Source organism: Bufo bufo, chromosome 2 (genome assembly GCF_905171765.1).
Source record: "Bufo bufo chromosome 2, aBufBuf1.1, whole genome shotgun sequence".
Lineage (NCBI taxonomy): Eukaryota > Metazoa > Chordata > Amphibia > Anura > Bufonidae > Bufo > Bufo bufo.
In genome coordinates this window covers 67,000,595-67,144,773 of record NC_053390.1, presented here as the reverse complement: position 1 = coordinate 67,144,773, position 144,179 = coordinate 67,000,595, and positions in this window count along the sequence as shown.

Here is a 144,179-nt window from a genome sequence, read left to right as displayed (position 1 = left end):
ACCTGCCACTTTCCCTGACTGCTCAGCCTATGCGAACACCCCAAAGGTGGATGGGCGCATATCCGCGTACCTCGGCTATCTAATACCTTAAGACCCTACAATAGTGAGGGGACACGACCACCGGCTCCCTACACTAGACACGGAGGGAGTCAGGGTCACCTGAAAATCCAGCAGACAGAAAATCACAAATAAAGGAACAGCACTTATCTTGCAGAGGACTGGGAAAAAGGAACAGCATGCACACACACTCCAGGAAGTTGTATAAGCCGCACACTACTGCATTATGGGGAGGAACTTAAAGGGAAGCAATCAGTCCAACTGCATGACAGCTGAGATAGACTAACGAGATGAGGAACTGAAACCAAAACAAAGAAACTCAAGGAGGAGGATCAGGAAGGCTCCTGTCAGAGCTTCTCAGCTGTCTGGTTGTGACAGTACCCCTCCCTCTACGAGTGGACTCCGGACACTCAGGGCCCACCTTCTCAGGATGGGACCTATGGAAAGCCCTGATGAGACGAGTGGACTTAATGTCCGTCACTGGGACCCACATCCTCTCCTCAGGACCATAACCCTCCCAATGAACGAGGTACTGGAGGGAACCGCGGACAAGACGAGAATCCACAATCCTAGAGACCTGAAATTCAAGATTTCCATCAACCATAATCGGAGGAGGAGGCAAAGGCGAGGGTACAATAGGTTGAACATAAGGTTTTAATAAGGACTTATGAAAAACATTATGGATCTTCCAAGTCTGAGGAAGATCAAGACGGTAGGCAACAGGATTGATGACAGACAGGATCTTGTAAGGCCCAATAAACCTAGGACCCAACTTTTAGGAGGGAACCTGCAATTTGATATTCTTGGTAGACAACCACACCAGATCACCAACATTCAGGTCCGGACCAGGCACACGTCTCTTATCTGCCACACGCTTATATCTCTCACTCATGCTCTTTATATTATCCTGAATATTTTGCCAAATAGATGACAAAGACGAGGAGAATCTGTCCTCTTCAGGTAAACCAGAGGACCCCTCTCCCGAGAAAGTCCCAAACTGTGGATGAAACCCATATGCACCAAAAAATGGTGACTTATCAGAGGACTCCTGACGACGGTTATTTAAAGCAAACTCAGCAAGGGACAAAAAAGAACACCAATCCTCCTGATTCTCCGCCACAAAACAGTGCAGATATGTCTCCAGATTCTGATTGACGCTCTCTGTCTGGCCATTCGACTGCGGGTGGAAAGCAGAAGAGAATGACAACCGAACCCCAAGCGAGAACAGAAAGCCTTCCAGAATCTGGAAACAAACTGCGTGCCCCTGTCAGAGACTATGTCTGAATGAATACCATGCAATTTGACAATGTGGTCAATAAATGCCTGCGCCAGCGTCTTAGCATTGGGCAAATCAGGAAAAGGGATGAAATGCACCATTTTGCTAAAACGGTCCACCACCACCAGAATCACAGTCTTCCCCGAGGAACGAGGCAAGTCCGTTATGAAGTCCATGGACAGATGTGTCCAAGGACGGGAAGGAATGGGTAAGGGAAGGAGAGGACCTGATGGCCGTGAATGAGGGACTTTGGCACGAGCGCAAGTCTCGCAAGCTGCCACAAAACCCTCAACCAACTTACGAAGCGCAGGCCACCAGAATCTCCGAGCAATGAGATCCAGTGTGGCTCTTGCCCCCGGGTGCCCAGCAAGGACCGTATCGTGGTGTTCCTTAAAAATCTTGTGTCTCAAAGCGAGAGGCACAAACAACCTCCCAGGAGGACAAAGATCAGGAGCCTCTGACTGGGCTGCCTTCACCTCTGCCTCCAATTCAGGAAAAAGAGCAGAGACCACCACACCTTCAGCCAAAATGGGACCCGGGTCTTCAAAATTCCCACCTCCCGGAAAACAACGTGACAGGGCATCTGCCTTCACATTCTTAACCCCAGGGCGGAACGTGACAACAAAATTAAACCTTGAAAAGAACAAAGACCATCTGGCCTGTCTCGGGTTCAGACGCTTGGCTGACTCCAAGTAGGCCAGATTTTTATGGTCAGTAAACACGGTAATAGGGTGTCTGGCTCCCTCTAGCCAATGGCGCCATTCCTCAAAAGCCAACTTGATGGCCAATAATTCCCTATCTCCCACATCATAATTTCTCTCTTCGGAGGAGAGTTTCTTCGAGAAAAAGGCACACAGTTGCCATTTGGCAGGAGAGGAACCCTGAGACAAGACCGCACCCACCCCTACCTCAGAAGCATCAACCTCAACTATGAAGGGTAACGAAATATCAGGTTGTACCAGGATGGGAGCGGAAGCAAAACTCTCCTTGATATTAGAAAAGGCCTTACGCGCCTCTACCGACCAGGAAGAAAAATCTACCCCCTTTCTGGTCATATCAGTGAGTGGTTTAACAACAGAGGAATAATTCAAAATAAATTTCCTGTAATAATTGGCAAAGCCCAAAAAACGCATCAGCGCCTTCTGATTCTCAGGAAGCTCCCACTCAAGCACAGCGCGGACCTTCTCGGGGTCCATGCGAAAACCAGAAGCGGAGAGAACAAACCCCAGAAATTGAATTTCTGGAACCGCAAACACACATTTTTCCAGTTTCGCGTATAATTTATTCTCCCGCAGGATGAGCAAGACCTGACGTAAGTGTTCCTTATGAGTCTTGAAATCAGGAGAAAAAATCAAAATGTCATCCAAATACACTAATACAAATTTTCCCATTAAATGATAAAAAATGCTGTTCACAAAATGCTGAAAAACGGCTGGGGCATTCATCAAACCAAAAGGCATAACCAAATTCTCAAAATGGCCCTCAGGGGTATTGAAAGCCGTCTTCCATTCGTCTCCTTCTCTGACCCTGACCAGGTTGTATGCCCCTCTTAGGTCTAATTTGGAAAAGACTTTAGCCCCAACAACCTGGTTAAACAGGTCCGGGATCAGAGGAAGCGGATAAGGGTCACGAATAGTGATACTGTTCAGCTCCCTGAAATCCAGACAAGGTCTTAAAGAACTTTAACAAAGAAAAAACCAGCGGCAACAGGTGACTTCGAGGGTCGTATGTGTCCTTTTCTGAGACTCTCAGAGATATAAGCACGCATAGCGACCCTCTCAGGTTGGGAAAGATTGTATAAACGAGATTTAGGCAGCTTGGCGCCTGGGATGAGATTAATAGGACAATCGTACTCCCTGTGCGGAGGCAAATCCTGAACTCCACTCTCAGAGAAGACATCCGAAAATTCCAAGAGGAAAGGTGGTACAGTCTTAGTAGAAACCTCAGAAACAGATGTCATGAGGCAATTCTCTCTGCAAAAGTCACTCCAACCATTTATTTGCCTCGCTTGCCAATCAATGGTGGGGTTATGTTTAGTGAGCCAGGGTAGCCCCAACACTAGAGGAGTAGGCAAACCGCTAAGGACGAAACATGACACATCCTCAACATGAGCATCACTCACAATTAAACGGATATTGTGAACTATGCCCTTTAACCACCTCAGCCCCCAGTGCTTAAACACCCTGAAAGACCAGGCCACTTTTTACACTTCTGACCTACACTACTTTCACCATTTATTGCTCGGTCATGCAACTTACCACCCAAATGAATTTTACCTCCTTTTCTTCTCACTAATAGAGCTTTCATTTGGTGGTATTTCATTGCTGCTGACATTTTTACTTTTTTTGTTATTAATCGAAATTTAACGATTTTTTTGCAAAAAAATGACATTTTTCACTTTCAGTTGTAAAATTTTGCAAAAAAAATGACATCCATATATAAATTTTGCTCTAAATTTATTGTTCTACATGTCTTTGATAAAAAAAAAATGTTTGGGTAAAAAAAAAAATGGTTTGGGTAAAAGTTATAGCGTTTACAAACTTTGGTACAAAAATGTGAATTTCCGCTTTTTGAAGCAGCTCTGACTTTCTGAGCACCTGTCATGTTTCCTGAGGTTCTACAATGCCCAGACAGTACAAACACCCCACAAATGACCCCATTTCGGAAAGTACACACCCTAAGGTATTCGCTGATGGGCATAGTGAGTTCATAGAACTTTTTATTTTTTGTCACAAGTTAGCGGAAAATGATGATTTTTTTTTTTTTTTTTTTCTTACAAAGTCTCATATTCCACTAACTTGTGACAAAAAATAAAAACTTCCATGAACTCACTATGCCCATCACGAAATACCTTGGGGTCTCTTCTTTCCAAAATGGGGTCACTTGTGGGGTAGTTATACTGCCCTGGCATTCTAGGGGCCCAAATGTGTGGTAAGGAGTTTGAAATCAAATTCTGTAAAAACTGACCAGTGAAATCCGAAAGGTGCTCTTTGGAATGTGGGCCCCTTTGCCCACCTAGGCTGCAAAAAAGTGTCACACATCTGGTATCTCCGTATTCAGTAGAAGTTGGGGAATGTGTTTTGGGGTGTCATTTTACATATACCCATGCTGGGTGAGATAAATATCTTGGTCAAATGCCAACTTTGTATAAAAAAATGGGAAAAGTTGTCTTTTGCCAAGATATTTCTCTCACCCAGCATGGGTATATGTAAAAAGACACCCCAAAACACATTCCCCAACTTCTCCTGAATACGGAGATACCAGATGTGTGACACTTTTTTGCAGCCTAGGTGGGCAAAGGGGCCCATATTCCAAAGAGCACCTTTCGGATTTCACTCGTCATTTTTTACAGAATTTGATTTCAAACTCCTTACCACACATTTGGGCCCCTAGAATGCCAGGGCAGTATAACTACCCCACAAGTGACCCCATTTTGGAAAGAAGAGAACCCAAGGTATTCGCTGATGGGCATAGTGAGTTCATGGAAGTTTTTATTTTTTGTCACAAGTTAGTGGAATATGAGACTTTGTATGAAAAAAAAAAAATATATAAAAAAAATCTTCATTTTCCACTAACTTGTGACAAAAAATAAAAAATTCTAGGAACTCGCCATGCCCCTCACGGAATACCTTGGGGTGTCTTCTTTCCAAAATGGGGTCACTTGTGGAGTAGTTATACTGCCCTGGCATTTTCCAGGGGCCCTAATGTGTGGTAAGTAGGTAAATGACCAGTGAAATCCAAAAGGTGCTCTTTGGAATATGGGCCCCTTTGCCCACCTAGGCTGCAAAAAAGTGCCACACATGTGGTATCTCCGTACTCAGGAGAAGTTGGGGAATGTGTTTTGGGGTGTCTTTTTACATATACCCATGCTGGGTGAGAGAAATATCTTGGCAAAAGACAACTTTTCCAATTTTTTTATACAAAGTTGGCATTTGACCAAGATATTTATCTCACCCAGCATGGGTATATGTAAAATGACACCCCAAAACACATTCCCCACCTTCTCCTGAGTACGGAGATACCAGATGTGTGACACTTTTTTGCAGCCTAGGTGGGCAAAGGGGCCCATATTCCAAAGAGCACCTTTCGGATTTCACTCGTCATTTTTTACAGAATTTGATTTCAAACTCCTTACCACACATTTGGGCCCCTAAAATACCAGGGCATTATACCTACCCCACAAGTGACCCCATTTTGGGGTCACATGTGGGGTATTTATACTGCCCTGGCATTCTAGGGGCCCTAAAGCGTGAGAAGAAGTCCGGAATATAAATGTCTAAAAAATTTTACGCATTTGGATTCCGTGAGGGGTATGGTGAGTTCATGTGAGATTTAATTTTTTGTCACAAGTTAGTGGAATATGAGACTTTGTAAGAAAAAAAAATAATAATCCCGCTAACTTGGGCCAAAAAAATGTCTGAATGGAGCCTTACAGGGGGGTGATCAATGACAGGGGGGTTGATCAATGACAGGGGGGTGATCAATGACAGGGGGGTGATCAATGACAGGGGGGGTGATCAATGACAGGGGGGGTGATCAATGACAGGGGTGGTGATCAATGACAGGGGGGTGATCAGGGAGTCTATATGGGGTGATAACCACAGTCATTGATCACGCCCGTGTAAGGCTTCATTCAGACGTCCGGATGCGTTTTGCGGATCCGATCCATCTATCAGTGGATCCGTAAAAATCATGCGGACGTCTGAATGGAGCTTTACAGGGGGGTAATCAATGACAGGGGGGTGATCAATGACAGGGGGGTGATCAGGGAGTCTATATGGGGTGATAACCACAGTCATTGATCATGCCCCTGTAAGGCTTCATTTAGACGTCCGGATGCGTTTTGCGGATCCGATCCATCTATCAGTGGATCCGTAAAAATCATGCGGACATCTGAATGGAGCTTTACAGGGGGGTGATCAGGGAGTCTATATGGGGTGATCACCACAGTCATTGATCATGCCCCTGTAAGGCTTCATTCAGACGTCCGGATGCGTTTTGCGGATCCGATCCATCTATCAGTGGATCCGTAAAAATCATGCGGACGTCTGAATGGAGCTTTACAGGGGGGTAATCAATGACAGGGGGGTGATCAATGACAGGGGGGTGATCAGGGAGTCTATATGGGGTGATAACCACAGTCATTGATCATGCCCCTGTAAGGCTTCATTCAGACGTCCGGATGCGTTTTGCGGATCCGATCCATCTATCAGTGGATCCGTAAAAATCATGCGGACATCTGAATGGAGCTTTACAGGGGGTTGATCAATGACAGGGGGGTAATCAATGACAGGGGGGTGATCAGGGAGTCTATATGGGGTGATCAGGGGTGATCAGGGGCTAATAAGGGGTTAATAAGTGACGGGGGGGGGTGTAGTGTAGTGTAGTGGTGCTTGGTGGGACTTTACTGAGCTACCTGTGTCCTCTGGTGGTCGATCCAAACAAATGGGACCACCAGAGGACCAGGTAGCAGGTATATTAGACGCTGTTATCAAAACAGCGTCTAATATACCTGTTAGGGGTTAAAAAAAACACATCTCCAGCCTGCCAGCGAACGATCGCCGCTGGCAGGCTGGAGATCAACTCTCTTACCTTCCGTTCCTGTGAGCGCGCGCGCCTGTGTGCGCGCGTTCACAGGAAATCTCGCGTCTCGCGAGAGGACGCGCCGGCGCGTCCAGGAGGAATGAATCAACCACCTCCAGGACGCGTCTGTGCGTACAGCGGTCCGGAGGTGGTTAATGATTTCTGAGAAAGTGGAGCGGAATCAATAGCAAAAACAGGAATATCCTTTCCCAAAGTGCATACCTGGAAACCATGAGTTATTGCAAATTGATTATCAATGAGATTGACAGCTGCTCCACTATCCACAAAAATCTCACAAAAAATGCTCTTGCTCTCTAGCGCCACCCTAGCAGGCAGGACAAAATGGTAACTACAAGCAAACGGAAAACCTTCAATTTCCGCCTCAACCCTGCCAATAGTAACAGACGGAACATTTTTAAAAGATTTTTTCCTTTTTGTTTCTTTATTACTCCCAGAAGACTGCCTGAATCTCCTAGAGGGACAAACATTTGCCAAATGATTTATACCTCCACAACAAAAACAAACCCTCCCATGCGGGCTGAATCTTCTATTGTCAGAGGCAATCAACCCCAGCTGCATGGGCTCCTGCTCAGAAGGGGCTGACAGCGACTGAGACCCCTGCGCACAGAAAGAGACCACTGCACTGTCCCGGGACTGAGTATGACAGGAAGGAGAGAGCTCTCCTCTCTCTCTAAGACGCCTGTCAATACGAACGGCCTGAGACATAGCAGAGTCCAAGGAGATAGGTCTCTCATGAAAGGCAAATGCATCTTTCAAAAAATTTACTTCGGAGTGCAGCATCATTCCAACCAGTATCAGCTGCCCATCTCCGAAATTCTGAGCAGTATATCTCTGCTGATTGTTTACTCTGGCATAACAGACGTAGTCTAGACTCAGCCAGAGCAATATGATCCGGATCATCATATATCTGACCCAGGGCTAATAAGAAGTCATCCACTGAACGGAGGGGCCGTGCCCCCTCCGGCAGCGAAAAGGCCCAGGATTGAGCGTTACCCCTGAGCAGCGATATAATGATCCCCACCCTCCGTTCCTCATCACCAGAGGAATGGGGAAGAAGGCGAAAATTGAGTTTGCAAGCCTCTCTAAAACGCACAAAATACTCAATACCCCCGGAGAACGTATCCGGGAGCGAGATCTTAGGCTCAGAACAAACTCCATGAATGCAAGCTGAACCGGTCACTTGAAACTGATAAAAAGTCTTACGGAGATCAGCTACCTCCAATGAAAGACCCTGGAAGCGTTCAGCCAAAAGTGAAACCGGATCCATGCTTGAGACGGTTTTGGCGGCTTATAATGTCACGGAAGGTGTACAGGAAACAAGACAATGCAAAAGAATCTATGATTCACTGGATCCACAACTAAGGAACAAAAGGGAGACCCCTGCATGAGACCTGCCACTCTCCCTGACTGCTCAGCCTATGCGAACACCCCAAAGGTGGATGGTCGCATATCCACGTACCTCGGCTATCTAATACCTGAAGACCCTACAATAGTGAGGGGACACGACCACCGGCTCCCTACACTAGAAACGGAGGGAGTCAGGGTCACCTGAAAATCCAGCAGACAGAAAATCACAAATAAAGGAACAGCACTTATCTTGCAGAGGACTGGGAAAAAGGAACAGCATGCACACACACTCCAGGAAGTTGTATAAGCCGCACACTACTGCATTATGGGGAGGAACTTAAAGGGAAGCAATCAGTCCAACTGCATGACAGCTGAGATAGACTAACGAGATGAGGAACTGAAACCAAAACAAAGAAACTCAAGGAGGAGGATCTGGAAGGCTCCTGTCAGAGCTTCTCAGCTGTCTGGTTGTGACAGGCATTTAAGTGCAAAACACGAGCTGCAGTGGAGTAGACACCTCAAAAACCAAGAAAGGTTTTTGGCTCCTCCTGCTTCCTTTTCTGCTGCAGTCTCAGCCTCTTCATCCAACTCTGGAGTGACAGTGCCACCTGCCACCCCGCAAACAGAGGATCTGCCAGCAACACCAACACCTGGGTCACCAAGCATCTCCACAATGTCCCACGGAAGCGTTCAGCTCTCCATATCCCAAATGCTGGAGAGGAAGAGGAAGTACCCCCCTACCCACCCATGATCCCTAGCCCTGAATGCCAGCATTTCTAAATTACTGGCTATTAAAATGCTGTCATTCCGTCTTGTGGGGACGGATAGTTTCAAAGGCCTTATGGCGGTAGCTGTCCCACAGTACATCATGCCCAGCCACCACTACTTTTCAAGGCGAGCCATTCTTTTCCTTCACAACCAAGTAGGGGACAAAATCAGGTGTGCACTGCGCAACGTGTGCACCTGACTACGGATACGTGGACCAGTAAGCACGGTCAGGGCCGTTATATCTCCATAACAGCACACTGGGTAAATGCAGTGGCAGCTGGGCCTGAGGCGGATAGCAGTTTGGCGCATGTCCTTCCACCACCGAGGATTGCAGGGCACCTCAGTTTGCCTCCTGTTGCTTCCTTCTCCTACTCTGCTTCCTCATCCTCTACGAGCTCCTCATCCGGTCAACGTAAAACTTTCACCACCAACTTCAGCACATAAAGTGCGGGCCATCTCTGGGCAGCCTGGCACACATGATTGATTACATGCTGCAGTGTCTCCGCAACGACTGCCGAGTTGCCCACATTCTAACTTGTGCTGATAACTGGGTGGCCACGAGGCTGGATCCCCGTTACAAGGACAACGTACTGTCCTTAATTCCCTCACTAGAGTGTGATCGTAAGATGCGCGAGTACAAGCGCACGCTGGTAGACGCGCTGCTGGTGGCATTCCCACCTGACAGCGGGGGCACAGTGGAAGCACAAGGCGGAGGCAGAGGACAAGGAAGTGGTCGCCAACACTGCTGGGGCACCAAAAGCACCTCAGAAGGCAGGGTTAGCATGGCCGAAATGTGGAAAAGGTTTGTCAGCACACCACAACAACCAGCACCACCAGCTGATATGGAACGTCTTAGCAGGAGGCAGCATTTCACCAACATGTTGGAGCAGTATGTGTGCACACGCCTACACGTACTGAATGACGGGTCTGCCCCCTTCAACTTCTGGGTCTCCAAATTGGGCACATGGCCTGAGTTTGCCCTTCACGCCTTGGAGGTGCTGGCTTGCCCTGCAGCCAGTGTATTATCTGAACGTGTGTTTAGCATGGCAGGGGGCATCATCACAGACAAGCGCAGCTGCCTGTCCACAGCCAATGTGGACAAGCTCACACTCATTAAAATGAACCAGGCATGGATCCCTCAGGACTTGTCCGTGCCTTGTGCAGAATAGACATGTATACCGGCACTAACCAGCCATTGTTATACTGCAGCGCAATTGCTCATTCTTGTGTTTTGGATATTTCACACTCTTTTAGAGTGTACTCTAATAAAAAAAAAATATATATTTAAACCAAAAACCTGTGTTGGCTACCTCACCCTCCTCCACCGCCGCTTTCACCTACACCGCTACGTCCACCGCCTCCTCAAACTCCTACTCCATATGGAACTCCACCTCATAAATCAATTTATTTGTATGTATTTTATTTTATATCAATTCACTACTTTGTCAGTTACATTTTCTGGTGAAATTCAGCAATTTTTGGGTGTATAGTACCACTGCTATACCTAGTAGACAGGTTTAAAAAATAAAATAAAATTGTCATTTACATTTTAGGGTGAAATTAACCAATTTTTGGATGTATAGTACTACTGCTATACCTAGTAGACAGGTTAAAAAAAAAATTGTCATTTACATTTTCGGTTAAAATTCACAAATTTTAGTGTGTATAGTACCACTGCTATACCTAGTAGACCAGTAAAAAAATAAAATTGTCAGTTAAATTTTCTGGTGAAATTAACAGATTTTTGGGTGTATAGTACCACTGCTATACCTAGTAGACAGGTTAAACAAAAAAAAAAATTGTCATTTACATTTTCTGGTGAAATTAACAAATTTTTGGGTGAATAGTACCACTGCTACACCTAGTAGACAGGCTAAACAAAAAAAAATTGTCATTTACTTTTTTGGGTGAAATTTATAAATTTTGGTGTGTGTATAGTACCACTGCTATACCTAATAGACCGGTTAAAAAAAAAAAAAAAAAATTGTCAGTTTAATTTTCTGGTGAAATTCCCCAATTTTGGGTGTGATGTACCACTGCTATACCTAGTAGACAGGTTAAATAAAAAAAAATTGTTAGTTACATTTTTGGGTGAAATTCACCAATTTTTGGGTGTAATATACCTTTCCTTTACCTAGTTGACAGCTTAATAAATTTCAATAAATTTTCTGTTACATTCTTGGGTTGACATTATACAATTTTAGACGTGAATAAACACCTGCTATGCAGGGAATAAAATTTAATAAATTATTCAGTAATTAATGCGCGCCACATCCTTTCATTCAATGCTTAAACTTTGAAAAGTTGTCACACTTTTATGCTTTAATAATTTCTCCCATATTTCAACTCTTTAATTTTAAATTTGAAAAAATGTATCCTCCCTTGGATGTGGTCTATCTTTCTCACGCTCCCTCTCTGGCCTGGAACCCTGATTCCCCGCCACCCGTGATCACAATGGTAGGCGCATAAAAGAACTATTAATGAGGTGCCATATTCGATTTTGCGATATTTTGCGAATATTCGATTGAATATTCGTCTTATATTCGTCGAAATCGAATGTTCGTAATTATGCTATTTATCGCAAATAATATGCGATTTAATTAATCGCGTATTGCGATTTTGTGCATTTTACGAATATTCGCCATATTGCTATATATTCTTGTTTTAGAATATGACGAATGTAACGGACCGTTTCAGCAGACAAGGGGTTAAAATCCGTTTAGGCGATAAGCCCCTTTCTGAGAGACAGGCACAGCTACTGCAGAACACCAATGTCCCCAACTGGATACAAAGTAGCACTCCAAACTGGAACCTCACGAATAGCTGCTAGCAGACGAACAGGAATCAGCTTACACTCCTGGCAATCAGCCTCTAACAGCATACAGCGGATCCCCCCAATAACGATAAAAGGCTCCGTGTTGAGGGTCAAGCAGTGGTCTGAGGTGCTGGTACACCCAGCCTGGTTTTTATTACAGTCTTTTCAAATACAGGACCGCCCACAGGGAGGTATAAAACAACCAATCACATATCAGTTACATCCCACATATTCCCTCCCCTTATCCTGAGAGGAAACTCAATTACACATACAGTTAAAACATACTTTCTACCTAACTTTCATAACTCTAAAACCATATATCACATTCACATAAAAATTACATATTCACAATCAATCCATTCAGGGGAACAACATATTACAAAATTGCATGAATCAGACCAGGGGTTGAAAAGTTAGTAGAAGTATCTTTTGGGCCCTGGCTGGCAGCATGGCAATCTGGCTGAAGCAGGTTTTACAGAGACAATACATCCCCACAATGCATCATGGTTTCCTCCTCTCTGCCCTTGAGACACCCGAGGCGTAATCCAATTATCTCTCAAGACAAAGAGAAATCACCAATACACACGTGGGGACAATGGAACAGACATCACTTACTCAAACATACAATGTCCCACCCTTTACAATACATATAGACATTTAACACATTCCCAGACAGCTCAAGTCTGAGTGCATATTATTAGGTGAATGGCACTCAGACAACATGAATACAATAAAATGAGCTAACTGGGTACCCTCACATAACATACAATACAATTACACAGACAGATGGTTCTGTCACACATCTTAAAACCCAACATGTCCCCATATGGCTTGGATCTGAGCGCTCAGATGCCACAAACACAGTCAAATTGCCATGGGGTTTAAGTTTTGCATGGGCTGATGAGAGGGCCCATAATCCTGGGGCAAGAGGCTGATAAACAGGCCACTCCAAAACCCAGTGGCGAGGTTGGTTTCGCCACAACGAATATTCTAAAAAACAAAGTTATTGCAATATAGCGAATATTCGTAAAAAACACATATAGACTGCAATTTCACTAATGTAGTGCTATAATCTTTTTTTTTTGTCTAATTTTTTTGTCTCTTTCTGAATCAGAAAGAGACAAAAAAAAAATTGACAAAAAAAAAAAGATTATAGCACTACATTAGTGAAATTTTAGTCTATATGTGTCATTTACGAATATTCGCTATGTTGCTAAATATTCTTGTCTTAGAATATGACGAATATTCTAAAAAACGAATATCTAGCACTATATCACATATATTCGTTTTTTAGAATATACATTTTTTCCCCCCAATTAGTACAGTTATTGCCCTTCGGCATACTCCTCCCCGACAAGCGTCTCTGTCACCATGGGAACGCCTAGTGGTTAGAATAAACCATCGGATCTGAGTTTTCACGATCTAACTCAGATACGATGGTATATTCTTACCACCAGGCTTTCCCATGGTGATGGGGATGCTTGAAGTTAGAATATACCGCCAGGGCGCTGTGATCCGCGCAATTAACCCCTCAGGTGCGGGTTAATTGCGCGGTTCACAGCGCCCTGTGCGCCCTCCCCCCCACCTCCCCAGTATTAAAATAATTGGTGGCCAGTGCGCCCACCCCTCCCCAGTATTAAAATAATTGGTGGCCAGTGCGCCCTAACCCCCCTCCCCCAGTATTAAAATCATTGGTGGCAGTGGCCACAGGGTCCCCCTCCCCCCCTGGCAGTGGCCACAGGGTCCCCCTTCCCCCCCCCCATCATTAGTGGCAGCAGGTAGTTCCGATCGAGTCCCAGCGAAATGGCCGGGCTTCGATCGGTTACCATGGCAGCCAGGACGCCACTGAAGTCCTGGCTGCCATGGTTAGTTAATCACTCAGCAGCATTTACTTACCTGCGTGGCTCTCCTCCTTCTGAGAACTCACAGGTCTATGCGGCGCATTGCTGAAGGCATATGCGGCGCATACACCTGTGAGTTCTCAGAAGGAGGAGAGCCCCGCAGGTAAGTAAATTCTGCTGAGTGAAACTGCCTGCTGCCACCAATGACGGGGGGGAAGGGGGACCCTGTGGCCACTGCCAGGGAAGGAGGGGGACCCTGTGGCCACTGCCACCAATGATTTTAATACTGGGGGGGGGGGTTAGGGCGCACTGGCCACCAATTATTTTAATACTCAGGGGGTGGGGGAGGGCGCACAGGGCGCTGTGATCAGCGCAATTAACCCACCCCTGAGGGGTTAATTGCGCGGATCACAGCGCCCTGGCGGTATATTCTAACTTCAAGCATCCCCATCACCATGGGAACGCCTGGTGGTTAAAATATACCATCGGATCTGAGTTAGATCGTGAAAACTCAGATCCGATGGTATATTCTAACCACCAGGGGTTCCCATGGTGACAGGGACGCTTGTCGGGGAGGAGTATGCCGAAGGGCAATAACTGTACTAATTGAGGGAAAGAAAAAGAATATTCTATAAAACGAATATATGTGATATAGTGCTATATATTTGTTTTTTAGAATATTCGTCAATGACGAATATTCTAAAAAAACGAATATATTCGATATAGTGCTATATATTAGTTTTTTTGAATATTCGTCATTTTTTACCATCTAAACTCTTGATTCCTCCCTGCTTCTTGCTTGTGGGCCAATAAGTCATTGGCCCACAAGCATTTTAAGCAGGAAGGAATCATGTGTTCAGATGGAGAAAATGATGAATATTCGATATAACGAATATATAGCACTATATTCGCAATATTCTCAAATTATGGAAGTTGCTATATTCGCGATTAATATTCGATATGCGAATATTCGCGCTCAACACTAAAAAGAACATGGAAATTTGATAGAGCAGATATCAAGTTGGATCGTGAACATCACGGGGACGTGCAACATGGTGGGGCAGAAAGTGTGGTCACGCCTACACAAACTGATTGACAGAGGTCAGCCCCTGCAACTTCTGGGTCTCCAAATTGGGCACATGGCCTGAGCGTGCCCTTTACCCCTTGGAGGTGCTGGCCTGCCCTGCAGCCAGTGTATTGTCTGAACGTGTGTTTAACATGACTGGAGGAGGTTATCACAGGTTATATTTCCCAATGTTTTGGGGTGTACACTAATTTTAAAAATAAAATGTAAAACCAAAAAGCAGTGTAGGCTACCTCCTCCTCCTCCACCGCCGCTTCCACCTACACTGCCACATCCACCGCCTCAACCTCCTACTCCATATGGACCTCGTCCTCCTAGATCAAGATTTTATTTTTATTTTTTTTACCTATTTTATGTTATTTGAAGTCATTTCCCTATCCACATTTGTTTGCAGAGCACTTGTCATGCTCTTAACCACATTTTGATGCCACTTGCAGCCCTCTAGCCCTTTCCATGACATTTTTACAGACATTTTAGTGCTCAAAAGTTCGGGTCCCCGTTGACCCGAACATCCAGGTGTCCACTCAACTGTACTAATAAGCCCTTTTTCTTTTTCCCCACTACTACACGCCAAAAAAAGTCTTTAGAACATACAACTGCAGCCGTAAACGGCAAATAATTCTTTTTTTTTGCCACTAATACATGACAAAAAGGGCTGCAATTTTCTCACTTTAACACACAACGGCTAATAAGCCCTTTTCTTTTTCCTCACTAATACACGACAAAAAAAAGGCTTTAGAACATATTGCAACGCACAAGGGCTAATAAGACCCCAATAACAAGAACGGTTTGCTGGAATTACAGAGCTGTATAATGATAATTTGGATCCGCAGTCAGTGCAGCAAGGTGTAATAGGATTGCTCCTATTACCCAGGTTGTAAACACCCCTATTGGACCCTGTTCAGCTTCAATACTGTATAAAATTTCCTCTTTTTCCTTTCCCTACACTTCAAATGCTCTTTCCCTGAACTTCTATTGAGCAAAATATAAGTTTTCAAGTCTTTCCTACCACTGTCCCTAGCGCCTGCTGACGTCTCTCCCTGCACTAAGTACACTGGAAAATGGCTGAATCCAAGATGGCTGAGGCTATTTATAGGGCTGTGACATCACAGGGCTAGCTTGCTGCTGATTGGCTGCATGCATGGCATTGTGGGTGATCTCTCGTTCACAGAGTTCCTTGCTCCATGTCCTAACATGTGCAGCAGCCATTTTAGGAAAAAATGCGATTCGTTACCACGAAGCGTGAGGAAATTCGGATTTGGTGCAAATCGAATAATTCTTGAAATTCGGATCGAATTCCACTTCATCAGCTTCGATTCGCTCATCTCTAGATGTAACATAATGGAAATTCTAAAGATTTGAGAATGAATAAGCTTACACTGGCTTAGTGAACAAATATATTTACTAAATGTGATTAACCATATGATAACACAAACAAATCACATACAGAATAACAAAAAGCAAAGAAACATCACTAGCCTAAATGGGGTGGAGACTATATCGATCATGCTATAACCCATGGCTGTCTACCACGTTATATATCACATGACTAACACCCCAGGGTGTACAAGAGATAGGGCAAGTCATACTTACATCCTCCCTAGGATGAAGTCTTAGGCTCCATTCACACGTCCGCAATGTGTTTTGCGGATACACGGAGCCACGGATCCGCAAAACACGGAAACCGGCAATGTGCGTTCCGCATTTTGCGGACTGCACATTGCCGACATAATAGAATATGCCTGTTCTTGTCCGCAATTGCGGACAAGAATAGGACATGTTCTATTTTTTTGCGGAAACGGAAGCACGGATGCGGAAGTGCGGATCCGCAAATGTGGAAGCGGACAGCACATTCCGTCCCCATAGAGAATGAATGGGTCTGCACCCTTTCCGCAAAATTGCGGAAAGGATGCGGACCCATTTTGCGGACGTGTGAATGGAGCCTAAAATGGAGTCTCCTAAGGGAATGTATGTCACAAAGTTTAAACCTGTTAGCAGCTCCTCCAGTGTGCAGCACGCATGTCTCTGAGATCACACAGGAATGTGGTCTTATAAGCACAATGGGGGATAGGGACTATCTCTAACCCACTTCATTGCAAGGGAATCTTATAAACTATTACGCATATTATTAAACATAATTAAAGGGGACAGAACCAATCAGTACTTAAAAATACCCTTACAATACAACTGAAAATCCTGCTCGGCCAGTACCATGGTGGTGCGAGAGCCTGAATTGTTCATAATTTCTGCATGCAAATTTGAATTCATCTTTCCCATATTGTCAGGCTTTCAGATTTAATATCTGCATTCTGCGAATCATTTAATCTCTTCTCCCAGTAACTACTCTGACATCCCCAGAGTCTTAAATATTAAAACTTAAAACCTTTCTGTTGGAGCTCAAATTCTTTTCTCCCAACTCTAAATAGAATTGAGGTAGTTTAAGTATTCCAGATCCCAAGGTGTTCTGTGATTGGCTTTACAGTCCTCTTGCATTGCAATGGTCTGCACTTTTTATTATAACAAATCATATTTACTGTAAGAAAACTTACAAAGCATTCTGTAACACCATCTACTCTCTAGATATTCTTTGCATTCAAAGTGGAACTACTAAAAATGTATATTTGTATGTTATTTCAGGTTGGCATTACAATGCTCTTCTGATAGGACCATCTGTGTCATGACAACGCCTCCTTTAACCATCATCAAACCATCGATAACATAAATGACTTAAGGGTGTTTAAGGTCTACTTTTTTAAAACATAGAAACTTGAAGTACATCTATCCTTGTAATGTCTTTATAAAACACTATGGCTTTCTATAAGCTTACAATAACCACAATTTAAAAGGTTTTTCCATGCTCCTGATAATGATGAACTATCATCAAGATAGGTCTTTAATGTTTGAATGGTGACGGTATGGTACCCTTCTCCCCCATAGAGTGGCTGTTTCCTGCAGCCTTCAGCACTGGGACTAGCACTTTGAATGGAACAGGAAGCACAGCACCATCCTAAGTGTAGTGGCCATGCAGGGTTACTGAAGATCAATGAGCCTTCTCTATAATTCTACTACCTATAGAATTTAATATTATTATATTCAAGAAATACACCCAGGCCCATCTTGAACTCTTTTAGTGAGTTTAGCACCAGAACCTTCTATGGCAAAGAGCTCTATAGTCTCACTGCTGTTACAGTAAATAATCCCCTTCTACAATCTTCTTCACAAGGTAACTGGCTAATATACAACCAAAACACTAGGAGTGAGGGACCTGTTCGCTGGAGCTTACAATCTATGAGGAAGTGGGGGTGACACAAAAGGTGGTTGATTGTGATATGTGGTAGTTGAGCCATTTTGTAGGCCGATCTGATTCGGGTTTGTGGACTGTTAGATCAAATTCAGGTCTGAGGAGTTGGGGGGGGGGATCTTCTTTCATCTAGACATAGAGTCTTTCCCTATTTCTTCCTACCTCTTCTCCACTTGAATGAAGAAGGAAAGGCTCTACACTGAGGTAGAAATATCCACAAGACATCCCACATATACTTTTCCTTTAGCTTATGAATAGCGAGGGCAACACCAGAGAAAACATCTATAAACATATGCTTCATACGAAATAATAATAATTCATAAATATTTAATAAAACACTCTGAGGCAGCCAAACTGATTCAACCAAATGGAAATATACCTCAATGTCAGCAAAAATATAACAAGAGCATTCACACCACCAGGATGATAGATCCAGCAGATAAGTAATGTTTCATAATTATCTGAAATCTGTAATGCATTTATACATCTCCAAGGTGCACAAAGTAAAATGTTTTTAGAGACAGAGAGAGGACACAATCATCGATAAAGCATCTGCATGAAGTGTTTGGAAAAACATGTTATTGTACATAATTTTAGCCTGGTTCCATTGACACTGGCAGAAAATTACATGTTTTTCACCCAATCTGATCAATATCAATTTTCAAATGTAATATCGAGTAACAGAGATTTTATTTTTTGAAAATTCAAATGCAACAATGGTATTTCTTTGTAATTTCCTTGTTTCTCACAAAAGTGCTATTGTTGTTGACCTATGTATTGTCAAATTCTATCGATTCAATGGAAAAGCGGTGGTGACTTCCATTTTCCAATCCTAGAAAGGATACAGAGAATTTCTATGCACGATGAATCATGAACACAGAGTTATAATTACTGACAGGGCTTTCTCTATATTTTAACAGTCTCTACTATTTAATCAATACACGTTTTGTAGCGTAAATGCATTTTTGAGAAGTATGAATACAAAGCAGCATGGTGAAGACTAAAATTAAACCGTTCAATGAAAGGAGTTCATTTTCCTATTGATGCATGTCACTCTCCTTTATTCAGAGTTTAAGTGACATGGAAAGTTTTAGTTATTTTCACATTTATAATAGAATGGAATACAATTTGGAGTGTTGTTTAACAGAAAGACGGGCTAGAGATGGGTGTGAGCAGTCAATCAACTTATTGCAGATAGAACAGGATGCCTGGCATGATGAAAGTACAGAACTGAGTGGAGATATAGACTATTATTAAGTAGAGGTTTGTGCTGACTTAGAGTCAATGTTAAGGCCAACCAGAAACTTAATGTAGACGGGAGCTCCCAAATGTCCACCAGAAATTCGACAGTGGGTAAAAGAATGGCAAAAATTGAATCTCCATTTGGTTTACCAATAAGATAAGCCTCAGGTAGAAGTATCTCAAAGCAGCTTTCTCCTCTCTCTATTGAAAACACATACTGAACATGCTTGGCCAAACCAAGCAAGTAACAATATAACAAAATAATAGCAAAGACAGGTGCACTCTGCGGTCTTACTAAACCCTCAAACTGATTTTAAAATTGAGAGATTAGCCAACATGTCCTATGGTGTAGGACATTATAGGTTAAATATCCACGGCACTCCAAAAAGTTTTTGCAAGAATAATTTCATTTAATTCTTAATAAACAGAATGCTGTTAATATACATCCAGTGCAAGTTCATTTACATATAGTAAGTATTTTATGCCATATCAGATAGAAAAATCCCGAACGTTTCGGTCTGTACGACCTTCTTCAGCGGGGTCTAAAGAGATATATAACATGTATATAATGTAATCATACAGGTTTCTTGAGTATAACTGACATACTGTTACAGAAAGAAAAAAATGGGGAAAGAAGCAGTGTACTAATAAAGGTTTAGTCCTAATATTAAATCTAAAGAGACAAGGGGTGAAAAAAACAGGGTGAGGGTTAAAAAGCGAAATCCCCAGTTTGCACAGGAGTGGGGGATGCAATTTCTATGGTACCAAGGTAAAGGTAAGACTGATTTGTTAGGTATAGATCGGTACACTCTATATTATAGTCGTTCTGTTGGTAGATATAGGATAAAGTCATGACGTACCTGAAGGCAGAGAGAATAGGCATGCGCTGGATGTGAATTGTGTGTGGATCTGGCGCCCTTTTTAAACTTGTTCGCCGCATGGGGCGGCGCTCCTGAGTGACGTATGGGCGTCTGTATTAGGTCAATGTATGCGCCGGGATCGAGCCGTCAGGTGGGGCGCTCAATAGTGACGTAGTCTAGCTATGTTAGGGAGCGAGTGTGCGCCCTGTCTGTGTGGCCGAGAGGAGAAGCGTGCGTCCTGACGTCATGTGTGCGCGCGCGCATGCGCATATAGCCTATAGGTACAGTGTGGGCAAAGAAGTGGGCACGGTCGTGATGTGGATACCGAGGGGGTTATAAAGATAGCAAGCTATTTACATGGGGGAGATGTGATCATGGTATCGTTGATGGGTAGGATTACAAGATGAGATGTGCAATAATCATATTTCTGTGGTAGTTTCTTTGTCCCTCAGCATGATATTTACAATTCTGTGATAATCATTTGACATATATGATCAAACAATAATTGTACATTGTTATACATTTTATATTGTGGTTCATCATAAACATAATAAATGAGATATGTCACTGGGATATCGTTATATTCATGATATACAGAAAGAAAAAGTACCATAGTGAGTGATGACAAATTAGACAAGTAAAAAAAGGAAATTAGACAACAACATTTTTTTGGTAAAGATAAATTATAGAATATTAGTAATATTAATGTAAGAGTATAGAGATCCGGGAAAACTGCTAGCATGGGGTGAGAGGCAGGGGGGGGGGGGGGGGGGGAGGGAAAAGAAAAAATAATAAAAGAAGGGGAGGGGGGAGGGGGAGTGTGGGAGGGGGGGGGTTGTAATCTCACCCATGTTCGCCTAGTCCCCATCAACGATTCTAGAACAAGGAAATAAAGAATAAATTATCATCATGATAATATACGAAAATCACATTCCCTATTGAGACCTTTTGGTTCAAGTGTGTCCAGTTTGTGAATCCAGTATGATTCTCTTTGTTGTAGAAGTGCAATCCTATTGCCCCCGCGTCTTGGTTGGTGTACCTGTTCGATGACCTGGAACCGCAGTTGCGCAATTTGATGTTTATGTTTTTCGAAGTGTGCCGGTATTGGTAAAAGGAGTTGCTTGGTCCGTATTGTGGATTTGTGTTTACATATACGATCACGTACGTGTTGGGTAGTTTCCCCGACGTAGACGAGTCCGCACGGACATTTGATCATATAAACAACAAAGGATGAGTCACATGTAAAATAATCCTTGATATGGAACTGTTTACCTGTTCGTGGATGCGTGATCAAATCACCTTTCAAAACGTTGGAGCATTGACCACAATGCAGGCATGGAAAGGTTCCATATTTAGGATTCTGCAAAAAACGTTGTTTTGGGATCTTCTGGATCCCACCGAAGTCCGCCCGGATTAGTTTGTCTCTTATATTGGGTCCTCTTTTATAGCACGTCCGTGGGGGATTTTCGAATTCTTTGACCGATGGGTAAGCATTTTGTAGGATCGACCAATTCTGGCGCACTATACTGTGTATTTTAGGCATGAGGGGGTGGTATGTGGTGACACAGGGTATACGAGGTGCGTCTATCCTAGGTATAGTGGGTGGTCTTTGACTTTTTTGTTTGGTTAGATCAGATGGATATCCCCTGTTGGTGAATTTTGTACTCATTTCGGTGACCCTCTGTGACCGTGTTGCTGGGTCCGAGACTATTCGTTCGACCCTTGTAATTTGGGATAGTGGGATCGCTCTCTTGGTGGTATGGGGATGGCAGCTGGAATAGTGGAGTAAACTGTTCCTATCAGTGGGTTTTGTGTATAAGTCGAATTGGAGTTGGTTATTAATATCTTTTTTCACTAATGTATCCAAAAAACTGACCTCTTTCTTGTCAATGTGTATCGTGAAACCTAGTTCCGGATAAATGTTGTTGAGGTAATTGTAGAATGTCTCTAGATGGGTTTTGGGTCCGTCCCATATGATGAAAATATCATCTATGAAACGTAACCAAACTTTAGCATGATGTTGGTAAAGGGAATGGGTGTATACAAATTTGTTTTCAAAGTCAGTCATGTAGGTGTTTGCGTAGGGCGGCGCCATATTGGCCCCCATCGCGGTCCCGCGTTTCTGTACGTAGAATTGGTCACCAAATAAGAAGTGGTTCTCATTGAGGACAAGTGACAAAAGTTGTATACAGAATTCTTGTTCTGTTATGGACAATTGTGAATGTGATGCTAAGAGCAGTTTGGTGGCTATAATGCCTTTCTCATGTGAAATAGAGGTGTATAGGCTGTTAACATCCATGGAAGCAAGTAGGGTATCTGGTGTCACTGTAATGTTCCGTAGTTTGTTGATGAAGTCATTGGTGTCTAGGATAAATGACCGGGCGGTTTTGGTGAGAGGTGTGAGTATACGGTCAAGAAAGATTGATAAAGGTGATAGAATAGAGTCAGTGGATGCTACGATCGGTCGTCCTGGGGGATTCTGTAAGTTTTTGTGAATTTTTGGAAGTATATAGAAGACGGGGGTGATGGGATGTTGTTTGGTAAGAAAGATTGCTGTGTTGTCATCTATCGTGTTGATGGATTTGTAATGGTCGAGTACTTTTTGAATTTTAAGTGCAATGGCTGATGTGGGATTTGAATGTAGGGGTTTGTATGTTTGTTTGTCTGAGAGTTGTGACATCACCTCACTGAGGTACATGGATTTATCCATTACCACAATGGCACCGCCTTTGTCCGCTGGTTTGTAAATGATTTCTTTATGGGTTTTGAGGGAGTTAATTGCCATAATTTCCTCAGGGGACAAGTTATTTGTATGGCGAAATTTGCCTTGGTGGTGCATGTTGAGGGCTTCTTGGATAGATTTCTGTGTGAATGTGATGTAAGTCTCGGCCGGGTGGTAGGATCTGGGGGGCATGTATGTGCTCTTGAGTTTAAGTCCAAGGTTGTGTAGTGATAAGGGGTTTTGGGAGGGAGAATTATTCTTGATCTGTTTCTCAGGATCAGAAAAATGGGCTTTCAATCTAATGGTTCTATAGAACCTCTGCATTTCTTGTTCTAGGAGAAAGGTGTTTAGTGGGCTGGAGGGACAGAATGACAGGCCCTTTTGAAGTACTGTTGTTTGTGCTGGGGAGAGTATCACAGAAGAGATATTAATCACTAGGTTATCTATTATACCTGGGAGCGTGTTAGTATCCGTGTGTCCTCTTCTCTTTCTCCCGCCTCTGCGTGTCTTCCTCTGCCTGGCTTGTGTCGGTCCCGTCCACGGCCTAAAAAACGAGGTGATTTTGTTGGTCTGTCACTTTCGGAACCAGACGTACTTGCTCCTTGGGAGTGGTAGTATTGTTGATAACCCCTTGGTGCGACAAAATTGGGGTCTCGCCACTTGTAAACTTTGTTCAGTCTGTAGTCCTCGGCGTCTCTTATATACTTATATCTCTTTGTTTCTTCCGTATGTTTTCTAAACTCTGATGTTTGTTTCGTAGTCTTGTCTTTAATGGATGTCCACTCGTCTGCTGAAAGGGTGGTCTGCAGTTGTTGTTCAGTTGTATTGATTTGTTTGGTTAGTTCCGTGATGGTGTGATGTGACTTCTCAATTGTAAGAAGTATGAGGTCTAGTGAACATTTATTCAGGATTTGTTCAAATCTGTCGCAGAAATCGTTGTCTTCTTTAAATAGTGTTGGTCTTAGGTGTGATCGTAAGCCCCTTGGGATGCGGCCACATTTGTGATATTCTGTGAGGGTACTGCAGTGTAGTTCTAGTGAGGTGAGTCGACGTAGGTCACGAGAGAGGTCTCTGGTCTTCCACTCCTGTGCTGGAATCTGTAGGAAATCGCTTGGTAACTGTATCTGTGAAATAATATTCGATGAGGTTTCTTCATCGTAGGAAAAGGTATTATGGGACATAGGGTGCTTGAGTAGCAGGTAGCGGATAATTGAATGATTATGTACTCTGCACACCTTGGGTCCAGTGTGGGTGCCTGTGAGAGTGGTTTAGACAATATAGGTTAAATATCCACGGCACTCCAAAAAGTTTTTGCAAGAATAATTTCATTTAATTCTTAATAAACAGAATGCTGTTAATATACATCCAGTGCAAGTTCATTTACATATAGTAAGTATTTTATGCCATATCAGATAGAAAAATCCCGAACGTTTCGGTCTGTACGACCTTCTTCAGCGGGGTCTAAAGAGATATATAACATGTATATAATGTAATCATACAGGTTTCTTGAGTATAACTGACATACTGTTACAGAAAGAAAAAAATGGGGAAAGAAGCAGTGTACTAATAAAGGTTTAGTCCTAATATTAAATCTAAAGAGACAAGGGGTGAAAAAAACAGGGTGAGGGTTAAAAAGCGAAATCCCCAGTTTGCACAGGAGTGGGGGATGCAATTTCTATGGTACCAAGGTAAAGGTAAGACTGATTTGTTAGGTATAGATCGGTACACTCTATATTATAGTCGTTCTGTTGGTAGATATAGGATAAAGTCATGACGTACCTGAAGGCAGAGAGAATAGGCATGCGCTGGATGTGAATTGTGTGTGGATCTGGCGCCCTTTTTAAACTTGTTCGCCGCATGGGGCGGCGCTCCTGAGTGACGTATGGGCGTCTGTATTAGGTCAATGTATGCGCCGGGATCGAGCCGTCAGGTGGGGCGCTCAATAGTGACGTAGTCTAGCTATGTTAGGGAGCGAGTGTGCGCCCTGTCTGTGTGGCCGAGAGGAGAAGCGTGCGTCCTGACGTCATGTGTGCGCGCGCGCATGCGCATATAGCCTATAGGTACAGTGTGGGCAAAGAAGTGGGCACGGTCGTGATGTGGATACCGAGGGGGTTATAAAGATAGCAAGCTATTTACATGGGGGAGATGTGATCATGGTATCGTTGATGGGTAGGATTACAAGATGAGATGTGCAATAATCATATTTCTGTGGTAGTTTCTTTGTCCCTCAGCATGATATTTACAATTCTGTGATAATCATTTGACATATATGATCAAACAATAATTGTACATTGTTATACATTTTATATTGTGGTTCATCATAAACATAATAAATGAGATATGTCACTGGGATATCGTTATATTCATGATATACAGAAAGAAAAAGTACCATAGTGAGTGATGACAAATTAGACAAGTAAAAAAAGGAAATTAGACAACAACATTTTTTTGGTAAAGATAAATTATAGAATATTAGTAATATTAATGTAAGAGTATAGAGATCCGGGAAAACTGCTAGCATGGGGTGAGAGGCAGGGGGGGGGGGGGGAGGGAAAAGAAAAAAAAAAAAAAGAAGGGGAGGGGGGAGGGGGAGTGTGGGAGGGGGGGGGTTGTAATCTCACCCATGTTCGCCTAGTCCCCATCAACGATTCTAGAACAAGGAAATAAAGAATAAATTATCATCATGATAATATACGAAAATCACATTCCCTATTGAGACCTTTTGGTTCAAGTGTGTCCAGTTTGTGAATCCAGTATGATTCTCTTTGTTGTAGAAGTGCAATCCTATTGCCCCCGCGTCTTGGTTGGTGTACCTGTTCGATGACCTGGAACCGCAGTTGCGCAATTTGATGTTTATGTTTTTCGAAGTGTGCCGGTATTGGTAAAAGGAGTTGCTTGGTCCGTATTGTGGATTTGTGTTTACATATACGATCACGTACGTGTTGGGTAGTTTCCCCGACGTAGACGAGTCCGCACGGACATTTGATCATATAAACAACAAAGGATGAGTCACATGTAAAATAATCCTTGATATGGAACTGTTTACCTGTTCGTGGATGCGTGATCAAATCACCTTTCAAAACGTTGGAGCATTGACCACAATGCAGGCATGGAAAGGTTCCATATTTAGGATTCTGCAAAAAACGTTGTTTTGGGATCTTCTGGATCCCACCGAAGTCCGCCCGGATTAGTTTGTCTCTTATATTGGGTCCTCTTTTATAGCACGTCCGTGGGGGATTTTCGAATTCTTTGACCGATGGGTAAGCATTTTGTAGGATCGACCAATTCTGGCGCACTATACTGTGTATTTTAGGCATGAGGGGGTGGTATGTGGTGACACAGGGTATACGAGGTGCGTCTATCCTAGGTATAGTGGGTGGTCTTTGACTTTTTTGTTTGGTTAGATCAGATGGATATCCCCTGTTGGTGAATTTTGTACTCATTTCGGTGACCCTCTGTGACCGTGTTGCTGGGTCCGAGACTATTCGTTCGACCCTTGTAATTTGGGATAGTGGGATCGCTCTCTTGGTGGTATGGGGATGGCAGCTGGAATAGTGGAGTAAACTGTTCCTATCAGTGGGTTTTGTGTATAAGTCGAATTGGAGTTGGTTATTAATATCTTTTTTCACTAATGTATCCAAAAAACTGACCTCTTTCTTGTCAATGTGTATCGTGAAACCTAGTTCCGGATAAATGTTGTTGAGGTAATTGTAGAATGTCTCTAGATGGGTTTTGGGTCCGTCCCATATGATGAAAATATCATCTATGAAACGTAACCAAACTTTAGCATGATGTTGGTAAAGGGAATGGGTGTATACAAATTTGTTTTCAAAGTCAGTCATGTAGGTGTTTGCGTAGGGCGGCGCCATATTGGCCCCCATCGCGGTCCCGCGTTTCTGTACGTAGAATTGGTCACCAAATAAGAAGTGGTTCTCATTGAGGACAAGTGACAAAAGTTGTATACAGAATTCTTGTTCTGTTATGGACAATTGTGAATGTGATGCTAAGAGCAGTTTGGTGGCTATAATGCCTTTCTCATGTGAAATAGAGGTGTATAGGCTGTTAACATCCATGGTAGCAAGTAGGGTATCTGGTGTCACTGTAATGTTCCGTAGTTTGTTGATGAAGTCATTGGTGTCTAGGATAAATGACCGGGCGGTTTTGGTGAGAGGTGTGAGTATACGGTCAAGAAAGATTGATAAAGGTGATAGAATAGAGTCAGTGGATGCTACGATCGGTCGTCCTGGGGGATTCTGTAAGTTTTTGTGAATTTTTGGAAGTATATAGAAGACGGGGGTGATGGGATGTTGTTTGGTAAGAAAGATTGCTGTGTTGTCATCTATCGTGTTGATGGATTTGTAATGGTCGAGTACTTTTTGAATTTTAAGTGCAAATTCTAGAGACATTCTACAATTACCTCAACAACATTTATCCGGAACTAGGTTTCACGATACACATTGACAAGAAAGAGGTCAGTTTTTTGGATACATTAGTGAAAAAAGATATTAATAACCAACTCCAATTCGACTTATACACAAAACCCACTGATAGGAACAGTTTACTCCACTATTCCAGCTGCCATCCCCATACCACCAAGAGAGCGATCCCACTATCCCAAATTACAAGGGTCGAACGAATAGTCTCGGACCCAGCAACACGGTCACAGAGGGTCACCGAAATGAGTACAAAATTCACCAACAGGGGATATCCATCTGATCTAACCAAACAAAAAAGTCAAAGACCACCCACTATACCTAGGATAGACGCACCTCGTATACCCTGTGTCACCACATACCACCCCCTCATGCCTAAAATACACAGTATAGTGCGCCAGAATTGGTCGATCCTACAAAATGCTTACCCATCGGTCAAAGAATTCGAAAATCCCCCACGGACGTGCTATAAAAGAGGACCCAATATAAGAGACAAACTAATCCGGGCGGACTTCGGTGGGATCCAGAAGATCCCAAAACAACGTTTTTTGCAGAATCCTAAATATGGAACCTTTCCATGCCTGCATTGTGGTCAATGCTCCAACGTTTTGAAAGGTGATTTGATCACGCATCCACGAACAGGTAAACAGTTCCATATCAAGGATTATTTTACATGTGACTCATCCTTTGTTGTTTATATGATCAAATGTCCGTGCGGACTCGTCTACGTCGGGGAAACTACCCAACACGTACGTGATCGTATATGTAAACACAAATCCACAATACGGACCAAGCAACTCCTTTTACCAATACCGGCACACTTCGAAAAACATAAACATCAAATTGCGCAACTGCGGTTCCAGGTCATCGAACAGGTACACCAACCAAGACGCGGGGGCAATAGGATTGCACTTCTACAACAAAGAGAATCATACTGGATTCACAAACTGGACACACTTGAACCAAAAGGTCTCAATAGGGAATGTGATTTTCGTATATTATCATGATGATAATTTATTCTTTATTTCCTTGTTCTAGAATCGTTGATGGGGACTAGGCGAACATGGGTGAGATTACAACCCCCCCCCCCCCACACCCCCCCTCCCCCCTCCCCTTCTTTTATTATTTTTTCTTTTCCCTCCCCCCCCCCCCCCCCCCCCCTGCCTCTCACCCCATGCTAGCAGTTTTCCCGGATCTCTATACTCTTACATTAATATTACTAATATTCTATAATTTATCTTTACCAAAAAAATGTTGTTGTCTAATTTCCTTTTTTTACTTGTCTAATTTGTCATCACTCACTATGGTACTTTTTCTTTCTGTATATCATGAATATAACGATATCCCAGTGACATATCTCATTTATTATGTTTATGATGAACCACAATATAAAATGTATAACAATGTACAATTATTGTTTGATCATATATGTCAAATGATTATCACAGAATTGTAAATATCATGCTGAGGGACAAAGAAACTACCACAGAAATATGATTATTGCACATCTCATCTTGTAATCCTACCCATCAACGATACCATGATCACATCTCCCCCATGTAAATAGCTTGCTATCTTTATAACCCCCTCGGTATCCACATCACGACCGTGCCCACTTCTTTGCCCACACTGTACCTATAGGCTATATGCGCATGCGCGCGCGCACACATGACGTCAGGACGCACGCTTCTCCTCTCGGCCACACAGACAGGGCGCACACTCGCTCCCTAACATAGCTAGACTACGTCACTATTGAGCGCCCCACCTGACGGCTCGATCCCGGCGCATACATTGACCTAATACAGACGCCCATACGTCACTCAGGAGCGCCGCCCCATGCGGCGAACAAGTTTAAAAAGGGCGCCAGATCCACACACAATTCACATCCAGCGCATGCCTATTCTCTCTGCCTTCAGGTACGTCATGACTTTATCCTATATCTACCAACAGAACGACTATAATATAGAGTGTACCGATCTATACCTAACAAATCAGTCTTACCTTTACCTTGGTACCATAGAAATTGCATCCCCCACTCCTGTGCAAACTGGGGATTTCGCTTTTTAACCCTCACCCTGTTTTTTTCACCCCTTGTCTCTTTAGATTTAATATTAGGACTAAACCTTTATTAGTACACTGCTTCTTTCCCCATTTTTTTCTTTCTGTAACAGTATGTCAGTTATACTCAAGAAACCTGTATGATTACATTATATACATGTTATATATCTCTTTAGACCCCGCTGAAGAAGGTCGTACAGACCGAAACGTTCGGGATTTTTCTATCTGATATGGCATAAAATACTTACTATATGTAAATGAACTTGCACTGGATGTATATTAACAGCATTCTGTTTATTAAGAATTAAATGAAATTATTCTTGCAAAAACTTTTTGGAGTGCCGTGGATATTTAACCTATATTGTCTAAACCACTCTCACAGGCACCCACACTGGACCCAAGGTGTGCAGAGTACATAATCATTCAATTATCCGCTACCTGCTACTCAAGCACCCTATGTCCCATAATACCTTTTCCTACGATGAAGAAACCTCATCGAATATTATTTCACAGATACAGTTACCAAGCGATTTCCTACAGATTCCAGCACAGGAGTGGAAGACCAGAGACCTCTCTCGTGACCTACGTCGACTCACCTCACTAGAACTACACTGCAGTACCCTCACAGAATATCACAAATGTGGCCGCATCCCAAGGGGCTTACGATCACACCTAAGACCAACACTATTTAAAGAAGACAACGATTTCTGCGACAGATTTGAACAAATCCTGAATAAATGTTCACTAGACCTCATACTTCTTACAATTGAGAAGTCACATCACACCATCACGGAACTAACCAAACAAATCAATACAACTGAACAACAACTGCAGACCACCCTTTCAGCAGACGAGTGGACATCCATTAAAGACAAGACTACGAAACAAACATCAGAGTTTAGAAAACATACGGAAGAAACAAAGAGATATAAGTATATAAGAGACGCCGAGGACTACAGACTGAACAAAGTTTACAAGTGGCGAGACCCCAATTTTGTCGCACCAAGGGGTTATCAACAATACTACCACTCCCAAGGAGCAAGTACGTCTGGTTCCGAAAGTGACAGACCAACAAAATCACCTCGTTTTTTAGGCCGTGGACGGGACCGACACAAGCCAGGCAGAGGAAGACACGCAGAGGCGGGAGAAAGAGAAGAGGACACACGGATACTAACACGCTCCCAGGTATAATAGATAACCTAGTGATTAATATCTCTTCTGTGATACTCTCCCCAGCACAAACAACAGTACTTCAAAAGGGCCTGTCATTCTGTCCCTCCAGCCCACTAAACACCTTTCTCCTAGAACAAGAAATGCAGAGGTTCTATAGAACCATTAGATTGAAAGCCCATTTTTCTGATCCTGAGAAACAGATCAAGAATAATTCTCCCTCCCAAAACCCCTTATCACTACACAACCTTGGACTTAAACTCAAGAGCACATACATGCCCCCCAGATCCTACCACCCGGCCGAGACTTACATCACATTCACACAGAAATCTATCCAAGAAGCCCTCAACATGCACCACCAAGGCAAATTTCGCCATACAAATAACTTGTCCCCTGAGGAAATTATGGCAATTAACTCCCTCAAAACCCATAAAGAAATCATTTACAAACCAGCGGACAAAGGCGGTGCCATTGTGGTAATGGATAAATCCATGTACCTCAGTGAGGTGATGTCACAACTCTCAGACAAACAAACATACGAACCCCTACATTCAAATCCCACATCAGCCATTGCACTTAAAATTCAAAAAGTACTCGACCATTACAAATCCATCAACACGATAGATGACAACACAGCAATCTTTCTTACCAAACAACATCCCATCACCCCCGTCTTCTATATACTTCCAAAAATTCACAAAAACTTACAGAATCCCCCAGGACGACCGATCGTAGCATCCACTGACTCTATTCTATCACCTTTATCAATCTTTCTTGACCGTATACTCACACCTCTCACCAAAACCGCCCGGTCATTTATCCTAGACACCAATGACTTCATCAACAAACTACGGAACATTACAGTGACACCAGATACCCTACTTGCTACCATGGATGTTAACAGCCTATACACCTCTATTTCACATGAGAAAGGCATTATAGCCACCAAACTGCTCTTAGCATCACATTCACAATTGTCCATAACAGAACAAGAATTCTGTATACAACTTTTGTCACTTGTCCTCAATGAGAACCACTTCTTATTTGGTGACCAATTCTACGTACAGAAACGCGGGACCGCGATGGGGGCCAATATGGCGCCGTCCTACGCAAACACCTACATGACTGACTTTGAAAACAAATTTGTATACACCCATTCCCTTTACCAACATCATGCTAAAGTTTGGTTACGTTTCATAGATGATATTTTCATCATATGGGACGGACCCAAAACCCATCTAGAGACATTCTACAATTACCTCAACAACATTTATCCGGAACTAGGTTTCACGATACACATTGACAAGAAAGAGGTCAGTTTTTTGGATACATTAGTGAAAAAAGATATTAATAACCAACTCCAATTCGACTTATACACAAAACCCACTGATAGGAACAGTTTACTCCACTATTCCAGCTGCCATCCCCATACCACCAAGAGAGCGATCCCACTATCCCAAATTACAAGGGTCGAACGAATAGTCTCGGACCCAGCAACACGGTCACAGAGGGTCACCGAAATGAGTACAAAATTCACCAACAGGGGATATCCATCTGATCTAACCAAACAAAAAAGTCAAAGACCACCCACTATACCTAGGATAGACGCACCTCGTATACCCTGTGTCACCACATACCACCCCCTCATGCCTAAAATACACAGTATAGTGCGCCAGAATTGGTCGATCCTACAAAATGCTTACCCATCGGTCAAAGAATTCGAAAATCCCCCACGGACGTGCTATAAAAGAGGACCCAATATAAGAGACAAACTAATCCGGGCGGACTTCGGTGGGATCCAGAAGATCCCAAAACAACGTTTTTTGCAGAATCCTAAATATGGAACCTTTCCATGCCTGCATTGTGGTCAATGCTCCAACGTTTTGAAAGGTGATTTGATCACGCATCCACGAACAGGTAAACCGTTCCATATCAAGGATTATTTTACATGTGACTCATCCTTTGTTGTTTATATGATCAAATGTCCGTGCGGACTCGTCTACGTCGGGGAAACTACCCAACACATACGTGATCGTATATGTAAACACAAATCCACAATACGGACCAAGCAACTCCTTTTACCAATACCGGCACACTTCGAAAAACATAAACATCAAATTGCGCAACTGCGGTTCCAGGTCATCGAACAGGTACACCAACCAAGACGCGGGGGCAATAGGATTGCACTTCTACAACAAAGAGAATCATACTGGATTCACAAACTGGACACACTTGAACCAAAAGGTCTCAATAGGGAATGTGATTTTCGTATATTATCATGATGATAATTTATTCTTTATTTCCTTGTTCTAGAATCGTTGATGGGGACTAGGCGAACATGGGTGAGATTAACACCCCCCCCCCCCCCCCCCCCCCCCCCCCCCCCCCCTTTTTTTTTTTTTTTTTTTTTTCCCCCCCCCCCCCCCCCCCCGCCTCTCACCCCATGCTAGCAGTTTTCCCGGATCTCTATACTCTTACATTAATATTACTAATATTCTATAATTTATCTTTACCAAAAAAATGTTGTTGTCTAATTTCCTTTTTTTACTTGTCTAATTTGTCATCACTCACTATGGTACTTTTTCTTTCTGTATATCATGAATATAACGATATCCCAGTGACATATCTCATTTATTATGTTTATGATGAACCACAATATAAAATGTATAACAATGTACAATTATTGTTTGATCATATATGTCAAATGATTATCACAGAATTGTAAATATCATGCTGAGGGACAAAGAAACTACCACAGAAATATGATTATTGCACATCTCATCTTGTAATCCTACCCATCAACGATACCATGATCACATCTCCCCCATGTAAATAGCTTGCTATCTTTATAACCCCCTCGGTATCCACATCACGACCGTGCCCACTTCTTTGCCCACACTGTACCTATAGGCTATATGCGCATGCGCGCGCGCACACATGACGTCAGGACGCACGCTTCTCCTCTCGGCCACACAGACAGGGCGCACACTCGCTCCCTAACATAGCTAGACTACGTCACTATTGAGCGCCCCACCTGACGGCTCGATCCCGGCGCATACATTGACCTAATACAGACGCCCATACGTCACTCAGGAGCGCCGCCCCATGCGGCGAACAAGTTTAAAAAGGGCGCCAGATCCACACACAATTCACATCCAGCGCATGCCTATTCTCTCTGCCTTCAGGTACGTCATGACTTTATCCTATATCTACCAACAGAACGACTATAATATAGAGTGTACCGATCTATACCTAACAAATCAGTCTTACCTTTACCTTGGTACCATAGAAATTGCATCCCCCACTCCTGTGCAAACTGGGGATTTCGCTTTTTAACCCTCACCCTGTTTTTTTCACCCCTTGTCTCTTTAGATTTAATATTAGGACTAAACCTTTATTAGTACACTGCTTCTTTCCCCATTTTTTTCTTTCTGTAACAGTATGTCAGTTATACTCAAGAAACCTGTATGATTACATTATATACATGTTATATATCTCTTTAGACCCCGCTGAAGAAGGTCGTACAGACCGAAACGTTCGGGATTTTTCTATCTGATATGGCATAAAATACTTACTATATGTAAATGAACTTGCACTGGATGTATATTAACAGCATTCTGTTTATTAAGAATTAAATGAAATTATTCTTGCAAAAACTTTTTGGAGTGCCGTGGATATTTAACCTATATTGTCTAAACCACTCTCACAGGCACCCACACTGGACCCAAGGTGTGCAGAGTACATAATCATTCAATGGTGTAGGACATGTCTGAGCCAGAGCACCGCGCCAAGGTTTCTCAAGTAGCTCGGGGACCTAACACTCTCCTACCTGAGCCGTATGGGCAATACCAGGAGCCAGTGGGCAAATTACAAGAGCATGAGGCCGACTCAATAACAACTCACCAGTTACCTCCAGCATGTAACCATGCTAGCAATGGGAGGAGGGAGGAGTCTGCGAGTCCCACTCAAGACTGGCTGATAAGGCCCAGGCCTCACAGGTGCACCTAAATGTAGCCTGTAGATGGAAAACAGGCACATTTAAATTGGAGTTTATACACCTCCAGGCATCTCTATATATACAAACTGAAAAGAATAGCGTGGTATTAAAGAAGCAGGAAGTGCTCAAACCCACATGCAGTTGTGCAGATATATAGGGGAGCAAATCCTGCACTTGTGGCCCGTTGCTAATGACGATCCCCAGCAAAAATGCATACAGTGGAGCATGTCCGCAGCGAACCACAAGTACCACAATAGACATCCTACACAAGATAGCAATTATGTGGATGTGATAATCAATATAACAATATAACAAAATAATAGCAAAGACAGGTGCACTCTGCGGTCTTACTAAACCCTCAAACTGATTTTAAAATTGAGAGATTAGCCAACATGTCCTACGGTGTAGGTCCACCTGTCTTTGCTATTATTTTGTTATATTGTTATATTGATTATCACATCCACATAATTGCTATCTTGTGTAGGATGTCTATTGTGGTACTTGTGGTTCGCTGCGGGCATCCTCCACTGTATGCATTTTTGCTGGGGATCGTCATTAGCAACGGGCCACAAGTGCAGGATTTGCTCCCCTGTATATATATGCACAACTGCATGTGGGTTTGAGCAACTCCTGCTTGTTTAATACCACGCCATTCTTTTCAGTTTGTACAAACCAAGCAAGTATATTTACAATGGATTAGGGAGAGACAGTCAAACTACCGTTTGGACAACAGCTATTGAAGTTGTATGATTACCTGAAGACGTGGTTCATTAGACCAGAGAAAATGATTCTGAGGTCCATCCTCCATCTATACATGAGCACATTCACTTTTAACTTCATTTTTGCTGTTATAATTCCACACATAGGACACACTGTCGATATGGTTGAACAGAGTAACTGCTAAAAAAACTTAAAAAAGGGACATCTTAGGATAGAGAATTCTAAGGTCTCACTGCCCTTGCTGTAACAAATCTTTTTCTGTTTTCCTACAAAGTTGATACAAACAAAGGCAAACAACTCCCAATTTTTCTTATGCTAGTAAATAAACTTTTTGCTAACTACAAATCTAACTCCCTGCATCATCGACATTTCTCCAGAAATTTAGTAACTATTATTTGTATTGTGCCAGAGTCTGTGCCAACCAGAGGACCCTTAGGTACTCTTAAGAATAGCACTGACCATGCACAGAATAACCACTAGACTATTACTCTTAAGGAGCATATAGCAAATTGATAGGATTGGAAATATTGAATTGGCCCTGTGTAAAATAGAAGGTTCTCAAATTTTAAAGGTGTATTCCCACCTTAGACATTTTGGCATATGATGTTCCACAACTTCAAGCAATGCTATTCCTGAAATACCGTACCTGGAATATTGATCCTGGTATCATTTGAAAACTACACTCTAGCCCTAACATCCTAGGTGGAGCTTCACTGTGAAGTGATCTTTTCGCTGAGCTGATTGACAGCCCCTCCCCTCTCCTGAGTGACAGCTGTTGTAGTCTTCTGGTTGGATGCCACATCTGTCCCTCAGAGTAGATAGGAGGGTGTGAAGAAGCTCACTGCAGAGAGCAGAGAACACTTTACAACAAAGAACCATGCTGGGCAGTTGCAGGAGTAAAACCTGATCCAGAAGAAGCCTGGAGTGGGAGAAATCCTGGATCAGGGCTCAATAAATATGTACTAAATGCCTGTTTTAAGTACTGTACTTGTGAGTATGGAGAATGAAATGCCCTACTTTTAAACAGTCCTTTCGTTCTTCACTATATGCCTTCTTCTATCCTAAGCCATCATAGTAGAAAGACTGGCTGAAGATCAATTACTTTAACCGGTAGATTATATACGGGTGTCTTGAACAATGTTGTGGAGAGATGACAAAGGCTGAAAAGAGTTGCAGAGAAAGAAGACCTATCATATGCTTTCACCAACTGGTGAGTGAGTTACACCAAGATACCGTACATTGCTAGAGATCCAAATTTGGTAGACTGGAGACGTCTGCATTTCTATACAGAATAAAATATCATATTCATGCTATTCCTGATAATGAAAGCCCCGCAAAAGGTATGATTGTCCTACTGTCCCATTCCCTACCTCATGCTGTCAGCTATTTTAAATGGTCAAAACTGTTGACAGGTTTTCCTTTAATGTAACATACAGTATATTCACGGCTACATGATGATCAGGTAATAAATACATCGAAATTATATGTTCAAATCTGTCATGATGTATGAAGAGATGACAACTTATCATTGGGAATGAATACCATCCAATTTAACGGCCTGATTTAGCTGTCTAATAACATAGTTATTCCATAACCCTCTTTGAAAAGCAGGCAGGTAATAAGGTTGAGTCATACATGCTGTTTCCATAATTTGGTGCTCTGCCTAATTGTTTTAGAATTTAAGGGGGTTTTCTGGTTCGCATCAACATTCTTTAAAATAATCATTTAAGCAGACAGCTGTATTTTTATAATGCTCCTATCTTCAGTTTCAGCTTCTTTCTTATTTTTTGTGGCGTTATGTCGTGAATATATACAAGCAGGAATAGGGGCAGGGAGAGGGAATTGTCTATGTAACTAGCTGGGTGGACTGAGCTATAACCTAGCTGGATATTGTTAGGGTCGGTGCTGGAGCTGTAACAGAGAAAGGAAAAGTACATCATGGGTGTAGTTGCATACAGCAAGAAGGAAGTGCTACATACAGGAAAAAAAAACATTTTAAGCTGTTGTTGTTGGAACTTATTCTTCCATTGAATTGGTTAGTTATTGGGAATATCCCAGGGAAATCATTTATCACCTATCCACAGGATAGGTGATAAATGGCAGATTTTGATGGATTTGACAGCTGGGAAGCCAGCAATTCCGAGAACGTACTGGTAGTGTGCGTGACGATCCACCACTCAATACACTTCTACAGAGATGTGACTCGGAGACTTTTTGTTTTCAGGATTGCAGGGGGTCACAGCAGTTAGACCCCACCATAATCTGTTATCACTAGTGTTGAGCGAATCAAAGCATTCAAACTGGAATTCGATATGAAGTTTAGGAAAAATTTGATTTGTTACGAAGCAGAATTTCCTCGAGTTTCGTGGTAATGTATCTAGGGATGAGCGAACACCTGGAAGTTTGGGTTCGCCGGATTTGGCTGAACTTCGGCACAAAGTTCGGGTTCGGGACCCGAACTTGACCCGAATCTGAACCCGAACCCTATTGAAGTCAATGGGGACCCGAACTTTGGGGCACTAAAATGCCAATGTCATAGTAAGGGCTAGAGGGCTGCAAAAGGAAGCAAAATGGGGGTAAGAGCAGGACAATTGCCCTGCAAACAAATGAACGTGAGCTTGTCCACGTTGGCTGTGGACAGGTGGATGCTCCTGTCCATGATTACCACCCCTGCCGTGCTAAACACACGTTCAGAAAATACACTGGCTGCAGGGCAGGCCAGCACCTCCAAGGCGTAAATGGCAAACTCAGGCCATTTGCCCAATTTGGAGTATCAGAAGTTGAATGTGGTAGACTCATCAGTCAGTACGTGTAGGCGTGTGCACACATACTGTTCCACCATGTTCCTGAAATACTGCCTCCTGCTAAGACGTACCGTATCAGCCGGTGGTGCTGGTTGTTGTGGCGTGCTGACAAAGCTTTTCCACATTTCTGTCATGCTAACCCTCCCTGAGGTGCTGGTGGTGCCCCAGCTTCATTGGCAACTACTTCCTCCTCCTCTGCCTTTGCCTTGTGCTTCCACTGAACCCCCGCTGTCAGGTGGGAATGGCACCAGCAGCACGTCTAGCACCGTGCACTTGTACTCGCGCATCTTCGGATCACACTCCAGTGGCGGAATTAAGGATGGCACGTTGTCCTTGTAGCTGTGATCCAGCAGGGTGGTCACCCAATAATCAGCACTGGTTAGAATGTGGGCAACTCGGCGGTTTTTGCGCAGCACTGCAGCATGTAGTCGCTCATGTGTGCCAGGCTGCCCAGAGGCAACGACAAGCTGTCCTCTGTGGTAGGTGTATCGTTGGTGTCCTCTCTATCCTCCCAGCCACGGTCCAGTGATGCCCATGAGCTGCTTTGGGTGCTGTGAACACGGTTCCTCCTCATCATCATCCTCCTCTTCCTCATCGTCCAGAAATGTACCCTGGCTGGACAGTTATGTACCTGGCCTCTGTTGGTGCAGGAACCCACCCTCTGAACCACTTGTGAATAACTGGCCTGATAACCGTGGAAATGATCCCTCTTCCTCCTCCTCTTTCTCCTGTGCCACATCCTCTTCCATCATCACCCAACTTTTTCAAGGAGACATAGAAATGGGATAGTAACGCTGAGGACGGCGTCATAGGCACTGGCCATGTTGGTGGAGTACTCAAAAAAGCGCAACACAGCACACATGTCCTGTTGCTGCAGTTGAAACTCCACTATCGCCTGCTGCTGCTCGCACAGTCTCTCCAGCATGTGCAAGGTGGACTTTCACCTTGTGGGTAACTCGCATGTGAGGCAGTGAGCGAGAAGGCGGGAGTTATTCTGCACCGCAGACAGGCGAGCAGCAGCAGGGTGAGAACGCCAAAAGCAGGCACAGATGGCCCGCACTTTCTGCAGCAGCTCTGACATATCAGGGTCATTCAGTAACCTCTGCACCACCAAATTCAGCACATGCCCCAGGCAAGGGATGTGCATCAAACCGTCTAGGCCCAGAGCTGCTACCAGATTTCACCTGTTATCACACACCACCAGTCCGGGCTTGAGGCTCAGTGGCACCAACCACTCATTGGTCTGTTGTTCCATGCCCATCCACAGCTCTTGCGTGGTGTGGGTTTTTTCCCCCAAACAGATGAGTTTCAAAACAGCCTGCTGTCATTTCCCCCTGGCTGTGCTGAAGTTGGTGGTGAAGGTGTTACGATGACCGGATGAGGAGGTGGTAGAGGAGGAAGCGGATTAGTAGTAGGAGGAAGCGACAGGAGGCAAAGAGAAACATCCTGCAATCCTCTGTGGTGGAAACACATGCCCCAAACTGCTATCCGCTTTAGGCCCAGCCACCACTGCATTTACCCAGTGTGCAGTTAGGGAGATATAACGTCCCTGCCCGTGCTTACTGGTTATGTGGACCTTACCACAGATGGCGTTGCGCAGTGCACACCTGATTTTTTCCTCCACTTGGCTGTGCAGGTAAGGGATGGCACGCCTGGAAAAGTAGTGGCGGCTGGGAACCATGTACTGTGGGACAGCCACCGCCATAAGGTTTTTAAAACTCTCCTTCTCCACCACACGGAATGACAGCATTTAAATGATCAGAAATTTTGAAATGCTGGCATTCAGGGCCAGAGATCGCGGGCGGGTAGGGGGGTTCCTTCTCTCCGGTGTTTGGGAGATGGACAGCTGAACGCTTCCATGGGACAGTGTGGAGATGCTTGGTGACGGAGGTGTGTGCGTTGCTGCCACATCCTCTGTTTGCGGGGTGGCAGGTGCCACTGTCACTCCAGAGGCGGAGAAAGAGGCCGAGACTGCAGCAGAAGAGGAAGCAGGAGGAGCCTGAGATCTTTTGTAGTTTTAGAGGTGTTTACTCCGCTGCAGTTTGAGCTTTGCATTTAGATGCCTGGTCATGCAGGTGGTGCTCAGGTTTATAACATTTATGCCTAACCCCAGGTTCTGATTGCACAGCGTGCAAACCACTCGCGTCTTGTCATCATCACATTGTCTGAAGAACTGCCATGCCAGGGAACTCCTTGGAGCTGGCTTTGGTGTGCTCAGTCCCTGTGTGTGGTGGGCAGTAGCAGGCGTACTGGCTAGGGGGCGGCCACTCTGCTTTTGCACCCTGCTCCCTCTTTTGCTCTGCGGCTGATGCTGTTTGACCACCGCCTCTTCCTCCGAACTGCACACGTCACTGGCGTGACCTTGATTCCATGTGGGGTCTAGGACCTCATCATCCTCCACATCATCTTCCACCCACTCTTCACCCCTGCACTCTTTGCCGGTCTGCACACTGCAGAAAGCCGCTGCAGTTGGCACCTGTGTTTAGTCATCATCCGAGTTGTGCTGCGGTGGTCCTCCCATGTGCATCAGTGCACTCAATCTCCTCCACTTCTGGAGAAGGGCTATGTGGGTGGCCCTCAGAAACCCTGCCAGCAGAGTCATCAAAAAGCATAAAAGACTGCTGCATGACTTGGGGCTCAGACTGCTTGGCTGATTTGCAAGAGGTGAAGTAAAAGACAGATGCTCATGAGCTGCAGGTGCCAATTCTGCGCTTTCAGCAGGGGACCAGGTGGGAGACAATGTGAAGGAACTGGAGGCATTGTCAGCCACCCAATCTACTACCACCTCTACTTGTACCGCCTCACTGTTCGTACACCAGTATTCGGACCTACAAAATACCACTGAAGGTTCTGTCGCCTACTCGCACCTGAGGAAGGTGTTTCATTTGGGCGTTTAGCTGGAACAGATGGACCACGTCCTCTCCCTGCAACAGGAGCTCCACCAACACCAGCAGCACCATGACCAGGACCACGTCCCTTATTTGATGATTAACTATATTAATTTCCTTGTCGCGTATGCAATGCAGGGGTACCTCACACAGAAAATGGGTATATATCACCCACCAATCTAATATACGGATTAACTATATTAATTTCCCTGTCACGTATGCAGTGCAGGTGTAACTCACACAAAAAATCGTATTATGTCACCCACTAAACTAACAGACAGATTAACTATTATATTTTTGTGTCAGGGGTGCAAAGATGGTGCACTGCACCCACAAAAGATCACTATATGTCACCCGCAGAATTAACAGCCAGTTTAAGACTCCACTCAGACGTCTGCACTTTGGGTCAGGATCCGTTCCGCAATTATGCAGAACGGGTGCGGACCCATTAATTTTCAATGGGGACTTCCGGTCCGCAGCTCCGCAAAAAAATAGAACATGTCCTTCTCTTGTCTGCAGCTGCGGACAAAAATAGGCATTTCTATTGGGGTGCCGGCCCGGTATTTTGCGGATCCGCAAAACACTGCGGACATGCAAATGGACCCTAATTATTATATGTCTGTGTCAGGGGTGCAAAGCTGGTGTACAGCACTCACAAAAAATTTACTATAGGTCACCAACAGAACAAATAACCAGATGAGATTCCTAACACTGTCCCTCACTTCAGCTGCCTGCTTCCTGCCCTGCACTAGTCAGAGCTGATGGACAGTGCTACACGTGATCCAGCTTTTATAGAGGCTGGGTCACATAATGCACCGGCCAATCACAGCCATGCCATTACTAGGCATGGCTGTCATTGCTTCTAAGTGCCCACAGCTTAAAAGCTTGTTTATTGCCTACCCTGCAGCCTTTCAACAAGCATTATCAAATGCCCGAAAACCGAACTCGAACCTAAACTTTTCCGGAAAAATTCGGGTACCCAAAATCGCAAAGTTTGGTTACAGTTCGGGTTCGCTCAACACTAAATGTATCAGATTTTTTTTTTTTTTATATTTTTTTTTTATGGCTGCTGCATATGGTACAAAGTTAAAGTAATAAGCCCGGGAACGTGATATGACCCATAATACCATGCAGCTAGCCAATCAGCAGATCCATTGATGGAATAACCTGGTCATTCAGTATGTTCAGAAGGTCAGCTGACCTCATTCTTGATTTCCATACTGTTGCTGAACCTAGATCTGACCAACTGCAGCAACCCCAGATCATAGCACTGCCCCCACAGACTTGTACAGTAGGCACTAGGCATGATGGGTGCATCACTTCATCTGCCTCTCTTCTTACCCTGATACACCCATCACTCTAGAACAGGGTAAATCTGGACTCATCAGTCCAATCTTTATGCTCCCTACTGTAGCAAATTGAAGCTTCTTTTTCTGGTTTGCCTCACTGATTAGTGGTTTTCTTACGGCTACACAGCTGTTCAGTCCCAATCCCTTGAGTTCCCTTCACATTGTGCGTGTGGAAATGCTCTTACTTTCACTATTAAACATAGCCCTGAGTTCTACTGTTGTTTTTCTTTGATTTGATTTCACCAAATGTTTAAGCGATCGCCGATCACGATCATTCAGGATTTTTTTCTCGCCACATTTCTTCCTCGAATACGATGGGTCCCCACTATCCTTCCAGTTCTGAACCAAATTTTTTTAGTTTCTGCAATCTCCTTAGATGTTTTCTCTGCTTGATGCATGCCAATGATTTGACCCTTCTCAAACAGACTAACATCTTTTCCACGAGCACGAGATGTGTCTTTCGACATGGTTGTTTAAGAAATGAGAAACAACTCATTGCAACAGTTAGGGTTAAATAACTTATTGCCAGATGAAAGATAATCGCCCATGCAATAATTATCCAATAGGAGGCTCATAACTATTTGCTTAGTTAGGTCCAGGTGGCAACTTTTTTTTTTGGAAAGGCAGTGTATATAGTATGACTGTGCCGCATTTAAAAGGGTGGTCTAATATAATGTTGTGTGCATCTTGTTGAACTGCTGCCACATTCACAGCTAATCTCTTATTTTATATACACTGCTCAAAAAAATAAAGGGAACACAAAAATAACACATCCTAGATCTGAATTAATTAAATATTCTTCTGAAATACTTTGTTCTTTACATAGTTGAATGTGCTGACAACAAAATCACACAAAAATAAAGAAATGGAAATCAAATTTTTCAACCCATGGAGGTCTGGATTTGGAGTCACACTCAAAATTAAAGTGGAAAAACACACTACAGGCTGATCCAACTTTGATGTAATGTCCTTAAAACAAGTCAAAATGAGGCTCAGTAGTTTGTGTGGCCTCCACGTGCCTGTATGACCTCCCTATAACGCCTGTGCATGCTCCTGATGAGGTGGCGGACGGTCTCCTGAGGGATCTCCTCCCAGACCTGGACTAAAGCATCTGCCAACTCCTGGACAGTCTGTGGTGCAACGTGACGTTGGTGGATAGAGCGAGACATGATGTCCCAGATGTGCTCAATTGGATTCAGGTCTGGGGAACGGGCGGGCCAGTCCATAGCATCAATGCCTTCGTCTTGCAGGAACTGCTGACACACTCCAGCCACATGAGGTCTAGCATTGTCTTGCATAGGAGGAACCCAGGGCCAACCGCACCAGCATATGGTCTCACAAGGGGTCTGAGGATCTCATCTCGGTACCTAATGGCAGTCAGGCTACCTCTGGCGAGCACATGGAGGGCTGTGCGGCCCTCCAAAGAAATGCCACCCCACACCATTACTGACCCAATGCCAAACCGGTCATGCTGGAGGATGTTGCAGGCAGCAGAACGTTCTCCACGGCATCTCCAGACTCTGTCACGTCTGTCACATGTGCTCAGTGTGAACCTGCTTTCATCTGTGAAGAGCACAGGGCGCCAGTGGCGAATTTGCCAATATTGGTGTTCTCTGGCAAATGCCAAACGTCCTGCACGGTGTTGGGCTGTAAGCACAACCCCCACCTGTGGACGTCGGGCCCTCATATCACCCTCATGGAGTCTGTTTCTGACCGTTTGAGCAGACACATGCACATTTGTGGCCTGCTGGAGGTCATTTTGCAGGGCTCTGGCAGTGCTCCTTCTGTTCCTCCTTGCACAAAGGCAGAGGTAGCGGTCCTGCTGCTGGGTTGTTGCCCTCCTACGGCCTCCTCCACGTCTCCTGATGTACTGGCCTGTCTCCTGGTAGCGCCTCCATGCTCTGGACACTATGCTGACAGACACAGCAAACCTTCTTGCCACAGCTCGCATTGATGTGCCATCCTGGATAAGCTGCACTACCTGAGCCACTTGTGTGGGTTGTAGACTCCGTCTCATGCTACCACTAGAGTGAAAGCACCGCCAGCATTCAAAAGTGACCAAAACATCAGCCAGGAAGCATAGGAACTGAGAAGTGGTCTGTGTTCACCACCTGCAGAACCTTTATTGGTGGTGTCTTGCTAATTGCCTATAATTTCCACCTGTTGTCTATCCAATTTTCACAACAGCATGTGAAATTGATTGTCACTCAGTGTTGCTTCCTAAGTGGACAGTTTGATTTCACAGAAGTGTGATTGACTTGGAGTTACATTGTGTTGTTTAAGTGTTCCCTTTATTTTTTTGAGCAGTGTAGAATTACTGTGCCTCAGTATTAAAGGTCGTTCTGATATATCACGGTCTATTTCTTGCTGAATTGCTGACACAGAAGAAGGGGTGGTGGTAGCATCAGCCGCAGTCACAGGCAACAGTTGTCAAGGTCTTACAGCAGTTGTGTTTTGACCAGCAATCCAGCTGTACTGGAATAGTTCATTCAATAATATCATCTCAAGTGAGAACAGATACACACAGCCAGGAATCGGTGGGTTCCTCTGACACCACATTCATTTGGCATGGCCCAGGAACTGTCTCAGTGCCCTCACCTGTCCTGAACCTGCCTCTTGCTTTTTCTGCTACTTATGCTAGCTAAGTAAGCTACTGTTTGCTGCCAGCTCAGCTCCATTTTTCAGCAAGGATGAGCTTTGTGAGGACAGTCAACAGTTACATGCCAGCACAGACATGGAGGAGAGAGCCACTGCGGACTCCTCTAGATGTGCAAATACCAATGATAGTAGTCAGGTGGAAGCAAATGTTGCAAGAGGTCAGGGACGTGTACAGGTATGCAGGATGTGTGGACAGAAGGTGAGATGCAGCCAGGGTGTAAATGTTGGCATAATGGCCTTGCCTTAACACATGGAGCGTCACCATTAAGTGGTGTGGGAAAACCGTGCCACTAATTTATTGTTACAGCATGATGCAGCAACCGCTGCATCTCCCACTAGCCCACACCCCCTCTCCAGCAGTCAGGGCTTGACATCATCAGCAGAAAGAAGCTGTTGTTCCTTCCCATCAACTTAAATGTCATCCATTGCTCCTTCTCCTACTCCTCCTTGTCACTTGTTTCTGCAGCAATTTATAACCTAGGCAATTGCAAAGAAACAACAGTAGGTGTGTGCTCATCCAACGGCACAGAAGTTGAAAGTGCACGTGGTGAAGTTGCTGGTACTACAGTACCTCCTTTTCCATGTAGTTGACTCTGCACATTTCAGAGAACTGATGGTTTGTGCTCACCCAAAGTGGAGAGTCTAAAGCCGACATTGCTTTTCCAAAAAAGCTGTACCAGCCCTGCACACGTACGTTGAGCAGAAGATCTGTCTAGTAGAGTTCACGCCAGCGCAGATGTATGGAGTTGTGACTATGGTCAAGGATAATATATGTAGTTCACAGCTGGGATTTCCATGACAATTTCCTCCTCTGCTTCCTCATCCTCCACCTTGTCCTCATCCTCCCCTCTAAGCACAGTTCACAGTGGTCCTCCAGAATATCACTAGGCGTTGTCACAGTTCTGCACCTTGCTGAACAGAGCTACACCGTGTAGGAACTGCTCCACGTCATCAATAAAAAAAATTGGACACTGGCTGTCCCTTCGCCAACTGGAGATAGGAAACATGGTTACTGATAACGGGAAGAATATTTTGTCTGAGCTGCGTCAGGGAGATCTGACCCATGCTCCTTGCATGGTGCACATCTTCAATCTCATTGTCAACCGATTCCTCAAGTTTCCCACTGAACTGCAAGAGTTATAAAAATGTCCACGAAACTGTGCATGCGCTTCAGCCACTCTTACCATACAAAACACGTTCCTTCAACTGCAAAATGGAAAAATCCTCTTCCACTATATCGCCTGAAATGGCAGGACACATAATGGGCACTATGACACCAAATGCCCTTCTTTTAAGCACCTGGAAATGGTTTGTGTCTTCTAAGGAAGAGTTCAATTGGTGCATTCCTAGGTGTGGAGACGGGAAGAAGGACAGTCCCTTCAATAATGTGTCTCATTTGTAAGTATTGAAAGAAACAGGAGTTGGGTAGCAGCCAGTGGGATCTCCAAACTATTAGGGATAAAAGGTCCTGCATTTTGTAAGTAATTGTGATAAGCCCATATCTAGCCATTCATGATTGAAGGAAGGGGACCACCATTCTCTAGTTTGATATATATGGTTTGCTGTATCATAACAAAGGAGATCTGGTACAACCATCCCTCTTTTATACAGGTGAGGATAGAGTGCATTACGGTCAACCATATAAACGTAAGCATATCAGTTTTAAGTGGATATAGCATGTGGGTAGGGATAATAAGTAGAAGGCAGCATAGTTTATAAAGTATTTTTGGGACATTAATTCTGGCTATCCATCAAAGATAGCTATTAGGCTACTTACGACATTCTGCTTGCAGTTCTGTTCTAAGGGAGGAAAAAATGTATGCATTTAAATCTCGGGAGTGCGAAGTTAAATTAATACCTAAAGACATATGATCTATATACCAATTGAATGGCATTTTTTCTGTTCTTTAACAGCATTGGGTACAGAGAAAAAGAGAATATGTGATTTTGTGACATTAAGTTTATGTATAGAGACCTTCTCATAATCCTCCATAATAGCGGTTACTGCCATAACGGACATTTCAGGTTCAGTTAAAGAGGACCTTTCACCTGGATATCTATAATTTAATTATTATACTACCTTATACTGCGTCTCCAGTGATGTCTTGGCAATTTTTATTTTTTACTAAAGAACCCCCCTTTCGTCCACTGTGGTCCCCGTATCTTTTGGCGCCTCATATGCTAATGAGGCAACTTGGTTATACTAGGCATGGACTTGAATTTCTCCTGGGCGCAGTTATCTTCTCCCTGGCTGCGAGCGCATCCAATCAGAGCACCCCGCTCTTAGGCAGGGAGAAGGAGCTCAAGTTCTCGAGAGAGATTCTCCCAATTTTAACTGTATCTGTGTCTTGAGAATGCATATACATCTGAGATTCTCACGAGAACTTGAGCTCCTTCTCCCTGGCTAAGAGCGGGGCGCTCTAATTGGATGCGTTCACAGCCAGGGAGAAGATAACCGCGCCCAGGAGAACTTCAAGTCCACGCCTAGTATAACCAAGTCGCCTCATTAGCATATGAGGCACCAAAATATACGTAGACCACAGCGGACGAACGGGGAGTTCTTTAGGAAAAAGAATTGTCAAGACATCACTGGGGGATGCACTATAAGTTAGTATAATAATTAGATTATAGATATCAGAGGTTTGGATACTGTCTGATCTGTAGACAGCTCTCCATAATGCAGCAGGAAATTACCTTTTTAAAATATGAGATTTGTAAATTAACCATTAAACAAACTCAGGCTGAGAACATTGCAATGCCACTGCCACAGAGGCCCCCTAGAAATTGAAGATGGGTTACTGTAGGTTCTGGTAGACTGAGAGTTGTTGATAGAAGACATGTCCCACAGTCTGTGGCTCTCCATAATTCATTTGCAGCACTTTCAGAGTGCAAGAGCAACATGGAGGATGGCTCAAGCACAGTGGGTGAGAAACAATCATCTCCCATGCCTAAAGTATGCAAGACTGCAGCCAAAGACAAAAAGGAGAAGGGTGGATTGATAGTAAGCAGCTGTTGGTGGGCGGCGATTCCATCATAAGAGGTGTGAAGTTTGAGGAGAATGGTGTTGTGAGATGTCTCCCTGGTGCTACCGCTAGCAGGGATTGACGACAGATCCTTAATATTGTTAAACAAGCAAAGCAGGAAAGGGAGGTGGATGTTATTGTCCATCTTGGGACAAACAATCTGGCTTGCAATGAGGTTTCAAAGGTGAAAGAAGCTTTTCACACACTTAAAAAGGATATACAGGAGGTTGCATCAACTGTTTCATTCTCTGCGCATTAAGGAATTCAATGTCTGGCTTAGTGAATAGTGTCTGAACCAAGGGTTTGGCTTTGTGTCTCATGTTAGCTCTTGTTGGAATGGAAAATAACTGTACAAGAAAGATGGTTTGCATCTTTCTCTCAAGGGAACGAATGTCCTCTGTGAACAGTTCCAAGTATTTGCTAAGGAGCATTTAAACTAGAAAAGGGGGCAAAAGAGTGATAATCCAGCAGTCCAACTGCCCCCCGGAACAATGCCAGAAGATGCCAGTACCGCAAAGGTTAAGAAATGACAAGCTCAGATTCTTGTCTACAAATGCTCGCAGTCTAGGGAATAAGATCAATGAACTTGAGGCTATAATAGCATCTAAGAATATAGATGTAGTGGCTGTTACTGAGACGTGGTTCAACGGGAGTAATGACTGGGATATAACAATACCAGGGTTCTCTCTATACAGGAAAGACAGAGAAGGCAAGAAGGGGGAGGGTGGCCCTGTATGTGAAAGATAGCATAAAATCTAATTTGATACAAGTTAGCGAGAACAATTTAGAGTCAGTTTGGGTTACCTTGCAGCTTGATAATCACAAGGTAACTCGTGTAGGTGTGATATATAGACCACCTAGCCAAGTCAAAGAATTAGATGATCTACTAGTTGAGGAAATAGCTAAAATGACATTGAAGTGGGAAGTTATCATTATGGGAGACTTCAATCTTCCTGATGTAAACTGGAAAACTAAAATAGCTAGTTCTGCCAGGAGTACAAATATTCTAAATTCCCTACTGGGATTATCTCTACAGCAAGTAGTTGAGGAGCCAACCCGGAAGGAGGCCATTTTAGATTTAGTATTCACAAATGGGAATTTGGTATATGATATTACTGTAGGGGAAAGCTTGGGATCTAGTGATCACCAGTCAGTGTGGTTTACTATAAGTACAGTGACTGAGTCACACCACACAAAAACAAAAGTTTTAGATTTTAGAAAAATGGACTTTTCTAAAATTAGATTAGTGGTATACGAGTCCCTATCAGATTGGAACAGTTTCATTTTAGTCCAGGAGAAATGGGACTACTTAAAAGTGGCACTATTGAAGGCAACAGAAAATTGCATTAGGCTTGTGAGTAAAAGCAAAAAAAGGAAGAGACCACTGTGGTACTCAGCAGAAGTGGCCAAAATCATTAAAAACAAAAAGATAGCATTTAGGAATTATAAAAAAAAAAAAAAAAGGATGACAGGCAAATTTATAAGATTAGGCAGAGAGGCCAAACAAGTTATAAGAGCTTCTAAAGCACAGGCAGAAGAGAAATTAGCTCAGTCAGGGAAAAAAGGCGATAAGGCATTCTTCATATACATAAATGAAAAAAGCAAACTAAAACAAGGAATTACCAAATTCAAAAAAACTAAGGCCTCTTTCACACTTGCGTTGTTGGGATCCGGCATGCACTTCCGTTGCCGGAGGTGCCTGCCGGATCCGGAAAAACGCAAGTGTACTGAAAGCATTTGAAGACGGAACCGTCTTCCAAATGCTTTCAGTGTTACTATGGCACCCAGGACGCTATTAAAGTCCTGGTTGCCATAGTAGGAGCGGGGAGCGGGGGAGCGGTATACTTACAGTCCGTGCGGCTCCCGGGGCGCTCCAGAATGACGTCAGAGCGCCCCATGCGCATGGATGACGTGATCCATGCGATCACGTGATCCATGCGCTTGGGGCGCCCTGACGTCACTCTGGAGCGCCCCGGGAGCCGCACGGACGGTAAGTACACTGCTCCCCCGCTCCCCGCTACACTTACCATGGCTGTCAGGACTTTAGCGTCCCGGCAGCCATGGTAACCACTCTGAAAAAGCTAAATGTCGGCTCCGGCAATGCGCCGAAACGACGTTTAGCTTAAGGCCGGATCCGGATCAATGCCTTTCAATGGGCATTAATTCCGGATCCGGCCTTGCGGCAAGTGTTCCGGATTTTTGGCCGGAGCAAAAAGCGCAGCATGCTGCGGTATTTTCTCCGGCCAACAAACGTTCCGTACCGGAACTGAAGACATCCTGATGCATCCTGAACGGATTACTCTCCATTCAGAATGCATTAGGATAATCCTGATCAGGATTCTTCCGGCATAGAGCCCCGACGACGGAACTCTATGCCGGAAGACAATAACGCAGGTGTGAAAGAGCCCTAAAGAAGGAAGGTATATGGAAGAAGATAAAGAACTAGCTGACTGCCTCAATGAATACTGCTGTTCAGTTTTTACAAAGGAAAATGAAGGAAAAGGACCTCAGTTAGGAAAGAAGACTAATGAATCTTTTGATGCATGTGTCTTTACAGAGGAAGAGGTTCTAAGTCAGCTGTCTAAAATTAATATAAATAAGTCACAGGGGCCTGATGGGATACACCCAAAGCTACAGTCCTGATCAAAAGTTTAAGACCACTTGAAAAATGGCAAAGAATCATATTTAGCATGGCTGGATCTTAACAAGGTTCCAAGTAGAGCTTCAACATGCAACAAGAAGAAATGGGAGTGAGACAAAACATTTTTTGAGCATTCAATTTAATGAAAACAATGAATAAACTGAAACAGGCTGTTTTTCAGCTGATCAAAAGTTTAGGGCCACATGCCTTAAAAAGGCCAAATCTGTGCAAAGATGTGGATTCATTGTCATTTTCTGTCAGGTAGTCACACGTTGTGATGGCAAAGGCAAAAAAACTCTACCTTTTTGAACTTGGTCGGGTTGTTGAACTGCATAAGCAGGGTCTCTCACAGCGCGCCATCGCTGCTGAGGTGGGACGCAGTAAGACAGTCATTTGGAATTTATTAAATTCTAAAATTATCCTGTGGGTTATGGAACAAAAAAGTCAAGTGGAAGACCCAAAAAAATTTCATCAGCACTGAGCTGGAGGATCCAATTGGCTGTCCGTCAAGACACTGGACGATCCTTGACCCAAATTAAGGCACTTACTGGTGCTGACTGCAGCCACATAACCATTCAACGGCATCTGAGACTGAAGGGCTTCAAAAACAAAAAACGTCTTCAAAGACCTTGTCTCCTTGAACGCCACGGAACTGCTCGTTTGGACTTTGCAAGAGAGCACCAAACATGGGACATTCAAAGGTGGAAGAAAGTTTTTTTTCTCTGATGAGAAAAAATGTAACCTTGATGGTCCTGATGGTTTCCAACGTTACTGGCATGACAAGCAGATCCCACCTGATATGTTTCCTACGCGCCACAGTGGAGGGGGCGCCAAAATGGTCTGGGGTGCTTTTTCCTTCAGTGGAACAATGGAGCTTCAGAAAGTGCAGGGGTGTCAATTGTCAAACGGCCGCTGGCTATGTCCAGATGTTGCAGAGAGCATTCCTCATGACTGAGGGCCCTCGTCTTTGTGGTATCGACTGAGTTTTTGAACAGGACAACGCTACAGTACACAATGCCCGCAGAACAAGGGACTTCTTCCAGGAGAATAACATCACTCTTTTGGCCCATCCTGCATATTCCCCTGATCTAAATCCAATTGAGAATCTTTGGGGATGGATGGCAAGGGAAGTTTACAAAAATGGACAACAGTTCCAGACAGTAGATGGCCTTCGTGCACTCACCTCATGGAAACGCTTGCATCAAGCACGCCAAAAATAATTTTTGAAGTGATAAGCAATAACGGCGGAGCTACTCATTACTGAGGTCAGGTTTGGAAGTTGGATTTCTGTTTTGGGGGGTTTAGTTTTTTTTTGGAGGTGTGGTCCTAAACTTTTGATCAGCTGAAAAACAGCATGTTTCAGTTTATTCGTTGTTTTCATTAAATTGAATGCTCAAAAAATGTTTTGTCTCACTCCCATTTCTTCTTGTTGCATGTTGAATCTCTACTTGGAACCTTGTTAAGATCCAGCCATGCTAAATATGATTTTTTGCCATTTTTAAAGTGGTCTTAAACTTTTGATCAGGACTGTATTAAAAGAGCTCAGCGGTGAACTAGCAAAACCATTAACAGATTAATTTAACCAATCACTGGCAACAGGAGTCGTCTCAGAAGATTTTAAATTAGCAAATGTTGTGCCCATTCACAAGAAAGGTAGTAGGGAGGAATCGGGCAACTATAGGCCAGTAAGCCTGACATCAATAGTGGGGAAATTAATGGAAACCATACTTAAGGAGAGAATTGTGGAACATCTAAAATCCCATGGATTAAAAGATGAAAAACAGCATGGGTTTACTTCAGGGAGATCATGTCAAACTAATCTTATTGATTTTTTTGATTGGGTGACTAAAATAATAGATGGAAGAGGTGCAGTAGACATCGCTTATCTAGACTTTATTAAGGATTTTGATACTGTCCCACATAGAAGGCTTATCAATAAATTGCAGTCTTTGGGCTTGGACTCCCATATTTTTGAATGGATTAGGTAGCGGCTGAGGGACAGGCAACAGAGGGTTGTAGTCAATGGAGTATATTCAGACCAAGGTCTTGTTACCAGTGGGGTACCTCAGGGATCTGTTCTGGGACCCATATTGTTTAATATCTTCATCAGCGAAATTTCAGAAGGCCTCGATGGTAAGGTGTGTCTTTTTGCTGATGACGCAAAGATTTGTAACAGGGTTGATGTTCCTGCAGGGATACACCAAATGGAAAAGGATTTAGGAAAACTAGAGGAATGGTCAAAAATCTGGCAACTAAAATTTAATGTTGACAAGTGCAAGATAATGCACCTGGGGCATAAAAACCCAAGAGCAGAATATAAAATCAGTGATACAGTCCTAACCTCAGTATCTGAGGAAAGGGATTTAAGGGTCATTATTTCAGAAGACTTAACCCCTTAAGGACGCCAGACGTACCGGTACGGCATGTTTCCCGAGTCCTTAAGGACCCATGACGTACCGGTACGTCATGGCTTTAAATCGCGATTCCGGCGCCGCGGGGGTTAATCGGAACGGGATGCCGGCTGAAATCATTCAGCCGGCATCCTGTAACAATGCAGGGGGGGGTCATTTGACCCCCCCGTATCGGCGATCGCAGAAAACCGCAGGTCAATTCAGACCTGCGGTTTTCTGCGTTTCTGGTCCATTCGGGTCTCCGGTGACCCGATGAACCGGAAAAAGACTGCGATCGGTGGCGTAATTATACACCACCTATCGCAGTCCGAGGATTTGGAGAGGCGGCGCTGGCTCTGGTGCTGAATGCCGCTGTCCAGGGTGCTGATTGGTGCAGGGGAGAGAGGCGCGAGATTCAAACTTCCTGCGCTCCTCTCTCCCCTCCTCTTCCTGTTCTGCACGAGCACCCGGCAGCATCGTCCAGCACCAGCTCCTGAGTCCCCCCTAATCGCCATCCATCACCCTCCTGCACCCATCGCCACCCAGGTAGGTTAGGGTCAGTGCGGGAGAGGCACCGTTAGGCAGGGAAAGAAGGGAAAAGTTAGAAGAAAAAAAAAACTTTTATTCTAAACTTTCTTTGGTACATCTTTCAGACCCCAGACCCCCCCTGCCACTTGCCCCCAAGACGATGAGCCCCCAAGGCGGCGTAGACGCCGCCAGGCGGAGCCAGGGGCCCCACATGCTAGGGATCCTGTGGCCCACCCTAGTACGAGCCGCCCTGGGGTTCGTACTGGTTTCCCGGCCCACCAAATAAGCCCACCGGAGCCCCCTGCCGATGAACTTAGCTGGTGTCCCCCAGTGGACTGTGAGCCCGAGATTCCGGATTTTGCTGGCAATCCTGGAATCCAGATTCCCACAGTGGGGTTTACTGAAATTGACTTTTTCAGTTTTTTTTTTCAGTAACCCACTGGTGAATCTGATGGTGGAGCAGACGAATCTGTACGCCCAACAGTTCGTCTCTCAAAACCCGGGCTCATTTTTGGCTAGACCCGGTGGCTGGACGCCGGTCAGTGCAGCCGAGATGAGGACATTTTGGGGCCTCGTGCTGCATATGGGTCTAGTTCAAAAACCCAGTGTCAGGCAATACTGGAGTGGGGACGTCCTATACCAGACCCCACTGTACAGTATGGTCATGACACGTCCCCGGTTTGAGGCCATCCGGAAATGTCTGCATTATTCCGATAATGCAGCATGTCCCCCCCGAGGTGATCCTGCCTATGACCGGCTGTATAAGATACGGCCGGTCATCGATCACTTTGGGGCCACATTTCAGCAGGCCTACGTACCTGGAAGGGAGGTCGCGGTTGATGAGTCTCTCGTTGCGTTCAAGGGGAGACTCAGTTTCCGCCAATACATTCCCACAAAGCGGGCGAGGTATGGCGTGAAGCTATACAAAATTTGTGAGAGTACCTCAGGGTACACTTACAAATTTCGTGTGTACGAGGGGCGAGATTCCCGTATTCAACCCCCAGAATGTCCCCCCACTCTGGGTGTTAGCGGGAAACTCGTGTGGGACCTTATGTACCCACTGCTGGATAAGGGTTACCACTAGTACGTGGACAACTTTTATACCAGCATTCCCTTGTTCAGGTCCCTTGCAGCCAGATCCACGTTCGCTTGTGGGACCGTGCAGAAAAATCAACGCGGCCTCCCTGCCCACCCCCTCCAGGTACCTATCCCCAGGGGTGAGACCCGTGCCCTTGCCAGTGGAAACCTGTTGCTGGTCAGGTATAAGGACAAGAGGGATGTCCTTATGCTGTCCACAATCCACGGTAACAGCACCACCCCAGTCCCTGTGCGAGGTACCGCGGCAACGGTCCTCAAGCCCGATTGTATCGTCGACTACAATCGGTATATGGGAGGAGTTGATCTCTCTGATCAAGTCCTCACGCCATATAATGCCATGCGCAAAACCCGGGCATGGTACAAAAAAGTTGCGGTCTACTTGGTGCAGGTTGCCATGTACAACTCTTTTGTACTATCCCGAAGCGCTGGCAGCACAGGGACATTCCTCCAATTCTATGAGGCAGTCCTCAAGGACCTGATCTTTTCGGACCGGGAAAGAGCAGTCCAGAGTACCTCGGGAACTGGAGGCGCCCGGATCGTCCCTGGCCAACACTTTCCAGGTGTGGTCCCCCATACTGGAAAGAAGGGACGAACCCAAAAAAGATGCAGAGTGTGTCACAAGAGGGGGATACGGAAGGACACCACCACTCAATGTGACACTTGCCCCGATTATCCGGGCCTCTGCGTTATCGATTGCTTCAGGGAGTATCACACTTCCATGGAGTACTAAATTTTTATAATCCCCAACAGTCCACTAGAGAACATAAAAAACTATGGCTCTCAGACTTTGGAGACACGGAAACATTTTTTTTTTCCCCAAAAAATATTAGTTTTAGTGCAGGCATCCTCAAACTGCGGCCCCCCAGATGTTGTAAAACTATAACTCCCAGCATGCCCAGACAACCTACAGCAATCAGCAGGGCATGGTGGGAATTGTAGTTTTACAACATCTGGAGGGCCGCAGTTTTTAGGATGCCTGCTTAGTGTCTCCAAAGTCTGAGAACCATACATATTGGGCATCGTCGCGTGCGTACAAGTCGTCGCTATAAAAATAACTTTTGCCCAAACGCCTCGGATGAACGGTGTTAAAAATATAAAATAAAAACGGTGCCAAAACACCCATTTTTGGGCAAAATTTCCATTTGAATCCTTTTTGCCGGTAACAAAGCAAGGGTTAACAGCCAAACAAAACTCAATATTTATGGCCCTGATTCTGTAGTTTGCAGAAACACCCCATATGTGGTCGTAAATGGCTATATAGCCGCACGGCAGGGCATAGAACAAAGGGAACTCCATATGGTTTCTGGAAGGCAGATTTTGATGGACAGTTTTTTTTTGGACACCATGTCCCATTAGAAGCCCCCCCTGATGTAGCCTAGACTAGAAACTCCAAAAAAGTGACCCCATCTAAGAAACTACACCCCTCAAGGTATTCAAAAGTTACTTTACAAACTATGTTAACCCTTTAGGTGTTCCACAAAACTAAATAGCGAATGTAGAAACAATTTTAGATTTTTTTTTTTTGTTACATTGCCTCAAAAAAGAGTAATATAGAGCAACCAAAAATCATATTTACCCCTAAAATAGTCCCAAAACAACAACCACCTTATCCCGTAGTTTCCTAGATGGGGTCACTTTTGTGGAGTTTCTACTCTAGGGGTGCATCAGGGGGCTTGAAAGGGTACATAGTGTAAATAAACCAGTCCAGCAAAATCTGCCTTCCAAAAACCATATGACGTTCCCCTTCTTCTATGTCCTCCCGTTTGGCCAAACAGTAGTTTACGACCACATATGGGGTTTTTCTGCAAACTATAGAATCGGGGCAACCCATTTTGAGTTTTGTTTGGCAGTTAACTCTTGTTTTACTCCTGGAAAAAATTGATTATATTGGAAAATTTTCCAAAAAATAGAAATTTCTAAATTGTTTCTCCATCTGCCATCAACTCTTGTGGAACACCTAAAGGGTTAACAAAGTTTGTAAACCCAGTTTTGAATACCTTGAGGGGTGTACTTTCTTAGATGGAGTCACTTTTTTGAAATTTCTATTCTAGGGGTGCAACAGGGGGCTTCAAATGGGACATGGTATAAACAAAACCAGTCCTGCAAAATCTGCCTTCCAAAACCCATATGGTGTTCCCCTCCTTCTATGTGCTCCCGTTCGGCCAAACAGTAGTTTACGACCACATATGGGGTGTTTCTGCAAACTACAGAATCTGGGCAGCCCATTTTGAGTTTTGTTTGGCAGTTAACCCTTGTTTTACTCCTGGAAAAAATTGATTATATTGGAAAATTTTCCAAAAAATAGAAATTTCAAAATTGTTTCTCCATCTGCCATTAACTCTTGTGGAAGACCTAAAGGGTTAATTGAGGGGTGTAGTTTCTAGAATGGGGTCATTTTTGGGAGGTTTCTATTATCTAAGCCTCACAATATGACTTCAAACCTGAATTGGTCCATAAAAAGTGGGATTTTGAAGATTTCTGAAAATTTCAAAATTTGCTTCTAAACTTCTAAGCCTTGTAACATCCCCAAAAAATAAAATATCATTCCCAAAATGCTACAAACATGAAGTAGACATATGGGGAATGTAAAGTCATCACAATTTTTGGGGGTATTACTATGTATTACAGAGGTAGAGAAACTGAAACTTTGAAATTTGCTAATTTTTCAAAATTTACGGTAAAAATTGTATTTTTTTATGCAAAAAAATTAACTTTTTGGACCCAATTTTAGCAGTGTCATGAAGTACAATATGTGACGAAAAAACTATCTCAGAACGGCCTGGGTAAGTCAAAGCGTTTTAAAGTTATGAGCACTTAAAGTGACACTGGTCAGATTTGCAAAAAATGGCCAAGTCCTTAAGGTGAAATAGGGCTGAGTCCTTAAGGGGTTAAAGGTAGGCAGACAATGTCATAGTGCAGCAGGAAATGCTAGCAGAATGCTTGGGTGTATAGGGAGAGGAATTACCAGTAGAAAGAGGGAGGTGCTCATGCCGCTCTACAGAGCACTAGTGAGACCTCATTTGGAGTATTGTGCTCAGTACTGGAGACCATATCTCCAGAAGGATATTGATACTTTGGAGAGAGTTCAGAGAAGAGCTACTAAACTGGTACATGGATTGCAGGATAAAACTTACCAGGAAATATTAAAGGACCTTAACATGTATAGCTTGGAAGAAAGACGAGACAGAGGGGATATGATAGAAACTTTTAAATACATAAAGGGAAGCAACAAGGTAAAAGAGGAAAGAATATTTAAAAGAAGAAAAACTGCTACAAGAGGACATATTTTTTTAATTAGAGGGGCAAAGGTTTAAAAGAAATATCAGGAAGTATTACTTTACTGAGAGAGTAGTGGATGCATGGAATAGCCTTCCTGCAGAAGTGGTAGCTGCAAATACAGTGAAGGAGTTTAAGTATGCATGGGATAGGCATAAGGCCATCCTTCATATAAGATAGGGCCAGGGGCTATTCATAGTATTCAGTATATTGGGCAGACTAGATGGGCCAAATGGTTCTTATCTGCCGACACATTCTATGTTTCTATGTTTCTATATCCAGGTGAAAGTTCCTCTTTAACATCTGTATCTCTGTCTTGAGGATGCATATACATCTTAAATTCTCACGAGAACTTGAGCTCGTACTCCCTTGCTAAGAGCGGGGCTCTTTGATTCGATGCGTTCGCAGCCAGGGAGAAGATAACCATGCCCAGGAGAGCTTCAAGACCACGCCTAGTATAACCAAGTCACCTTATTGGCATATGAGGCGCCTAAAGATACGGGGAGCACAGCAGACGAGCGGGGGGGTCTTTAGGAAAAACAAAATTGCCAAGACATCACTGGGGGACGCCTATAAGGTAGTATAATAATTAGATTATAGATATCCAGGTGAAAGGTCCTCTTTAACATTAATAACACATAATCTGCATACAGACCCAGGGCCGTCTTTAATATTGATTGACCCTGGGCAAGTGGGAGAACACAAGTGCCGCTGCCACATTCAAGGGTCCATACTTTATTAACTAAGTAGCAGGACATGTAGGGAATACATGGGGGATGTCCCTGCACTTACTATTATTTTTGGGTGCCGCTCCATTGCGCTGCTGTGGCCGCCGTTACATTCTCCCGTGCTGTATGCTAAGTAACAGCATCGGAACACCAGGGAGGAGACATCAGCTTTTCTCTGTGGACGTTCCTTCTCCCTGGCTGTGAGTTTTTTTTTCTCCCTGGCTGTGACGTTCTGCGCTGCGATTGGACAGCGCTACAGCCAGGGAGAAGGAACGCCCACAGAGAAAAGCTGATGTCTCCTCCCTGGTGTCCCGATGCTGTTACTTAGCATACAGTGCGGGAGAATGTAACGGCGGCCACAGCGGCGCAACGGAGCGGCGTCAAAAATAATAGTAAGTGCAGTAACATCCTCCATGTATGCCCTACAAGTCCTGCTACTTAGTTAATAAAGTATGGACCCATGAAAAGTTCTCCAGCAGCCAGTGGGGCGCAGGAGGCAGTTGCCTTGGGCCCCCCAGGAGCAACTGGGCCCGGTGCAGCTGCCCCCTTTGCCCCTGTACAGACCTATAGTATGAACATGGTTGTCTACTGCGATTCTGTGAATTGCCGGATCCGTACGAATCATGGTAGTTAATGGCTCCATAATAAGAGCAAAAACTAAGGGTGATAACGGACAACCCTGTCAGGTACCATTACAGTTCAAAATACTTATATAAATACCAGAGGCCAAGACACGAACGATTGATATGTATATAAATTCATAATGGCTATGAGGATGGGACCAGAAAATCCAAACCTGCAAAGTACAGCTTCCAGAAACTCCCAGTGCACCCTGTTGAATTCTTTTTCAGCATCTAAAGAAGCAAAATTTGTGGGAGAGCCAGTTGTCTCTGAAAGCTACAGCAAATCTAGCATCTGTCTAGTACCAGGGATGAAGCCTACTAGTGAGATTAACATAGGGAGCCAAAGCTGAAGTCTCGAAGCCAATGTTTTGGAAAAAAGTTTAATATCATTATTTATCAAGGACATGGTCCTAAAATTAGCGGGTAGGTCTTGCCATTTCCCCGGTTTGGGAATAATCATAATAGTAGTGGCAAGCATTTATTTCTGTATATTGTTAGATAGGAGGAAAGCAGTGTGCATTGTGTTGTTTTTTTTATGGGTATTTGTTAATGCCATAAATCATGCATTATCCCATAGCGATATACTGTATGTCAATGTCACTCTGATATTTTTTAATATTGCTGTCTTTGCTTTAAAGGGATTGAAAGGGGAGAGAGAAAGAGAAAAAATAAAAAGAGAGAAAGCCAAGAGTAACAAATAGTCCTAGGAGATCTCAGATTAAGGGCTGCTTTCTCCCAACTGTCCCAGATCCAGCGGGACAGGTGGGAGGATGTAGCATGTCCCAATTCTAACTGTATCTGTGTCTTGAGGATGCATATACTGTACATCTGAATATAATCTTGAAACAACACCCTATTTCCCCATTGCCTGTCTGTGTGTTCCCCAGCAGGAGGTACAATGAAGTGGTATTATCATGCCTGCTCCGCTGAGTGGGAGAATCACAAGCAAGGGGAGAATAGGCTTTGTTCATTGTGGGAACATAGCTACATGTGTAGTGATTTTTATTTTATTAAAATTATAGGGCATCCCTATTGGGGCACTAAGATGGCAGCATTGTTGTAATGAGCATTAAGGGGAAAAGCTATTGTAAGGTGGCACTAAAGGGACAGCAGTATAGTCAGGAGAGCACTTAGGAAGCATAACCGATGTAAGGGGGCATAACTAATATAAGGGGGCACTAAGGAGGCATAACTACTGTGAGGACTCACTAAGGGGGCATAACTACTGTATGAGGGTACTAGTGGGGGACCCACTTAAGAAATGTATGCACTGGGCCCACCAATGTATTAAAATAACCTTGCTTTGCATGTAATACACCAATTTTCAGGGCAACTGGATCACTTTGAATTTGCGTTTAAACGATTCGGACCCAATTTTCTGATGGATTTGTTAGAATCAGACCTGGAACAAATTTCAATAAATTTTCTCATCTCTACTCTTTAGTTTAGTGCTGTATAAAGGAAAAAAAAAATGAAATGCAGGACACACAAGCATTATTTGCTACTGGCAAAAACTGCTCATTAGTGGACTATGTTACCCCTTATATGCAGATATGGACGTCTCAAAGCAAGAAGATTGTTGCTAAGGACTAGTATTTCTCTTTAAGTAGTAAACTTCATTCTGATAGAAAAAGTCATAGAAAAGGAAAAAGGACTGGGATGCTGATGAAAGCAGTTGCATAGTGTGAGAGGCCTGCAGATCCCGAATGAACAAGCAGCTCACAGCTACAACACATGACTAATTTAGTAAAATTTCTACCTCCTGCTGACTATTTAATCAAGCCAGCATGCGAAGAGAGAAGAAGAAGGAGTCAGCTGAAGATAAAGGAGTTTGTTACACTGTCAGAGCAGAAACTCCAGTCAAGAAAGTCACTTCACTTCACAAGCGAAATGAAACTTGTCCGTGTTATGGATGATAAACATGGAAAAGAGTATAAATGTTCTACGCATGGATGGCATCCATGTGCTGTCCATTCTTCTCTCATGACCACTAATTTGAAAGAGTTTGTCTTGCAAGAAAATCTGAGCTGGATGTTTCCTTGCACTGACCCACCAATTTGAATAAACCCATTAACTCTAATTGACTGCTCTAATAGACCAATTGACTGTTCATTAGTGTTGGTCGAGCACCAAAGTGCTCGGGTGCTCAAGTAGAACACCTCGGGATGTTCTACAGAGCACCCGAGCACAATGGAAGTCAATGGGAAAACACAAGCATTAAACCAGGCACCCCCTGCTTTGAAGAGGGGAGGGTGTCTGGTTCATAGTGAAAGGTCAGAAATTGATGGAAACACCTCTGAAATGGTTTTGGAACAGCATGGGGAGGATGTCTGGATGCATCTTGGACTCCCAGGTCGCTGTTGGGAACGATGTTGTCCGAGTAGTAAGCCACTTTTACAGAGTGACAATAATACGCACCAAACCAAAGATTTTAGAGAAAAAATTGTTAGGAAACATTCTTTCCTGTATATTTACTTATATATAAAGTGCAAGTACTGCCTAAAATTACAAGGAAGAGACACTCCAATACAACCTGTATATCACATAAAGGAGGTCCTCATTCACATTGTGGTACAATTGTTCAGGTAGTGGAACTTCACTCATAAAGCCTATGCACGAAGGGAAAGGGCTGCCAAAAATTACAAGGAACCGGCACTCTAATACACCCTTTATTACACACAAAGAAGGGCATCATACACACCCTTAAAAATTATGATTGCTGGCCTGCTGGTGACCCTCAAAAACATTAAGAGCAAGGGCCTGCTGGTATCCCTCTAAAACATTAGAGGTGAGGGCCTGCTGCTGATCTGACTATCTAAAACATTAGGGGTGAGGGTCTGCTGCTGAGCTGACCATCTAAAACATTAGAGGTGATGGCCTGCTGCTAAGCTGACCATCTAAAAAAACTTGTGGGCGAGGGGCTGCTGCCGAGCTAACCATCTAAAACATTATGGGCGAGAGCCTGCTGCTGAACTGACCATCTAAAAAAGTTTGTGGGCGAGGGCCTACTGCCGAGCTGACCATCTAAAAAAACGCCGGTAGCGAGGCAGGCCAGCACCTCCAAGGCGTAGAGCGCCAGTTCATGCCACCTGTCCAACTTGGACAGCCAATAGTTATAAGGCACAGAGGGATGGATCACTGAGGACGCTGACACGGTCTGCTACGTACTCCCTCACCATCTTCTAAAATTTTTCCCTCCTTGTGACACTAGGCCACTCATCAGGTTTAGGGAGCTGGCAGGGTGTCATTAAACTGTCCCAGGCCTTGGAGAGTGTTGCCCTGCCTCTTTTGCAACTGCTGTGTGTTCCCCTTGTTTCCCCTCCTCGGTTGGCCAAGGAACTACATACTCAGCAGCCAGCTTTATCAGCTGGAATTTTTTGGAGCAATTGTTGCAGCTGGTGTTGCAGCTGGTGTTGCAGCTGGTATTCCACTACTCCAAACATGCCTTTACCAACAGGTAAATCCTCACCAAATGTATGTCACATATAAATGGTTCAATGCACCGCCTGTCATGATGTCAGATGCCCAGAACAGGTGGTAATCAACAGGTGTTCATCAAATAAACAAACGAAAGCTAAGCAAAAAGAAAGATAAATATCACAATCAAACAAATATTGTATACCACTGCATAAGCTTGGGGATCCTTCAATGTCTAAGAGTCAATGAAATACAATAAAATCATAAGTTAAGCAAAAAAACTAATTCTTAAACATGCATAATTTCATAATCCCTATTAAGACCCCTGGGATGTAATGTGTTCAACACATGGATCCAGTAGGCCTCCCTACGTAGTAAAAGTTTCTTGATATCTCCTCCTCTTCTTGGTCTTTTAATTTGTTCCAATACCTAAAAACCTTAAATGGGCAATGGAATGTTTACACTTATCAAAATCATGCAGAATGGGCAACATCAGATTTTTTGTACTTATGGTGGATTTAGGTTTCCCAATCCGATTGTCTGCATTTTTTTACCAATGTACAACAAACCACATGGGCATTTTATGAGATAAATCACGTTCATGGATTCACACGTGAAAAAACCTTCCACAGCAAAAGCACGCCCTGTACGGGGATGATGAAAAACCGGACCCTTAATTATGTGAGAACACTGGAGGCAATGCAGACACGGGAAAGTGCCCTTCCGCTGTGTCGATAACACACTTTGTTTCAATGCTATTGTTTGTTTATTTGATGACCACCTGTTGATTACCGACCGTTACGGAAGCGTCTGACGTCATTAGAGGCGGTGCATTGAACCATTTATATGTGACATTTGTGTGAGGATTTACCTGTTGATAAAGGCATGTTTGCCGAAACACGTCCTGGTTGTAGGACACACTAACTAATATTGGAATAAATTTTGTATAGGATTTTGTATATAGACTGAAGTTTGAGTTCGCTCCTTTCCCGTGCAGTGTGCATTCAGCGAGTGCCGACCGGCTTCCTTACCTACTAACGTAAGTGGTGCGGAAACCCTGATGGAAGTAGGGCCCGCAATCCCTGGCGTCGGTAGCACCTGTGCCACCCCAGGGTACGACTCGCTCCCGGCCTCCACAACATTCACCCAGTGCGCCGTCAGGTAAAAGCATTTGTCCATGTGTCAGTCGTTAAGTGGACATTCCCAATAACTGCGTTGGTCAGGGCACGGATGATGTTACGGGACACATGCTGGTGTAAGGCTGGGACTGCATACCGTGAAAAATATTGGAGGCTGGGGAGAAAGTACCGTGGGACAACCGCCGCCATCAGGCTGCTGAAAGCCTCAGTGTCCACAAGCCTAAATGGCAACATGTCCAGGGCCAGCAATTTGGAAAGGTGCCCATTTAGTGCTATGGTCTGTGGGTGGATGGCTGGGTATTTGCGCTTTCATTCAAAGGCCTGGGGTATAGACATCTGTACGCTGCGCTGGGACACAGAAGTGGATGTGCTAGCTGATGGTGCTTGCGAAGGTCCAGGTGCATGGCGGGACAGGGGATTGGCCAGCACGTAACACAGGGGAAGAGGAGGCAATGGTGTGACCCGCAGACACTGGTTGTGGACCCAGGCGCTCAACCCACCTATTTGGGAGCTTTGATGCCATGTGGCTGATCATGCTGGTGGTGATGAGGTTGCTAGTGTTGCACAGGTTGCAAATGAAAATTCTTTTATCGTCCACACTTTCCTCAAAAAAGCGCCAGACTGTGGAACACCTGGTGCTCCCGGGAACAGTTGCGGGCCTGTTTGGTGTGGCCCACCTTCTCCCTTTTGCCACCCCTCTTCTAGCCTGTTGCGGGGCTGTGGATCCCTCCCCCTCTGTACTGCTGTCCTCGCTCGGCTTGCCACCTACCCAGGTTGTGTCAGTGACTTCATCGTCCAGCACCTCCTCTTCCACTTCCTCACTGTGTCCATCCTCCTGACTTGTTGACCTAACAACAACATCAGTTATTGACAACTGTGTCTCATCCTCATCATCAACCTCTTGAGACACTAATTGTGGTTGACTTATTGGCAACTGTGGCTCATCATCGTCATCCACCTCATTAAACACTAATTGCCGTTTGGGAATCAGGACACAAGATCTCCTCATGTTCCTCTTCAAGCAGGCTTGGCGAGAGGCCCAAATTAAGGAATGGCAATGAAAACAGCTCCTCGAAATATCCGAGTGTGCGATCACTTGTTTGCCAAGACTCTCTATGGTGGGTGGAAGGAGTATCAGGGTGTGGATTCTGTTGACCAGACTCTTGGCTACTGAGACTGGACTTTGTGGAAGACAGGGTGGTGCTTAACCGACCGGAAGCATTATCTGCTGCAATCCAACCGATCACCTGGTCGCACTAGTCTGACTTAGAGAGTGGTGTCCTGTGCCGCCCTGCAAACTGGGACATGAAGCTAGGTATCATGGATGAGTGTGTTTCTTGTGCTCTGCCAGCAGGCACAGTTTCACCGCGCCCAGGGCCACGGCCTCTACGTGCACCATCAGCAGCACGGGCACTTCCCGTCCCTTACTGCTCGCCTTGCGCATATTAAATGGGATATATGCGCAGGTTGCACTAAAATATATATATATTGCTGCCACACACAATAGTCCTTGAAAGGACTTTTGGGTCTATAACAAGTAAAAAAAAAAATATTGCGATTTCAATCCCTACACTATCTCTCCCTTCTGCTCTCCAGCTCTCCCTGACTAATACTGAGCCGAACACATGTCATCGGGTGCTTTATACAGCCAATCACTGTAATGCCAGCAGTCAACATGGCTACAGCATTACAGTGAATGGCAGTACTTACCTGCACGATTATTGGCTGCATAGCAGTCAACAAATGTGCGGGGAGGAGACTCGAGCATCGCGCTCGAGCACACGCGGTGTTCGGCCGAACACCGCGATGTGCCGAGCATTGCGATGTTCGAGCCAAACTAGTGTTCGTTCGAGCATGCTCGCCCAACACTAATCACCATTTATGATCTGTCAGAAGGAAGGAAAAAATGAGATGCACAACAGATCCTGTCCGTGTAGCAGCTGTAAGGCCTGTATGGTCCCATCAGAATTGGCTTATGATTTGGTAGCCAAAAGCAGGAGTGGGTACAAAACACAGAAGAGCCATGCATTCGGGACTGAAAGCCCTCCCCCCTCTTTCCCTCTCTGCAGAGTGTCTAGTCTAATGGCGCCAAATCAGATCCCTAAATAACCTATCAATTTTTATAAATATCCTGCGAGGAATCCATTCTGGGGAATTATGTAAGACATACATGAGTTTGGGCATGAGAATCATTTTAAGAAGGTTACTCCTCCCAATTTCAGACAACGGCAATTTGCACCAAGCCTTAATCTTAGCCAACATTGTGATCAAAAGCGGCTCTATATTAAGTTTAATATAACTGTTAAGGGTTTGCGGTAATATAAGGGTTTGCGGTAACTAATATCCCCAAATACTTGACCTCATGAGCAATCTGCAATGGACTAGACTGTGGGAGGAGATTCATAGCAGAATCATCTAACGGTAAGAGAGTGGACTTATCCCAGTTGATACGAAGACCAGACCTATCTCCAAACTCCCATACAAGTGCCATGACAGGACCTAAGGACTGTTCCACATTACCCAAATATATTAGCATGTCATCAGCATATAGGGACACCCTCTCCTCCCAGGTTCCACAGGGAAATCCTATGATCCTATCAGATGAGCGAAACAAGCAGGCAAGCGGCTCAATTGCAATAGCAAACAGAAGGGGGATAACGGGCATCCCTGACGGGTTCCTCTTCCCAATCTAAACGACTCCGAAGTTCCCCCATTAGCCCGTATCCTAGCCGTGGGGCCGTTGTATAACAACTGAACCCAGGAGATAAAGGTCTTCCCAAACCCCATGACTCACAACACCTCCCAGAGATAACTCCATTCAACGCTATCAAAGGCCTTAGCCGCGTTCAATGAAAGGATAGCTCGACCTCCGACAGACTCAACCCTTCTCTGGATATTAAGAAAAAGCCGTCTAAGATTTACCGAAGTAGATTTGTCTGGCATGAAACCCGCCTGATCCCTATGGATGATAGTGGAGATAACGGATTGTAAACGATTCGCTAAAACTCTCGCCAAGATCTTAATATCAGAGGTCAACAGTGAAATTGGTCTGTACGAGTCAGGGGATCTGGGATCCTTACCAGGTTTGGGCAGGACCACTACGATAGCCTCTTTCATAGAAGCAGGAAGATTTCCTGATTGAAGGGAATCATTAAAAACCGACATTAGATGGGGCAATAGGACACTACTATATTTTAAAAAAAACTCTATCGGTAGTCCATCTATCCCCGGGGCTTTCTCATTGGGAAATGCTTGTAGCACCAATTCCAACTCAGTGAGTGTTAAAGGGCCATCTAGACATGCCACACTTTCCGCTGAAAGTCACGGAATCTCAATCTCTGCAAGATAAGTAGCTATATTGGTAGAATCCACCTCTAATTTAGTCCTATACAGGGATTCATAATAGGTGTGGAATTCTGACAGAATCTCCTCATCTGTTGTGGCAAGAAAACCATCTGTCCTCTGAATAGACAAGATTTTGGACGGACCCTCCTGGGCTCTAATAATCCTTGCTAGTAGCTTACCAGAACTTCCCCCTGCCTCAAAGTACTTTTGTTTAAAAAAAAACTGTGATTATCCGCCGTATGCAAGATATGCTGCTTCAACCCCGCCTGAGCTGCTATAAGAGAGTCCTCACTTGCCCTGTCAGGTGAATTTACAAACCTTTCCTCCACCTCCACTACTAAAGCTTGCAGCTTTTTCTGGGCTTCCCGAGATTCAGTTTTATGTCGACTAATCTTTTGAATGTAAAGGCCTCTAGCGTATGCTTTGCAAGTATCCCACACCACACCCATAGCCGCCGACCCAACATTTTGCACAAAGAACTCCTTCAATTCCTCCACCATACCATTCTCCCCATCTACCAGCTGTAACCAAAACGAATTAAGTTTCCATGTACCAATCCCAGGGAGACGCTTAGTGCCCAAATGCATTTCTACAAAAATCGGGGAGTGGTCGGAAAGACTTCTAGGTAAGTATTTGATTTCCGCCACTAGCGACAGCACTTCAGGCGAACCTATAGCTAAATCAATCTGGGACAGCGAATGGTGAGAGCTAGAGAAACATGAGAACTGACGCAAATTCGGGTTCCTCGCCCGCCAAATGTCATGTAGGTCCAATTCCCGCAACACACTGGCGAAATTAGAGTCCCTACTTGCTCCCGACATCCCTCCCCTATCCAATGTTACAGAAGGACAAGTATTAAAATCTCCTACTATCAGTATAGGGCATTGGGGTACATCCTCAGCATATCTCATAATTTCCTTTATCACCTCACTACTATAGGGAGGGGGAATGTACACTGCTACCAATATAAAGGACCAATGATAACAGGTACAGTGGAGACAAACATACCGTCCATTATCGTCTATGTGAGACGAATGACACATAAATGGCAGAGATTTATGCACCAGAACACTTACATGTGAAGAGAACATATGAAGAGAACATGGAATGAAATGCATGACCAATCCACGGCCTTTGTAAGACCGAGGTAGTGTTAGTAGATAAATGAGTCTCTGACAGACAGAATATAGCAGGGTGAAAGCGACAGCTTCCGGCAAGGATAAGATCCCTACCCTGAAAAACCCAACAAAACTGGCGAAAAAATTTCCCTACAGTCGGCCATATATATGGCGGGATAACTGCCACAGGAAAACCCGTGAGAGAATGCAAACATAGATCGGGTTACTTTTGCTGACCTGCCCACATGCAAGTGAATCTGCAGCGTAATGTGTACGATCAAAGTACAAAGACATATTTAAATATCTTTAGGTGACACCCCCAACTCGTCACCAAAATAACACATGAGCCTATGTACCCTAGAACACATATAACATAAACAAAAGATCATAAGAACAGTAGACAGAAAGGAGGTACGTCCTATACGTAAAGCATTAATATGCATAACATATCAAACGTGTCCCTTAGTATATCCATCATATCTCACGTGATCCAACTCTGGGAAAGACGGGACACTCATCCCACGGATGGCAAATTCTTCAGCGAAGGTTCGTTGGTGTCAATCCACTGCGCCGCTTCTAGAGGAGTGTCAAAGAAGCAGACTTCTCCGTGCGCCACTACACGAAGCTTGGCGGGATACAACATAGAGTACGGAATTTGTAGATTCCGAAGGCGACATTTCACATCCAGGAACTTGACTATCTTCCGTTGGACCTCTGCGGAGAAATCTGGATAAATCGCAATTTTATTTCCATTGATCAGTAGCTCAGGATGGTCTTTTGCTTTCTTAAGTATAGCATCCCTGTCCCTGAAGTGTAGCAACTTCATTAAAACTGGGCGGGGTGGGGCCCCTGGTGGTGGATCGCGAAATGGCACTCTGTGCGCCCTTTCAATAGCAAACATCCTGGATAGCAAGTCCTTGCCAAATTTAAGTGTAATCCAATCTTCAAAAAAGGATACTGGATCAGGACCTTCTGCCTTCTCGGGGACCCTTACCAGACGGAGGTTGTTCCTCCTTGAGCGATTCTCTAAATCATCTGTTTTTGACATTAACAGAGTTACATTGTGAATAATCCTGCCCAGATCTCTTTTAACAGGGGGCAATTGATCCTCCAAGAAGCTCACTCTGACTTCAACCTCAGCCATCCTATCGGTGACTTTTTTAAGGTCTTGGCGGAGAAAGGACATATTTTCTTGCAAGCTACCCATGTTAGTAGTGAGAAGAGCAAGCGGATAAAGATATCCTTAGAAGTGGGCTTACCAGTATCATTATCAGGCTGTCCATGCTGGATATTGTGAGTAAATAAAAATGCTGGGCCACTAGGTGGAGCTAGGGGAACAGAAGCTGCAGCTCCAGCCATCTCCCCTGCCAGTGAGTCCTCATATTCAGGCCCCATTGCTGATGATGCCGAGGCTTTCTGCCTCACAGATGTCTCCCCCGATGTAACAAGGGATGGAGCAGGCACTTTAGAGGAAGGTATTTTAGAGGTTGTGCGGGCGTATTTACCCAAACGGGCTGCCACATCCGCGGCCCGTACCTCCGATGCGGCGCCATCTTGTTTGACCAGCGTGGATGTTCCGGCCTCTCTCAGCTCCCTCTCCTTCTTGCCGGTGCGGGTCATAGTGTTTTTTTTCAGGATCCGCACACTCCCCGGTGTCTCTCAGTGAAGCCCAGAGCAGCGGCGCTTACTGCAGATACAGGATTCCACAGGATAGCAGATGGCAGGTTAGGAGCTCCCCGCAAGCACGTCCGCTCACATGCCCGAACAGGCCACACCCCTATCCAAAATGTACTTTGATCTGAATTTGATTCGCCGCAAAGCCGAATTTCCTCTTGCTTGGTGGTAACAAATCAATTTTCCCTGAAATGGTGTTAAAAAAACAAACAAAAAAAAACCTCAACCATTTGAGCGCAAAGAGGCAGCTGCAGCCATCTTGATTAAAGATTCCATGCAAAATCTCGTGTGTGGTGATATATGATGTCACCACACCGGTCAGCGTGAAGACATCATTACTCACCACATAAGAAATTGCATGGCGTCTTCAATCAGGATGGCTACGGCGGCCTCTTCGCACTCAATTGGATGAGGTGAGTATTATTATAATTAATTTTATTTTTTTACCGATTGAACCCTGAAAGTCCTCACTATTATTCTCAGATGCAGTGATCAGCGATGAACACGGCATCTCAGGAGTTCAATGACGAGGGGTTCAATCGCCGCTCCCCATAATTGCGCTCACTACTTACAAAGAAATGCACTTCGTGACGAAGTAATTTGTCACAAAGCAAATTTCTCTGTGAAATTCGGTAAAGCAGCTGAATCTAATTTTTTAAAACTTCACTCTTCTCTAGTAGTTACCACTGCAGCGCACATACAAGCTGAGCTGAACAGGAGCTGCACTCTCCTACGGTCCTGGCCACTAGAAAGGCCAATGCTTTTTCCTATAGTGTGTAAGCATGACCACCGCTGCTGGATTACAAGGTGGTCCTAACCTTCGTAAAAAAAGTAGTGTATAATGTGATGGAAAAATGAGGCAATATGAACAATCACAATATATTAGTAAGTGCCTTGTATTGACTTTGTCTGCATGACAGATGCCATTTGCTGAAGTGAAACAACCCCTTCATAAAAATTTTATAAAATAAAAAATCTTTCCCATCAATTTTTTTTATATTAAAAGTAATCTTATTTCATTTTATTTATTTTATTTAAAAAAATTAAAATATTGAAAAATATACCATATAATTTATACCTCATCAGGCATGGTGTTAAAAAAAAACAAAAAAAAAAACTGTGGTGGAATTGCTGTTTCTAACTCCATTCCCTCCCCATAAAAAAATAATAAAAGTCAAACAGCAAATTATATGCACCCTAAAAACCTAAAACCTATCATACAAACGCTAGTCCTGATAAGGATACATGGATGAAAAAATACAAAGTTGTGGGTCTAAAAATGTGAAAACTGGGGTGGGGTGGCTTCTCAAAAGGTACTAACACATTAAAAAAAACCTATATAAACGTATTTTTGTTGCCATGTCACAGTGCAGGGAAAATCTATGTTAGAATAGTTGTTTTTTTCCACACCCCCCAAAAAAAAAATAAAAAAATAGGAAAGTAAACTACTAAATTATACATGCTTTTGTCACAGTTTATTTTATGTTGCAGAATCTTACTGTATGCCTTTATTATTTCCATTATGTCCTACAGACACTCACGCAGTGGACACATCTCACTGCAGTTGATATCAGACACAACTAAATAGAAGAAATGTCAGACAATGTAGAGGTGGTGTCACATAAGGAAAGCACCTTGAATCTCACCAGCATCTTCCGTCCTTCACACCCTGGAGATTACTCAGCTGTGGTCCTCAGTGTCAGAGAGCTGTAAATGTTACCTATCTAAAATATAAAGCTAAGTGTATGTATGTGTGAATGTGTGTATGTCCGCTAAAGGAATCTGCACCGTCGCATTTACAATCACGAAATTTGGCACACAGGTACATCAGGTGTCCTGGAAGGTTTTACACCAGGTCTCAGCTCTCTAGAACGTACTTTTCCTCAGATATTCCCAAAAAATGCATTAGCCAATAGAAGCCTTGTCACATGACCCTTATCAGCCAATAGAAGCTCTCAGGCCCTTAGTCTTCACATAAACACAGTTTTACATCAGGCTTCCATAACAACCCAGCCATTTTTCTTCACTGCTGTAGGTCAGCTTTAAAGGGGCAGCACGCTGTGGATGACACTGTTAAGGGAGCGGAGTGCTGTGGAGGTCACAGTTAAGGGGGCAGGTAGGGTGGCTACCCTCAAAAGCCCGCTCCTAGGTCCCGAATAAATGAATGAAGTGTTTTAGTTCAGTTACCACCAAGCCATTGACTATAATGAAGAATACTTTGTTATTCTTCATTATTGACCATTTTCAAGAAAAATATATTTTTATCGATGTTCATTTTCTCTAGGATATTGTTTTCAGCTATGGGGTTTTCATTTGCATTTTCGTACAAAATGGAGCCTAATAATTCATCCTTCCTTGTTTACAGAAACCATTTCTATTCAAAATTCATGTTCCACCATTGATTTGGAGTCTAACCGTGCACTGCTGTGTAATGCTTTTCCTGTTCTGACACAATTTGGAATACCAATTTGTAAGACAGAGACATAAAAATGTAATATATTGTGTTGAAGCAAAGTTTCTTTGAAAGTAAAAAGCATGCAACTCCCTGCCTGTTATTACCATTTCTTGCTGGAGGTGCCTGGGACAAAGTTAACTTGGTCTTAAATCCAATCTCCAGGAAAATAAATGTTCGCTCAATTGAGATAAATCGCAGCAGTTTAAATAAATGTCTAACAGGAAAAAAAAATCAATTTATTAGCAAATGTTCTGAAATGAAACCAAATTTAAACTCTTGTTATCGTGAATATCATATGTCTTCTTTTTTCAGCTATGAATGAAGTTGCTATTCACAGTTTCATTCTGATAGGAAAGAGTAAAAAAAATAGAATTTGATTTCATTGTACACAAGAAGGATACAGGACGTATGTATCAGATGTTTCTAGAAAATCAAGAGCTATAGTAAAACAAAAGGGTGAAAATATAGAATTTTAAAGAATTTGTGTAATTGCAGTATTAATGTGTATTTCGAGGTGTAGTCAGCAAAGATGTCATTTGTACAATCCATTTTTGTTAAAAGGGCCTCCGACAATAAGCTGATTACGTGGTGTTGCCCAGAATTCCTGCAGCGCCATCACAGGGGTAGTGAAGTATTGCACAGCTCATACTGAAATGAATGTGTTTTTTTTCAACCTGACTAACTTTGTAACTAACTAAGTTGGGAGAAGACTTGGCAAGGTATGTCCTCCTGGTGTTAAGTCCCAGTAGGGTCACCAACAAGCCATATGAACATGTCCAGGGTATTTAGATACAGGGCTGGGACAGTGAACTGACTCTTTGCTCGAGATAAATGAAAGCCTAGCTACCAGTGGCATACATGTGTACCATGGAGGCAGGCTACGTGAATACTATGGTGTATTGGAGAAGAGGGCCTGGTGCCAAACAGTTTCTCCTGTTTCCAACATGGATTTACTCCATTTATTTTTCACCACAATGTAAAAAAAAAATATTTATAGCTTCCATTGCAATCATAACAGTGCAAATTCCTATGCACTGAGCTCCCCCTAGTGGTGGCTGCAGGCAGACAGCTTTATAATTTACTGTGTGGAGAGAAGCGGGAGACTTATGAATATATTGATAACAGCTGTCTGTTGAAAGTGCATTGAGAAATATGGTGTTCAGAAAGAGTGATAGATTTATGAAGCACCTGTGCCACTTTTTCCTAAAAAAAAAATTAATTGAATTAATTGGGAGAAGCGGAGGGCAACTTTTTTGTTTTATTTTTTTCATTAAATAGTTCTTCCCCTTAATAAATAAAATCATAAATTCGGCAGAAATCTTGAGAGTTGCATATTGCGTTGCGGGTTTCCTTGGAGTAGTTGATCCACAGATACTGGGAAGCTGGGGGGGGGGGGGGGGGGGGGGGCATGAAAACTCTTATTATGGGGTTTTGTGAGATCTTTGTACACCTGCTAGATACAATTGTAGTATGATGTTATCACTCATACATCCGACTGCACTGAGGTAGGAACAGTAGAAGGGCATCTATGGAAAGTGGAAAGAACTTGCCTCTATGGTAATGATGTAGAATCATTTAGATCTCTGTGAAATTTCTCCTTAGCTTTAAGAACTGTGCATCAGGGTTGCTCTTTGTACTATGAGTTTAAATCAGCCGAACAGCATATGGAAAAAGTGACAATGGCCACACTTATATTCAACATAACTAGAGATATGGCAAACAACATGGAACAGTCTACGTTACATTTCCTTTGTCCTATCACAAAAGACATTTTTACAATATGTTTGCCTCTATTTTCCTTGCAGTTTGTGCTCCAGTACGTGATTCAGCAGTGAATAGCGGTATTGTTTGACTAATGTATCTAATTAAAAGTCTTTGTAGCGCAATAATATGCCCTGACTACTCCTACATTATATGAAGTAAGAAGAGAAGAGCTTCTTTTATGCAAAGATGACAACAGAAGGAAGAAAACTTGAATATGGTGTTTGGTGTTTTTCAGGTTCTTTATTCCTCAGCTGATAAAATACATGTACTAAGGAAGCAGGCCCACTAGACAGACACAGTCTACCCTTAAAGGGGTTATCCAGGAAAAGATATTGATACTTATTCCCAGGATAGGTCATCATTATCACATCTGAGGGGGTCCAAGTTCCGGCATCCCTGCCGATCAGTTATTTCAGGGGACCACAGCACTCACCGGAGCTCTGGTGAGTGATCAGGCTCTTAGCAGCTTTCCAAAGATAGCTCCGTACATCATATAATGGCAGTGCTTTGTATTGCAGCTTAGCCCCTTTGACTTAAATGGGTCTGAGTTGCAACTAGGCCACATGACCAATGTACAGTGATGTCACTGGCCTCTTCTAAGACCAGATTGGCAAGGATCTCGTATGTCACACCACCGTAGATTTGATACTGATAACTAGAGATAAGTGAATTTTAAAAAAATTCGATTCGCCGGTTCTCCGAATTTTTCGGGAAAAATTTGGTTAGATCTGAATATATTTATGGCGAATTATGTTAAAAAACTGCTATTTTCTGGCTGCTGAGAGCCTTTATAGTGGTGTAGAACACTGTGCTTTGCAGTAACACGCATAGGGAGTCTGTTGTGGTAGTGAAATAATACTGTGAGTCCGTATGACATGCAGATAACAGGCGTCGCTCTTAGAATCACTGCACACTTCACTTATTTGGGGAGTTGCTGTGCCAAAACTGACCAAATAACTCAAGTATGAACTCAGCCTTACAGGTCGATGTTAGCGCCAAGAAGAAGTGCACTTCATTTACACTGTCGCAAGCTGATTCCACATAGATGTCTACAGAACCTGTTCTATTAAATGCTTATACAAGTAGAGCCCCCCGACAGAGTGGAGAGGGTGTCAGGAGTAATTTGTTGTTGACATCACTGATTAAATTGCCCTTCCTCTGATCCGTCAGAAAAATAAACCACAAAAAACGGATCTTGTCTGTGGAGCATACGCCTTCACTCGGTCAGCATTTGCTCAATAATCCATCAGTATTGCTAATGCAACAAAAAAAAAACAAACAGGAGTGGATCTAAAACAGAGATGACACGTGAATGGAATATTTGCATGTCTTCTGTGTTTTGTACCTGCAATGAGCCGGACGTGGTACGGTTACACGGACGCCAAATTATGCAGTGGGTCAGGATATGGGTATAATAGTCTATAGTTTTGTTCGTGACGCCAATTGCAGCGTGCGCAGGGTACTAACACAGGGCCCTTTAAGGGTGTTGTAACTCACCTACCAGGTTAGGAATGCCAGAGTGGTGTAATGTCTCTGTATAGTAGTAGTAATGGTGTCAACGGTGTCTCCTACCTGGATACGGCTGGACTCCTGGATCCTGGCTCACTTGCAATAAAATGAGTGTGGTGCTAGTAGGAGTAATTGAGGAATTTGCTACAGTAATTGAGATCCAGATTTTAAGTAAAGTTCAAACTTGTCTTTAGTAGAGATGTCCCGAATAGTTTGCAGGCGAATAGTTCCCGGCGAACATAGCTTGTTCGTATTCACCGCGGCGGGCGAACATATGCAATGTTCGTTCCGCCCCCTATACATCATCATTGAGTAAACTTTGACCCTGTACCTCACAGTCACCAGACACATTCCAGCCAATCAGCAGCAGACCCTCCCTCCCAGACCCTCCCACCTCCTGGACAGCATCCATTTTAGATTCATTCGGAAGCTGCATTCTTAGTGAGAGGAGGGACAGTGTAGCTGCTGCTGATTTAATAGGGAAATCGATAGCTAGGCTAGTGTATTCAGTGTCCACTACAGTCCTGAAAGACTCATCTGATCTCTGCTGTAAGGACAGCACCCCAAAAAGCCCTTTTTAGGGCTAGAACATCAGTCTGCTTTTTTTTCCCTGTGTAATCTAATTGCAGTTTCCTGCCTGCCAGCGTGTGTGTCAGGCTCACAGCGTATACTGTGCCCACTTGCCCAGTGCTACCACTCATATCTGGTGTCACAGTAGCTTGCATTTAAAAAAAAAAAAAAACTTTTTGGACTGTAATAATCAGTCTGCTTTTTTTTCCCTGTGTAATCTAATTGCAGTTGCCTGCCTGCCAGCATGTGTGTCAGGCTCACAGCGTATGCCATGCCCACTTGCCCAGTGCCCACACTCATATCTGGTGTCACAATAGCTTGCATTAAAAAAAAACTTTTTGGACTGTAATATAATAGCAGTCATTTTCCTTCACACGTGTGCGTTTCAGGGCCAGCCAGGGCACAGTGTCACACCAGTGCAACTCAAATCTGGTGTAACAGTGGTGCACATTTTAAAAAAAATATACAATTTTGACTGTAATAGATTGAATAGCAGTTAGTTGTCTGCAAGCGTGTGTGTCAGGCCTACAGCGTCTACTCAGCCAACTTCTGCCAGTGCACAGTGCCACTCATATCTGGTGTCACAGTAGCTTGCACGCATAGTACAACTTAACTAATCTAAAAAAAAAAGACAGGCAGAGGCAGGCCACCTCGCAGGGGCCGTCGTGGTCGTGGTGCTGTGATTTTTTCTTTGGCCCTAGAATAATGCCCAGTGTTCAGAGGCCACGTACCCTGAACTCGAAAAGTTCTGAGGACATAGTTGACTGGCTAACACAGGACACCCAATCTTCTACAGCTTCCGCTTGGAACCTTGACGCACCATCCTCCTCCAGCTTAGCTTCGGGCAGCTCTCAAGTTACCACTCGCCCGCCTGCCACCACCACCCTCACTAGCACCACAGCCGCTTCACTTGATCTGTCAGAGGAGTTATTTACACATCAGAAGAAATGAGTGATGTGCAACCATTATTGCCAGAGGATGTAGATAACAGGGATATGTCAGGCAGCATTACACAATGGACGTACGGTGTGATCATGATGATGTTGTGCCCGCTGCTGCTTCCTTTGCTAAGTTGTCAGATACAAGTGAAGCGGTTGATGATGATGATGTGTCCGTGGATGTCACGTGGGTGCCCGCTCGAAGAGAAGAAGAACAGGGGGAAAGTTCAGATGGGGAGACAGAGAGGAGGAGGAGACGAGTTGGAAGCAGGGGGAGGTCGTCGCAAGGAGCTAGTGGCACAGTCAGACAGCATGCATCGGCACCCGGGGTCATCCAGACAGCACACCAATCAACGCATGCTGTTGCCACCACCAGAATGCCGTCATTGCAGAGTTCAGCAGTGTGGCATTTTTTTTGTGTTTTCGCCTCTGACAACAGCGATGCCATTTGCAACCTGTGCCAAAAGAAACTGAGTCGTGGGAAGTCCAACACCCACCTAGGTACAACTGCTTTGCGAAGGCACATGATCGCACATCACAAACGCCTATGGGATCAACACATGTGTACAAGCAGCACATAAACTCAAAGCCGCCATCCTCCTCCTTGTCCAGCATCTTCAGCCACGTCAACCACTGCTGTCCTCCTTGCCCCCTCTCAACCATCCGCCACTCCGTCTCTCGCCTTGAGCAGTTCCTGCTCATCTGCCACAGTCAGGTGTCTGTCAATTACATGTTTGAGCGTAAGAAGCCAATGTCACAAAGTCACCCCCTTGCCCGGCGTCTGACAGCTGGCTTGTCTGAACTCTTAGCCCGCCAGCTTTTACCATACAAGCTGGTGGAGTCTGAGGCGTTCCAAAAATTTGTAGCTATTGGGACACCGCAGTGGAAGGTACCCGGCAGAAATTTCTTTTCACAAAAGGCAATCCCCAACCTGTACTCGATTGTGGAAAAGGAAGTCATGGCATGTCTGGCACACAGTGTTGGGGCAAGGGTCCACCTGACCACTGATACCTGGTCTGCAAAGCACGGTCAGGGCAGGTATATCACCTACACTGCGCATTGGGTAAACCTGCTGACGGCTGCCAAGCATGGAATGCGTGGCTCTGCAGAGGAGTTGGTGACACCGCCACGACTTGCAGGCAGGCCTGCTGCCGCCTCCTCTACTCCTCCTACTCCTCTTCCATAACCTCCTCGGCTGAGTCCTCTTCTGCTGCTGCATCTTGCTCCACATCAACGGCACCCCCCCAGCTCCCCAGGGGCTATTCCACATCCCGAATATGGCAGTGTCACGCCGTCTTGGGGTTGACTTGCCTGAAAGCAGAGAGTCACACCGGACCAGCACTCCTGTCCGCCCTGAACGCACAGGTGGATCAATGGCTGACTCCGCACCAACTGGAGATCGGCAAAGTGGTGTGTGACAACGGAAGCAATTTGTTGGCGGCATTGAATTTGGGCAAGTTGTCACATGAGCCGTGCATGGCACATGTGTGTAATCTGATCGTACAACGCTTTGTGCATAAGTACCCAGGCTTACAGGACGTCCTGAAGCAGGCCAGGAAGGTGTGTGGCCATTTCAGGCGTTCCTACACGGCCATGGCGCACTTTTAAGATATCCAGCGGTGAAACAACTGCCAGTGAGGCGCTTGATTTGCGACAGCCCGACACGTTGGAATTTAACACTCCTTATGTTCCACCGCCTGCTCCAACAAGAAAAAGCCATTAACGAGTATTTGTATGACCGGGGTGCTAGGACAGCCTCTGCGGAGCTGGGTATTTTTTTGCCACATTACTGGACACTCATGCGCAATGCCTGTAGGCTCATGCGTCCTTTTGAGGAGGTTACAAACCTAGTCAGTCGCACCGAAGGCACCATCAGCGACATCATCCCATTTGTTTTCTTCCTGGAGCGTGCCCTGCGAAGAGTGCTGAATCAGCCTTATCAGCATCGCTTGCTGGACCTGCAGCAACGCTGGAAGAGGATTGTGAGGAAGAGGAGTCAGAGGAGGAATGTGGCTTTGAGAAGGAGGAGGAAGACCAACCACAACAGGCATGCCAGGGTGCTCGTTGTCCCCGTGGTGTTGTACGTGGCTGGGGGGAAGAACATACCTTCAGTGAGATCACTGAGGACGAGGAACGGGACATTGGTAGCTCGGCATCCAACCTTGTGCAAATGGGGTCTTTCATGCTGTTGTGCCTGTTGAGGGACCCTCGTATAAAAAGGCTGAAGGAGAACAACCTGTACTGGGTGTTCACGCTACCAGACCCCCGGTATAAGCAGAAAGTGCCTGAAATGTTACCGAATTACCGCAAGTCGGAAAGGATGCAGCAGTTACAAAATAAATTAAAAAGTATGCTTTACACAGCGTATAAGGGTGATGTCACAGCACAACGGGAATCTGTCAGGGGAAGAGGTGAAAGTAATCCTCCTCCTCCCACGACCAAGCCGGCAAGGACAGGATGCTTTACAGACGTGTTGTTGATGGAGGACATGCAGAGCTTTTTAAGTCCTACGCATCGCCACAGCCCTTCGGGGTCCACCCTCAGAGAACGAGGGTGGACCGTCAGGTAGCAGACTACCTCGTCTTAACTGCAGATATTGACACTCTGAGGAGCGATGAACCCCTTGACTACTAGGTGTGCAGGCTTTACCTGTGGCCTGAGCTATCCCAATTTGTGATAGAACTTCTGGCCTGCCCCGCTTCAAGTGTCCTGTCAGAAAGGACCTTCAGTGCAGCAGGAGGTATTGTCACTGAGAAGAGAAGTCGCCTAGGTCAAAAAAGTCTAGATTACCTCACTTTTATTAAGATGAATGAGGGATGGATCCCGAAGGGACTGACAGTGGGCAATACATTCGACTAAAAAAGGCCTGATGAGATGAGCTGCCTTGGGCTAAAAATGGTCCACACGCTGCTGTATTTTATCTCTGAATGCCGGATGACTTGCGTGACTTATCCTCCACCAACTAGGATTCAAGCCGCAATGTTTTAGGGCACTTTCTGCCTGGGAAACAAACTTAAATTTTTCTGGCCGCTGCTACTGCATTGTGGCTTCAAAACCCCCCCCCAAAAAAAGGCACATACATGTGTCAATTCCCCTTCGTGATCGTTACCTTGCCGTGGTGAAGGGGCTTGCGTATCACAATGAAGCGACCACCTCTATAAGTGTGTTTGCAATGGCAATGTTGGCACACCTCAGATGATAAGGTCGTTGCTTCATTGTGAACAGACCAAAAGCGATCGGCTGGATAATTTTGCATAGAAAAAACATTAATTTTCTTTGTGATCATCTAAGATGATCATTAAAGCCTACTAGGCCAACAATGGGCCCACACTGCAGAATCATTGTTTTCTGGGTCACTTAACTGTCACTGAACTAACTCAGCACGACCATAGGCTTTGTAAAACCCCCATCGCCTGCAATCTCCCAAACGTGCGCACGAGCACAGTCATAACTACACCAAGATTGACGCATAGAGGTATAAAATCATGAGTGTGTCAACTATTGACAACTCTTTGCGGTTGTCTAAAATCTATTCCATACACGTCCCCTGATAGGGGACGTAACAGGGATTAAACTGATAAGAATAGAACATAACACACCACAACTATCTGGCGGCACATTAGATTGCTCGTGCAGTGCCCCAAATTTGAAGTAGGAGGACCGACCAAGCATCTTTTTCCATCTCCCTGTTCCTAAAATCGATGCCATATACACGTCCCCTGATAGGGGACGTAACAGGGATTAAACTGATAAGAATAGAACTACTTAACACACCACTCATATCTGGTGGCACATTAGATTGCACGCGCAGTGCCCCAAATTTGAAGTAGGAGGACCGACCAAGCATCTTTTTCCATCTCCCCGTTCCTAAAATCGATGCCATATACACGTCCCCTGATAGGGGACGTAACTGGGATTAAACTGATAGGAATAGTACTACTTAACACACCTTATAATAATAATAATAATACTAGTGGACGTAACAGGGATTAAACTGATAGGAATAGTACTACTTAACACACCTTATAATAATGCAGAGAGAGGCAACGCAGAGAGAGTAGTCTGAAGAAGAGGAGTCACAGGAGGAAGATGGCTTTGAGGAGGTGGAAGACCAAACACAGCAGGCGTCCCAGGGGGCTTGTGTCACCTTTCGGGGACCCTTTGTGTTGTACTTGGCTGGGTGGAGGAAGAGACCTTCAATGACATCAGTGAGGACAAGGAACGGGACATGGCTAGCTTGGTATCCAACCTTGTGCAAATGGGGAGTTTGCGGTTGTGCAAATGGACTGTTTGCGGTTGTTTGCGGTGCGTTAAACGGGGAGTTTGGTCTTTCACTGTGAAGCGGGCGTAACCCTTACACTACCTGATCGATACAACATCATACCTGATGTTTTAAGGCACGTTATTCCAAACAATTTAGGAATGTTAGGTGATTTATGCACAAGATAGAAAAAAGCTCCAGCACCAGACTTGACGTAGTGAAAATCCCGATCTTTATTCATCACCAAGATAAGGGTGCATACAGCAAACAGTGACACTGGGTCCCACTTTATCCCCAAGATCAAGATTAGGTGATTTATGCCCTTTATGGATTAAAACCAGACTCTGCGTCAACTATGTAATTTTCCATGGGAGTTTCGGTCCCAGCAGGTATTGGCCATGTGTGGCAGGAATCTATCTTCTGCTCTATCATGTGCCTGGAGCTTTTCCAGGAAAATGACGTCTGCTTAGTAGCTCTGTAATGTGGCAGGAATTTGGCTTCTGCGCTTACTATCTTCTGCTGTCTTGGGGACTGACTAGCTGAGGAGGAATATGTATTCTCCTGGGGTCTCTGGACCGTGCTCACAGCTTTTGTCTCAGGGTATGCTTCTTCCTGGAACTGAAGTTGTCTGCCTGCTTTCTTCCAGCTGAGGCTGCAAGGCTCAGGCTGGGGATGATGATCAATGTCTCAGCCGAGACAAGATCCTGGCTTTGGATCCCTATATCTGAGAGCTCCTAACATGCACACCCTACCCATAGCAGGGGGCGGGCTACACTAACACTAACTTCCTTCTCTCCCCATGAGGCAGGATATGGGCCAGCCCACTTCTGCTCATAGAGGGGGGAGCTAAACTGGAATGAACTATTCCAGTTCAGAAACACTAAACTGGCTAAGTCCTTGCTGAACACATTGCTGCCACCTGCTGGTAAACATAGAAATTACAGCAATATATATTTACAAGGCTTTACAATGCACATTTGTGAGAATATTATGTGAAATTACATTTGATGACAAGGCTAATGCTCTTAACAGGTTGTAGCGGGGTAAAAGAGTTTCATAACAAAACTCTGGGGTGTTACATACCCACTCTTGCTTTTGGCTACCAAATCATAAGCCAATTCTGAGGGGACCATACAGGTCTTACAGCTGCTACACATACAGGATCCGTTGTGCGTCTTATTTTTCTTTCCTTCAACCAAATCAGAAGAAAGGTCAAATAAATCATGATGTCAGCCAGGCCGAAAGGCAAAATAGTGGCCCAGTCATGAAGAGGGGAGAGTGGGAGGAGCATGGGAAGTCCACAGAGTGGCCCTATGACATAGTGGTGTGGTTGAAGCAGCATGAGGATACCACAGAGTGGCCCAATGACAGATTCTGGAGGTGGAAGCAGTATGAGGAGGCCACTGAGTGGCACAATGACAGAGTCTGGAGTTGGCAGCAGTAAGAGGAGGCCACCGAGTGGCACAATGGCAGAGTCTGGAGTTGGCAGCAGTAAGAAGAGGCCACCGAGTGCACAATGACCAAGTCTGGAGTTGGCAGCAGTATGAGGAGGCAACCGAGTAGCACAATGACAGAGTATGGAGAAGGCAGCAGCAGCATAAGGATACCAAAAAGTGGTAAGGTGACATAGTGTGGAGATGGCAGCAGCAGCAGCATCAGGATACCACAGAGTGTCAAGGTGACATAGTGTGGAGACGGCAGCAGCTGCATCAGAAGACCATAAAGTGACCCGGTGACAAAGTGGGGCCGTGGGTGGCAATACCAGTACCTGCTGACGAAGGTGGATGAAAGGAGGAGCACTTGGCATCAGATGTGTGGCATCAGGAGGGTGGCAGCATCAGAGTAGTCGCTGAGGCAGATAGCCAGAAGAAACCAGTCTCTTTTGTCAAAGTGTTGGTGTGGCAGCATGGATGATCTAGTCTGATGCATAAGGATTTGGTGGGTGGAAATCCTGGCTGATCCACACCTGATTAATCTTGACAAAGGTCAGTCTCTCCACATTTTGGGTGGACAGACGAGTTCTCCTTGGGGTAACTATGGCCCCCACCGCACTAAACACCCACTCTGATGCCACACTACTGGCCGGGCAGGACAGCTTTTCCATGGTAAACTCTGCTTGTTGCGGCCACAAATCCAGTTTGGCTGCCCAGTAGTCCAGCGGATCTTCAATGTGGGTTGGCAGGGTGCTGTCCAAGTATGCCACCACCTGCTGCTTCAGGTCCTGCTCCAGGTCTACCTGATGCTGCTGGTGACTAGTTTCTTCACTATGCGAGTGAAGAAAGCTACTCATCTGCGACTATATACTCAGGCTGCTGCTGATGGAGCTGGTACTTCTCATGCCACCCCAACCCTTCCCAGCAGCCATGGCAGTGGAACTTGAGCGCAGAGGGCCCTCCAGTCAGACCTGCGAAAGGATGGAGAATGACGCAGATAGGCTGCAACCAACTGACTACATAGGATGTCTCTGTAGTAGTTCAGTTTGTCCTCCCTCTCAGTAGGTGTAAAAAAGGCCCCCATTCTGGACCGGTAGCGAGGGTCCAACAAGGTGGAGAGCCAGAAGTCATCCCTCTGCCGAATGGTGACAATTTCGGCTGTCACTACCCAAGCAAGTGAGCATGAATCTGGCCATTTGTGCAAGTGACTCGGAAGGACTCTCTGCCTCCATCTCTACTGCATACTGCCACAGTGAGTCTGGGTCTTCTGTCTCTTCTTCCTCATTGCCCAGTTGCTCCTCTGGCTGCTCCTGCTCCTCCTCTCCTGTCACCTGAGTAGAAAAACCACCCATTTCACTACACATTGTCTGTGCTCCAATGTCGGTACGGTGGAGGAATAGGAGGCAGAGGCAGACATTGTCATAGGACCAACAGTGTGACAATGTGGAGGCGGAAGCGGCATCACCTGGCCAAGTTGCTGGTGTGGCTGTGCAGGAACCACATTCACCCAGTGGGCCTTAAAGGACATGTACTCTCCCTGACCGTAGTTACAGCTCCACACGTCGGCATTGCCGTGTACTTTGGCAGACACCGACAGGCTCAAGGACTGACCCACCGTCTGTTCTACATATTTGTGCAGGGCTGGTACTGTCTTTTTGGCAAAGTAATGACGGCTTGGGACTCTCTACCTCGGCTCGGCTCAAGCCATCAGTTCTCTGAAAGGTGCAGAGTCCACCACTTGGAAAGGGAGGGACTGCAGAATCAGCAACTTGAACAGGAGCACGTTCAGCTTCTGCGCCATTGGATGTATGCACACATACTGCTGTCTCTTGGCAATCGGTTTGATGATTGATTGCTGACAGAATGACTGACGAGGAGTAGAAGGAGGAGGACCAGAAGAAGATGGGAATGAATGACAGACAGCTCCCTTCGGCTGAGGTGGTGGAGCCTTGACAGGCTGAAACCAGGTGCGTGCCACTGGGTGATGTAGCGGTTGCTGCAGCAGGCTGGAGCCACGTTTCTCCCAGGCCACTTTATGGTGACGCTAAATATGTTGACGCAGGGCCATAATGCCAACATTGGCACTTTGGCCACGCTTCACCTTCTGCCCACAGATTCTACATATGGCCAGGTTCACCTCCTCCGGAGACTTAACAAAACGCTGCCACACCACCGAGTAGGTGATTTTCCCCCCAACATTCTGCACTGACTGACTGCTACCGCCTCTGCCTCCGTGAATCCCTGCACTACTACTTCCCAGGCAGATAGGTTGCTGCGAAGCATATTGTCTAACCTGGGCACATTTGGCTCCCAATCTCCCACTGCTGCCAATCTGGCTCCCGACCTCACACTGCTGACCTATCGACTTGCTGGCTCACAGGCAAGCTGCCATCCTCTTTAACTAACCTACCGATTGTTGGCTGGGGGTGTCTGATGTCACTTGGGATGAAGTGGATGAGCAAGTTAACCAATCAAGAACCGCTGAGTTGCTGGTCAAAACACGACAGCTGGATGACACCGGAAGCTCAGGTGTCACGGTCATATTAGTGTTTGACCGTGATGCGGTTGCCGTGCAGACTTGTTGCCAGGGGCAACGTGTAGTTTTGTGGTTTGCACGTGCACTTCCCCTTTAAGGTGTGTCTCCCTGCTGTTTGGTCAGCAAGGGGTTAACCTTCTGGCTAGTGAGGATTAAGGTGTTTCCTGGGGGTGGCCACAAGCTTGATATAAACCTGTGGCTTGCTGGCTGGGGGCAGTGGTTCTACTTGCTTTTGTTGGACTAGAACCTTGCTCCTAGCTCTTTGTCATCTGAGGGCCATCCTAGTTGTCATCAATGTCATCTCGATGTCTCCAGCAATGTCTTCCCATTCTATCCTCCATGTTCCCCTACCTTACCTGTGTAGATGTTTGGTGTGGGTTTATGTTCAGGGTTTGGTGTCTCGTCTTGTTGTTGTTACATGTCTGGTAAGTTGGCGTTTTATGTCCAGCATGTATGCAAATCGTACCCTGTTAGTTGTTCCTCCGGAAGGGGGCTCCATGGTTTCCCGGAGAGGTGAACCAGAAGCCAAGTCTGGGTGCTGTTGCTGGAATGCTGGTTCCTGTGTGTCAGTACATACTGCATCCACTTGGTGTTTGGATTGCATTACGTTTGTATGGGTTCCAGTTTACCTTGGTGTGGTGTTTATCTGTCATTCCACTTGGCTTCCTTTCCCTGCTGCTAGGCCATTTGAGACTCCTGTTCATCCGTGTCTGGGAAGAACAGGTCGTCTCTCCCCTGCTCCTATGTGAGGGATTATCAGGATGACTCAGGGCCAAAGGTATTCTGGGTATGAGCCGTACTACCATCCAGGTCCACTCATACGGTGAGGAGTTAGGGTGAGGATTAGGGACGCTGTAGGAGGTGACCTGCTCCTTGATCCTGGCATCCTGGCCTAACTGCTTCCCTATTATACCTTACATTGTACGATGGGGGGTTTTCCCCACTCCTCACCGTGACATCAGGCCTCCCGCTTCGACTCATGCTGCCATGCTTTCTCTGTTGTGACCTCTGCCTGTGCCAGAAACATTTATGCCTGTGCTACTCCTCTGTGCATGGACTGGCACTTCTCTGCCTGACATACTTTTAGCTGAACTAAATAAATTAAAAGCAAATTAAAATACCACTAAAAGCGACAAAAACATTTATCTTTTTATACTGAAATGGACATCTAAACGCTTTTACCAAAAATAACTGCACCAGTGAAGTGCAAATATATTTTTCTTTCTGAACTGAAATATCGTGGGCCAGTAAACGCTTTTACCACAAATAAATGCACCAGGGTAGTGCGTATATATATTTTTTTATCTATTGAAATAGGTTACTAAATGCTTTCAACACATATAATTGCAGAAATGAACTGAGAATATATTTTTATTTTTGTACTGAAATAGGTGACTAAACTCTTTTACCAGAAATAACTGCACCAGTGAAGTGCGTGCATATTTTTCTTTCTGTACTGAAATAGGCCACTAAAAGCTTTCTTTCAACACATATAATTGCAGAAGCAAACTGAGAATATATTTTTATTTTTGTACTGAAATAGGTGACTAAACGCTTTTACCAGAAAAAACAGTGAAGTGCGTGCATATTTTTCTTTTTGTACTGAAAAAGGCCACTAAACGCTTTTACCACAAATAACTGCACCAGTGAAGTGCGTATATATTTTTCTTTCTGTACTGAAATAGGCCACTAAACGCTTTCAACACATATATTTGCAGGAGTGAACTAAGAATATATTTTTCATTTTGTACTGAAAAAGGCCACTAAACGCTTTTACCACAAATAAACAAATAACTGCACCAGTAAAGTGCGTATATATTTTTCTTTCTGTACTGAAATAGGCCACTAAACGCTTTCAACACATATAACTACAGAAGTAAACTAAGAATATATTTTTCACTTGTACTTAAATAGGCCACTAAACGCTTTTACCACAAATAACTGCACCAGTGAAGTGTGTATATATTTTTCTTTCTGTACTGGAATAGTACACAAAACGCTTTTACCAGAAAAAAAACTGCACCAGTGAAGTACGTATAAATTTTTTCTTCGGCACTAAAGTAGGCCACTAAACGCTTTCAACAAATATAACTACAGAAGTTATCTGAGAATATATTTTCTTATTGCACTGAAAAAGGCCATTAAACACATTTACCAGAAGAAAATGCACCAGTGAAGTGCGTATATATATTTTTTCTGCACTGAAATAGGCTACTAAACACTTTTACCACAAGTAACTGCACCAGTAAAGTATGAATATATTTTTCTTTCTGTACTGAAATAGGCCACTAAACGCTTTTACCACAAATACCTGCAACAGTGAAATGTGTATATATTTTCCTTCTGTACTGAAATAGGCCACTAAACGCTTTCAACACATATAACTGCAGAAGTGACCTGAGAATATATATATCTTTTTCCGTACTAAAATAGGCCACTAAACGCTTTTACCACAAATAACTGCACCAGTGAAGTGTGTATATATTTTAATTTCTGTACTGACATAGTACACAAAACGCTTTTACCAGAAAAAACTGCACCAGTGAAGTGCGTGCATATTTTTCTTTATGTATTGAAATAGGTCACTAAACGCTTTCAACACATATAACTACAGAAGTGAACTAAGAATATATTTTTCTTTTTGTACTAAAAAAAAAGGCCACTAAACACTTTTACCACAAATAACTGCACCAGTGAAGTGCGTATATATTTTTCTTTCTGTACAGAAATAAGCCACTAAACGCTTTCACCACATATAATTGCAGGAGTGAACTAAAAATATATATTTTTTTTTTGTACTGAAATTGGCCACTAAATGCTTTTTCCACAAATAACTTCAATAGTGAAGTGTGTATATATTTTTCCTTTTGCACTGAAATAGGCCACTAAATGCTTTTAACACATGTAACTGCAGAATCGAATTAAGAATATATTTTTCTTTTTGTACTGAAATAGGCCACTAAATGCTTTTAACACATATAACTGCGGTAGCAAAATGAGAATATATTTTTCTTTTTAAACCGAGATAGGCCACTAAATGCTTTTACCAGAATTAACTGCACCAGTGTAGTGCGTATATATTTTTCTTCTTATACTGAAAGAGGCCACTAAACGTTTTTACCACAAAAACACTGCAGCAGGGAAGTGAGTATATATTTTTCCTTCTGTACTGAAATAGGCCACTAAATGCTTTCAACACATATAACTGCAGAAGTGACCTGAGAATAAACATTTCTTTCTGCATTGAAATAGGCCACTAAATGCTTTTACCAGAAATAACTACACTAGTGAAGTTACCAGAAATAACTACACTAGGGAAGTTATTTTTCTTTCTGCACTGAACTAGGCCACTAAACGCTTTTAAAACAAATAACTGCACCAGGGAAGTGTGTATATATTTTACCTTCTGTACTGAAATAGGCCACTAAATGCTTTGAACACATATAACTGCAGAAGTGATCTGAGAATTCATTTTTCTTTCTGCACTGAAATAGGCCACTAAAATGCTTTTACACAAATAACTGCACCAGTGAAGTGCGTATATATTTTTCCATTTGTACTGATATAGGCCACTAAATGCTTTCAACACATATAACCGCAGAAGTGACCTGAGAATATATTTTTCTTTCTGCTCTAAAATAGGCCACTAAACGCTTTTACCAGAAATAACTACACCAGTGAAGTAGCTATTTATTTTTCTTTCTGCACTGAACTAGGCCACTAAACACTTTTAAAACAAATAACTGCACCAGGGAAGTGTGTATATATTTTTCCTTTTGTACTGAAATAGGCCACTAAATGCTTTCAACACATACAGTACAGACCAAAAGTTTGGACACACCTTCTCATTCAAAGAGTTTTCTTTATTTTCATGACTATGAAGGCATCAAAACTATGAATTAACACATGTGGAATTATATACATAACAAACAAGTGTGAAACAACTGAAAATATGTCATATTCTAGGTTCTTCAAAGTAGCCACCTTTTGCTTTGATTACTGCTTTGCACACTCTTGGCATTCTCTTGATGAGCTTCAAGAGGTAGTCCCCTGAAATGGTTTTCACTTCACAGGTGTGCCCTGTCACGTTTAATAAGTGGGATTTCTTGCCTTATAAATGGGGTTGGGACCATCAGTTGCGTTGAGGAGAAGTCAGGTGGATACACAGCTGATAGTCCTACTGAATAGACTGTTAGAATTTGTATTATGGCAAGAAAAAAGCAGCTAAGTAAAGAAAAACGAGTGGCCATCATTACTTTAAGAAATGAAGGTCAGTCAGTCAGCTGAAAAATTGGGAAAACTTTGAAAGTAAGGGCTATTTGACCATGAAGGAGAGTGCTGGGGTGCTGCGCCAGATGACCTGGCCTCCACAGTCACCGGACCTGAACCCAATCGAGATGGTTTGGGGTGAGCTGGACAGCAGAGTGAAGGCAAAAGGGCCAACAAGTGCTAAGCATCTCTGGGAACTCCTTCAAGACTGTTGGAAGACCATTTCAGGGGACTAGCTCTTGAAGCTCATCAAGAGAATGCCAAGAGTGTGCACAGCAGTAATCAAAGCAAAAGGTGGCTACTTTGAAGAACCTAGAATATGACATATTTTCAGTTGTTTCACACTTGTTTATTATGTATATAATTCCACATGTGTTAATTCATAGTTTTGATGCCTTCATAGTCATGAAAATAAAGAAAACTCTTTGAATGAAAAGGTGTGTCCAAACTTTTGGTCTGTACTGTATGTGTCATCCACAGATCCCCCCCATAACTTTCATACACAGATCCCCATAACAGTGCCATCCAGAGACCCCAATAAGAGCCACCCACAGATCCCCCATAAGTGTCACCCACAGATCCCCCATAAGTGTCACCCACAGATCCCCCATAAGTGTCACCCACAGATCCCCCATAAATGTCACCCACAGATCCCCCCATAAGTGTCACCCACAGACCCCACATAAGTGTCACCCACAGATCCCCCATAACAGTGCGTCACCCACAGATCCCCCATAACAGTGTGTCACCCACAGATCCCCCATAACAGTTCACCATCCACAGACCACAATTAGTTCAAAACCCACCAAAAGCACACCTATTGGTTCAAAATATTTTTTTTCTTATTTTCCTCCTCAAAAACCTAGGTGCGTCTTATGGGCCGATGCGTTTTATAGGGCGAAAAATACGGTATATAAGCAACTAAACGCTTTCAACCGATATATCTTCAGAAGTGAGCTGAGAATATATTTTTCTTTTTGTACTGAAATAGGCCACTAAACGCTTTTACCACACATAACTACACCAGGGAAGTGCGTATAAATTTTTCTTTCCGTACTGAAATAGGCCATTGAACGCTTTTACCACAAATAACTGCACCATTGAATTGCATATATATTTTTCTTTCTGCACACTGAAATAGGCTGCTAAATGCTTTTACCACAAATAACTGCACAGTGAAGTGTGTTTATATTTTTCTTTCTGTAATGAAATAGGTCACTAAATGCTTTCAAAACATAAATTCAGATGTGAACTGAGAATATATATTTTTTTCTGTACTGAAAAAGGGCACTAAACGCTTTTACTAGATATAAATGCACCAGTGCAGTGCGTATGCATTTTTCTTTGGGTACTGAAATAGGCCACTAAATGCTTTTGCCACAAATAACTGCACCAGTGGAATTCATTTATATTTTTCTTTCTGTACTGAAAAAGGCCACTAAACGCTTTTACCACACATAACTACACCTGTGAGGTGCGTATAAATTTTTCTTTCTGTACTGAAATAAGCCAGTAAACGCTTTTACGAAAAAAGTCACTGAAATAAGGTAATAATGCACTTAATAAAATAGATGCAAGCATTATATATGGACAAAGTCCTCCCTCTGATATGATAGAATCTGAGACACTTAGCCAATATATTTTGATCAAAACACATCTGTGTCCGCCTACCAAGCGCCAAGGTGATCTCAGGTCAGGCGGGTCCTACGCTAAACCTACTATCACGACCGGCGTGCCGATCACATATGTGACGCAAAGGGAGGGAAAAGGAAGGCCCTGTTTCTCACCCGTACGCCGATCACATGCCTAAACCCTGGCTTTCCCTAAGATGAGCCCTAAGTAGTGAATAGGGCGGTGGGAACACTAGTCCGCACCACTAACACTAAAGGGAAACACCAGGGAGAGGACAGATAATACTGACAAAACATATAGTCCCAGGTGGGCGACAACAAACAACCAACAGGGATCCGGAGGGTAATGCTCTGGTACGACAACCAGGAATAACAGCATCTTAGCGCCAGTGGGTCAGTATAGAAGTCCAGGCTGGAAGCTCTATATCTGGCAACCAGAGAAGTGGGAGAGGGGAATCTAAAGAGGTTCGGAGTTCTGGACAAGAAACAGCTAAGGTGAAGAAGCTACGGATCCCTGAGTGAGACAAAAAGTATTGCAAGGCAAACACAGAAAACTACCATTAAGTAACAGCGCGATCTTTAGACATAGACCGCGCAGCCACCCGCTGCGACTTCCTGATCCCGGGTATAACGGAGTCAGACGTGGCTCTTGACACCCTCGTGACAGTACCCCCCTTTCCACAAGGGGCCTCTGGACACTCAGGACCAGGTCTCAGGATGAGAGGCATGAAAAGCCCGAACTAACCTGTCGGCGTTTACCTCTGACGCTGGGACCCACATTCTTTCCTCCGGACCGTAACCCCTCTAATGCGCCAGATATTAAAGAGAGCGGCGGACCCGACGAGAATCAACAATTTTGGATATTTGAAACTCTAGATTACCATCAACAATAACAGGAGGGGGTGGCAGCGGTGACGGTTTTATAGGTGGAATATACATTTTGAGTAATGACTTATGGAAGAGGTTATGGATTTTAAAAGTTTGAGCTAGCTCCAGGCGAAAAGCCACGGGGTTAATGATGGCTACTATTTTGTAAGGACCAATGAACCTAGTACCCAGTTTCCAAGAGGGAACCTTTAACTTAATATTCCTAGTAGATAACCATTCATAGTCATTCACTCTTAGGTCCAGACCTGGCGACCGTTTCTTATCAGCCATGCATTTATATTTACTTCCCATATTTTTCAAGTTAGCTTGCACTTTCTGCCATACAGATGAAAGAGATGACGAAAACCGTTCCTCCTCGGGAACCCCAGAAGACCCCCCCTCTTTGAAAGTACAGAATTGGGGATGAAAACCATATGCGCCAAGAAATGTTGACTTGCCAGTGGATTCCTGATGGCGATTATTTATAGCAAACTCGGCTAACGGTAAATATGATGACCACACCTCTTGGTTTTCAGACACAAAACACCTTAGGTATGTCTCAAGGTTTTGGTTGGTACGCTCAGTTTGGCCATTCGACTGAGGATGGAAAGCTGAGGAAAAAGGACAAGTGTACACCCAAACGGGAACAAAAAGCTTTCCAAAACTTAGAAATAAACTGGGTTCCCCGATCCGAAAGAACATCGGGAGGGACCCCGTGAAGCTTCACGATTTCACTGATGAATACCTGAGCAAGAGTCTTAGCATTAGGTAGTGCGGGTAACGCAATAAAGTGTACCATTTTGCTAAACCTGTCCACTACTACCAAGATAACTGTTTTTCCCGCAGACAAAGGTAAGTCAGTGTTGAAATCCATTGACAGATGTGTCCATGGCCTATTGGGAATGACAAATGGTAATAAAGACCCTGCAGGGCGTGTATGAGAGACTTTAGCGCGTGCACAAGTAGAACAAGTAAACACAACATCCATTACATCCTGACGCAACCTTGGCCACCAAAAACGACGAGACAATAGCTCCAAGGTCAGTGGCGTACACACAATCCATGGGGCCCCGGTGCGAAACTGATCCATGGCCCCCCCCCGGTCTCAGGAGGGGCATTTCCCCGGGCAATAGGAAATTATGGGGCCCCTGTGTCAACCACACACACACAGCCCCACCCATAAATCGCGCCCGTACCTCTTACATCCAGTGACGTCTCCTTCGATGTAGATGTTCTCTGTCCTCGTCTTCTCCTTTCAGACCAGACCACCATTTTTACACCATTTTTAATCTGTGCAGTTTGACAAAAAAAAAATCTTAGTTTACTATTTTTCCTTCATCCTACCATCTTCTGGACAAAACATCCTACTACCCCAATACTGTGCCCTGTGGTCCCCAATAGTGCCCTCAATATTGTGCCAGTATCAAGTGCCAACCTTTCCCCCCCCATTTTCCAGTATCAAGTGCCAACCTTTCCCCCCCACCATTTTCCAGTATCAAGTGCCAACCTTCCCCTCCCATCTTTTTCCAGTATCAAGTGCCAACGCGGGGTGATGGCGTGATGACGTAGACACAGTACGTCGTGCTCACCGCCCTCCCCAGGGCTCGGCTATTCCGCTATCCGCTATCCCGATCCTCCTGGCGTCTCTGCAGTGGTTCTTGCCCCTATGCTCTTTATGGTCGCGGGGTATGTGCTGCTGCCCTAGCCGTTGAATCCATTGCTTCTGACTGCTGAGTGTGTTCCCACCTTCTGCCGATCCTCCTCCTCTCCTCCCCTGTACCGCTGTGACTAACCCTGCTGTGATCCCCTCAACTGACGGGGTGCTGGACGGGCTGTTGGACTTTACCTGTGAGCTCTGCTTGGTCTCCTCCTTGTGGATCGGCGGCTCCGCTTTCGTGAGCTGCGTGGTTGGCGAATGTTTGATTCTCAGCTCACCTGGGAGCTCTGTCTCACCTCCTCCGTATACCTGACCTCCTCCTCGTGTCTCTAGTTTCTGCCGATCCTCCTCCCCTCTTCCCTTGTGCCGCTGTGACTAACTTTGCTGTGACTGGGACTAACCTTGCCGTGATCCCCTCGACCGACGGGTTGCTGGACGGACCTCACCTGAGAGCTCTGCCTGATCCCCCTCCCCATATTTGACTTCCTCCTCGTGTCTCCAGCTTTTCCCGATCCTTCTCTTCTCCTCCCCTGTACAGCGGTGACCAACTTTGCTGTGATCGCTTCGACTGACGGCTGCTGGACGGGCTGCTGGACTCCACCTGGTTGCTCTGCCTTGCTTCCGCTTCGTGGATCGGCGGCTCCGCTGTCGTCCGCTTTCTGGGTGGCGGGCGAGGTATGGTCTCCGTTACGTTTGGGACCATGATCTCATGATCTCGTTAAAGCTGGTGAGACTGTTCCTTTTTTCCTTTTTTACCCCCTGTGTCTCCCCTATGTCCTCTCCCTTCGATACTAATCACTAACCAAAACTGCTCCAGCATTTTAGAACGTATTCAATTTATATTTTGTAAGGCTTATTGTTACTCACCCTCACTGTTGAAAGAGAAAAGTGAGGAGGCCATAAAAGCAAAATAAAAGTAAATTATAAATACAAATATAAAAGGAACAAGCTACAAAAGCATAGAGTGAAAAAAGAGAAGGAAGAGAAAAAAAAAAGGAGGAGAAGAAGGGGGAGAGGAACATAAAGTAAGGGGGAGAAAAAGAGAAAAAATAAATAAATAAAAGGGATAAGGGGAAAGTTTAAGAAAGGAGAAAAAAAAGGGGGGAGAAAAGAGGAAAAAAAGGAGAAGAAAAGGAAAAAAAAGAAAAAAAAAAAAAGAAAAGGAAAAAAAGGGGCGAAGGAAAGAAGAAGAGAAGGGAAAGAAGAAAGGGGGAAAAAAAAAAAAAGAAGAAAAAAAAGGGGGGAAAAAGGGGGAAAAAAGGAAAAAGGAGAAGACAAAGAAGGAAGGGGAGGGAGGGAAAAAAAAAAAAAAAAGAGAGAAAGGAAGGAGAAGAAAGAAAGGGAAAAAAGAAGGAAAAAAAAAACCAGCATGGCTCCAAAAGCCAGTAGGCGCTCGGTTGACCTCTCTAGTCAGAAACCCGGGACAAAAACTTTTGAAACAACAAAAATAGACCAGTTCCTGAGGTCTCCAAGGGTTAATACGAGGGACGGACAAAAGGACTTTGCCTCTAAAAAAAATGGCGACCCGGAGGTGACTGAGATAGAACCACAAAAAGCCTCTAGACACCCTGAAGAAGAAGAGGGTATAATGGGAGAAGTTATGCCCAATGACAATTCCTCTCCGCTAGAAGAAATATTGCTAGCAGTTAAACAAAATGGGGATTTAATACAGGCTGTTACAACCCAACTTGGGACTAATAAGAGATGATTTGTCAAAAATCCGAGACAGAGTTAACAATCTGGAGAGCTCTACGGCCCTGATACAGAACGAATCCCAAAAAACAAACTCTGAAGTCTCCACACTGAAATTAGAGTGTAACCTTCTGAAGAAAAAGGTGGTGGACCTTGAGGATAGATCGCGAAGATACAACGTGAGAATAATAGGGATCCCAGAGGGTGCTGAAGAGAAGAATCCTACTCAATTTATACAGAAGTTAATCTTTGAGAATTTTGGGAAGGACTCGTTCTCCTCACTGTTTATGATAGAAAGAGCCCATCGGGTGCCTTTGCAGCCCCCGGACAGGATGGGGTCACTGAGGGAGGGAACCCTCCTCCCTCCCCTTCCCCGTCTGCTCAGTTGTGGCAGACGGGGAAGGTTCCCATGGCAACAGGACGCCTTCTCAAGCATCCTGCTGTCCATGGTGCTGAACAGATCTGTGCTAAAGGCAGAGATCTGTTCAGACAACGTGTGAGTGAAATACAGTACAATACACTATATAGGGTACTGTACTGTATTATACAGACATCAGACCACCTGGATCTTCAAGAACCAAGTGGGTCTGGGTAAAAAAAAATGTTAAAGGGAAAAAAAGTAAAAATAAAAAAAACACATTTATCACTGATTAAAAATTTAAAAAATAAAATTCCCTACACATGTTATATATCACCGCGTCCGTAACGACCCGATCTATAAAACGGTCATGTTACATTTCCCGCACGGTGAACGCCATAAAAAATAAAAACTATGATGAAATAGAAATTTTGCTCACCTTACTTCCAAAAAAAGGTAATAAAAGTGATCAAAAATGTATGCCAAAATAGTACCATTCAAACCGTCGTCTCATCCCGCAAAAAATTAGACCCTACCTAAGATAATCGCCCAAAAACTGAAAAAACTATGGCTCTCAGAATATGGAGACACTAAAACATTTTTTTTTGTTTCAAAAATATTATTGTGTAAAACTTACATAAATAAAAGAAAAGTATACATATTAGGTATCGCCGCATATCCGTATAGACCGGCTATATAAAAATATCACATGACCTAACCCCTCAGATGAACACCGTAAAAAATAAAAAACTGTGCTAAATAAACCATTTTTTGTCACCTTACATCACAAAATGTGTAATAGCAAGCGATCAAAAAGTCACATGCACCCCAAAATAGTGCCAATAAAACCGTCATCTCATCACGCAAAACTCATACCCTACCTAAGGTAATCGCCCAAAAACTGAAAAAATTATGGCTCTCAGACTATGGAAACACTAAAACATTATTTTTTTTGCTTCAAAAATTAAATCATTCTGTAAAACTTACATTAAAAAAATATATATGTATACATATTAGGTATCGCCGCGTCCGTTTCGACCGGCTCTATAAAAATATCACATGACCTAACCCCTCAGATGAACACCGTAAAAAATAAAAAATAAAAACTGTGCTAAATATACAATTTTTTTGTCACCTTACATCACAAAAAGTGTAATAGCAAGTGATCAAAAAGTCACACGCACCCCAAAATAGTGTCAATAAAGCCATCATCTTATCCCGCAAAAATCATACCCTATCCAAGGTAATCGCCCAAAAACTGAAAAAATTATGGCTCTCAGACTATGGAAACACTAAAACATGATTTTTTTTTGCTTCAAAAAAGAAATCATTGTGTAAAACTTACATAAATAAAAAAAAGTATACATATTAGGTATCGCCGCATCCGTGATAACCTGGTCTATAAAAATATCACATGATCTAACCTGTCAGGTGAATGTTGTAAATAACAAAAAATAAAAACGGTGCCAAAACTGCTATTTCTTGTTATCTTGACTGTAATATAGAGCAACCAATGTAATATAGAGCAACCAAAAATCATATGTACCCTAAACTAGTACCAACAATACTGCCACCCTATCCCATCGTTTCTAAAACGGGGCCACTTTTTTGGAGTTTCTACTCTAGGGGTGCATCAGGGGGGCTTCAAATGGGACATAGTGTCAAAAAAACCAGTCCAGCAAAATCTGCCTTCCAAAAACCGTAAGGCATTCCTTTCCTTCTGCGCCCTGCCGTGTGCCGGTACAGCTGTTTACGACCACATATGGGGTGTTTCTGTAAACTACAGAATCAGGGCCATAAATATTGAGTTTTGTTTGGCTGTTAACCCTTGCTTTGTTACTGGAAAAAATTGATTAAAATGGAAAATTTGCCAAAAAATTGAAATTCTGAAATTTCATCTCCATTTGCCAATAACTCTTGTGGAACACCTAAAGGGTTAACGACGTTTGTAAAATCTGTTTTGAATACCTTGAGGGGTGTAGTTTCTTAGATGGGGTCACTTTTATGGAGTTTCTACTCTAGGGGTGCATCAGGGGGGCTTCAATTGGGACATGGTGTCAAAAAAAACAGTCCACTAAAATCTGCCTTCTAAAAACCGTATGGCATTCCTTTCCTTCTGCGCCCTGCCGTGTGCCGGTACAGTAGTTTACGACCACATATGGGGTGTTTCTGTAAACTACAGAATCAGGGCCATAAATATTAAGTTTAATTTGGCTGTTAACCCTTGCTTTGTAACTGGAAAAAAATATTAAAATGGAAAATCTGCCAAAAAAGTGAAATTTTGAAATTGTATCTCTATTTTCCATTAATTCTTGTGGAATAACTAAAGGGTTAACAACGTTTGTAAAATCAGTTTTGAATACCTTGAGGGGTGTCGTTTCTAGAATGGGGTCATTTTTGGGTGGTTTCTATTATGTAAGCCTCGCAAAGTGACTTCAGATCTGAACTGGTCCCTAAAAATTCGGTTTTTGAAAATTTCTGAAAAATTTCAAGATTTGCTTCTAAACTTCTAAGCCTTGTAACATCCCCAAACAATAAAATATAATTCCCAAAATGATCCAAACATGAAGTAGACATATGGGGAATGTAAAGTAATAACTATTTTTTGAGGTATTACTATGTATAATAGAAGTAGAGAAATTAAAACTTGTAAATTTGCTATTTTTTAAAAAATTTTTGTAAATTTGCTATTTTTTTATAAATAAAAATGATTTTTTTTTACCCAATTTTAGCAGTGTCATGAAGTACAATATGTGACGAAAAAACAATATCAGAACGGCCTGAGTAAGTCAAAGCGTTTTAAAGTTATCAGCACTTAAAATGATACTGGTCAGATTTGCAAAAAATGGCCAAGTCCTTAAGGTGAAATAGGGCTGAGTCCTTAAGGGGTTTGTGGCGAAACCGACCTCGCCACTGGGTTTTGGAGAGGACTGGCTGCTGGCCTCTTGCCCCAGGATTATGGGCCATATACTAACTTTTAAACCCCTGAACCGATTCAAGTGAATTTTGGATAGGTTTGTCCCCAAGTTATACTGTTTAAATTGATGTAAGTTATATGTATGGCCAATGTAAACTCACAAAGTTGTAACAATTTATAATAAGTGTAACTTGTCAGCTTGGGAGGAAAATGCTTGGTGTGTTTCTATTGTGCCATTGTCCCATTGTGTGTTTAAATGGTGATGTCTGTTCTGTTGTCCTCACATGTGTATTGGCGATCTCCCTTTGTCTTCAGAGATAATTGGATTACGCCTCGGGTTGTCTCCGGGACAGAGAGGAGGAGACCATGATGCATTGTGGGGATATGTTGTATTTGTCCTATGTCACAGTCTTCATTCTGGTCCTCTGGGGGCGTGAACGATTGGTTGCTGTAGTTACATTGTATGTGTTGTAAATTACTGATTGGTTGTATTTCAAACCCCTGTGGGCAGTACTATGTTTTTGGTTTATGAATAAAAGAGGCTGTACGTGAAGTACAGTCAGACCACTGCTTGACCCTCAACACGGAGCCTTGTCTCGTTATTGGGGGGATTCGCTGTATGCTGTTAGAAGACCGATTGCCAGAAGTGTAAGCTGATTCCTGTTCGTCTGCTAGCAGCTATTCGTGAGGTTCCAGTTTGGAGTGCTACTTTGTATCCAGTTTGGGAGTTGGTGTTCTGCAGTAGCTGTGCCTGTCTCTCAGAAAGGGGCTTATCGCCTAAACGGATTTTAACCCCTTGTCTGCTGAAACGGTCCGTTACAGGGTTAATAGCTAATAGTTCCCTATTGCCAATATCATAGTTCTTCTCCGCTGCAGATAGTTTTTTAGAAAAGAAAGCGCAAGGACGCCATTTGCCAGGAGACGGACCCTGAGACTGTACAGCCCCCACTCCCACCTCTGACGCATCTACTTCAACAATAAAAGGCTGGGAGACATCAGGTTGGATTAGTACCGGTGCCGAGGTAAACCTCTCTTTTAGAGAGGAAAATGCCATTTTGGCGGCGTCAGACCATATAGAAAAATCTGTCCCTTTCCTAGTCATGTCAGTAAGGGGTTTGACAATCACAGAATAATTTTTTATGAATTTTCTATAGAAATTTGCGAAACCCAAAAACCGTTGCAGTGTTTTAAGGTTCTCAGGAAGATCCCAATCTAGAATTGCCTGACCTTTCCTAGGATCCATACGGAAACCTGAAGCAGATAATAGATATCCCAGGAACTGTATTTCCTGAACGGCGAAAACACACTTCTCAATTTCCGCATATAATTTATTCGTCCGTAGGACCTGCAGTACCTGTCTGACATGTACCTCGTGTGTCTTCAGATCAGACGAGTAAATTAAAATATCATCTAGGTCTATCACCACAAACCTGCCGATAAGATGACTAAAAATATAATTAACGAAACATTGGAAGACAGTGGGAGCATTGGCAGACCGAAAGGCATGACTAGATTTTCATAATGCCCCTCCGGGGTGTTAAATGCTGTCTTCTACTCATCCCCTTCCATGATACGAATCAGATTGTAGGCCCCCCTAAGATCAAGTTTGGAGAACCACTTAGCACCGGCAATCTGATTAAACAGGTCAGGAATGAGAGGAAGAGAGTATGGGTCTCGGATGGTTATCCGGTTTAGTTTGCGGAAATCTAGGCAAGGACGCAGGCCCCCATCTTTCTTTTTAACAAAGAAAAACCCTGCAGCCACGGGTGATGAAGGGGGTCTGATGTGTCCCTTAGCCAAGCTCTCGGAGATATAATCTTTCATGGCTTGTCTCTCGGGACCCGAAAGATTATATAACCTGGTCTTGGGTAATTTTGCACCGGGAATCAGGTTAACCGGGCAATCATAAGGACGGTGAGGTGGTAACTTCTGAAACCCCTTTTCAGAGAAAACGTCCTCAAAGTCCAAAACAAATGTAGGTAGAGTAGCTATGGAGGTGACTAAGCAATTGCTATTTAAGCAATTTTCTCTGCAATGCTCACTCCACTCCAATATCTCCCTGGCCTGCCAATCCACCACTGGATTGTGCGCTACCAACCAGGGAAGAACCAATACCACAGGAGAGGGAAGGCCCTCCAGAACATAACATGAAAGACACTCGTTATGGTGGTCCCCTACCCGAAGGTGTAAGTTATGGACAATATGAGTAAGGTTTCTCTGAGACAGAGGAGCAGAGTCGATAGCGAAAATGGGAATAGGTCTCTGTAGCGTACAGAAAGACAAACCCATAGTCTGGGCAAACTGGACATCTATCAAATTTACTCCTGCTCCTGATTGAAGGTCTTGGGATCAATCTTGCCCAACCGATCAAGGTCATTAATTACCATCTGGAGAAAAATATCCACATGTTCGTAATTAGCAGGGGGTGGCATCTTTTTGCTCTTAGACCTTAGCGTAGTAAAGGGACCCCTGCCAGGGTAACGGTTATGTTCCTCACTCAATTCAGTCAGCGTTTGTAAATCACCAAAGTCACCCTCATCCAATCCCAGGTTCTCACAAATCTCTCTGTTGGAGGTCTTAAAAAATTGTTGCGGCAGGGCACTGGAAGTACACGAGGGAGGAGAGGAGGAGGAGGCATTTTGGTAACCAGTGCCCCATGTCGGTCCTCTTCTGCCTCTGTATCCTTGCCCGAGTCATTCCAGGTTATTTCCATGGTTACGCTTCTGTGTATAGTAGGTCGCATGCCGGCCACCAGATGACCTGATTTGCATGTGCGGCACGGTCTGTACCACTTGCTAATTGCAGGTAGCGCGGCCTGCCCCCCAATCGGTGTTACTTAATATACCCTAATTACTCACTCTGTGTATCGATAACGGAGTTCTCTAATGGTGGGACCGGAAGTATCTTGCGTCTCAACTACCGGAAGTGGAGCGCTGCATTCCACGGGTTAGTATGTTTGGGCGGAAGTACGTCACCGATAGTGTGCGCTCCAAAGACCGGAAGCTGGTCATCCTGGATGCGTCCCAAGGATCAGCTAGCGCCCTTGACGTGGATCGCTCACCCGGTGGCTTACCGGAAGTGAGTACTTTACTGGGCGACTTGGGAACTGGTGGAGGGGTATTTAAATGGGGTGAAGGGACCATTACTTTATCGGACCTAAGGAGGAACCGACATGGGCGACCTTATGGCTTGATAACCAAATGTAAGTTGGGACATAGCTCCCTTGATTTGTCTGCTATCTAGATTAACTTACTGGCTGTATTGAATGTGCACTTTCTTACAATGTAGGAATTCTTCTCTGGCCATTGCTATCTGCTACTCAGCTGGATATTGCTTATCTTTTGGACGCTGTGAGTTATCTGTGTGATCTGGGTGGTGGTCACTACTGAGCATGCTTATTATGGTCACTATAGTTATTGTGTCTCTCCCCCACAGATGTGGCTTTTGCATATATGACTATATGGATCAACCGCCTTCCTGCGCTATGGTCGCTGGACTGAATCGGCTTTGTCCTCCTTCTCTCACTGAGTAATGGTCCTTTCACAACTATGTTGGATACATGATTGACACCGATCTATCAATATTGGTTGTCTTCACCCTGTTTACGGGTATCGCTTTATAGGATGGATATCCGCCATTTATGATATCAACTACTTGATCGTATACCTACCCCCTGATGATCCCACACCGTGGGGGAAACGCGTTGGTGTTTCTTTGTTTCAATGGTATTTTATGTTGTGGGTGTGTCATATACTTGGATGTACTTTGTACCGCTGACCAGTATCTGTGTCATTTGGGCTGTATACAAAGTCCATCCATCTACCCTACGTTCGTAGGGCTGCATATGTGTTATGTATTGTGTATCTTTTGTCATCTACCATTAGGCGATTATTCTACCCTTTATCATTATCCCACAAATAACATACATTAACCCATAACACAAAGGTTACAACCCACATAACATCCTCCCCTCTGCCTGTGATATAATTATGGTACACAATGGTTAACATAATTATCCCAGGCAGGACAATACACAATGTCCTCTGTCCTGGAGACAACCGAGGTGTAATTCCATTATCTCTCAGGACAAAGGGAAATCGCCAATACACACGTGGAGACAATAGGACAGACATCACTTACTCAAATATACAATGTCCCACCCTTTACAATACACATAGACATTTAACACATCCCAAAATGGCATGAATTAGACAATTGAGAAGTGATCCACTTATCTCCCAAGGACAGAGGCAAGAATCCATTAGCCACATGGTAGCAAAAGACAGCAAAATACATGAACTTATATAACTATGCAGCTATTGCATAAAACCGGAGCATTCAACATGGGACCGTAATCACATGGTAAGAGGCTGGCAAGTAGTCCTCTCCAAGTACTCGTGGCAAACTCAAAAGAGGGGAGTTTGTCACATATCTTCCCTTTGCGGTTAAGACTAAACAGGTATCTGACCTCCTGTCGGTCAGTACCTAGATTAGTCGGGAAGCCCACCCACAAAGAAACATTAGCAGAGTTGCCCACCCATGGTAAATAGTTAACAGGGTAGCTCACCCACAAGGGACAGTGCTGGTCTGTAGGTCCCAGGTTGTGGTGAAACAGTTCAGCATCCTCAGTCTCCCTGGTGCGGCTAGGCAAACTGCTGGGGCTACTTGGGGGACAGCAGCCAGCATCATTCTGCACTGATGCCAGCACTTCTGCTGGGGCGAGAGGGGGGCAAACCAGTCCTGTAACAAGGGGGTCGGTGGAGCAGAGGCTAGCGGCGCTCTGCCCTGATATCAGCTCTTCTGCTGGGGTGAGGGGGGTGCAAGCCAGCCCTGTAACAAGAGGGTCGGTGGAGCAGAGGCTAGCGGCGCTCTGCCCGGATGCCAACTCTTCCGCTGGGAAGGGATCAGTGTGTATCGCAGGCTCATCCCCTGCCCCCAGAACTCGGTTGGGAAGTAGCTGGGAAGGGGAGGGCTCGCTTATCTCCTCCTCCTGGTATCCCTGCGGAGATGGCTGGGGATCTGGACCGACTGTCCAGCATCCCTGTAGGACTGGCACAGAGCCCGCGGTCTCATCTGCGCCCATGTAGTGGGGTTTGTGTTCCCCTTTTCCCGGTATCTCCGGCTGCTGTTGGAAGGTGAGGCCGGTTGCCTCTCCTCCCCAGGACTCTGGTTGCTGTAGGGCAGAGGGACCGAGCATCTCCTCCCCCTGGAACTCAGGTTGCCGCTGGGGAGAGAGACTGGTTGTCTCCTCTCCCTGTGATATGCACTGCCGCTGGAGATCTGGGCAGGTGGCCTAGCATCCCTGTAGGGCCGGTAGAGAGACCTCGGTCCCATCTCCACCTGCCATCTGTGGGTCCTCCCAGGACAAGTCTATGAGGTTGCTCACCTCTGAGGTTGGTTGGGCAAAAGAGGGTATAATTTCCAGGCAATCCTCTGGGCTGAGGTATGGTGGTTGAGATAGGTTGAACAGTTGACGGTAGCTCTGCTCCGGCTCCCACTCCATGATGACTAGATGAATCAGGTCTGGTCCAAGATCGTCTGCTCGGGGAAGGTCCAGCATGGTTTTCCTGATGTCGTGGATGTCCCAGAACCGACATTTTGTGGGGCATACAAAGTCATCGCCCTCCTCAAAGGCTTCCCACAGTAAGCCCGGACCATCATAATCATCTCCCTCCGGCAGATAGTGGTTAGTCATCCATGGGTTGCGCTGGGTGACATACCACTTTAGTGCCCGGTACGCTTTGTCCAGCCTCAACTCCTTCCAAACCAGGTTCCACAGTTCTGTCACCCACTCCGCCAAGGGTTGCTTTCCTAGGAAGGGTAACCGCAGGGCCACGAGTACCTGGAACCTCTGTTCCTCACCGGGAAGGCTCTCTCTCCGCCACCGCTGTACCTCCTCTAAGGCGTCATACCACAGCCCCCTTCGAGTGGCATCTCTCAAGTCCATTATGCCCTCCTCTGATACAGGCCCATCCTGTTGGGCCAAGTGCTGCTGCAACCTCCAGCGAAACTCCTCTTCCATGTTGCTGTGGATAGGAACGCTGCCCGATAGCTAGCTCTGTCCCTTGAGCTCCTTCAAAGCCAGGGTCGCTGCACGAGTGCCAGCGTTGCCCTCCATGCACCATACACTAGTGCCTTCCTTGAATCCTCTGTGCAGGGAAAAAGAAGGGAAAACCCCACTGCTGCCACCAGTTGTGACGGTATCATCTGTGTCACCGTCTAGTATTCCCTTCTTCCCATGTAATAGCGCAGCCAAATAATCCACAGAGCAATAAATCGCTATTATCGCTGGTATCGCCGGTATCACTGGTATCGCCCTATAAGTCCATACATGAGCCAAAGCTGAATGCTGGAAAACATTTACTGGAAGCACACAGGCACTCAAACATACAATTTCTTTTATCCCCTGCTCCCATGCAAGGGAGACACCCACAAATAACATACATTAACCTATAATGCAAAGGTTACAACCCACATAACATCCTCCCCTCTGCCTGTGATATAATTATGGTACACAATGGTTAACATAATTATCCCAGGCAGGACAATACACAATGTACTCTGTCCTGGAGACAACCGAGGCGTAATTCCATTATCTCTCAGGACAAAGGGAAATCGCCAATACACACGTGGAGACAATAGGACAGACATCACTTACTCAAATATACAATGTCCCACCCTTTACAATACACATAGACATTTAACACATCCCAAAATGGCACGAATTAGACCAGGAATTCAAAAGTTAGTAAAAGTCTCTTTGGCCTGGCTGTACTCATGGCTTTTCGGTCCAAAACCGGTTCTACACAGTCTTTTGTCCTGGAGACAATTGAGAAGTGATCCACTTATCTCCCAAGGACAGAGGCAAGACTCCATTAGCCACATGGTAGCAAAAGACAGCAAAATACATGAACTTATATAACTATGCAGCTATTGAATAAAACCGGTGCATTCAACATGGGACCGTAATAACATGGTAAGAGGCTGGCAAGTAGTCCTCTCCAAGTACTCGTGGCAAACTCAAAAGAGGGGAGTTTGTCACAGTGACAAACCTGGTCAGTCAAACCCAAGGCAACATCATAGACCTCATTCCATATGCATTTTTTCTGGAGCGTGCCCTGCGAAGAGTGCTGGATCAGGCCGTAGATAAGCATGAAGAGGAAGAGTTGTGGTCACCATCACCACCAGAAGCAGCCTTGTCGTCGTTGATTGCTGGACCTGCGGCAACGCAGAGAGAGGAGTCTGAAGAAGAGGAGTCAGAGGAGGAAGGTGGCTTTGAGGAGGTGGAAGACCAACCACAGCAGGTGTCCCAGGGGGCTTGTTGTCACCTTTCGGGGACCCTTAGTGTTGTACGTGGCTGGGTGGAGGAAGAGACCTTGCGGACCCAGTGAGGACAAGGAACTGGACATGGCTAGCTTGGTATCCAACCTTGTGCAAATAGGGAGTTTGCAGTTGTGCAAATGGACTGTTTGCAGTTGTTTGCGGTGCATTAAACGGGGAGTTTGGTCTGTCAGAGTTTGGTCCGTCACTGTGAAGCGGGCGTAACCCTTACACTACCTGATCGATACAACATCATACCTGATCGTATACACACACTGGATGTTTTAAAGCACGTTTTTCCAAACAATTTAGGAATGTTAGGTGATTTATGCCCTTTATGGATTAAAACCCGACTCTGCGTCAACTACGTAATTTTCCATGGGTGTTTTGCCATGGATCCCCCTCCGGCCAGCCACAGTCCAGGTGTTAGTCCCCTTGAAACAACTTTTCCATCACTATTGTGGCCAGAAAGAGTCCCTGTGTGTTTTAAAATTCGCCTGCCTATTGAAGTCTATGGCGGTTCGCCCGGTTTGCCCGTTCGCGAACATTTGCGGAAATTCGCGTTCGCCGCTCGCGAACGGAAAATTTTATGTTCGCGACATCTCTACTTGTGGGTCCCCAACAGCTACAGGGTTGCCAGCAAGATGCTGAAGCTGTTTTTCTTCTACCATCCCTTGTTGCATCAGCATGAGCCTTTTGCGATAAATATCAGGGGGATGACATTATTGATTCCTACTAAAAATTCTGGTGGCCTCTTCATGGAGTCTGAGTGTGCGACATGTGTCCCCAAAGAGCTGCTACTGCCTGACCTCAAAACAACACATGCTCCTTGCTGAGGTAGTCGGGTGCATGACAAAATAATTTTCCTTTTTAAATTGGTCATACAGATTCTCCAGCATATGCAATATGGAATTCAAGCAGTGCAATGGCAGACCATTCTGTTGCTACAAGTTTAGGAGTGAGTTCTTTACCATGTAAAAATGGCTGAAATGTGAGGACAGTCTCCTGGACAAAACCAGCACCCTTTGCAAGCCATGGTTACTTTATCAAAAAGCTTTTACATTAAGCATTCACGCCATGCAAGGAATATGTGTTATTTCCCCTTAATACAACACAGAAATAATGATCCTGCCATTGTTGCTGACCACCTTGCCTAGTTGGAGGTGGTGGGGAGACAGGCAGTCAGAGCCTTTCTGCTTGAAACACTTTAGCAACTGATTGGCTGTGTAGCTATTCTCGCCCAAGCTGATTAGCTCTAATACAGCATGGCAATGCTTCACTTTTAGACATATGATAGGAGGGAGGGGGGATGGAAGTGATGCTATGCCTTGTTTCTGTTAGGAATAGGAGGTGTATAGGCAAACAGACCGACTCAATTATGGATGTTTCAATAGGACCTCATTGCTGCAGTGTTGCCTCGCCAATGCCACAAAACACTTTGACACAGTGGGTGGTGAAAGACGTGTACTGTTCAAAGAGAATTGCAAAGTGCCAACAATGTTCTCCGCCATGTGACAGTACAAGTCAAGGATGGCTTTGCTTAGAGAAACAGTAGCAGCTAGTTATCATTCAGCAAGGCTGGGTGCACACCTTTAAGGTCCTTCACTTCCCTAAAGTGAGCAGAATCCCCTAAGTGGTATGGCAGCATCTGCACAATCAGCACCTTGTCCAGGTGAGATTTAAGCCTGCACATTAGTGGATTGATGGATGTGTACAGTTGTTTTCTTGCCACACATTCTGTTACTGATGGCTAACAACAGAGTAGAGTAGGAGGGGGATAAATAGTCTGAGTGGGAGAAGCAGTAACTTATTATGACAAGGACACTGTACTGCACATGAACGCTGCCGCAAAGGAGATCGGGAGAAATGAAAGTACTCTTTTTTTGATTGCTGGTGGCCAGTTCTATTTCCCCACTGGATTGGATGATGCCGCTTTTTGTGCTGCAATAGACTCGTGGTCTATATTTGTGTTTTATTGCCTGTGCTTTTTATTTATTTATTCTGTAGATCTTGCACATGGCAGTGCTTTTTTCTGATGGCACTGTGGAAAACAACTGCCAGATGGAAGATACTGGAAAAGAGCTAGAAGCAGCCGAACTCGAGAAAAAATCTAAAAAAATTTTACTCTAGTCCCCTGGTGGAGTACAAATTGATGGAGTAATAAATTAGATTATACTTTATAGTTAAAAATCCATAAATATTTCATGCAATCAATTTAACAAATGGTTTGCGTTTTGAAACAAACCAGACAGAGGCTTGAAAAAAGGCCTAAAAGTTGCATACTGGTAACTTAGACTATGCAGCCTAAAGAGTGCCATACATATCACTAAGCATCACCCACTGTGATATATCTGGCACACTTTTAGCCTGTCTAGTCTAAGCTTAAACTGTCTAAATCCTGTACAGTGTTAGTAAGGGCACTTTCACACTAGAGTTCCATCATAGGGGCTCAATACTGGAAAAGAACTGATCAGTTTTATCCCCATGCATTCTGAATGGAGAGAAATCCGTTCAGGATGCATCAGGATGTCATCAGTTCAGTCACTGAACGGCGCTTTGGACGGAGGAAATACTGCAGCATGCTGCGGTATTATCTCCGAACAAAATTCCGGATCAGTTGCCGGAATGCTGGATCTGGCATTAATTTACATTGAAATGTATTAGTGCCGGATCCGGCATTAAAAATACTGCAATGCCGGATCCGTCCTTCCGTTCTGCGCATGCGCAGACCGGTAAAAATGTAAAAAAAAAATTTAAACGGTCTGTTTGTCCGTATGACAAACGGAGAGACGTATCTGTTCTTGCAATGCATTTGTGAGACGGATCCGCATCCAGATCCATCTACAAATGCTGTCCGTTTGCAGCCGGATCACTCTGACCCAAGTGTGAAAGTAGCCTAAATCTGCCCCATTATACCAAAAATAGAATTGTATCAGTTCAAAGAAAAGTACCTATCCTTTTCATTCAAGAATGTTTCTTGATTTTCTTCAATCTTTTCCTGCTTTCCCTGATGGTGGTATGGCAATAGTAGATATAGAGCATGTAGTCACTAATGTTGAACGAAGTGGAATTTGATCTGAATTCCCGGGAAATTAAATTTGCCGCAAAGCTGAATTTCCTTGTGCTTCGTGGTAGCAAATCGAATTTCCTTGAATGGCTGTAAAAAAAAAAAAAATCATACCTCATCCGTTTGAGCGTGAAGAGCCAGCAACCTTCATCTTGATTGAAGATCTTGCACAAAATCCCATAAGTGGTGACATATGACGTCACCATGCCGGCCAACATGATGACGTCATCACGGGCCGCGCGAGATTTTGCGCTAGATCTTCAATCAAGATGGCAGCGGCAGGCTCTTTGTTATCAAATGGGTGAGGTAAGTATGATTTTATAATAATTTTAAAAATAAATTACACTGTAATCATTCAGCTCTGAACACAGCATCTGAGGGGTACAATGACGGGTGCGTTGTAATAGCCGCTCCCTGTCATTGTGACCACTACTTATAAAGAAATACACTTTGTGACAAAGGAATTCATCATGAAGCAATTTTTTTTGCAAAATTGCTTATTTGAAAATGATGTCACCATACATTCATCCAGTGTGACATCATAATGCAGAGTACCTTATGACTTCATCTTTGATGTAGTACATGGAACAGGTAAAGCTTTTACACCAGGACAAAGACCTACATAACTCTAACCATCAGTACATTATTAAACCCAGGTTATGAATTTGTGACAACAAAAGGTATATGTATATTTTATGTATACAATATGTATTCTCTAAAACATGTTAACAATGGTACTATAAGGCACCGATCGCATGTAGCTAATAATGAGTCTTAACCCTTGATCATCGGAACAAGCCTGTTATCTCTTTATGACTCATTACATATTCATTGTTTCCTATGCAAATGAATGTAATCAGAATTAGCAACATAATGGAACCAATTGAAAAGTTCTGTATTGTGGAAAATGGGCCTGGCTACCAATTTTACATTACAGCTGTTTTAAAATTACTGGGGAATACTTTGAATCCTAATGCTGATGTTTTGCTGGAGATAAGATTTATAGCACTAGGAAACTCATTTTCACTCCTAACCAAGTTTGCAAGATTCAGACATCGTATATTTTCATCTAAGACATTTTAGAGTAATTCTGCTGGCTATGAAAATTAGCTCATACCAGCCAAACTGGAGATGCCTAGCTGTAGACAGATGTTTTGAGGGGGCTATTGGCCCTCTTAAGTACAGGACAGGGAACGGATTGGATGATTGACAACTATGTCTTACCTACAGTTCATTGGAATACTGGCTCTAATTGCAAGCAAGCAAAAAAGCTCATATCAGTCAAACCTGAAACACCCATCTCTAGACATCTGTTTTGGGGCTCTTACAACTCATCAATACAAAGCTGGGTACTAGATGTCTGGGTACAGTGATGACCTAATGTATACACATTACGTCATACCAGCCACACCAGAGATACCCATCTGAAGACAGCTATTTTGGGGTTCTTGCCCCTCATCAGTGCAGTGCAAGGAACAGTACTGGTTGGCTGGATAAGATGGGTTAGAGGCTCGATTGTAAGATAAAAAGGTTGGAAGGAGAGAATTTCTCCAAACATCTAAGCATAATTATATGGCCTCATGCACACGACCGTTGTTCTTGTCCGCATCCAAGCCGCGGCTCGGGTGTGGACCCATTCACTTCAATAGGGCCGCAAAAGATGCGGACAGCACTCCGTGTGCTGTCCGCATCCGTTGCTCCATTCCGTGGCCCAGCAAAAAAAATATAACATGTCCTATTCTTGTCCGTTTTGTGGACAAGAATAGGCATTTCTACAATGGGCCGCCTGTTCCGTTCCACAAATTGCGGAAGGCACACAAGCGGCTTCCGTGTTTTGCTGCAAAGTTCGGGTTCGTACCGAACGTACCAGAACCCGGACTTTTTCATGAAGTTCGGGTTCGGTGTTCGGGTGATTTTATTATTATCCGTTATAACATGATTATAATGGAAAATAATAGCATTCTTAAAACAGAATGCTAAATAAAATGTCTATAGAGGGGTTAAAAATAAAAATCACCTCATCCACCTGATACCAGCTGTGCGATCAAGTGGATGAGGTGAGTATTTTTTTTTATTTTTAACTCCTCATTAGACATTTTATTTAGCATTCTGTTTTAAGAATGCTATTATTTTCCGTTATAACCGTGTTATAACGAAAAAAAAATAAAGTAAGTTTGGGTCCCCATTGACTTAAATGGGGTCCGGGTTCAGGGGTGAATTTCAAGTCCCGAACCTTGACCTGAAGTTTGGCTGAACCCGGCGAACCCGAACTTCCACGGGTTCGCTGAACCCTACTTATTAGATGTTGTGTGGCGAAGTGAAAAAATGAAAGCCCTTTTTTAGTGTGTGTTAGTGGCAAAAAAACTATATATTATTTGCTGTTCAGCGGTGCAGTTATATGTTCCAAAGCCCTTTTGGCGTGTATTAGTGGCCAAAAAAATATATATTATTTGCCACTCAGCGGTGTAGTTATATGTTCTAAAGACTTTTATGGCATGTATAAGTAGTAAAAATAAGGGCCTATTTGCTGTTCAGCACTGCAGTTATACTGTATGTTTTAATGCCATTTTTGATGTGTATTAGTGGCAAAAATATATATATTATTTGCCGTTCAGCAGTGCAGTTATATGTTCTAAAGCCCTTTTTTGCATCTATTAGTGGCACAAAAATAGTATTTGCCGTTGTGTGGTGAAGTGAGAAAATTACAGCCCTTTTCGCCATGTATTAGTGGCAAAAAAATATATATTTGGCGTTCAGCGGTGAAGTTAAATGTTCTAAAGCCCTGGCGTGTATAAGTGGGAAAAAAGGACTTATTAGACGTTGTCTGGTGAAGTGAGAATATTATAGACTTTTTTGGGGTGTTTTAATTTCCTTTTTATTTATTTATTTATTTGATCTAACAGTATGTCAGACAGAGAAGTGCCAGGCCCTACACAGGGGAGTGGCAGAGGCATAAATGTTTCTGGTGCAGGCACAGGTCGCAGCAGAGTAAGGGTGCATGGCAGCAGGAGCCGCAGCGAGAGGCCTGAGATCCCGGTGTCATCTAGCGGTCGTGTCTTGACCAGCAACCCAGCGGTTTTTGAATGGTTGACTCGGTCATCCACTTCATCCCAAGTGACATCAGACACCACCAGCCAAGAGTCGGTGGGTTCATCAGACACAACCCTTAGTTGGCATGGACCAGGAGCAGGCCCTGTGCCCTCACCTGTCCTCAACCTGCCTCTGTCCTTTTCTGTTCACTCAGCCAGAGAAGTATTATATGCTGTGGGCTCAGCTCCACTATACAGCGAGGACGAGCTACTAGAGGACAGTCAGCAGCTACTGGCCAGCCAAGATGTGGAGGAGATATCCTCCGCTTCCTCCAGTAGACAGGTAAGTAGTGATGAGGAGAGTGGCATGGGAGGTAGTGTTGCGAGTGGTCAGGCTCCTGACCCAGAGACCGTTGAGTAGGACATCAGTTATGTGCTGACAGTACTCGATGATAATTATGTAGCTAGCTGATCGCACTTGGGAGCCGGGTGAATTAGGGGCTTCATCATCTTCATGAGAAGAGGGTGGAAGCTTGACCGTGAGGCAGCGACAGAGCCAGCAAGTTGCTAGTGTGGCCAGGAGTCTGCAGGGTGGCAGAAGTGGAAGGTCGGGAGCCAAACGTGCCCGGGGTGGACCACCCGCTTTGCAGGAGCTTACCTACCTGGAAAGTAGTGGTGCAGGGGTTCACATAAGCAGCGGCGGTAGCAGTCAGTCAGTGCTGTGTTGAGTGTTGAGGGTAACATCACCTGCTCGACGAAGTAGAAGTATTTTGGTAGACGCTGGAGAAGGTAGAATGTGTGGGGAGAAGGTGAAGAGTGGCCAGGGTGCCAATGTTAAAAATAAAACAAAATACGGGTGCCGCGCTCCAGACCGGTTTGGAGCGAGCGGTTGGTACTTTAAAGCGGGATCTGACTGCATGTTGGAGGCGGAGAACAGGTCCATTGCTTGTGGAATATTAGACGCGAGGCAGCGGTCTTTGTATATGCACAGCAAAGCAAAGGGTTGCTGAAAATCCACGTGTTGAATACACACTTTTTGACATCTGTCTATGCATAGACGTAATATGGACTTGTGATTTCCACTTTGCAGCAAATTACGAACTTGGCTTTTTTGTCTTTATGGTTTTAGTAACCAACATTTCCATTTATTGCTTTAGATAGAGCGCGGCACCCGTATTTTGTTTTATTTTTTACTAAAGAGTTTTGAACCTATTCTATTAAGGGCACCGCTGCTTTTTATCCATTAGTCTACACCCACTATTTAGCTTTGTTAGGGTGCCACGGCCCTGCGTCAACATGTGCAGCATCACCTTAAAGTGGCCTGGGAGAACCGTGGCTCCGATGTGGTGGTCTAGCCTGCCGCAGCCACCACTGCATCACCCAGTGGCATGCAGCCAATTTCAGACAGTCAAGGCTCCACCACCCCAGCCAAAGAGAGCTGTCTGTCCCTCCCATTATCTGCTGGTCCTGATGCTCCTGCTCCTACTTCTCGCCAATCGTTCCGTCAGCAATCGATCACCGAAGCGATTGCCAAGAGACAACAGTATGCGTGCACTCATCCAACAAAGCAGAAGCTGAATGTGCTCCTGGTCAAGTTGTTGGTGCTGCATTCCCTCCCTTTTCAAGTGGTGGACTCTCCAGCTTAAAGAGAACTGATGACTTGTGCCGAGCCGAGGTGGAGAGTCCCAAGCCGCCATTTCTTTGCCAAAAAGGCAGTACCAGCCTTGCACATGTATGTAGAACAGAATGTGGGCCAGTCATTGAGAATTCCGGTGTCTGACAAATTGCACGGCAGGGCCGACGTGTGGAGATGCAAATATGGTCAGGGACAAAACATGTCTTTAACGGCCCACTGTAAGAATGTGGTTCCAGCACAGCCACACCAGCACCTTGGCCAGGTGACGCTGCTTCCGCCTCCACGTTCTCACGTCTCGTGACAATGTCTGCCTCTGCCTCCTCATCCCCACCATGTCCTCAGCTTCCAGTGCAGGGACAAATCACAGTGCCCCTCCAGCATACCACATGTGCAGGGTACAGTGGTATCACGCTGTTCTGCATTTTGTTTGCCTCAGCGGTCTACTGGAAGAACATGGTGTCGGCGCTGCGTCAAGGAGGGCTGAGCCATGCACCCTGCATGGCACACGTGTTCAATTTGATTGCCAAGTGGTTCCTGAAGTCTTCCACCCATCTACAAGACATCCTAAAAATCGCCAGGAAACTTTGCATGCACTTCAGCCACTGCAAAGAATACCCTACATGAGCTGCAGCAGCAGGACGGCATTTCCCAACATAGGCTAATATGCAACGTTTCCACCCGTTGGAATTCCACCCTCTATATGTTGGAAAAACTATACGAACAGAGAAAAGCCATAAACAATTTCTTGATGATCCAAGCAGACAGGAGTACTCCCCTGTGTTCGACATCAGCCAGTGGCATCTCATGCGTGTCACCTGCCGTTTGCTCAGGCCCTTTGAGGAGGCCACGTTATTTGTCAGTGGCCAGGACTACGGAATTAACAACTTCATTCCACTGCTTCATGTCCTGGAACAGATGCTGGTAACTATGTCTGGTCAGGGGACTGGAGGCGTGGCGCCTCAATTTCATGGCCACATGAGCCCTGTTGGAGCTGAACTGGAAGAGGAGGAGGACATTGGAGCATGGGCAATGTGTAGCCAAATGGGTGGTTTTTCTACACAGGTGACAGAAGAGGAGAAGCAGGATCAGCCAGAGGAGCTACAGGGCGATGAGGAAGACGAGACAGAGGACCCAGACACACTGTGGCAGTATGCAGTGGAGATGGAGGCAGGGAGTCCCTCCGAGTCACTTGCACAAATGGCACGATGCATGCTCACTTGCTTGTGTAGTGACAGCCAAATTGTGGGATGACTTCTGGCTCTCCACCTTGTTGGACCCTCGCTACCGGTCCAGAATGGGGGCCTTTTTAACACCCACTGAGAGGGAGGACAAACTGAACTACTACAGAGACATCCTATGTAGTCAGTTGGCCGCTGCCTATCTGCGCCATCGTCCATCCTCTCGCAGGTCTGACCGTTCCACTGCCATGGCTGCTGGGGAGGGGTTGGGTGGCAGGAACAGTACCAGCTCCATCAGCAGCAGCCTGAGTCTAGAGTCGCTGATGAGTAGCTTTCTTCACCCGCATAGTGAAGAAACTATTCACCAGCAGCAGGTAGACCTGAACCAGCAGATGGTGGCATACTTTGACAGCACCCTGCCACCCAACATTGAATATCCACTGGATTACTGGGTAGCCAAACTTGATTTGTGGCTTCAACTAGCAGAGTTTTCCCTGGAAAAGCTGTCCTGCCCTTCCAGTAGTGTGGCATCAGAGCGGGTTTTTAGTGCGGCGGGAGCAATAGCTACCTCAAGGAGACCTCGTCTGTCCATCCAAAATATGGAGAGACTGACCTTTGTCAAGATGAATCAGAAGTGGATCAGCCAGGATTTCCTACCACCAAATCCTGATGCATCAAACTAGATCATCCATGGTGTCACACCAACACTTTGATTAAATAGACTGGTTTCTTCTGGCTACCTGCCTCAGCTACTACTCTGATGCTGCAACCCACCTGATGCCACACATCTGATGCCAAGTGCTCCTTATTTCACCCACCTTCGTCAGCGGGTACTGGTATTGCCACCCACTACCCCACTCTGTTACAGGTCACTTTGTGATCTCCTGATGCAGCTGCTGCTGCCATTTCCAAACTATGTCACCTTTCCACTCTGTGGTCTCCTGATGCTGCTGCTGCTACTGTCATCTCCACTCTATGTCACCTTGCCACTCTGTTGTCTCCTCATGCTGCTGCCAACTCAAAACTATGTCACCTTGCCACTCTATGGTATCCTGTTGCTGTTGCTGCTGCTGCCTCTGCCATCTCCACACTATGTCTCTTTGCCACTCTGTGGCCTCCTGATGCTGCTGCCACCTCCAAACTATGTCTCCTTGCCACTCTGTTGTCCCCTCATGCTCATGCCAACTACACACTATGTCACCTTGCCACTCTGTTTTCTTCCTTATGCTGCCGCCACCTCCAAACTATGTCACCTTGCCACTCTGTGGTATCCTGCTGCTGCCATGTCCACATTATGTCACCTTGTCACTCTTTGGTCTCCTCATGCTGCTGCCAACTCCACACTATGTCACCTTGCCACTCTGCGGTATCCTGCTGCTGCCATGTCCACATTATGTCACCTTGTCACTCTTTGGTCTCCTCATGCTGCTGCCATCTCCACCTTATGCTGTTGCCATATCTTCACTATGTCACCTTGCCACTCTGTGGCCTCCTGATGCTTCCGCCACCTCCAAACTATGTCACCTTGCCACTCTGTGGTATCCTGCTGCTTCTGCTACCATCTCCACATTATTTCACCTTGTCACTCTTTGGTCTCCTCATGCTGCTGCCAACTCCACACTATCTCACCTTGCCACTCTGTCGTATCCTGCTGCTGCCATGTCCACATTATGTCACCTTGTCACTCTTTGGTCTCCTCATGCTGCTGCCATCTCGACCTTATGTCACCTTGCCTCTCTGTGGCCTGCCGATGCTGCCACCACCTCCAAACTATGTCACTTTGCCACTCTGTGGTATCCTGTTGCCTCTGCCATTTCCACACTATGTCACCTCACCATTCTGTGGTCTCCTTATGCTGCTGCCATATCTTCACTATGTCACCTTGCTACTCTGTGGCCTTGTGATGCTGCCGCCAACTCCAAACTATGTCACCTTTACACTCTGGTCTCCTCATGCCAAATACACACTATGTCACCTTGCCACTCTGTGGCCTCCTGATGCTTCCGCCACCTCCAAACTATGTCACCTTGCTACTCTGTGGTATCCTGCTGCTTCTGCTACCATCTCCACATTATGTCACCTTGTCACTCCGCAGTCTCCTCATGCTGCTGCCAACTCCACACTATGTCACTTTGCCACTCTGTGGTATCCTGCTACTGATGCTGCCATCTCCACATTATGTTACCTTGCCACTGTGTGGTATCCTCATGCTGCTGCCAACTCCACGCTATGTCACCTTGCCACTCTGTAGTATCCTCCTGATGCTGCTGCTACTGCCATCTACACATTATGTCATCTTGCCACTCTGTGGTATTCTCCTGATGCTGCCAACTCCACACTATGTCACCTTTCTACTCTGTGGTATCCGCCTGATGCTGCTGCTGCTACTGCCATCTACACATTATGTCATCTTGCCATTATGTGGTCTCCTGATGCTGCTGCTGCTACTGCCATCTCCACATTATGTCACCTTGACACTCTGTGGTATCCTCCTGATGCTGTTACTGTCGCCACCTCCAAACTTGTCCTCCTGATGCTGCTGTCACCTTTGGACTCTGTCATTGTGCCTTTCGGCCTGGCTGACATAATGATTTATTTGACCTTTCTTCTGATCTGACAGAAGGAAGGAAAAATGAGATGCACAATGGATCCTGTCTGTGTAGCAGCTGTAAGACAGATATGGTCCTATCAGAATTAGCTTATGATTTAGTAGCCAAAAGCAGGAATGGGTACAAAACACAGAAGACATGCAAATATTCCATTCACGTGTCATCTCTGTTTTACATCCATTAGAAATACTGATGGATTATTGAGCAAATGGTGAACGAGTGAAGGCGTATGCTCCACAGACTGGATCCATTTTTTGTGGGCTATTGTTCTGACGGATCAGAGGAAGGGTAACTTAATCAGTGACGTCTAGACAAACTTACTGCTGACACCCTCTACACTTTGTATACGTGTTTAATAGAACAGGTTCTGTAGACATCTATGTGGAATCAGCTGGCGACGATGTAAAAGGAGTGTGCTTCTTCTTGACGCTAACATCAACCTGTAAGGCTAAGTTCATACTTGAGTTATTTGGTCAGAGTTGGCCCCGTGACTGCCCAAATAAGTGAAGTGTGCAGTGATTCTAAGAGCGACGCCTGTCATGTGCTTGTCATACTGACTCCACTCATCTCTAATAAGGAGATTATAGACTTATGATGAATTACTGTAGTAATCTGGTAGAAATACAATTTCTGAAATTTCCCTTTAACTAAATGCTACAACCTACACATGAATGTCTCCATAAATATGGAATGCAAATAAAATTTATGTAGCTGAAAGAACGGATTACATTTAATTAACAAAGAGCTCATAAAAATTACAGATTTCTGCTTGTTTTAATTCAAGTCCATATTTTACTTTTTTTTTCCACCAATTTCACAATCAAGGACTGTTAATAGATTTTGGAATGTTGAAATGTATTCAGTTCAAATTGAGGGAAAAGAAAAAGAAAGAAAATAAATTGCAATGCTTAAAGGTACAATGGAGAAGCAAACAAAGGCTGAATGCTTCGGGAAATGTGCTTCTGTGTACAGAGTGACATGCTTAATAACAAGGCCGAGGAAATGTTGACTTTCTCGACAAAGCAGCTCATGGCAGTAAGAATTAAAGGTGCCCCGAAAAATAAAAAGAAGATTGATTTCCTGAAACATAACAATGAAAACCTAAATGTGATTGATGTTTTCTTCTGTTTGCGACGTTGACACTGGCCACCTTATCTCTAATGTGGTAGCCAAATTTCCAATGTCATCATGAATTATGAATCATTTTATCACCGGGGATGTGTCTAAATCAGAATATAGAATTTCACATCTGTTACCGGCTAGAAATACAGGTTAGATCAATTATTAACCATATCCCGTCTTTCCTTATTAACGACAACATCCCCCAGATACCAATGAACAAGGATTAATGACATTCCCATTTTATAAAGGACAATGAATGGGTCTTACAGGTCTGTGTGATTGAAGTGTGATGAGTGCAAATGCGGCATGAAAGACAGGAGAGCTAAAATCCAATAAGTCATATTTGAATCCCTAATGGTTCTGTTAGGGAAAATGTCTGGATCTGGGATAAAATAAACGGCATCAAAGACTGAAGTCATCAATAAGAAAATGTAATTTGCTCATCTAGGTTAAAGATCTGAATTTGTAAATTTGAGTTTTACAGGAATATATACAGAGGAAAGGATACCCTTAGCTAAAATTAAAATTGGACATCACTCCTTGCATTTTATCATGTTAGAGTAATCCTAGTTTAAGGGGACCAGCTATATGATACAGAGTAAGATATCACATGTAGACAGTTTTTCCTTACGACGGATAATGGTGACATTGGTTTTATAAAGTGTACAGGAAGTTCGAATGCTTCTTGATAGTGTACCTCTACTCTTTGAAGAAAGAAATTGAACAGACCCTCTTCTTTCCCTTGCTAATGTACTACAATCTGGTCAAACATATTTGGGGATGATTTACTGTTCCTATTATTTTGATTGCATATATTTAGGCCAGGGAGTCCAAAAGATGCACCAAATTTACAGCTGTGGCTCATGTTGCAATATAAATTTAGTGGGGCTGTGCTGCATGGTGGCTGTTGTTGTAGTGATGGTTGACAAGTGGCACATTACCAAATTAAGAGATAATTATCAGAAACTGTATTAGGTTTAACACCTACTTATCATATGGAGAGGTGAACTTTTGAGATCTGTTCACGTTGTGCAGTGCTGCATGGTGGCTGTTGCTGGGGTGGTGCTATGCCTGTGGGTTGGTGTAGTCCAATGTCAAGGGGGCTTACACTGACTGCAGGTGTGTTGTTGGGCAACTGGGTCTCGGTTAACTGGAGGTGCTGTGTTATTGCATGAGTGGTCTCTTTGTGGCCCTGCTCCAAATTAAAATAGGAAAGCACTAGAAAGTGGCCACCTTGACTTGGTGAGTGGGCCTATACATTTTGATCAAAACATATACAAAGTGCATTATGGACGTGTTTTTGCAATGTGACGTAGTGTGGAGATGGCAGCATGAGGAGGCCACATAGTGGCATGGTGACATAGTGTGGAGATGGCAGCATGAGGAGGCCACATAGTGGCATGGTGACATAGTGTTAAGATGGCAGCAACAGCAGCAGCATGATACCACAGAGTGGCACACTGACATAGTGTGGAGATGGAAGCAACAGCAGCAGCATGATACCACAGAGTGGCAAGGTGACATAGTATGTTGATGGCAGCAACAGCAGCAACATGATACCACAGAGTGGCACAGTGACACATCGTGGAGATGGCAGCAACAGCAGCAGCAGGATACCACAGATTGGCAAGTTGAAATAGTGTGGAGATGGCAGTAACAACATGCTAACACAGAGTGGCAAGGTGACATAGTGTGGAGATGGCAGCAAAATCAGCAGCATGATACCACAGAGTCGCATGGTGACATAGTGTGGAGATGGATGATCTAATCTCCTGCAACAGGCATCGGTGGGTGGAAATCCTTGTCGATCCACGCCTGATTCATCTTGACAAAAGTAAGTTTCTCCACACTTTGGGTGGACAGGCGAGTTCTTCTTGGGGTAACTATGGCCCCTGCTGTACTAAACACCCGCTCTGATGGCACACTACTGGCTGGGCAGGACAGCTTTTCCAGGGCAAACTCTGCCAGTTGCGCCCACAAATCCAGTTTGGCTGCCCAATAGTCCAGCGGATCTTCTATGACGGCTGGCAGGGTGCTGTCAAAGTATGCCACCACCTGCTGGTTCAGGTCCTGCTCCAGGTGTACCTGCTGCTGCTAGTGAGTAGTTTCTTTACTAAGCAGGTGAAGAAAGCTGCTCATCATGGACTCTAGACTCAGGTTGCTGCTGATGGAGCTGCTACTGTTCCTGCCACAGCACCCCTCCCCAGCTGCCATGGCAGTGCAATGTGAGCGGAGAAGGCCCCACTGGTCAGACCTGCGAGAGGATGGACGATGGCGCCAGATAGGCAGAGGCCAACTGACTACATAGAATGTCTCTCTAGTACTTCAGTTTGTCCTCCCTCTCATTGGGTCTAAAAAAGGCCCCCATTTTGGAACGGTAGCGAGGGTCCAACATGGTGGAGAACCATAAGTTATCTCTTTGCCGAATTGTAACAATTCTGCTTTCACTATGCAAACAAGTGAGAACATAGCAGGCCATTTGTGCAAGTGACTCTTAAGGGATTCCCTGCATCCATCTCCACTGCATGCTGCCACGGTGTGTCTGGGTCCTCTGTCTCGTCTTCCTCATCGCCCTCTTGCTCCTCTGGCTGCTCCTGCTCCTCCTCTCCTATCACCGCAGTAGAAAAAACACTCAATTGGCTACATATTGCCTGTGCTCCAATGTCCTCCTTCTCCTCTTCCAGTTCAGCCCTCACAGGGCTCACATGGATGTGAGATCTAGGCGCCACGTCTCCAGTCCCCTGACCAGCCATAGTTACCAGTATCTGTTCCAGGACATGAAGCAGTGGAATGACGGCGTTCATCCCGTAGTCCTGGCAACTGACAAATAACGTGGCCTCCTCAAAGGGCCTGAGCAAACGGCAGGTGTCACGCATGAGCTGCCACTACCTGACATCGAAGTTACAAAGGGGAGTACTCCTATCTGCTTGGATCATCAAGAAATCTTTGACGGCCTTTCTCTGTTCGCACAGTCGGTCTAACATATGGAGGGTGGAATTCCAACGGGTGGAAACGTCACATATCAGCCTATGTTGGGGGATGCCGTTCTGCCGCTGCAGCTCAAGGAGGGTGTGCTTTGCAGTGTATGAGATGCTGAAGTGCATGCAAAGTTTCCTGGCCATTTTTAGGATGTCTTGCAGATGGGTGGAAGACTTCAGGAACCGCTTGACAACCAGATTGAACACGTGTGCCATGCAGGGCCCGTGAGTAAGCATTTCTTGATTCAGCGCCGACAACATGTTCTTCCCGTTGTCGGTCACCATGGTTCAGATTTTCAGTTGTCGCGGAGAAAGCCGGAAGTCGATTTCTTTCTGAAGGACATGGAGCAGTTCCTCCCCTGTGTGACTAAGTTCGCCCAGGCAAACCAGGTGCAGAACCGCGGCGTGACACCGCCATGCCCTGCACATGGGGAATGCTGGAGGGGCACTGTGACTTGTCCCTGCAGTGGATGTTGAGGACATGGTGGAGGATGAGTAGGCAGAGGTGGACATTGTCGCAGGACAAATGGTGTGACAAAGTGGAGGCGGAAGCGGCGTCACCTGGTCAAGTTGCTGGTGTGGCTGTGCAGGAACCACATTCACCCAGTGTATTGTCCCTGACCGTAGTTACAGCTCCACACATCGGCTCTACTGTGCACTCTGGCAGACACAGACAGGCTCAAGGACTCGTCCACCTTCTGTTCTACATACATGTGCAGGGCTGATACTGCCTTTTGTGAAAAAAAAAGACAGCTTGGGACTCTCCACCTCGGCTCGGCACAAGACATCAGTTCTATGAAAGGTGCAGAGTCCACCACTTGGAAAGGGAGGGATTGCAGCACCAGCAACTTGGCCAGGAGCACGTTCAGCTTCTGTGCCGTTGGATGCGTGCATGCATGCTGCTGTCTCTTGGCAATCGCTTAAGTGATTGATTGCTGGCGGGAAGACTGATGAGGAGTAGAAGGAGAAGGAGCAGGAGCTTCAGGACCAGCAGACGATGGTACAGAAAGACAGCTCCCTTCTGCTGAGTCAGTGGAGCCTTGACTGCCTGCAATGGGGTGCGTGCCACTAGGTGATGCAGCGGTGGCTGCGGCAGGCTGGACCACCACATCAGAGCCAAGATTGTCCCAGGCCACTTTATGATGTCATTGCATATGTTGTCGCAGGGCAGTGGTGCCAACATTGGCCCACTGGCCACGCCTCACCTTTTGCCCACAGATTCTACATATGGCCATGTTCACCTCCTCCGGAGTCTTTACAAAAAACTGCCACACCGCCGAATAGCTGATTTTCCCCCCAACACTCCGCACTGACTGACTGCTAGTGCTGCTGCTTGCATGAACCCATGCACCAGTCCCTTCTGGGCAGCTAGGCTGCTGCGAAGCGGGTGATCTACACCGGGCCCGTTTGGCTACTGACCTCCCACTGCTGCCACCCTGCTGACTCCCAGTCATGCTACCACTTTTCTGGTTCAGCCGCTGCCTCGTGGGCAAGCTGCCACCTTCTTCTCCCGATGATGATGAAGCCCCTTCTTCACCTAGCTCCCAAGTGTGATCGGCTTCATCATCATCGAGTAGTGTCTACAAGTCACTGGTGTCCTCCTCAACGCTCTCTGGGTCAGGATCCTGACCGCTCTCGCAACACCACCTCCCACGTCCCTTTCCTCATCACTACATGCCCGCCTAGTGGAGAAAGCGGCGGATGTCTCCTCCATTATATTGGCTGGGCATTAGCTGCTGACTGTCCTGGAGTAACTCGTCCTCTCTGAAGAGTAGAGCTGAGCCCACAGCAGATAGTACTTCTGTGGCTGAGGGAAGAGCAAAGGACAGAGGCAGTTTGAGGACAGGTGAGGGCACAGGGCCTGATCCTGGGCCATGTCAACTAAGAGTTGTGTCTGATGAACCCACCGACTGTTGGCTAGGGGTGTCCGATGTCACTTGGGATGAATTGGATGACTGAATTAATCAATCAATAGCCGCTGGGTTGCTGGTCAAGACACGACCAGTAGATGACACCGGATTTCAGGCCTCTCGCTGCGACTACTGCTGCCACGCCTCCTTAATCTGCTGCAACCTCTCCCTGCGCCAGAAACATTTATGCCTCTGCCACCTGAAGGGTGAAATAGAATAAGCTATATGATCTGTATGAAGGACAGGATGCTGGGTGACATCATACTAGAGGGAGTATATGTTTACATTAGCCTTATGTCCATATAGGGAATGGATTCTGCCCAGCAACAAGTGAATATGTGAATCAGATCTGTTTCCAATATGTGTGGATGTATGTCTATAAGAGGCCCGTGTGGTCAAGATTAAATCAGAACGGTTTCAGAAACACATCTGTGTGTATCATTGAGACCAGTTCTCCGGGTGCCGGTCTGTGACAAACAAAGGAAGAACCAGGGTGCATTAAGAAGCAGATTTCTTTCAGCTGGGGGCTCTGTCCGGGATAGAACAATACAGTATCTCGGTAAGTACGGAACATTCCTTGCTTTAACGACTGGGGACATTCCGATGCTTTCCGAACAAAAACATACTGTTGCTTCTATTTTGAATCCACTTCAGACACACTGAAAGGAATAGTACCTATCTTTAGGCAAGATAGACTATAAATAGACTACTGGCCAAGTCTAACAGATAAATTCTTTAGGGAAGGATTTAAAAGAGGAATTCTTTTGGGAAGAATTCAAATAGTGTCTGCACCCTGTTTTTTTTCTTGTCAGCCACTTTCTATTGCTTCTTATCTGTCGCTTTCTTTATGCTCTCTTGTATTTTATGATGTTATGAAGCATTAAGTAATTTTTATGCTAAAGGTAAGCAGCAAATGATACTGTGAAAACTTTACTAACTTTATTGTGTGTGTCCTGGATAACCGTAAGACGCCCCACTTTTCTGGAAATTAGTGAACGCAAGTGACTGTTTGAATGGATAATACTAACAGTCCGTTGAGGAGGAAGTTGAGCATAGACATAAGTCCTCTAACCCAGTTGACAGGATTGTCGGAACCTTTACGGTTCAGTACAGCCAGTCCTGGGGAGAGTTCAGCTCTGCTTCCGTCTCAATTAAGTTATAAGAAATGGGTGCAAAGTAAGGAAAGGTCTCTCCACTCCGAATGTAGGGAAACATGTAAGGATTATGTAGTCTGGGTCTGTGGTACTGATTATTATTTAGTTACTCCCTGGGTGGATAATATAGCAGGATGGACAGAGGGGATGAAGAGTATAAATTTGTTCCCTCAGGAAGGGGCTAATGACACCTTCCATATGGACATGGTAAAAGGGTTATGTTTGGGTGACACTGAAGCTTACCCATATTATGGTCCAGACCCCCAGTGGGACATGCAGTATATGAAGTTGGGAGGGGAAAATTGGCTTACTTATGCACCATATTGGTATGATTGACCAAATAAAAAGGTTAAGAAACAGAAGGCAGAGAACCAGGAGGGATATAAAAAGAAACATGAGTTAGAAAAATAATTGACAAGGAGTTCACTCCAGAAGCCCCCTCCTCCCTATTTAGGAAATATCCCACAGATATATCCATACCTTCCAAAAGATGACTTAGATTAAAAGGGCAGTACTTTGAGGCCCAGGCATTATTTCATTGGTTCAAAAGGAAGAAGAGATAAGAGAAGAAGAGATAACACTCTAGCATCCTTTCACAGTGCACACATCTTCTTCAAAGCATCTATGGGGAGATAGAAGACAAACACTGCCCACAGCACAGTCTCTGCCCCCCTTCATCTCCTCATAGCGTTGCATAGACAGAGCTTGAGTAACAGCAGAAAGGGGAGGGGGGAGGCTCCCGAGATAAGAAGAAGTTTGTAACAACTTAAGATTAACCAGTTACAGTCCTAGAGATAAAAAAAAAAAATATGGAATAAAATTCACACATCTCTAACACTGGGGATGTCATAGATCCCATGCGCCTTAGATCACAAAAGTATTTTCTCAAGCCTGAACATATACCACATCATGATAAGGACAGTGACCTTGAGGAACAGTTCACTTTTATGACTGTAGGGGACACCTTGTTAGAGAAACCTATTTAAGTAGATGATAGTAATAAGATTGTTATTATACCCATAGCCCCTGTTGTTCCAGACATACTATCTCTGCTATCAGCTATTCCTGCCCATGCAGAGTTTTTCTCTGTTATTGATTTAAAAAATGCATTTTTTTCTGTCTCAGTTGACAAGGAGACACGGCCACTTTTGCTTCTACATTTAAATTTTGCCAGTATACCTGGTGTAGAATGCCTCAGGGTTATGTAGACTCCCCAGTAGTCTACTCCATTGTCCTCCAAGTTACAATGCGCCCTTGGACTGCCCCTCATGGTTCTGTCCTTCTACAATATGTGGACGATCTCCTCATATGTAGTCCTACTTGGGAGGCCTGCCAGGCAGACTGTGTTAGTTTATTACTGTGGTTATGTGAATGTGGTCACAAAGTTTCTAGGAAGAAATGACAATGGTGTATGGGAAGTATTGAGTATTTGGGCTTTGTTCTCAGTAAAGGTGAGAGGAAAATCAGCCATGCCAGTATTACCGCCATACTGGGTCTGCCCCGCGCACAAACCAAGAAAGACATGTTGACCTTTCTTGGCATGATTGGTTACTGCCACCAATGGATTGCTGATTGTTCCTACTATGATAATATTCTGAGACAAGCCACTAATACTGAGATGCCTGACTTCCTTAAATGGTCTGATGAAATGTTACAAGTTTTTAGTCATTTGAAATGTGCAATGGTTTCAAGTCCTGGTTTGGGCCTACCCGACTATGGCGTGATGTTTCACTTATTTGCCAGGGACAATTGTAAAGCCATGGTGGGAGTCCTGGCGCAAGATCAGGGAGGCAAATTCCGCCCTGTTGCTTTTTTCTCAAAAGTGGTTCCCGTACAGGTTCAGGGCATGCCTGCAATGTCTCAGGAGTTTGGCAGCCTGTGCTATGGTCGCTGAGAAGGCCACCCCTATCACCCTAGGTCACCCACCACATCTGCTGTAACTTTATGGTTCTTGTAGTTCCACAAGAACTTTTCCTGTTTGCACTTTGGAATGTGCTCTCAAAAAGTACCCCTCCCATCTGTATTTTGTTATTTCCTTCGCATCCCCCTCCTGTGCTCAGGAATTCACCTCCCCTCCATATGGGGGTTAGGGGGAGGGGGGAGGGGGGCTGGCAATTGGTAATGCATCTGCAGACTGTGAAGATACTAATGTATGTTATCTATAGATCTTCCAGACAGGGCTCCAGCATTGGATTAGATCCAATGATGTTTGCAAATAATCTTTCCAAATTGTATGTTTCACTAGTTAAGGAAGTGCCCGCAGTGATTGCTCCATAATGCTAATTGGAAGTTTCCAATCTTAGCAATTTAAGTTGCACCCATTCTATGTCCTTATTCAGATATGAGTGAATGTGTAGGGATATATGCATCATTATATGATGTATGACATCTACCACACCCAGTAGTTTTATAGAAAATTAGTTACAATATGGAGAGTTTTCTCATATTATTGGTGAGATTTGGAAAATTTAGTCCAATGTGGAGCTGGGGATTTACTGCATAGTGAAGATCATTGGGTCTGGGAGGAAGCGTCAGTCACATTGTCTGAATATGCATCAGGACAGACAGTGTGGAGAAAGTTTTCACTAGACTCCAGGAAAGTTGGGTGGATTTGGATTTTTGAGCTTTCTTTAGCTATGCATGAGAAAATCCTAAGTGCTGCCTTTGTGGATGATCTTAAGAATCATCTGGGAAGGTCTAGTGTTGGCTAGGCTTGAGTGAAGTTCATTTTGTCCCTCCATGTTGTTAAAGGTGTATTGAACAAAGACCTAAGGCGGGCGTGGCTGTGGTAGTATCACATGTGTAGGAGTAGATAGTAATGCAATTCCTACTCCTCTCACCAATTAATCACCGTCTTAAGGATATTACAAAATTAGATCCGACTACTCTGCTGCATCTGGAGATAGGGGGGAGGCTGGGAGTAGAAAATAAAAATACTTTTTCCCACCTCTGTAAATAAAAATAAAAAGTGCTTTTTTGGGAGTATTAAATAAAAATAAAAATTCAAATTCAAATTTAATAAATCTCCAATTAATAACCAAATTTTTGAGTTTCTGGTAGATAATTTCAGGTTCTTGGAAGATGGATCATCTCGGACTGGATATGCTGTTCCTACTTAATCTGATGTTTTCAAGAAAGAACCACTTCTTCCAGATCAATCCAGTCCCATATTCAAGCGTTACATGAAATTGCTAATAATATCAAGAAAGATGTTGATTTATCCTCTTGGTAGGACTGGTTATTGAGCTGGCTGCCGGATTTGAGTTGGTTGAGAACATTATTTATCAGTATTATAATTGCTTCCTTGATTGTTATATGTTGTTGTATCCAATGTATCCCTTCCCTCATACAGATGTTTTGTGTAATGTGTCCAAAACCCACAGACCCTGGACAATCATATGCTACTTACCTCTCTATGAGAGAAAGAAGATAAGTCATATTCATGACTTAAGAGGGGATTGAAGGGTTAAATAGAATAAGCTATATGATCTGTATGAAGGACAGGATGCTGGGTGACATCATACTAGAGGGAGAATATGTTTACATTAGCCTTATTTCCATATAGGGAATGGATTCTGCCCAGCAACAAGTGAATATGTGAATCAGATCTGTTTCCAATATGTGTGGATGTATATCTATAAGAGGCCCGTGTGGTCAAGATTAAATCAGAACGGTTTCAGAAACACGTCTGTGTGTATCATTGAGACCAGTTCTCCGGGTGCCTGTCTGTGACAAACAAAGGAAGAATCAGGGTGCATTAAGAAGCAGATTTCTTTCACCACCCCTCTGTGCATGTCCTGGCACTTCTCTGTCTGACATACTTTAAGCTGAACTAAAATAATTAAAAGCAAATTAAACCCTAAAAGCCCAGAATATATTTCTCTTTTTGGACAGAAATAGGCCACTAACCACTTTTAGCACAAATACAAGTAAACGTGACCTGCGTATATATTTCTCGTATTCAACTAAAAAAGGCCAATAAATGATTTTAGCGTAAATAACAGGAAAAGTTAACTGCGTATATTTTTAGCTTTTGTTTCTTACATATGGCAATAAAAGCTTTTAGCGCAAATAACACCAAAATGTGAACTGCGTATATTTTTCTCTTATTGTACTGAACTGGCAATAAATGGTTTGAACACAAATAACACCAAATGTCAACTGTGTGTATGAAATAACTGCAGAAGTGACCTGAGTAAATATATTTCTTTTTGAACTGAAATTTGCCACTATACGAATTTCACCAGAAATTACTGCAACAGTGTAGTGGGTATATATGTTTCTTGTATTACTGATATAAGGCCACTAAACACTTTCACCAGAAATAACTGCAACAATGTAGTGGGTATATATTTCTCTTTTTTTACTTAAATACTTCCCTATTCACTTCCAACAGAAATAACTGCAACAGTGCAGTGGGTATATATTTTTCTTGTATGACTGATATAAGGCCACTAAACACTTTCACCAGAAATAACTGCGACAGTGCAGTGGGTATATATTTCTCTTTTTTTACTGAAATACTTCCCTATTCACTTCCAACAGAAATAACTGCAACAGTGCAGTGGGTATATATTTTTCTTGTATTACTGAAATAAGGCCACTATACGATTTCACCAGAAATTACTGCAACAATGTAGTGGGTATATATTTTTCTTGTATTACTGAAATACTGCCCTATACGCTATAACCAGAAATTACTACAACAGTGTAGTGGGTATATATTTTTCTTGTATTACTGATATAAGGCCACTAAACACTTTCAACAGAAATAACTGCAACTGTGCAGTAGGTATATATTTTTCTTGTATTACTGCAATACGGCCTTATACTCTTTCACCAGAAATTACTGCAACAGTGCAAAGGGTATATATTTTTCTTGTATTACTGAAATAAGGCCACTATATGCTTTCACCAGAAATAACTGTGACAGTGCAGTGGGTATATATTTATCTTTTTTTACTGAAATACTTCCCTATTCACTTCCAACAGAAATAACTGCAACAGTGTAGTGGGTATATATTTTTGTTGTATTACTGAAATAAGACCACTATACACTTTCTCCAGAAATAACTGCAGAAGTGACCTGAGAAAATATATTTTTTGTTGGACTGAAAGTTGGTAAATATTTTTCTTGTATTACTGATATAAGGCCACTATACGCTTTCACAAGAAATAACTGCAACAGTGCAGTGGGTATATATATTTTTTTTGTTTACTGAAATACGTCCATATACGCTTTGAACAGAAATACCTGCAGAAGTGACCTGAAAATGTATTTTTGGCGTTGGACTGAAATAGGCCACTATAAGCTTTCAGCAGTGCGTATATATTTTTATTTTTTTAATAAAATAAGCCCCTATACTCTTTCACCAGAAATGAATGCAACCGTGCAGTGCATTTAAATGTTTTATGTATTACTGAAACACCGCCCTATACTATGATTTTAGCGTAAATAGCAACAAAAGTGACCTGTGCATATATTCCTTGTATTGTATTTAAATAGGCCACTAAATGATTAGTGATGAGCGGCAGGGGTCATATTCGAATTCGCGATATTTCGCGGATATTTCGTAGAATATTCGTTGAATATTCGCAAATTCGAATATTCGTTATATTCTACGATTTTTTTTTACTCCGAAAATCGGCAAGGTAATGATCGTGTAATATGCGAATTTTCGTATTCAAATTTTCGAATTTTTATTGCAAATTTTTCAACTTTTAGACAAAGAATATTATAGCACTATATTAGCTAAATTGCTCTATATTCGTTTTTTTTTTCTTCGAATATTCGATATATTGCTATAACAAGAATATATAGCAATATAGCGAATATTCGAAAAAAACAAATATAGAGCAATTTAGCTAATATAGTGCTATAATCTTCTTTGTCTAATAGTTGTAATTTTTTTCTCATCTGAAGTCCAGACTGGAAAAAAATTACAACTATAAAAAAAAAGATTATAGCACTATATTAGCTAAATTGCTCTATATTCGTTTTTTTTTTTTTGAATATTCGCTATATTGCTAAAACAAGAATATATAGCAATATAGCGAATATTCGAAAAAAAAAAGAATATAGAGCAAAATTCGCAAACAATACTACTCCTAAAGTCAAGTATATTGCAGCCTTATTATTGGCCCACAAGCTAGAAGCAGGGAGGGATCATGTGTACTGATAAAAAAATAAAAAAATAGAATATAAAAAAAAAAAAAATCGAATATTCGAAATTACGAATAGATATCACTATATTCGAAATATTCGCGAAGTACCTATATTCGCGATAAAAATTCGAAATTCGAATATTCGTGATCAACACTGTAAATGATATCAGCGCAGTTAACAGCAAAAGTGACCTGAGTATATATTTATCTTTTTCCACAGATAAAAGCCTCTAAATGCTTTTCACCTCAATAACTAATTGCTGGAATAACAGAGAGGTATTATGAGACTATCTGGATCCCTATGTAATGTTTCCCTGCACTTGTGAATCGATTATATTCACAATGAGGATTTTACTATAATACATGTCTCTCCCTCACTGTGAAATGATTCTTCTGACTGTCCTTTCCCTGCACTTGTAAATCGCTGGTTTTCACAATGATGAAATTCCGATGACTCTCCCTAGCATCTGCACACGTCTCTCCCTGCCTATGAAAAGATTCTTCTCACTATCCTTTCCCTGCACTAGTAAATCGCTTCAGCCTGCATACACGTCTGTCCCTGAGCAATGTACGATGTTGAATGGCAGCATCTAATATGGATTTATAGGGCTGTGACATCACTGGACTGGCTGGCTGCTGATTGGCTGCATGCATGACATTATGGGTCATCCCGCCTTCCCAGAGTTCCTTGACCCATGTCCTCACACGTGTAGCCGCCATTTCCGCTGCCCAACAGTGTAGGAAATAATGTGATTAGTTACAACGAAGCATCCGTTCAGAATCAAATTTTTCCTGAAATTTGAAACAAATTAGACTTGGTGAGCTACGATTCGCTCGTCTCTAGTCATCTTAAGTCACAAAAATTCGATCAAAAAGGTGTATGGCCCCCAAAATCCAACCGTCACCTCATTCCACAAAAGATAAGACCCTTCCTAAGACAATTGGTCTAAAAAAAGAAAGTTTTTTTTTTGCTTCAAAACTTCTATTATTGTGTTAAAGTGAAATAAATATTAAATATAAAAAAGTCGACATATTAGGTATTGCCACGTCTGTAGCGTTCCTATCTTTAAAAATTTCACATGACCTAACCCCTCAGGAGAATGCTGTAAAAAAATAAAAATTTATAAAAACTGCCAAAACAACCAATTTTTTTGTCACCTTGCCCCATAAAGTGTAATAATGAATGTTAAAAAAATCATATGTACCCAAAAATGGTGCCAATAAAAACGTCAAATGAGCTCCCGCACATGACGATCGGCATAAAAATTAAAAAAAATATGGCGTTCAGAAAATGGAGACACAAAAACATATTAAAAAAAAATGCTTTATTGTGTAAAACTGAAACAAACAAACAAAGAAAGTAGACATATTTGATATCATTGCGTCCGTAACAACCTGCTCTATAAAAATTGCAAAATCTGCCTTCCAAAAACCATATGGCGCTTAATTTTTTCTGCGCCCTGCCGTGTGCCCTTACATCAGTTTACGACCATATGTGGGGTGTTTCTGTAAACCGAAGAATCAGGGTAATAAATATTGAGTTTTGTTTGGCTGTTAACTCTCAATGTGTTAAAGAAAAAAAAAATTATTAAAATGGAAAATCTGACAAAAAAGTGAAATTTGGAAATTTCACATCTATTTTCCTTTAATTTTTGTGGAACACCTAAAGTTTGTAAAATAAGTTTTAAGTAACCTCAGGGGTATAGTTTCTACAAAGGGGTTATTTATGGAGGGTTTACACTATGTAGGCCCCACAAAGTGACTTCAGACCTGAACTGAATTGCTTTTCAAATTCTAAGCCTTCTAACATCCTAAAAAAATTAAATGACATTTACAAAACTATGCCAACATAAAGTAGACATATGGGGAATGTTAAGTAATAAATATTTTAGGAGGTATAATTTGCTGTTTTAAAAGCAGAGAAATAGAAATTTTTTAAAATGCTAATTTTTAAAAATATTTGACAAATTTCTAATTTTTTCATAAATAAAGGTGAAATATATTGACTCAAATTTATGACTATCATGAAGTACAATGTGTCACGAGAAAAAAGTCTCAGAATGGATTGGATAAGTGAAAGTGTTCCGAAGGTATTACCATATAAAGTGATACATGTCAGATTTGCAAAAAATGGCCTGGGCAGGAGGGCGAAAACAGGCCCGAGGTAGGTAGAAGGGGTTAAGTAACTACCCCACTTGGGGTCGCTTGGTAGGTGGGCTTAGATGTGTTTTGATCAAAATGTATTGACCAAGTGCCTCAGATTTGAGGGTTTAGTCCATATGTTATGCTTGCATCTATTATTATAGTGCATTATTTTCTGTGATTGTATAAATGTCGCATTTACATCCGCAACATTCATTATCATATCGTGCAGGATGTTTTATATATTTTTTTCCGTGATTTGTTTAACTTGTCTTGAAGGAGTGGCACCTTCATTTGTGAATACGCTCCTATTTTGGGAGTAGTATTCATGTGCACTTTTGCCCCACCTATCTAATAGGCAACCTTAATTAAGGAGGTACATACAAGTGTGTGTGCTCCTCCTCCCACCGGTTGCTGCTGCACATGGAGGTGACTAGGAGCAACACACTATATGTGTGGGGTCTGCGCTCCTGAACATAAATGCATAACGGCATAGGCAGGTCCATATGTTATGCTTGCATCTATTTTTATAGTGCATTATTTTCTGTGAATGTTAAGAAACTACCCCCCATAAGCTTTACAGATTTTTTAAAATTATTTTTTTGGGGGGTGGGTTCACTTCTCATTGGGAACTAACTTAAAGGGGTTGTCCGAGTTATGAAAAAAAATAATATAGCACAGAAAATCTGATATATAACTGAGCTAAGCAAGTTTTCTGGCCCTTTGTTTACATGCAATAAAAACAATATCTGCACCTCCCCCTGCTCTGCTAAAGGAGTGAATACAAGAGCTGCCCTGAGTGACATGTCTGCCCCTCCCCCTGCTCTGCTAAGGGAGTGGCTACAAGAGCTGCCCTGAGTGACATGTCTGCCTGCTGGGAGACTCTGCAGCATATTGTATGTGTAGGACAACAAGTCCCATATATATAATGACACTGCTAAGGGAGTGGATACAAGAGCTGCCCTGAGTGCTGGGAGAATCAACAGCAACTTGTAAGTGTAGAACTACATGTCCCACCTGTATAATGACACTGCTAATACACACAGGATCTTCCCCCTACCTTCTTGTGCAATGCTCTCTCTAGTCTGTCAGCTCCAGTGCCCAGCATTGTCTCCTCACTGCCTGCAGAGCTGTGCAGCTGAAGGGGTTAAGAACCCTAGAAGAGAGTAGACGGCAGTGAGTAGACGTCTCGTTTACAGGCTTGTAAACGACCTTTAACAGAGCAGGGAGAGTAGCTGACATCACAGGTCATGTGACCCTCAGTGAAATCTGAGAAACCAGGCACTGGAGATAAAGTGAGTTAATTGGAAAGCTGTTACAATTGCTCAGTTAGGAACATAGAAAGAACAAAAAAATAACTCGGACAACCCCTTTAAGGCTACTTTCACACTCGCGCTTTGGCTTTCTGTTTGTGAGATCCGTTCAGGGCTCTCACAAGCGGTCCAAAATGGATCAGTTTTGCCCTAATGCATTCTGAATGGAAAAGGTTCCACTCAAAATGTATCAGTTTGCTTTTGTTCGGTCTCCATTCCGCTTTGGAGGCGGACACCAAAACCCTGCTTGACGAAACTGAGCCAAACGTGATCCGTTCTGACACAACCTGGCACAATAGAAAACGGATCCGTCCTCCGTTGACTTTCAATGGTGTTCAAGACGGATCCATCTTGGCTATGTTAAAGATAATACAAACAAATCCGTTCTGAACGGATGCAGACAGTTCACTTCAATGGGTCCGCAAATCTGGAGATGCGGAATGGTGCGTAACGAAACCACGGAACGTAACCCTACGGAAGCACTACTGAGTGCTTCCGTGGGGTTTCGTCCCGTACTTCCGTTCCGCAAAAAGATAGAACATGTCCTATCTTTTTTCGGAACAGTCGGATCGCGGACCCATTCAAGTGAATGGGTCCGCGATCCAATGCGGCTGCCCCATGGACTGTGCTCGTGCATTGCGGCCCGCATTTTGCAGGCCGCAGCACGACCACGGGGCACACACACCCGTGGGAAAGAGGCCTAATAGAGGAGTACTGGAAAAAAAATACAGTTGTAGAGTCTGTGAAGTGGCAAATACAGACAAGTAAAGAGAGCCACTGTGGTTGAAAGACAAGACAGATTATTTTTAAGTTAAACTACTGTAGCCTTTGACTAACATGTTAGGACAGGGATCAGCAACCTTCAGCACTCCAGGTGCTGTGAAACTACAACTACAAGCCTACAAATATGCTTTGCTGTTCTTCTAACTCACATAGAAGTGAATGAAGCATTCTGGGAGTTATAGTTTCTAAATAATGGAAAATGCAAATGTGATCGCACACTGCATCCACACACTCTGCCCTCCATGCTGGATGAGACATTGGTTTATATTTTGGCCAAAGCATAGTAAGCCACTCACCGCGTCAAGGTCGTCTCAATTGAGTGGTCCCTAACTCTTGTTTCTACCTGTTCATGGGCCATGACAGCCACATAAAATCCAGGGAATGCAGGTCAGCATGCAAGCCAAGTACACTTTGCTTGTAACCCCGTCTGGTGCCATTACAGCTTTCATCGGATCCAGGGATGCAAGTACCAACATGCATGCTGAACCCACCATATACTTCTCCTGGAGCCAGATGGCTAATGGTAGGTTCTATATAAGCAGACTCAGTTTTATACTGACTTTAAAACCAGCCTCCAGGACAGATTAACTGGTCAGGTGTGCTTGACTCAAAGGAGATCGCCACTCCTCCAATATATGCTACAAAGAAAAAAATATAGGGGGTTGAGTCCGCACCACCTGCCTGCAGGTGCACATCACTATGGCGAAATACATACACAAACGGAAAATGCAAATGTGATCGCACACTGCATCCAGCACTCTGCCCTCCATGCTGGATGAGACATTGGTTTATATTTTGGCCAAAGCATAGTAAGCCACTCACCGCGTCAAGGTCGTCTCAATTGAGTGGTCCCTAACTCTTGTTCCTACCTGTTCATGGGCCATGACAGCCACATAAAATCCAGACGGGGTTACAAGCAAAGTGTACTTGGCTTGCATGCTGACCTGCATTCCCTGGATTTTATGTGGCTGTCATGGCCCATGAACAGGTAGGAACAAGAGTTAGGGACCACTCAATTGAGACGACCTTGACGCGGTGAGTGGCTTACTATGCTTTGGCCAAAATATAAACCAATGTCTCATCCAGCATGGAGGGCAGAGTGCTGGATGCAGTGTGCGATCACATTTGCATTTTCCGTTTGTGTATTTATTTCGCCATAGTGATGTGCACCTGCAGGCAGGTGGTGCGGACTCAACCCCCTATATTAGTTTCTAAATAATGTTGGGCAAAAATATTTGAATAGCGAATATTAATCGCGAATATCGGCACTGTGAGAATTTGGGAATATTTAGAATATAGTGCTATATATTAGTATTTTCGAATATTCTAGATTTTTTTTCATCTGAACCCATGATCCCTCCCTTCTTCTTGCTTGTGGGCCAATGAGAAGGCTGCAATGTCTTTGTCTAAGCTTAGCAACATCCCTAGCAACCAATAGGAAAGTTGCCTACCCCTTACTATATAAGAACCTCCCCAGCAGCCATTTTCTATAGTTTTGTTAAGTTCTGAGAGAGATAGCAGTGACATTGCTGTGCTCTGTGCTTTCCACACATTACATTAGGTAGATAGTTAGCTAGCTTATATATATAATACAGATAGTTAGTGGTAGATAGTCAGTGTAGGTTATATCCTGATATAGTGTAGCTGTGCAGTGGGTTAGGTAGTGTGATAGGTTCTGCTGTCCATACATACATGCTACAGACATAGTGCTGTGATGTCACAATAATACTTAGTGCACCAATCAGTAATATGTAGTCAGACCTGCTAAAATGTGAAGTTGCTCGTATTGCGCCAAAATATGAGCATGATTAATTGCCAATTAGCGCAATCATTAATATATTGGAGCACTCTCTCTGCATATAAAGCCATTTTTAATGTTCTGCCATGCCAAACATTTTCTCCAGTCTCAGGAAACTTCTAGAAGCTTGGAAAATGTAGCAAAAGTGACCCACACCTGTATTGCGCGTGCTTTACTCGAATATTACATTGCCGATTTTCGTAATCAAGAAAATAATAGAGAATTCTCGAATTCGCGAATATATGACGAATATTCTACAAAATATTCGCAAAATATCTCAAATTCGAATATTGCCCCAGCCGCTCATCACTAGGGATGAGCGAACCCGAACTGTATAGTTCGGGTTCGTACCGAATTTTGGGGTGTCCGTGACACGGACCCGAACCCGAACATTTTCGTAAAAGTCCGGGTTCGGGTTCGGTGTTCGGCGCTTTCTTGGCGCTTTTTGAAAGGCTGCAAAGCAGCCAATCAACAAGCGTCATACTACTTGCCCCAAGAGGCCATCACAGCCTTGCCTACTATTGGCATGGCTGTGATTGGCCAGTGCAGCATGTGACCCAGCTTCTATATAAGCTTGGGTCACGTTGCGCTGCGCGTCACTCTGCTGATTGAAGCATAGGGAGAGGTTGCAGCTGCGACGTTAGGGCGAGATTAGGCAGATTAACTCCTCCAAAAGACTTCATTCTGTGATCGATCTGCAGCTGTGGATCATTGAAGTGCTAATATTGACTTGCTCACTTTTTTGAGGCTGCCCAGAGCGTTTTTAGATCACTTTTTTTCTGGGGTGATCGGCGGCCATTTTGTGACTTGTGGTGCGCCAGCACAAGCTATCACCAAGTGTATTTAACCATCAATAGTGTGGTTATTTTGTGCTATATCCTATATCAGCTGCAGGCTGAGCCTGTGTCACCGAAGTGCATTTAACCATCAACAGTCTGGTTATTTTTTTGCCATATACTACATCAGCTGCAGTCTGAGCCTGTGTCACCGAAGTGCATTTAACCATCAACAGTCTGATTATTTTTTGGCCATATACTACATCTGGTGCAGGCTGAGCCTGTGTCACCCAAGTGCATTTAACCATCAACAGTGTGGTTATTTTTTGGCCATATACTACATCAGGGGCAAGTTGAGCCTGTCACCCAGCGCCTAAAAAATAGACCTGACATTTCTATTCTATTTGTAGTGACTGTAAAAGCACACTTTTTTTTCTGAAGTGAAAAACTATTCCCAAATTTGCCATTCTCAAAATAACTAGTTTCTGGTATTTGAGGCCTACTTGAAATCTATCCCAAAAAGGATATCTTACATTGAAGGTGCTGAATAGTGTCATTCAGAAAAACTTAAGACACACGCTACCGTGCTGATAGAAGTCTGATTCTGTGATTAAACCTATACCTGTCACACAGCGCAAAAAAAAACAGGCCTCACATCTCTATTCAACCAAATCTGTACTGTTTTAGCTGGTCAAGTTATTTGTAGTGACCGTAAAAGCACTTTTTTTTTCTGTGTTAAAAAACTATTCCCAAATTTGCCATTCTCAAAATAACTAGTTTCTGGTATTTGAGGCCTACTTGAAATCTATCCCAAAAAGGATATCTTACATTGAAGGTGCTGATAGTGTCATTCAGAAAAACCTAAGACACACGCTACCGTGCAGATAGAAGTCTGATTCTGTGATTAAACCTATACCTGTCACGCAGCGCAAAAAAAAACAGGCCTCACATTTCTATTCAACCAAATCTGTACTGTTTTAGCTGGTCAAGTTATTTGTAGTGACCGTAAAAGCAAATTTTTTTTTCTGGGTTGAAAAACTATTCCCAAATTTGCCATTCTCAAAATAACTAGTTTCTGGTATTTGAGGCCTACTTGAAATCTATCCCAAAAAGGATATCTTACATTGAAGGTGCTGATAGTGTCATTCAGAAAAACCTAACACACACGCTACCGTGCAGATACAAGTCTAATTCTGTGATTAAACCTATACCTGTCACACAGCGCAAAAAAAACAGGCCTCACATTTCTATTCAACCAAATCTGTACTGTTTTAGCTGGTCAAGTTATTTGTAGTGACCGTAAAAGCACACTTTTTGTTCTGGGTTGAAAAACTATTCCCAAATTTGCCATTCTCAAAATTGTGGTGAACGGGAACAATGAGGAAAACATCTAATAAGGGACGCGGACGCGGACGTGGACATGGTCGTGGTGGTGTTAGTGAACCCTCTGGTGCTGGGAGAGGACGTGGCCGTTCTGCCACAGCCACACGTCCTAGTGAACCAACTACCTCAGGTCCCAGTAGCCAGCAGAATTTACAGCGATATTTGGTGGGGCCCAATGCCGTTCTAAGGATGGTAAGGCCTGAGCAGGTACAGGCATTAGTTAATTGGGTGGCCGACAGTGGATCCAGCACGTTCACATTATCTCCCACCCAGTCTTCTGCAGAAAGCGCACAGATGGCGCATGCAAACCAAGCCCATCTGTCTGTCACATCACCCCCATGCATATCAGGGAAACTGTCTGAGCCTCAAGTTATGCAGCAGTCTCTTATGCTGTTTGAAGACTCTGCTGCCAGGGTTTCCCAAGGGCATCCACCTAGCCCTTCCCCATGGGTGGAAGAGATAGAATGCACTAACGCACAACCACTTATTTTTCCTGATGATGAGGACATGGGAATACCACCTCAGCACGTCTCTGATGATGACGAAACACAGGTGCCCACTGCTGCGTCTTTCTGCAGTGTGCAGACTGAACAGGAGGTCAGGGATCAAGACTGGGTGGAAGACGATGCAGGGGACGATGAGGTCCTAGACCCCACATGGAATGAAGGTCGTGCCACTGACTTTCACAGTTCGGAGGAAGAGGCAGTGGTGAGACCGAGCCAACAGCGTAGCAAAAGAGGGAGCAGTGGGCAAAATCAGAACACCCGCCGCCAAGAGACTCCGCCTGCTACTGACCGCCGCCATCTGGGACCGAGCACCCCAAAGGCAGCTTCAAGGAGTTCCCTGGCATGGCACTTCTTCAAACAATGTGCTGACGACAAGACCCGAGTGGTTTGCACGCTGTGCCATCAGAGCCTGAAGCGAGGCATTAACGTTCTGAACCTTAGCACAACCTGCATGACCAGGCACCTGCATGCAAAGCATGAACTGCAGTGGAGTAAACACCTTAAAAACAAGGAAGTCACTCAGGCTCCCCCTGCTGCCTCTTCTGCTGCTGCCGCCTCGGCCTCTTCTGCTGCTGCCGCCGCCTCGGCCTCTTCTGCTGCTGCTGCCGCCGCCTCGGCCTCTTCCTCTGCCTCTGGAGGAACGTTGGCACCTGCCGCCCAGCAAACATGGGATGTACCACCAACACCACCACCTGCGTCACCAAGCATCTCAACCATGTCACACGGCAGCGTTCAGCTCTCCATCTCACAAACATTTGAGAGAAAGCGTAAATTCCCACCTAGCCACCCTCGATCCCTGGCCCTGAATGCCAGCATTTCTAAACTACTGGCCTATGAAATGCTGTCATTTAGGCTGGTGGACACACACAGCTTCAAACAGCTCATGTCACTTGCTGTCCCACAGTATGTTGTTCCCAGCCGCCACTACTTCTCCAAGAGAGCCGTGCCTTCCCTGCACAACCAAGTGTCCGATAAAATCAAGTGTGCACTGCGCAACGCCATCTGTGGCAAGGTCCACCTAACCACAGATACGTGGACCAGTAAGCACGGCCAGGGACGCTATATCTCCCTAACTGCACACTGGGTAAATGTAGTGGCGGCTGGGCCCCAGGCGGAGAGCTGTTTGGCGCTCGTCCTTCCGCCGCCAAGGATCGCAGGGCAACATTCTTTGCCTCCTGTCTCCTCCTCCTCCTACTCAGCTTCCTCCTCCTCTTCTTCCACCTGCTCATCCAGTCAGCCACACACCTTCACCACCAACTTCAGCACAGCCCGGGGTAAACGTCAGCAGGCCATTCTGAAACTCATATGTTTGGGGGACAGGCCCCACACCGCACAGGAGTTGTGGCGGGGTATAGAACAACAGACCGACGAGTGGTTGCTGCCGGTGAGCCTCAAGCCCGGCCTGGTGGTGTGCGATAATGGGCGAAATCTCGTTGCAGCTCTGGGACTAGCCGGTTTGACGCACATCCCTTGCCTGTCGCATGTGCTGAATTTGGTGGTGCAGAAGTTCATTCGCAACTACCCCGACATGTCAGAGCTGCTGCATAAAGTGCTGGCCGTCTGTTCGCGCTTCCGGCGTTCACACCCTGCCGCTGCTTGCCTGTCTGCGCTACAGCGTAACTTCGGCCTTCCCGCTCACCGCCTCATATGCGACGTACCCACCAGGTGGAACTCCACCTTGCATATGCTGGAAAGACTGTGCGAGCAGCAGCAGGCCATAGTGGAGTTTCAGCTGCAGCACGCACGGGTCAGTCGCACTGTGGATCAGACACACTTCACCACCAATCACTGGGCCTCCATGCGAGACCTGTGTGCTCTGTTGCATTGTTTCTAGTACTCCACCAACATGGCCAGTGGCGATGACGCCGTTATCAGCGTTACAATACCACTTCTATGTCTCCTTGAGAAAACACTTAGGGCGATGATGGAAGAGGAGGTGGCCCAGGAGGAAGAGGAGGAAGAGGGGTCATTTTTAGCACTTTCAGGCCAGTCTCTTCGAAGTGACTCAGAGGGAGGTTTTTTGCAACACCAGAGGCCAGGTACAAATGTGGCCAGACAGGGCCCACTACTGGAGGACGAGGAGGACGAGGATGAGGAGGAGGTGGAGGAGGATGAGGATGAAGCATGTTCACAGCAGGGTGGCACCCAAAGCAGCTCGGGCCCATCACTGGTGCGTGGCTGGGGGGAAACACAGGACGATGACGATACGCCTCCCACAGAGGACAGCTTGTCCTTACCTCTGGGCAGCCTGGCACACATGAGCGACTACATGCTGCAGTGCCTGCGCAACGACAGCAGAGTTGCCCACATTTTAACATGTGCGGACTACTGGGTTGCCACCCTGCTGGATCCCCGGTACAAAGACAATGTGCCCACCTTACTTCATACACTGGAGCGTGATAGGAAGATGCACGAGTACAAGTGCACGTTGGTAGACGCGCTACTGAGAGCATTCCCAAATGTCACAGGGGAACCAGTGGAAGCCCAAGGCGAAGGCAGAGAAGGAGCAAGAGGTCGCCAACGCAGCTGTGTCACGCCCAGCTCCTCTGAGGGCAGGGTTATCATGGCAGAGATGTGGAAAAGTTTTGTCAACACGCCACAGCTAACTGCACCACCACCTGATACGGAACGTGTTATCAGGAGGCAACATTTCACTAACATGGTGGAACAGTACCTGTGCACACCCCTCCACGTACTGACTGATGGTTCGGCCCCATTCAACTTCTGGGTCTCCAAATTGTCCACGTGGCCAGAGCTAGCCTTTTATGCCTTGGGGGTGCTGGCCTGCCCGGCGGCCAGCGTTTTGTCTGAACGTGTATTCAGCACGGCAGGCGGCGTCATTACAGACAAACACAGCCGCCTGTCTACAGCCAATGTGGACAAGCTGACGTTCATAAAAATGAACCAGGCATGGATCCCACAGGACCTGTCCATCCCTTGTGCAGATTAGATATTAACTACCTCCCCTTAACAATATATTATTCTACTCCAGGGCACTTCCTCATTCAATACTATTTTTAATTTCATTTTACCATTATATTGCGGGGCAACCCAAAGTTGAATGAACCTCTCCTCTGTCTGGGTGCCGGGGCCTAAATGTGTGACAGTGGCCTGTTCCAGTGGTGGGTGACGTGAAGCCTGATTCTCTGCTATGACATGAAGACAGATTCTGCGCTGACATAAGGCCAGATTCTCTGTTACGGGACCTCTCTCCTCTGCCTGGGTGCCTGGGCCTAAATGTGTGACAGTGGCCTGTTCCAGTGGTGGGTGACGTGAAGCCTGATTCTCTGCTATGACATGAAGACAGATTCTGCGCTGACATAAGGCCAAATTCTCTGTTACGGGACCTCTCTCCTCTGCCTGGGTGCCTGGGCCTAAATGTGTGACAGTGGCCTGTTCTAGTGGTGGGTGACGTGAAGCCTGATTCTCTGCTATGACATGAAGACAGATTCTGCGCTGACATAAGGCCAGATTCTCTGTTACGGGACCTCTCTCCTCTGCCTGGGTCTAAATGTGTGACAGTGGCCTGTTCCAGTGGTGGGTGACGTGAAGCCTGATTCTCTGCTATGACATGAAGACAGATTCTGCGCTGACATAAGGCCAGATTCTCTGTTACGGGACCGCTCTCCTCTGCCTGGGTGCCTGGGCCTAAATGTGTGACAGTGGCCTGTTCCAGTGGTGGGTGACGTGAAGCCTGATTCTCTGCTATGACATGAAGACAGATTCTGCGCTGACATAAGGCCAGATTCTCTGTTACGGGACCGCTCTCCTCTGTCTGGGTGCCGGGGCCTAAATGTGTGACAGTGGCCTGTTCCAGTGGTGGGTGACGTGAAGCCTGATTCTCTGCTATGACATGAATACAGATTCTGCGCTGACATAAGGCCAGATTGTCTGTTACGGGACCTCTCTCCTCTGCCTGGGTGCCTGGGCCTAAATGTGTGACAGTGGCCTGTTCTAGTGGTGGGTGACATGAAGCCTGATTCTCTGCTATGACATGAATACAGATTCTGCGCTGACATAAGGCCAGATTCTCTGTTACGAGACCTCTCTCCTCTGCCTGGGTCTAAATGTGTGACAGTGGCCTGTTCCAGTGGTGGGTGACGTGAAGCCTGATTCTCTGCTATGACATGAAGACAGATTCTGCGCTGACATAAGGCCAGATTCTCTGTTACCGGACCTCTCTCCTCTGCCTGGGTGCCTGGGCCTAAATATGTGACAGTGGCCTGTTCCAGTGGTGGGTGACGTGAAGCCTGATTCTCTGCTATGACATGAAGACAGATTCTGCGCTGACATAAGGCCAGATTCTCTGTTTCAGGACCTCTCTCCTCTGCCTGGGTGCCTGGGCCTAAATGTGTGACAGTGGCCTGTTCCAGTGGTGGGTGACGTGAAGCCTGATTCTCTGCTATGACATGAATACAGATTCTGCGCTGACATAAGGCCAGATTGTCTGTTACGGGAC